The sequence below is a fragment of the Rhineura floridana genome, chromosome 12 (assembly GCF_030035675.1).
Source record: "Rhineura floridana isolate rRhiFlo1 chromosome 12, rRhiFlo1.hap2, whole genome shotgun sequence".
Lineage (NCBI taxonomy): Eukaryota > Metazoa > Chordata > Lepidosauria > Squamata > Rhineuridae > Rhineura > Rhineura floridana.
The window spans coordinates 37,603,492-37,725,387 of NC_084491.1; the positions used below are offsets into that span (position 1 = coordinate 37,603,492).

At 40.9% G+C, this 121,896-nt stretch overlaps 2 protein-coding genes and 3 non-coding genes across 7 annotated transcripts; all 5 read left to right on the forward strand.

Moving 5' to 3' along the window:
* The first annotated feature begins 22,234 nt into the window (after positions 1-22,234).
* CLMP (CXADR like membrane protein) lies at positions 22,235-87,975 on the forward strand. Of its 3 annotated transcripts, XM_061593135.1 has the most exons (8): positions 22,237-22,672; positions 61,208-61,313; positions 75,159-75,316; positions 75,714-75,915; positions 76,030-76,194; positions 77,150-77,272; positions 79,889-80,027; positions 84,385-87,975. In XM_061593135.1, the coding sequence occupies exons 3-8, from the start codon at positions 75,176-75,178 to the stop codon at positions 84,677-84,679; spliced, it is 1,065 nt and encodes a 354-aa protein (XP_061449119.1). In that variant the 5' UTR covers positions 22,237-22,672; positions 61,208-61,313; positions 75,159-75,175; the 3' UTR covers positions 84,680-87,975. The 3 variants fall into 3 exon arrangements, with proteins under 3 accessions (XP_061449118.1, XP_061449119.1, XP_061449117.1); XM_061593134.1 differs by lacking the exon at positions 61,208-61,313 and having other exon boundaries at positions 22,235-22,672; positions 79,910-80,027; XM_061593133.1 differs by lacking the exon at positions 61,208-61,313.
* A 4,903-nt stretch (positions 87,976-92,878) lies between these two features.
* On the forward strand, positions 92,879-100,109 carry HSPA8 (heat shock protein family A (Hsp70) member 8). Its single transcript, XM_061592328.1, has 9 exons — positions 92,879-93,003; positions 95,036-95,245; positions 96,313-96,518; positions 96,627-96,779; positions 96,874-97,429; positions 97,742-97,944; positions 98,424-98,622; positions 98,916-99,148; positions 99,742-100,109. The coding sequence occupies exons 2-9, from the start codon at positions 95,041-95,043 to the stop codon at positions 99,925-99,927; spliced, it is 1,941 nt and encodes a 646-aa protein (XP_061448312.1). The 5' UTR covers positions 92,879-93,003; positions 95,036-95,040; the 3' UTR covers positions 99,928-100,109.
* LOC133368867 (small nucleolar RNA SNORD14) lies at positions 97,580-97,669 on the forward strand. The gene has a single exon (XR_009758781.1). It is a non-coding gene; the product is annotated as a small nucleolar RNA SNORD14 (small nucleolar RNA).
* On the forward strand, positions 98,212-98,309 carry LOC133368865 (small nucleolar RNA SNORD14). Its single transcript, XR_009758779.1, has one exon. It is a non-coding gene; the product is annotated as a small nucleolar RNA SNORD14 (small nucleolar RNA).
* Positions 99,372-99,468, forward strand: LOC133368866 (small nucleolar RNA SNORD14). Its single transcript, XR_009758780.1, has one exon. It is a non-coding gene; the product is annotated as a small nucleolar RNA SNORD14 (small nucleolar RNA).
* Positions 100,110-121,896: the final 21,787 nt, after the last annotated feature.

Below are 121,896 nucleotides of genomic sequence, written 5' to 3' on the forward strand. Positions count from 1 at the left end.
CTTCCATGATTTTGACTTGTCACAACCCAATTCCATGCATGAATGCTTGGAAGACCTTTGCATTTCAGCATAGATTGCTTTCAAGTAAATGCATTTACGGTTTGCTTGCAAGTTTATTGGGATGGGAGCTGCCTTTTTGGAGCAGGTTTGTCTTGCATCAAGATGAAGAACAGGTAGCACCTAGAGACAAATCAAGTCCGTCCACTCCATGTGTAGCCAAAGATTCTCCACCTGGAAGCTCCAGATTGCCTTGTAAATGTGGTGCCAGCAGTTGTCCCCTTTAGCTATGGTGGAAGGAGCGTATAATTAAAAGCCTTGTTATGTTGGACTGTTGCTAGAGTAACAGGCAAGCACTCTCATGGATATCACTTTACAATCTGTTTATGGAGATTCTTGTTAATTCTCACAGTAACACATTGTGACAACCTGTTTAAAGATCACTAAAACATTTATAATGGGGGGGGTAGGTGGGAAGCAACACCATGCTACTACCAGCAACAAGAGGACCTGAATTATCACAAACTGGCAGCTTCTTTAGACTGGAATGGATGAATTCCTTAGGGAAGATGAAGGAGAAAAGCGTCAGGAATGGGGCAAAAGGCTTGGATACTGTACAGAAGAAAACTATAGTAAGAATGAGAAATAAAAGCAGAAAGACTTCCTTTAGATGAATCCCCAAATAATCAAATAATTGTAGATTATAATAAATAGCAGATAACTTAACAACAGCCAAGACTTTGACAATGAACATTTCAAAAATCAGACAATGTAGTTTATTCACAATCAGAACAAAGGATTGGAACCTGTCAATTAGAAGACATACACAGCAATATCCTTACAATGCAGTCGTGACACATTTGCTTCTACTTATCATAACAGAATCCCATGTTTTCAAGTCCAGATGAGGAACAGACAATCTGAATTCCACCTTCTCCCTCCCTGCCTTGCTTGATGACGGGAGGAGGTAGAGATCCTTGCCTGGAGGGCGGAAGGAGGTAGGGGAATCAGACAATCTGGCCGCCTGGCATGGCTGCTGGTGCCAGTTGTGAGCCCCACCAAAGCATAGGTCCCAGGGTGGTCACCCGTATTGGGGGCCCCTCCCAGAATGGACCAGCTTTTAAGCCAGTGTAATATCCAAAGCGAGAGCCAGTATGGTGTAGTGGTTAGAGTGTTGGACTAGGACCTGGGAGACCAGGGTTTGAATCTTCACACAGCCATGATGCTCACTGGGTGACCTTGGGCCAGTCACTGCTTCTAAGCCTCAGAGGCAGGCAATGGTAAACCCCCTCTGAATACCATCTACCATGAAAGCCCTATTCATAGGGTCGCCATAAGTCAGAATCAGCTTGAAGGCAGTCCATTTCCACTTTCAATATCCAAAGCAGGATGTTATGAATCTCCTCCACAGTAAGCTGTTCATGTGTCTGGTTCCTACCCATCTCACTATAGAGAAGACGTACAACTTTCCCCATTGTGTATTTGAAGCACCAAAAAAAATTGATACAAAAGTCGCTCATGCTCTCTTTGGTGTAAAGTCTGAGGAAACCCACAGCTGCAAAATCCCTCGTAGCTGGCTGACTTTTAATCTAAATGCTATAAAGCATGAGAGCCTCCAGAATATGCATTCACAGAGAATGATGTTTATTAAAGCCAATGATGTTTATTAAGGCACATCTAAATACAAAAGATGAACTGATTCAGAGTATCTCTTTCCAGTATTTTTACCACTACCTCCTTAGGCTAGTCCTCCCTAGGTTCGACTGTCAGACTGCTCTAACAGTTAGGAGGTTTTCCCTGATGGTTAACCAAAATCTTGCTTCCTGCACAGCTCCCAGATACAATGAAAGAAGCACTGCCTGACAATGAGCCAGCCCTTGCCCCACTTCTCTGCCCTGCCCTGTCGCCCAAGCCACCATTTATGCCTCCTCCCGAGGAAAAGGAATTGAAGGCTCAACCAGAGGTAGTATCAGAACAGGATATGGATGCTCTGACATGGCTCCATGTCAGTGAGGCAGTGGAATCCAATCTGGGGGTTTCCCAGAGCTGTCCAAGGTGCCGAACCCCATTCCCAAAATAGGTTTTAGCATCTTGGACAGCTCTGGGGAAAACCCGGAATGGATTCCACTGCCCCACTCTCATGGAGCCACCAGTCTCCATTGCCTGGATGAAGTGTCACTGTCACCAAGGATGTACTGGCAGATACACAGTGCTCACAGATAATGCCAGCTTTTCAACCTGTTTGTAGGAGTGCTCATTGGCTCATACAATCCCACTCACAGAAACCTTCCCCATACAAATACAAAGCCCTCCCCAAGCCTACTTAAAGGGTCTCAAGGTGCATGTCTACTTGCTGTGACAATATCTTAGCTTAAGTACTCAAGCTTAATTATGCTTGTGTAGAGACACAGAGTGGTGTATAATCTGTAAGCAGATTTATGAAACACTCTAAACTGAGATTCCATAATGGAGAAAAACACACCAGTGAATCAGAGTCTGAATCCAACGGGGTTGGCCAGGACCCACTCAGCCATGAAGTTCACTGGGCCAGTTACCACCAACCAGCCTACCCTACCTTACAGGAGAGTGGTGAGGAAAATATGGAGAGGCAGAGACCCATGTACATCACTTGAGCTCCTTGGAGGAAAGGAAGGATATAAATGTAGCAACCAACAAATAATTGTTAAGGTCTTCCAGGTCCAGAGTAGTCTTCTTGAAGAGCTGTTGAAGAACTGCCTCTTTGAAAAGAGATGGGGCAACCTCCTCTCTCAAGGAAGCATTTAGCACATTCTGGATCTAGCCTGTCAATCCTTCCCTGCTTGGTGTAATGAGGCAAGAGGGGCAACAGTGAAACGGCCTCCATTTGTCCAAGCACTTTATCCATTTTCTCAGGCCTAGTAAGTGGGGAGGAGAGCCTGACTGGGAGTCCAGAGTCTGTGAGGTCAAATCCCCACTCATGTCTCCTGGGTGTCAAGAGCCAGCTAAAGATCACCCCCACAGGGAGTGGCTCAGGGGTTACATGCCCTGCCACCTGTGCAGCTGTGGGCCAGCAGCATAGTCCCAAGGAGCCCAGTTGTCCCCCAGCTGGCAGTTGTGGACAAGGACGGGGCTGGCTTGTGCAGCTGTGGCATGCTGAGCAGGCCCTAGCCAGCTGGGGAAGACTAGCCTCGGAGGGAGGCAATGGTAAACCCCCTCTGAATACTGCTTACCATGAAATCCCTATTCATAGGGTCGCAATTAGTCGGGATCGACTTGAAGGAAGCTCATAGTAAGATATGTGTGGCTGGGAAAGCCATTCATGGCTTCCCACTAAGAAATCTTTCAAGTACCCATACATGTACCTGACAAACCTTGGTTAAACCTCTCATTTCCCTCAAGGCGGCAAGGCTTGACTGTGGCAAAGCTGTGAAACTTCATAGCTCTGGACATAGACAACATATGTTAGATCTGCTCTGCCTTCACCTCTTGGCCTTTTTGAGTCAGAATTAAAGCTTTAAACCTCTCTTCCTTCCTGGTTTTAGAATTATTTGTAATCTCTCAGTTGTGGCAGTTTAGGCTGGTTCATTCCCAGGTTGGAGCCTGCATGTCCCTGACAACAGAAGTCTGTAGATTACATTTAGAAATTTGCAAAAATCTGACACCTGCCACTTTCCATTGAGCTTTGGGTGGAAAACATCCCTGGCCTCCTCCATTTTTAATGTCAAATTCAGCCCTGTGGAAGAGTTCACCTCCAGGTAAAGTCATTCATAGCAGGAGCTCACAACAGCTAACTTTCTCCTTCTCCTCTGCTAACCTGCTATGCCAGAAGAAAGGGCCACAGATTTCACTCAGCACAGATGCTCAACTGAGACCTAGTACCAAACCATCTGTTAAAGATTGCATCCTTGTGATAGATAATAAGCCACCATATCGGATCACATTTCCCTGACTATGCTAAACGCATAAGCAATTATCTTTGTGCACTGTTTACCAATTTCTCATATGAAATTAATTTGTATCTAATGCAGCATGCCTTCTAGGTGGCTGGAAAAAATATCTTGTATTGTGTGCTTTAATATCGGATCCAGAAGCAATGTCTGTATACATCAAGTTCTGAAAATGTGAGCATTATACTAGTGCATTTGGGAACTAATAGATTATGAAAGCCAGTGAAGTAGTGGGAAAAGATTTAAACTGGGAGCCCCATGTTCAAATCTCCCTTCCGGCAAGAAGTTCTCTGGATGGCCTAGGGCCAATCACTATCTCCGAGCTTAACTACCTCACAGGGTTGTTGTGAAGACAATCTGGAATAACCACATGCATTTGCCCTGAGGTCCTTGGAGGAAGGACATGACATAGATGTGATAAAACAGCTGACAACCACAAAAAACCCTGTTTTCTACCTCTACCATTCTTCCCATGATAATTATTTCTATCCCTGCAGACATATCTAGCTGCCACCGAGACATGTGCCATTAAGGATCAGTAAGACAGCAAAAGATGACGAGATGGTCATTCCTGTTGCACATGTGATAGTAACAGAAAAAGAGTGACACACTTCCTCTCAACATCCAATAGATACAATGGACACTTGCATCTGCACATTACACCTGGCAATCACAAAAGCAATGTAGGTACTATCTGAGGGAAGATTTGTGTACTCTCAGGTAGAAAGATATAACACATCCAGTAGTTAGATGCATGATTACCTTCCACAGAAGTGCACCCTTGACAAAAGGTATATGGAAAACATGCAACAAAGCTGATTTTGTTACACGTGGCCATGTTCTTTGGCTACAATCATCTGTCAGACTCAAAGCGATAGAAAGCATCACCTGTGGAGCCATTGCCCCCCATTCCCAGAGCATCTAGGTCAGAGGAGGTGGCTTTAACAGACTCCTCCTACTCAGAGGAAACCCTTAGGATTAATTCTTCACTACCTCCACGTCATAGGATCCAGCAGTAAGGGCAAAAGAACAGTTGTCCCAGAATGAATCCTAGACAGCATGGAGCTGTCCAGGGTACTGACAAGCTGTCTTTTGCCCTACTTGGCCCTGTTGCCCTGGTTGGGATCAGGCAGTGCTGACCTTAACTGGACTACAGGATTTGATTAGACAACTGAACTTGTCTTGCCTTTGCTGTTCAGGACATGTCCTCTGTCCTGTCAGTGAGTACCACTGGCATCAGTCTGGCCTCCCTTGGTATCGTAAGCTGGAAGAAGACAGGACACACAAAAACTGATCCTATAAAAGAACTCTGAGATGCCCTGCCTAACACAGAAGAAATGCTCATAGAGCTTAGTATGCATCCTGTCCATTCCTAAGCTTAATAGGCCCCTTTAATGCAGTACAGAGGCTTGTTTTGTTTTGTTTTCCCTTTCAAATAAAATCTTCAGAAATTTGCTGGGAATGTCAGAGCTGAATATTATAACCTGGATACTTTAAAATAGAAGGAAATAAAAGCAAAGTGATGTTAGTCTCTTCTTACTAGTGTCATAAGATACTGATGCTCTTTACTTATTGATAGGCGCTCTCATTCCCACCTGGTAGTCTCTACATCTTCATGAACATTTCCATATGTGACATGGGAGAGGATCCATCCTCCATCATCCTCTTCCCACAGGGACCCAGGAAAGCAGTTTCTTTAAAGACACTATGCCATTAGACATCAGCACAAAAGCATGCCTGGTTTTCTAAAAATAGCACTGGCAGAATCCCTAATCCACAGGTTCTATCATTCATAAGAAAGAAGTGTGGCTGTCTCTCAACCTACCAAGAGGGGAGAAGAACAAGGGTTCCTAATGACTTTTGGAAAGGATATAGATTCCTGCCATAGGATGAGCAAGTGTGTGTGTGTGTTTATGTGTGCACATTAGGGATTGAATGATCTGTCAATTTCAGCTCTCTCAGTTTGTCATTTTTTGAATCTTAAATTTGGTTCTCCACATTTCTGCAGCAAGTTGTGATTTTTTTTTAAAAAATCCTCTTGAAAATTCTTCAGCATTTTAGTGCAAAGTTCTCCTAATAAATACATTTTTGTGTGCAGTTTTTACTAATGTACACAGTTTTGCAAGCAATTTATCCTAATATAATGCATTTCTGTATTTTCAGCAGTATATTCATTTTGTGCACACTTTCCCCTAATACATGCATTTTTGTGAACGTTGCTTGGTTGGAGAACTGCATTGCAAAGTTTGAATAAGTGCAAATTTCAGCTGATGTGTGTGTTTCAGTTCTCATATTGTCTTGGAAAGTATGAATTTGATAAATTCAGTTTTTAATGCGAACCGACTCAGATTTTCCCGTCATCCCTAGTGCACATACACAGATGCACACACATGAACACTGCTGCCACCTGGATAACATGAACCCCTATCCTGGAACTCGAGTTCAGCTTCACAAATTGTAACTAACAAAAGAGTACTTTTTTTCTATGCACTGATGGTGGCTGATTAAAATTCCCAAAGCTCCATCCTCAGCCAGAAAACAAGGATTGTCAACAGCAAACTGTGGTAGAAAATGAAGGTTCCTCCACATTTCATTGTGGCCCATTGAACAATGCTGGAGAGATCCTGGGAAGCCCATGCTCAAATTTCACCTCAGACATTAATTCAACAGCTGATCTTGCCAACTTATTTTGTCAGCCTCAGTTTGTCATCTGTAAAGTGAGGAGAGCAGCCTACTTCAAAGCATTGCTTCCCCAATTTTCTGCTGTTCTAGTGCATTATATCTTTTTTATTATTTTAAATTGTATACTGCCCCAGCAATCTTATACTGAAAGACTATTTATAAATTCATTGACAAATTCAATCACTAAGTTAATTGATGTGAGAATAGAAAAGCACAATGTAAGACTAGGAAAGAGTTAACCAAATAATTAATAAAAACAGTAATAATTTCCACTGCTACTGCTCCATCTGTCTGCTCTCAGCTACCCTGAAGAGATTGGTGGGACAAAACCTTGTTTTGACCAATGCAAGACCCACTCAAAACATTAGGAGAGAAGGTTTACAGCACTCCTGGTGTAGAAACCATCTAAAATATCTCAAGAGAGCATTTCCTTGGACCCCTTCCACCTCCTGTCAATGCTTTCCAGATTACAGCATGATACAGTTCAAGCATCCTGTTTAAGGGAGATCGTTTGCCTTCAGCTGCCATCACAAAGGCACTGCTTTAAATTAATCTGCCTTCCTTCCATGCACCAGCACTTATCTCTTTATGTAAAATAGGGGATATTTATGTCATTGCCTGGAGCCAAACTCAGCAGCAGGGATCTTCTTAGCTCTCCAAAAAATATTATCATCTCTCAACTCCTTTTGTCAAGTTTTCCAGCATGTTATTTGAACCAACCCTATTGTGTCTGACTCAGTTATGATGTTACATCTCTGTCCTTCTCTTGTCCTGTTCTGTTTATTCTTGGAGGATAATAATATGTGCCCCCCCCCAATTGTTGTGTTAAGAATCAATGCAACAAAAACCATAGTCCCTCCCATGGGCACCTGAAGACTGAACTATGGACAAATACAACCCACTTCCCTTTTATGCTCTGCTTATGCACAGACTGTGGATTAGAACAACTATTGCCAGGAGGAGTGTTAAGTTATTGGGGGCAGGAGGCGGGAAGGTGATCAACATATTTTTTTAATTTACATTTTTACTGAATGCCGTAAAAATCACAAAAAGTGTTAGATAAACAATATAGTTCCAAAAGGAAATCCATGTCCAAGTTACATGTCAGTTCACAATAATACAAACTGGCACAGGAAAGAAAAAACTAAATTTAACATCTGAAATAACAATAATAATAACCCTCAGCATCCTTTCCCTCCAAAAAATATATTTAAAAAAACAGGCAAAAGGAAAAAAAACCATTTGAAATATTCCTCCCTCTTGAGCTCCTAAAGTTATACCACTGTCCATAAAACAGCATTTTTAAAAAGCAAGTTGCATTTAATTAATATCCTGGGTGCCTTAAAAACAGTTTTAACTTTAACTCAGGGAGGCTCAATAGCTATACATTAGGCATGAAATCCTTAATACCTTTTGCAGCAAACTTGATTGAGAAAATGATTCTGTGGAACAGTTTAACCCTTACCTCCCATGCCACTTCTCCAACCTATATCTTCCCACCAACCCCAGCTTTGGGGGGGGGGTTAGTTATGTCCTTTTTGGAGTTATTTTCTGGGTTCTGGGGTGCTGTACGGATGCAGCATATCCACGGAGCATATCCACTTATCCGGCTTCGGGAAACCATGATGATGATGATGACTAGGCTGAAGGCTGGAGGAGCAGAAAAGATGCTTGCCAAGCATTTTTGGATACAGGCATCATTCTTCATACATACAGAGATAGACACTGATGAATCCTATATGGGTGAAAGGGGGGAATATAAAATATGAACTGGGCACTTCAAGGTTGAGGTGAGTGACATTCTCCTCTCTTGTCTTGTAATTTCCCAGGTGTATGTCTTTATGTAAAACATAAATATGGTGAATTATCAAATTATCTCTAAGAATGCCTTGGTTGGTTGTGAGACAAAGCAGATCACTTCTAATGAACACGTAGTTCAACGTTAAGCTAATATAAGCACAGATTAAATTATGGGGTGTTTTGTTAAAGTAAGTACTCTTGTTTTACTCTTTTATTGCTATGAGGTTGACACCATATGTTTGCTATGTTAGAATATGATTTTTTTTTCTTTTTAACAATACATTTTCCCTGTTTAGTGATGAAAGCCTTAGCTTTGGGCAATTTGTTTGAGAAAGAGGGGTTGATTTATGCTTGGAGTTTATGGGGCTACAGTCTCTCTTAGCCAAGAAACTAATGTCTTCAAAGTTCTTCCTGACTTGGACCATATCTCCAACATAATGTTGGTCTCAGGGATGCAAATCAAGCACGAGAAACAAAAAATCCCTCAGAATCTTGGTGTGCATCATAAATCAATTGAGGACTGATTTCTAATGAGGAATAAATTTCTCAGGGGTGTAACCAGAGAGAACCAATCAGAGTGTTGCCAGACAATTAAAATGATAAGGGTTTTATATTAAGGAAAAACACAACGAAGAGGGCCTTTTTGGGAAGCAACCTTTCTCCTTGTCTTTTCTCAAGTGGGCCTCACAATAGCAAGTCTGCTAAAAATGGACCTATGGCCCAGTTTACAATCTTTTATTTACTCATTATTCCCCAAAACCCCTGAATCTATCTCAAAATTAATTAACTATTTTTATCCAATACATCGGATTATAAGTAGACTTTAAATAACACTGTTGTAATCCAGAATACAGAAATCCACAAACAGAAAAAGAAAAACAGTTGTATATTTCTTTTATTTAATGCTTGTGGTTGTCCCAGTCTCACTACTGTCATCATTTTTACGTAATTTATTGTTTATTTTGTATTATGCTTTCACTATTTTAAAATGAATATATATGATTTTTCATCATTTATCAATTGCTGACTTTTTAAATTGCCTTTCTTTTTGATGTGGTTCTGGCTTTTTGGTCAGTATGCTTTGTTGTTGTTATGTGCCTTCAAGTCGATTATGACTTATGGCGACCCTATGAATCAATGACATCCAATAGCATCTGTCATGAACCACCCTGTTCAGATCTTGTAAGTTCAGTCTGTGGCTTCTTTTATGGAATCAATCCATCTCTTTTGGTCTTCCTCTTTTTCTACTCCCTTCTGTTTTTCCCAGCATTATTGTCTTTTCTAGCAAATTGTGTCTTCTCATGATGTGTCCAAAGTATGATAACCTCAGTTTCATCATTTTACCTTCTAGTGACAGTTCTGGTTTAATTTGTTCTGACATTCAATTATTTGTCTTTTTTGCAGTCCATGGTATGCGCAAAGCTCTCTTCCAACACCACATTTCAAATGAGTTTCTTTTTCTCTTATCTGCTTTTTTCACTGTCCAACTTTCACATCCATACATACGGATTCATATGTACAGATTAATATAGACTGAACTGAGAACCCATTTTTCAAGAGGGTCAGGCACAACATCTGTTTTTGCTAGTTTCATACCTTTGTGAGAGGGGCAATTTAATCAGGGAAACTGCACAAAGAATGAAAATAGAAAACCTACCCATTGCTTCCTTGATCAAATTAGCAGCCTGAAGCAGCTGCTCTGAATCAATAAAAAAGGTGTGGGAGTTCCTAATCATGAATCTCCAATATAGCTTCTACTTGAACCCTGGCTAATTTAAACCTTGTTACAGCAGAAATTGCTCTTAGGTTTTGAGGATTTTCCCTGCAAGCCTCAAGGTTAGAATTTTGCAAAGAGGGAGTGAAAGAAAAGAGAGAAATAGCAGACTTTTCTCTTAGAATATGTGACCTTTCTAATTATAACTTTTGTGCCATAAATGCAGTTACTCCTCATTTACTGTTGTAAGGATCCCAGATGTCTTCCTTCAAGGAAATGTTTGTGTTGTTGGATATATTTTCCCAGAAAAAAATGGTCTGTCATAAATAATATTGCATAAATGCTCCTTGGATCATTCATAGGAAGCTGCTTTATATCAAATTGGACCACTGAAACATTAGTCCCCACTGACTGACAGAGGCTCCCCAGGATTTCTGATAGTTTTTCCCCAGTTCCACCTGAAGATGCCAGGCATTAAGCCTGGGACCTTTTGCAAGCAAAATATGTACTCTACCACCAAGTTGCAGCTCTTTCCATTCTCAAAATTCATTATACTGAACCAACCAGATTGTGCCTGACACATCCCCCAAATCCTCCACTTAAATAATATCCAATTTTGTCCAGTATCTGTTTAACATAATTAAAGACTGCCAAAATCAAAACATTAAGGTTGCCAAACACATTTTTACCTGTCAACCAACAGGCAGTGAGTGAGAGCCTTGTTAAGTGCCTTGTTACCATCAGGTGGGTGGCAGACTGGCCATACCTGCTGCTTCCAGGGCCAGCCCTTTTTAGCCAGACCGGCTGGGGTGGGGGTGGAGAAATATCCACCAGGCTGGAGATAACCCCAAAGGGGGAGGGTCTTTCCTTTGGGTTGCCACAAGAGCACCATCCCTCAAAACATTATATTTTTGTTGACCCCTGCCATGGTTTTTGATGTGGGGTGGAGAGTGTGAAGGATCGTGGCCAGATTGCCTATGAATGCAAAGGTATTGTTTTCTGCACCTTCCTAGGATGGGAGTCTCATGTTGGGGTAGCTTATGTTGTAAACTGGGCAGAGATTTTTCTTTTCTAAACTCTAAGTGGTATATAAATTGTAATAAATTAACTAAATAAATAATCCAAAGAAGTAAAAAGGAAAATGAAAGAGCATAAATTAATTAGCAGCAAAAATAACATTTCTCACATTATTAAGCACAATAAAAATGGTGTCTAATGATTAAAGAAATCAACCAATAGAATAATCCGGTTCTTATGGAAATTCACCAAATATGGCTCTATTAGCTCAGTACTCTCAGCTGTTTCCATTATACACCTTGGCAAAAGGGAGGCATTTTAGGAGTTGCTGATGAAACTTGCCAGTGAAACAAAACTATTTCTCTTTAAATTCGTCCAAGATTATTTGATCCAACCCTGGGCAGAAACTGTCAGGTACAAACACCTTGGCTCAAATTACAAGATTTGTTGCTGCTGGTCTCCAAGTCAGTGAGACAGACTCAAAAAAACCCAAAAAACAACTCAATACATTTACTGGGACAACTCTGATAAGTCACAAAGATCTAATTTGACTTGCACCAGCTAACACTGAATTTATTGGGAGAATGCATGATAAGGATTTCTTTAATAACCAAATTACAAGAGGCCAGAAGATGTTCCTGCAATACAAGCTAGAGAGCTTTGACAAGGAGGCCTGGAAATGTTTGATTTAAAGTCTGTCTTCCTGGGCCCCGGAAGACAAAGTTGAACTGGGGTCTGCAAACGTAGCTGTATTATTGTTTCAGCCATCTGACAATTTGTATCTGTGAAAATATTGCCTACTTATTGTGTAGTGATATGCAAAGAAATGTGGGTCCTTTTCACATTAAGGAATGATGGAATCTTTATCTTCTAAGCCCTGCAGAATGACTAAGAACTGTCTGCATTTCCTTGATGTGGATAAGGCTGTGAAACATCTATATTTTTAGATTCTAAAAGTGTCAGGCTGTCATTTGGTTATTGCAATGGATAGCTCTTCCAAGAAGGAGTGATGGTGCTTGCTTCCTGAAAACAATGCTAAACGCACTCTCCATTCCAAGATTTGTTAATAGCTGGAAAGATGGGCAAACATAAAAGCCAACTCTCCCAAAACAAGAACAAGACAAACCAACTGATCTTTCTGATAGCCATGCTTTGCCTTATCCACAGATTGTTAAGCCTTCCAAGGCTAATCACAGGGGATTGCACACTGATGTTCACCTTAGAAGTGCATAATGAGCCACAGAGGCACAATTAATATGGAATCTCATATACACATCATTCACATGAATATGGTAGGTATTGCGTATGGCATGCGCAAAACATTCATATTGCCTGCTGTGGCAATTCCTTTTTCACTTCTTGGAAAACACTTTAAAGCCTTCTGCCCAGTGTCTTGGCTTGGGTTCTCTTGCTGGCAGTAAGAAATGTATTTGCAGTTATCCCTTTCATGGACAAACCTCACATTCTAGTTTCCCCTTTCAATCTGCTGAAGGAATTCCACCGCAGCCCATCCCCGATAATTCAGATTAACTTCATCATCTAAAAATTGTGCATCTTAGCTTCTCCTGCACTGTGGGTTGGCTTGAGAAAAAGATAAAACATTCTAAGGGGAAGTAAATTACAAACTTGAAGGATCCCAACTTTAGATGGTAAATAAATAAATGGAGTTTCCTTGATAAGCTGCTGCACTCCATCATGATCTGTGTTTATGCTTTTAAATATTTGGCTCTCAAACAATATAGCACATGAGCAGACCCAGGGCTCCAATGCTTTACTAGGCCATGCACAAGAGTTTTCTTGGCTAAAAACATCTTCCACAAAATTGAATAACAGATACAGAATCACAATGAGAATCAGGTACCAGGATTTAGAAATCTATTTTATTTTAGCAATATTAATGTAAAGTACCAAACCGGCATATTTCATTCTGAGTGTCTTGCCCTTTTTAACTTCATAGTGGGCCCAACTCTGCACATAGCCTTGCTAAATACCTAACAGCAACTCAAGTTACACACAACCCTTGGGTTCTTGCGCAGATACTATGTAAACCCCCTCCATTAATCAATGTATGTGTTTGTCTAAAAGATTTTTCCAACTAGGCTTCTTTCTATCCGGTAGCATATATACTGACATATCTGTATCACTGCTCTATCAAGAGCCCAGAATGAGCAACCTTACAATTTGATTAACAGTGCTGTGATATATGAAGGTTTGCGATACTCAGAAATGAACAAAAAGTTGAACCAATAAAACATACCTCTGAATACCGCTTACCATGAAAACCCTATTCGTAGGGTTGCCATAAGTCAGGATCGACTTGAAGGCAGTTTCCATTCCATTCCATTTAACTCACAACAACAATGAAACACAGGATTCCCATCACTGAAATATTTCCTCACAGAGTCATTCCTCTGGCAGTCATCTTGTCTTAACTGACTGAATTAAATTAAGCTCCTTACTGTTCATTTTTTAGCTTTCATGCCTGCCACTCAAACATTTGGAATTTTGTGGAGGTATCCATAAAGGCAACCCGAGGTGACAGGCTTCAGAACCATTTAGCACCATTTTCATTGTAAATGCACTCTTTATAATTTGCCACATCTACTGCTAGGTAAACCTGACATGAAGTTAGTCTTCTGATTGCAACTCTCACCAACATCACACACCCTATGGTGAATTTACACTGACTGTAACAGGAGCATGCCATTAAAAACAAGCCACCATTGGTAGGGAAACCTTTACAAAAGTAAAGTAGGGGGTGGGAAATCAGTTATCCACACACTTCTGAAGTGCCTCATTCCTTGCCCAGAAATTCATCCAAGGTGTTTCCCTTTTTCATTCCTTTGTAACCTTAAAAGGAAACGGAAATTATGGAAAGTGAAAGCAACTAGGTTTTCCCACAGTTTTTCTTACTTCCTCTTCCTTACAGTTTGAAGAAGCAGCTTTTGGTTTGTTGTAAGCAAAATTTGTCAGTTAAGAAAAGTAATTGTGTGAAAGATGTTAAGTCTCCAAGAACCATTATTTCTCTTAAAACCTTGGCTGCTGCAATACAAGGTGTAAAAAAAGAACTTTAAGGTCAACTATTACTGTAAATGCCCAAGATTCCAGAGTAGCATTGGATGATTGCCTGTCAGCCCCAGGGACCTATTCTGTGGACTGTCGCAGGGCACTATTTTGCTGTTTAACATTCATATGAGGCCTTTGGGATCAGTCATTAGGAGATTTGGAGCACAGTGTCATTAATATACTGATGACACACGGTTCTATTTCTCTGTAGCATATGAATCAGGAGGTGCTGTGGAAGTCCTGAACATCCATGAGAGCCAATAAAGTGAGAACGAATCACAACAAAATGGAGGCCCTGTGAGTGCTTCCCAGGCCCAGAAAATTGATGAGTTGTCTATTCTGGAGGGGCTTGTGCTTCTGTTGGAAAAACCGGTGTGTAGCTTGGGGTACTCCTTGATCCACTGTTGCTTCTCGAGGTTCAAATGTCATCAGTGTCTAGCAATGTTTATTACCAGTTTTGGCTGCTACAGTACCTATCCCTCTGTGTGGACAGGAATAGTTGGCATTTTAATAGGATCTGAAAGAATCTATCTTGTAACTTTCTCTTTTTGCAGCTCAAGTTAAATTAGTGGCACACATTTTATGGCATTCATTTGGACAGAATAATTTGAAGTGAACCTCATAAGACATATTCCTCAAGGTAACTTTATATTAAATAACAGGAGTTAATATCTGTAGACTATCCTAACCTACAAGCTAAGGGAGAGAAACACAATCTTCAAAACAGATTTTTAAATGCAAAATATAAAATGTCAGCTGAGAGCATATTCCCAAATTTGCTTAATTTCTGCTACTGAAATGCCAGACCATAATTTTGTTTTGTGCTGCTTCCAAAAGATGCCCAGGTTTGGGCAATCCTCTAGGGAAAACGGAGTATTGTGAAACTACATTAATGCTTACCAGCCAGAATGTACCAGGACCACAAACAACACAGAACTGTATATGCTTAAACTTACTGGAATCAACAGATTTAACTGTGCTCAACCCTATGTTGCTAAGCTCTGTATTTCCTCTGCATATGTATATATGAACACCACACCATGAATGCGCTACTGCTGCTGTCAGCCCTGATTACTCTGTGTGTGTGTATGAGAGAGAGAGAGAGAGAGAATCCAGGCACTGTTCTCTTCCAACAGGGGTTAGAGCTGTTCATGCACAGCAGTGGAACACATTAAGATCAGAATTCCTACCTTTTCTACCCAGAATCTATTCTCATGCTGTTGTAAAGAGTTCCTAAACATGTTGCTCATGAGGGATTTTATGCTCTGTTGACACTGGAAAACAAGGAATTTGTGAAAATGACTTTGTACATGTTTTCATTCTGCAGCACTAATAAAGTGATCTAGTCACCGTAACCACTAGACTATGCAAATTCAACTGCTGGAGAAGGAAGGAGTAAGTGCGACAGTTGAAGGGGAATGAAGATCACATGGAAGTATTACATTTTGTTTTGCCAAGGTTCACCAAGGCTGTACACATCTAGAATTGCCTCATGCAGTGACACTTCAGTGGAGCATTAGCCCTATTGCCAAAGAGATAACCCCTACATAGCCTGTCTCATCCCATATCTCTTCTCGGAGCCATTTGTCAAGAAGATAATTTCTAACCAGTTCAATCCTTGACAGCAAACTAGCCTATCCCTTTGAGCTTCCTGTTTGCCTTCCACAGGATATAAGGAACTACCTTATACTCTCAGGTCATTGACGCACCCAGTCCAGTATTGTAATAGACTTTGGTCCAGTTGCAGGTGGACTGGAAATTGCTCTCCAAGATTCCAGATAACAGAACGTTTGTACTTTACCTGATTGATCTTTAAATCACAAGAACATGAGAAGAGCCCTGCTGGATCAGGCCAAAGGGCCTCTAATCCAGCATTTTGTTCTCATAGAGGCCAAACAGATTATTGTTGTTGTTGTTGTTATCATCTTTATTTATACCCGCCCTTTTTCCAAACTGGAACAGATGCCTGTAGGAAAACCACCAGCAGGACATGAGCTCAACAGTACCATCCCCACTTGTGTTCTCCAGCAACTGTTACTCAGAGACATATTGGGGCCAGTACTGGAGACAAGACACAGCCATCATGTCTAGTCGCCACGATAGCCTTATCCTCATAATCAGAGATGCCAGGGATTGGACTGGCCCCTTTTGTTTGCAGAGTATGTGTTCTACTCTTCCACTTAACTGTAGCCCCTCCCCCATTCCTGCTTTGCAAGTCCAGCACAGTAACTGTTTGCCGTCTGTCCTGCTTCTAGCAGCATCTAACTGACTTTTCCTCGCAAGGCCACCTTTACTCCTAGTTCTTGCTTAACCTGCTCCTCCCCATGTTACATGAATTGAGCTTGAAGAGACTTAGCAAACCTCCAGTCCTACAGGAATGATGCATGACTGGGATATGACAGACTTCAACTGAAACTAATTCAAATGAAGAGGACAAGACAGAACAGCTTTCCAGACAATCGGTTTATTTGCGCAATTGACTCAAACGGCAATCTCTCCAATTTTACAGCGGCTGTAAGATATGGAATAGTGGCTTAAGAGAATCCTGCCCTATAGCCACCAAACGCATTTTGCAAAGACCACGAGGGAACCATCAAATGGCAACAGCTTGTTTTTCCAACCAAAGCGGACTGCTGAAAAGCCAAAAAGACTCTCTTGTTAATACATTCCTGAGCACACTGACTGTTTAATTATTTTTAAAAAGAGAGATCATTGAGCAATATTTGAGTTAAAAGCTGAGCAGACAAAAGTCGTCTGGTTTGTGGCCGCTAGCTTCCCATAACAGCTCAGTGGCAAGTTTATTCTCTTCTTTTTAAGGGTCATCTGACAGCGTTCTCGTGGCAAGTGAATACATCAGACACCCACAACTGCCAACAAACTGGTGGCACCTTTAGAAAGGAGGATATGAGCTGCAGGGATGTGGAAGTAACGCAGCCTGACTGTTTCCACATAGAAATGGCTTTTTTCCCCAGCTGAGCATTAATAAATGAAAAGTATGCGAGTATACAGTAGCTTGGGAGTAAGAGCCATCTATCCCTAGCAGGATATTGCTGAACTACTTCAATGCCACAGCCCAAGCTATTTCCAGTTCACTGCTGGGCGTCCATAAATATAACAAAAGGAACCTCTTAAGGGCATTTTTCCTTATTTTTTGGTGGGGAAAGGGAAAAACAAAACCTCAACTGCTTCATATCAACTCAGTGTTGGGCGAAACAGCCTTGTAAGCTTAAAACAAAAATCCTGCTTGCTAACCAAACCTTTCACAATCATATGTGCTAAGCTATCTGTGTAGGGCTGTGGCTGTATTTTTGTTTGTATTCTACATGTTCTTTGTTAGCTTGATGTGTTTCTGAAAGCTATTAAATGTCTATGGGTACTGAAAAAGGCATTTTGAAGAGCCTATGAACTCTGACTTCTGTGCACCTTGTATCCCAAGAATGCAAATAATCTGACATGTCAGGCTGATATACTTTGGAACCCATATGCTTATGCTTTCTTTAAAAAATAAAAACTTATGGTAGATGGGCCTTAGGCATATTAGGTAGGATTTTCACTTATGCCATCTTGCTTGTCTTGGGTACATGCCACCAAAACCACCGGGTATATATCAGAGAGCGCCAGCAACTCTGCCTGTTAGGTGAAGTCCCTGCCCCTAAATAAATTTGTGTCAGCCCCACTGATATCATCCAAATGAAATTTGCAGTTGCATTTCCCCCCTCAAAATTGCCATTTTTGCTTGTTTCAATTGAGGATGTATTTCTGATTTTCTGAATAGTTCTAAGGAAGGTAGAAGCTCCATGAAACACTGCATTGCATTGTGAGAGAAGCTGCATTTAAAGGCATTGGAGCTCTGTTGATGGGAGATGCCATTTAGACACCCCACCTTTTTAACATCTACATGAAACCACTGAATGGCATCATCCAAAGTTTTAGAGTACGTTGTCAGCAGTATGCCAATGACATGCAACTCTGTTTCTCCTTTACAGTGCAAGCACATGTGGCAGTGGATGTGCTGAACTGGTGCCTGACCTCAGTAAGGGACTGGATGACGGCCAACAAACTGAAGATCAATCCAGACAAGACATTTAGAAGGTGGTTCTCCTATCTGGATAGGTGAAGTGCATCTTGTTCTAAATGGAGTCACACACACTCTGAAGGAACAGCTGTATAGCTTGGGGGTATTCCTGGATCTATTAATGGCATTGAAGGCACATGTGATCTCCATGGCATGAAGTGTCTTCTACCACCTTCAACTGGTTGTCCGGTTGCAACCCTAACTGGGTGGGAATAACTGAGCAATGCTAATGTCTAGATTAGTACTATAATGCATTGTGTGTGTGGCTGCCTTTGAAGACTGTTCAGAAACTGCAGCTAGTGCAGAATGCAGTGGTCAACCTACTGACCAGGACTACATGGTCAGAACATATATAACCTCAGTTCTGGCACTGGCTGCCAATTTGTTTCTGATCCCATTTCAAAGTGCTGGTTTTGACCTATAAAGCTTTGCATATCTCTGGACCCCAATACCTGAAGGACTGCTTTTCTCCATATAAACCTTCTCAGACCCTAAGATCAACATCTGAGGACCTTTTCTGTGTGCCTCTTCAAAAGATGTTTGGAAGATGGCAAGTAGAAAAAGGGTATTTTCTATAGTGCCCCCTCCCAATTGTGGAATAATCTCCCCAAAGAGGCTTGCCTGGCACCAACTTTGCCATCCTTCTAGTGCCAAGCAAATATGTTTTTATTCTCCTGGGCACATGGTCAATGGTAATGGACTGGCTTTTGGTCATTTATATTTGCTGGGGTAACTGTTTTATGTTGTTGGGTGATTTTTGTAGATAAACACTATTCACTATATTTGTTTTAATGGATTTCTATTGTATGTTGTTGTTTCTGTAAATCATTTTGGGACTCTTTTTGTGCAGAGCAATTTAATAAATCTAATCTAATCCAAATACATTCCAGAACACATCTCTTCAGCAATGAGAGAACAAATATGTGTGCTTCCAAATGCCATAATTAATTGCCCAGCATTGGGCTAACATCTGTACAGTTGGGCCACCATAGAGAACAAACACCCAATTATATGAGGGAAAGTGTGCTACTAATTCACCATTCCTCCCAATGCAGGATGTTCCTTCAATAAAATCACACTGGAAAAATAAAATCTGAATACCAGCTCCTGAGAGAAGCGCATCTCATTCTGGTTCTTCTCTGGTTCATCCATCCAGTGATGGTTGAAGAAATTGTAAACTATGTTGTGAACACATGACCTCATCAGCCTCTTACCTCTCAGCATATTTTCCCAGCACTGGAATTTTTATCAAGTTTTTGTTGTGGGCTCCAGTCAGTGCTACGTAAAGGATATTTGCAGGGAAGGTGGAAGTGAAGAAGTTCCACCACTCACACACATGACAGATGCACACTCTCCACTTGGTAGCATGGAATTTGCAACACATTTGTTTTCTTCATTGTCTTACGCAGAGCTTGGAAAAGTTACTTTTTTGAACTACATCTCCCATCAGCCCAATCCAGTGGCCATGCTGGCTCGGGCTGATGGGAGCTGTAGTTCAAAAAAGTAACTTTTCCAAGCTCTGGACGGGGCAACGCTATACATGTTTACTCAAAAATAAGCCTCAAAAAGTTAAATAAGGCTTACTCCAGTAAGCGAGTGTAGGATTGCAGATTTTGCCTCTCACGTTCCTCTGATGATTTCTGTGGACACTGGGTAATAAGTGCAAGGCATGATGCTTCTCTCTCAGTTGGCTCCTGACACATGGATTCTATTAAAATGATGAAGCATTTTGGGCAGCATTCATGGCATCCTGGTATGTTGTCTGTCTGAGCTGTAATGTGGAATGACAAGCTCAGTGCTTCTTGAACCTGGGAAAGTGGGGGAAGGAAGAAAATGGACTTTTCCCCATTTATTTGTGTTCTTCCCTGAACATTCAGCCATGTTCCTCTCCAGTGCTTAGGAACCAGCAGCCTGTTCAGTCAGGCAAGTACAAAAGTTTGGAAGGAACCCAAGCTCTTATTTGCTGGACGGACTGTGCAGATGCTACACCCTTGTCTAAATGAATTCAGTGCAGAGGCTTCTGGTTCATAGCTCAATCTCTTACCCATTATTCTACTAGAAACCAACAGTATGATTGTGTAGATACTATGCTCCACAAGCCCAATAGAACTGGGCAGAGTATTAAGGCCCATTTGCCACTAGAAATTCTTCCTTAGAAATCAGAGCAAGTACAGGTTTTCACCTGTCCGACGGAGGCATTGTTGCCACTTCATTACCCAATGCGTCTCCCTACCCTTTTAATTTCACATATAGTCTTATCTCTGGTTAAGACAACAGATAGCATGAGTTTTAAAAACCATGGCTTGCTATGCTCAAATGAATTGTGCCCGCATTACTCCTCCCCGTGTTCATACTGGGAAGAAACAAACCAAGATCCCTGGCTTAAGTGTTACATCCAAAACAGAGATTGTGGTTTGTTTCACTTACAACTATTTATCAAGAACTTGCAAGTTCCCACCGCGGTCAACTCCAAAGCCCAGGGCAATTGATCCCAGCTAGGCACAACCCATGCCTCCCTTACCAGGGTTGAGTTAAGCCAACACCAACCCTGCAAGATAGGTAGACTGCCACCACCCCTTAAATCTGGTCACCCACTCTGGGCCAAGGGGAAACCCAAAGGGCCAGAAATAGACCTGCCAAGGATTCCAGAAGACAAGAGCCAAGGATGCACTCCTTGTCTTGGAGCCTTAAGGCAAAATACCCAGCTATATGGTAGTCTATGGCTAATTGGCCAAGGTGCTAGATTCAGAGCCAACTTCCCCCTGAAATGAACACACACACATACTGGTAAATAAGAGGTAGCTTTATTAAAATAAAATATACATGCAAAAAGTATAGCAGGAAAATTGTTCCTTAAACCAAACACCCCCAAGGGCTAGGTAAAATACAGAGAGAGTTCACATCACAAATCAAAATAACAAAGCTGTCTCATCTACTCTATACTCACACAAGATTGGTAAACCAGCAGAGTAACATCATGGTTCCATATCTCCCCAAACAAGTATAACCTTGACAGCAGATGGAAGATGGAACCCCAACATCAGGTAGCACCAAAGAACATTTGGGAACAAAGACCTAAAGTCTTGGTTCTGTTTTTATGGGGGAAAGCCCAGCAATAGCCAGAAATTAATTAGCCGATCAGAGGGCTTTCTGATTATGAAATCTTCTGGAGTTTTCATGTGTAATGGTCACACGATTCTCCAACCTTCCCAGGTCTGTGGCCTTCAGGTACCAGTCTCAGACTGATAAGCAGGTGTTCTTGCTTACTGCTTAATTAACTAAGTTCAGCTATGAGAACTGACAATCTCATGGCCTCTCAGACCCTAATTCAGGCAAGATGTTTTCCCCACAATTCCTTGCCACAGAACCATTTTAGTTAACAACCTCACAAACCAGGTGTTCTTGACACTATTGAAAAGCCAAAAACAAACGCTGACTTACCATCATGGTTTGTTTGATGTGAGACAAACCGTGATCCCTAATGACAATAGCCATCAGAGACTCATATGGGAAGAGCATAGACAAGAGGAAATTGGAATTCAGCCCTACCAATCCTCAAGCTAGAAGTCAGCACCTTGGCTTCTCTTTGTATAGGTGTGTGTGTACATGTTCATAACCATTTATGAAGTGTTCATATTCCTTTAAAGTAGGGGTGGGAAACGTGTGGCCATCCAGACGTTGTTTAACTTCCACTCACATCAGCTCCAGCCAGCATGGCTAAGGGCCAGGAATGATGGGAGTGTCACAGGTCCCCCACCCCTGCTCTAAAGGGAAATCTTTATCTGATCTAGGAATCTTATAACTGCTCCTTCACTATTATTTTCCATGTTGAATCTGCTTAACCATTTTGGCACCAGCAAAATTGACTCGCTTTGTCACAAAAAGGCGGGCTGCGGTATCATCAGGAATAAGTAACAGTTCACGACATGATGAGCCTTCACTGTGAATCCTTGTTGATGTTAGGGAGGGGCTGTTCTGGGAGTCAGCCATGTGGTTAAAATTGTGCGCTGTGCATTTTCCCTCCTCTTACTCTTTTCTCCTTTTCTTTCCAGACATGCCAAATTACTCCGCTCAGCCATAGATGTGTCTTGCGGCTGTACTGCCTTTGCCTTCCCTCTTCCAGATGCTGACAGACTCTGACCCAGTGGACAGAGAGAAACAGCTCTTCTCCTATCTTTATGGAAATTGAATGGGGAATGAATAGCAGAAGAGAAGAAAGAGCAAAGTTGCTTATTTTTCTGGCACATGGATGCAATTACACGGAGCACATTCCAGAGGCGTTACTTTGAATTCTGAGCAGGTCTGCATGCCATTTCTGAGTGGAAAGAAGTAAAAAAGGGAAGAAAAGTCTCTCACACAGAGACGGAATGTCTGCACTTTCCTTCCTGTTTTTAGGTAAGTCGGACGTTTATGTTTGTCTTTTTAAAAAAAATAATTTTCTATCAAATCTAAAGTTACAGCCATAACAGTAAGCAGCAAGGGAAGCTCTCTTGGGGAAAAAGAAGCTACTTTTAAAAAGCGGGGTCTGGTTTCAAATTTTGTTATCATCTGTTTTCAATTTCTTGTCATTTTTATTATTTTTATGGTTAATAAAAAGGGGGAGTTAAAGTCCACTTTTCTTCTCATATTGGAATTAAAGCAGTTTAAAGCACGAGGCTCTGTTCTTCGTTGTTGTTTTTACACACAGAAAGGGTTGGAGAGTTTATAATGTTTAATACTTCTTTTGAAGAAATGTTGCCAACAGAGCTCCCCCATGTAAAACATGCAGATATTTTATGGTACAAAATCACAGGCATGTTTGCCTTCCACAAATTTGAACAACGAACCATTGTTCCAGGACTGCTGGCCAATCTGCTAACTTTGTGTGTGTGTGATTTTGTTCAGGAATATATTTCTGATATTTTAAAGAAGCCCATTGTTTCCAATTGATTCCATAGCCCAAATTAGAAACAGATGTGTTAAAATACGTGGGAGGGAGGTGCAGAAGAGAGTGATAGGAAGAAGGGGATGGATGGGGTAAGAAAGATAGAGAAACTGAAGGAGGTGGGGGAGCCAACAAAAGAGAGAAAATGAGAGGACAGTACAAAGAGGACTAAGACAAAAGAGGATCAAAGAGGAAAGGAAAAACCACAGAATAAAAGAGGAGTCGAAAGACTCATTATACAGAAGCAAATCTGGTTTGCTACACAGTCAACAGGGCGCAGCAGCTAATAACGGCTTGCTGATGAATGTACCTGCAATATCCAAACATTTTCAAATGTGTTGCTGTCACATTCACACTTCCCATTTTTAGGTATAGAGCTTCCAGTTAAAGTTAAAAAGGTAAAGGTGTCCCCGCACTTGTAGTGCGAGTCGTTTCCGACTCTTAGGGTGATGTTTACTAGGCAGACCATATATATGGGGTGGGTTTGCCAGTTCCTTCCCCGGCCTTTCTTTACCCTCCAGCATATGCCAGGTACTCATTTTACCGACCATGGATGGATAAAGTTAAACATGTTGAAAAACCATTTACTTCAATTAGATTATCCACTTATCTGGGAGTAAGCCCAACCAAACTTAACCATTGAAATCAATGAGGCTTCTACATGCTTAACTTTAGCTGGATTGTGCCCGTAGTATGAGCGATGACCACAAAGAAGACAGGGAGAGAAATCCAGGGGAACTAATGAAGCTAGGGGAATAAATCAAAAGGATACTAAAAATACTTATTTATAATATGTGTTCATTACAGTCAGCTACTTATATATATATATATATATATATAAATGATAATTATTTAACACAGATGGCAAAAATCAAGGCTGCTGGTTCTTGTGCCATCATCACAGAAAAGACAAAATAAGTTAACACCAATATGTACCATATAAAAGAAATTCACTGTAAAATGGAGGAGATAAAAAAGTGGTGGAAATGGTTAAGAAAGGCAGGCTAGAGGAAAATGAGGCAAAGGCTAGTCTCCCTTGTGACTGAGTCAGACGCAGCCTCCTTCACCACCTCTCCAGAGACATCACAGTGTGGAGAAGCTTTCTCCTCAGTTCCACTTGCCATATTGGATTGACAAGTAAGCAGCTCTGTGGAAAATCCCATGTCAACCAGGGCTGCTATGCCCTGATCCCTCCTCGTCACCCTGGAAGGCCCAGAGTAGATTCAAAGATCCCTAGCTCTCTTAGGAAAGTTGAGGGACCAGAAAGAAGCTTATCATTGAGTACTTATAGAGAGCACATAAGCATGAGGAATGATGGAGTACCAGGTATTTCATGGTTCTAAGAGTATGAAATAGATGGATACTGGGATCATCAACAAGAGCCCGTTGAAGAGGAGCACTTGTGAATGACATCCTCAAATCTTTGTCCCGTACCAGCTGCCACATACATCAGTATGCTTGAAGATTTCCATCCCTCGGGCTGCTCCAAGTTTTTGGTCTCCTCTACAGGAAGAGACTACCAGAAGCAGCCAAGTGATGTTCTAAGAAGTCCATGACGGATGGCCAAGCAGTATCATGCCTCTCTGACATTAGCCTTGGCACCAAGTCCCTAGGGAACTTGGTGAAGAGTCACAGGTCACTGGGAGAGCATCTGCTGGGCATGCAGGTTCCAGTTTCAGTTCCCAGCAGCTCCACGTAAGGCTGGGAGAGACCCCTGCCTGAAACCCAGGACAGCCACTGCTCAATGGTCTGACTCAGTAAAAGGCAGCTTCCAACGTTCTTAACACATGGGGGTGGGGAAGTGGGTAACTGGAAGCATAACTCATTTCCCAACCATCTGGGCACACCCGAATTGGGACAAATCAAGTATACAAGGATGGAAATTCCTTCATAGCCTATCCAAAATGCTAATGGAAGTACTCCATCTGAAGTTATTGCCGTCATGCTCTCCTTGTGGGATTCCTGGAGGCATTTGGCTGGCCGCTTTGAGAAGGAAGGTGCTGGAATGAATGGGTTTGGTATCCTCCAACAGAGCTCTTCATATGAGGTTTATCCTGCAGGCAATGTTCACCCCCTTAGTTTTCATATTTTGTGGCCATTTGAATCAAAGCACAAGACTGTTTTTTGTGTGTTTTTTGCTTTTTGGATAGTATCAGGAATTTGTATTCATTTTGTGCACATTGTGCATGAGCCCCATAACAGATAAGCTAAGCAATGACCAAAGTGTAACTGTCCCCTAAGAAAGGAGGCCAGTTGACTAGTAGCTAAAGCACAGTATGAAGCGTTGTAGCCAGATCTGTTTATATACAGATCTCAAAGGCAAGAGGATGGAAATTACAATGGGATAGCACAATGTATTAATTTTGGGGAGATGTGACCAGAAATACAAAAATGTCATATATTTACTTTATATAAAGCCCATGCACACACACACACACAAATATTCTTCATGCACTTTTTAAAACATTTAACTATGTCCAAGTTTCTGCCAAAGAAATGAAAACTTGTATTCCATTTCCATGTTATACAAGGTTAAATGATATATCCACTATTTTCATTTCTTTGGTAGAAAAAAATGACTTTTAAGATGATGGTTTCCATGTGTAATGTATGGTTGAGCAAATTAACAAAACAAAAGCAGTTCCAAGAGCTGTGCTGGGCTACTATTCTGAGAATCCTGGAGCAGACTTAACTCTGTGCCAGTTTTCCCTATGTCTCATACTCCCATATATTAAAAGTTAGAGCATGAGAAATCGACATATCTAACATAGCCCTATATATCCAAACTTCACAGAAATTAGAGATCACATGATCCAGTGATGCTGGCATCAAACAGAAAGGCCCAATTATTTCAGTCCTTAATAACAACAGCAGCAACAACAATGGGTGGTATCCATGTAAACAGTTCAATTAGTGCAAGTACTTTTAGCTGCGCAATTGAACTTCTGTGCCCTCTCCTCTCCTGTGTGACTCCTAAACCTGTTCCGGGAGTTCCCTCAACCCTCTAGAGCAGATTTATGGAGCACACAGGGAAAGGGCAGGAAAGCTCAATTGTGCAGTTAAAAGTCCTTAACCTGGCAGAACTATTTAGTTAGATACAGCCTAGTATTTTTTAACCCACTTTGAAGCTAAGGCTCTCAAAGCATCTCATTGTTTTCTTTGGATTCTGTTATGCTGAATGAGTGCTCCAACACATACCTAGATCTGAGCAAAGAGAAACCCTGGAGATGTTATGTCTGAAATAAGGTTCACTGCTAATATTTGGTGAGTGAGGTTCTAGACCATTTTGCAAAACTGTGTAACTTATTCCAGTCACAGAAGATGTCTTTTCTGGTTGCAGAACTTGGACTTATAGAGCAGAATTCCATATATACATAGAGGCAGACACACACTGCATTCAGTCAATTTCTAATGCTCTGTCAATCTGGTAATGCAGTGGTTCCCAAACTTTTTTGGTTCCCAAACCATGGGCTACTTGAAGATTACTGATGGTCTTGGAGGCCCACTTAATTATTGTAGCAGTTGCAGTGCGCTGTGCTGGACGCTGCATGATTTTAAATTGAATTTTATTACTTTCTGTATTTGTTATATTGTATTACAATTTGCATTCCACAAAATTCAAACTATAATACAACAAAATACAATATAATAAAAGACGCAATAAAATACTAGTAAAGATCAAAATGAATATTTAATGTGGACATGCCACAGACCACCTGAAGGAAGCTTGTGGACCATTGGTGGTCCACAGACCACAAACCACAGTTTGGGAACTTCTGTGTAATGTATGTAGCAACCTAAAGCAAGTCATCAAGAAAAAAAAATAAAGCTTTTTATTTACTGATTTTCTTCTGAAGCCAGTTGTTTACACAACTGATGAATTAGGGTTTGTTCTATATCCAGCAGTATATGCTTGTGGGCATTTGAGGACAGGGTTGTAGTTTTATTAGATCTTGTAAAACAAAGCAAGGTCAGATAAGATCAGATTTTTTTAGATGGGATACGTGTGGAAAAGGAATCCTAAACCCTACAAGCGGTACTGATAACAAGGTTTCCATGCCCTTGATACTGAAGCTGCTAAGAAATGCTCCTACAGGGTGTATCCTACACATGACATTTCAAATGAAGGTGTTAATTGGATTATCTGTAGTTGAAGTTTCGCTGGCAGTTGCTAGTCTCTATTAGGAATGGAAATATCTGTCAGTTTTGGTTCTCGCGGTTTCTCATATTTCCATTCTTAAATTCAGTTCTCCACATTTCTGCAGCAATTTGTGGATTTTTTTTAAAAAAGAATTATCATGAAAACTCTCCAGCATTTTAGTGCAAATTTCTCATAATAAACACATTTCTGTAGGCGGTTTTGACTAATGTACACATTTTTGCAAGCCATTTCTCATCATGTAATGAATTTTTGCATGTTATTTTCACTCTTATATTCATTTTTATGCACACTGTCTCCTAATATATGCAATTTTGTAAACATTGTTTTGTTGGGGAATTGCATCACAAAATGCAAATACCTGCAAATTTCGAAGAATGGCTGTGTTTTGGTTCTCATAATGTTTCAGATAATATTTCAAATGATTTTGATAGATTTGGGTTGAAATTCGAACTGAATCAAATTCTTGCCCATCCCTAGTCTCATCATCAATGGCAGCTGGATGATTAAATATTTCAGATGGGAGGGTACTACTTCTCTAAAACAAAGCATGGCACTCTGGGCTACAGAGAAATTCCATTTGTCTGTTAGGGCTTATGTGTACTAAATTTGAAAGAGGATTGCCTGTAGACCCCACTTACATAGAGGCTTAGGAATGCAAACTCAAAAAGTCGATGTTAGCAACCATAGCCTCTGCTTGCAAATTTCATTAATTTTAATCTCTTCAGACATAAAAGGGACAATGAACGAGACTGGGCTCCTGACACTCTTAGATACTGCATCAGGTTGTGTCTGAAGCAAGCTGAAACCTGCCAGGAGAGTTGGAGACAAGAGTTATATCAAAGAGAGCCTTGAAAATCAAGCACTCTTTCCTCTCTACCCCATTCTATCCCCAACTATTTTTAAAAAAATTAAAATCAACCTTGAAGGCAAATCACTTTGTGACTTCATTGTTTAAATTTAGATTTTTGTTTTGTGGGGGATTGTTCAAGCAAAAGCCCAGGGACTGTCACTTCAGATTACTTCTAGAGCCACTTCCAATTATTTCCAATCACCATTCTAGAGAGAAAAGGGAAATCGAGCCAGACTCTTCTTCATCAGGCTTTTTTCCTGAACAAAACAAATATTTATTAAAGTGCTGCCAAGAAGGGAGGGGGGCTGAGGATTTGGGAATAGATTCTGTTGAGGGAGTCCACCTGGAATAACCCAGAGCAAATCCAACGAAGGAAGACTAAACCAAATGTGATCAAAGTGTAGTAGCTTTGGAGCATTTTGTATGAAATAAGCACTCAAGTGAAGTCTGATCAATACTCTAAGTTGGCAAATTTGAATTCCTTTACTTTGAAGAGTTTTGCTCACAAAGGAATTACCAACATTCCCCCTGCTACTTAGTGGGTTCATAATTTCAACATTTTAAAATAGTCAAAATCTTGGGTCACCAGGATGTTATCAACAAGCTGAAGTTCAATGTAGTTCATTAGAATGTTACTATTTACAGTTAGGGTCAGGGCCAACTTGTACATTAAAGTTGGCTGCTTATTCATGCCATTTTAACAGCTTACACTGTATGAGCAATGAACTTGTGATACCACAGCAGCAATTTACCTCATTTTCGCATTATTTCCTGTAACATTGACACAGGTTCCATGAGTGACAACACAGGGTTAAGAACTTTTTATGTTCCCAAATCTATATAGTACAATATCATTTGGTTTCTATAAAGAGTTCTTATACCCTTTTACTATAATATGATATGAGAATAACTGTGCAATGTCCCAAGAACAGTAATCCGTCAGCTGATCACTGGAGAAATTCCAAAGGAGCATTGGTCAGTTCTTGGTCCACCACCTAATGCCTGCAGGTTGCCACAATTCTTCAAAGAATGCTGGACTGATATTCTTCTGCTGATATTCTTGAGGAAGACCGCATACTCAGAATCACATAAAGCTTAATGCATAACAAATCTGCATTAAAATATCCCGAGTAGGATCCTTTGTAAATTAAACAACACTGGCAAAACAAAGGAAGAAGGGAAAGGTGATGTGAGGCTGATGTAAGCAAGGGTCTAGTTTATCAAATGGGGACACTGCTAGCTTTGGAATAGTGCTCATACCACCAAAAGTGTAACTACTTCAAAAGCAGCCAGATCAGTTAATAGAAGATCATAGTCTCTGCTTGCAAATTTCATTAATTTTAATCTCTTCAGACATAAAAGGAACAATGACTGAGACTTGGCTCCTGACACTCTTAGGTACTGCATCAGGTTGTGTATGAAGCAAGCTGAAACCTGCCAGGAGAGCTGGAGACAAGAATTAGCTAACGGTGAATTCAGAGATTCAAACTGGGGGAAAAAATAAAGCTAGAATTTCTAGCTATTTGTCAGCTCTCTGCTGATACCCAAACTCTTACTTGTTTCTAAGTAATCAGAATAGGTGGGAGCATGAAGCTGTACTCACCGTAGCCCCTTGTTTCAATTTTAGGTCTGATTCTGCATCTTATACCAGTGCAACAATATTCATATATGGCACTTACCGTATACAAGACACTTTTTTTTAAAGTCTAGTATATGAAAAGAGAGCCAGTGTGGCGTAGTGGTTAGAGTGTTGGACTATGACCTAGGAGACCAGGATTCGAATCCCCACACAGCCATGAAGCTAGGGTTGCCATATTGCCCAGTTAGCCGGGTTTTACCCGGATTCTATGCATGCCACCCGGTGCCCGGCTAGCCCCTTAGGTGGCCCGGATTCTCAGCTTTAATTAAAAAAAAATTAAGTTTCTAGGTGGTCCGGTTCTCGAGATATACATAAAAACGTCAGCCGCCCCCCGACTGTTAAATCTTTCTTTAAACAGTACTGTATACAGTACTGTATAGCACTTCGTAGCTTTAACCCCGCCCGTTCAGGATTGCAGCCAATCAGGGATTGTGTTTCAGTTTCATTGACCTTAGGCAGTGTCTAGAAAACAAAATGGTGGTTTCACCCCCGTTTATCTGAAAATCTCATAAATTGGGTAAGTATATACATTTCAGTTTCTTTTCCTCTTGTGTGTAGGAGTCAGATCTTGGGCAGTGTTTTGAAAACCTTCCCAATACTTGCTTTTTGTAAAAGCAATGCTAATCCCATATGCCCAGAGTAAATCCCATTGAATTCAATAGGACTTACTTTTGAGTAGACATGGTTATGAATGTGCTGAAAATCAATGGGACTTTGGAGTGAATGTAGAAAAGAATTGTGTTTGTGCCCTCCAGTCCTATTTTAAAGCAAGTAGGCACGGCTTACTTAGGTATTACAGTTTTTATTCTGTAGGAAAGTAATACTGATTTTTTAAAAACTAATACTGATTTTTCTGCAATGACCAACTGGTTTGACAATAAACTATTATATGGGCTGTATGTATTTATACATCTGCAGTGTGTGCATATATGGAGTCTTTCCAACACCCCTGTGAGGTAGGGTTGGAAACCAAGGCAGCTCACAACAAGAAATAAAGCCATTTAAAATCCAATAACCATGACTTCCGGGAAGGGTGACTTAGCCTGTGCCTGCTTTTGAGACGGGCTCCTGCCTCAAAAGAAGCTTATTCAGATATATCAGTCAGATTTTTTTTTTTTTTGACTGATTAAACTTCTCCCGGGTAGGGAGAAACGAAGAGATTAACCTCAAAGCCTATTTTTGTTGGGACGACCAGATCTCATTAATTTATGGGACGAGGTCCAGCCGACGAAGGTGGGACGGATTTTCAACAACAAGCTCTATCTGATAAAGCGAACGTTCATCTTATCTTCTAAGAGAGAACGCACTAACAGGCAAGCACCCTTCTTTCTATATTTTTCTTTTACTTGACTTAAATTGTTGCTGTTTAAAAGAGATTTGCCAGATTGATCGGTTTTTGACATCTCACTGGGGAGCCATAACTTCTCTCTGCTACTCACTAATTAATAGCTTATCTCTGTTTTTGTTGCAAAAAGCTGTCCTGGATTTGCATTCTAAAGATATACACAGAAGAGGGATTTCTATTCCAGATTTTTATTTTGAAGAATATTATATTGTCTGAGACTACTCTCTTTTTGGTCTATTTTATTTTGACGAATCTGTTTCCTGACGACCGCCATTAATTGTTTCGATCCTGGGAACTGCATTTTGTTTACTTAAGCATGGAGAGATAAGGCTGTCTGCTCTGTTTATACTGTGATGTCACCAAGTTTGGAGTATTAACCCAATTGTTGCTGAAATAAGAAGTGGTTTTCCTATATTTTTCTTTTAAAATGGCAATTAAGAAAGTGGCTGAGAATCTGGAAATAACTATGTTTCAGAAAATAATGGACGAGATTGAGATAACGAAACAAAACCTGCGACAGGGTTGTAAGGAGCTGAAAATTGAATTGAGTAAAATGAAGCAGGAGATTAAAGATATAGGGGTCCCTGTGAGAGAGGTGACCCTGGAAGGGGTCCCTGTGAGAGAGGAGACCCCGGAGATTGGAACAAACGTGGAACAGGAAAAAGATTTGGAGTCTATGGACTTTAGAAACAAAATCTATTGTTTGGAGACACAGGAGATTAAAGACATAGGGGTCCTTGTGAGAGAGGAGACCCTGGAGACTGGAACAGGGGTCCCTGTGAGAGAGGAGACCCTGGAGACTGGAACAGGGGTCCCTGTGAGAGAGGAGATCCCGGAGATTGGAACAAACGTAGAACAGGAACAAGATTTGGAGTCTATGGACTTTAGAAATAAAATCTATTGTTTGGAACTCAATGTTATCTCTGAAGAAATTAATGAAGATTCTAGAGATAAAGTCATCAATGGCATGGATAATCTTCTGGACTGGAATGATGTGATGGAGCCCAATATAGAGAAAATCTATGGAATTAACTGCAGCCATGTGACAATGGAAAAACTTTCAAGAGATGACCCAGTGTATTTTGAAAAAAAGAACAGAGATATGATTTTACAGCAGTATTTCAGCAACCTATTCAGAATGGATGGCAAGAAAATATTTGGGATAGAGGTAATTCCCATCAGACTCTTACTATATGACTATGGCTTTGACAGCAAGATTATTATGGAATACTGATAATGGAAGATTGGATACTGAAATTACTGGACTTAACAAGACTACTGAAGATGGAAGATGGAAAATGGAACTAATAGGGATAATAGAACAATGGCTACTGAAATTACTGAACCTAACAGATTCTGATGTGATGGATTAATTGAAATGTTTATTTTGACTATGGTTATGACAATAAGATTATCATAATTAGTAATGAGATGGATTAATCGATATGCTTATCTGGAAAAAAAAATTGATAGATATATTTCTTAAAGAATTGAAACCTCTCTTTGACTTTTTGTGGAAAGAATAAAGTAATGTTTATGAGATTTGATGATAAAGTAAGATAACTACTGGAGGAAAGTGATTTTATAATATGACTTAAGAGACAGGATTGTTATATATTATAGACTTATAACTGATTTGATCTTTGACAAATGGGAAGTCAATATTTTACTCTTTATTTTTTATTTTTCTTTTTTTTTTCTTTTTTTTTTTTTGTTTAACTATTTTTGATTTTGTTTTTTGTCTTTGAATGTTTTGTGATTTCGTCTTGTATGTTTTATGAAAATCTGAATAAAAATTATTGAAAAAAAAAAAATAAAATCCAATAACCATAAAAACAAGTATAAACAGTTGCAAAACAACATAAAGTGACATGATTTGGAATTTTGGGTTGTGTGAATGAAGTTGCTTATCACTTGAAGTTGCATTTCTGTCCCTGTTTGAGTAAGCCCCACTGAATAAGCTGGGACTTGCTTCTGAATAAATAAACCTAGGATTGCACTATAAATATCTTTACAGTTTGTGTAAATAATAAATATATTTGATAGTCATGCTTTTATATAAATATTTCTTCATTTATCATATTTTTGGTTTTTGGTTAGGAATCCTGACTGGTTGTGAGATGCTTAGTTTTCTGCCTTACTCATAGGAATCTTGTTGTGGTTGGTATGGTATTACATTTAGGAAAGTGTTACTGCCTTTTGTGTTGTTTTTTTCCTATTTGCATTTCACTTATCTTTAACCTCACTCCGTTACAGCCATAGAAGCAACAGCAGCATATGCAAGATAATTAACTCCCATTAGTGATAAGAACAAGAATTTATAATTATTATTTCAATTAAAACAAGAGGCTTATCAATACTTTGAAGAGGACCAGATATTTATTTTCTTTCTGAGCCCAGGACTGGGTATTTCATGATGCCTGGGGGGGGGGAGCAGGAGAGTAGCTGATAAGACAGACATCCTGGCATTGGTAATCTAATTAGCAAGGTATGTGTGGGGTTGTTGCACACTTCCAGGCCCAGTTTCATTTTGAGTATGGAGGTGGAACCTGTGTAGATGTGGTTGATCAAAGGGAGAAGAAAATTTGAGTTAAGCAAAGCTCTGCTTTTATAAAACCTAAGAAACATACAGATACTTTGAATGTCTGAGTGCCTGCACCAGTGGAATACTTGAGGAACTTGTAAAGCTTGCTGCAACAGTATTTACAACTGAGCATGTTGTGTGAAAGACTCCTTTTCCCAACATTTTGGCTTCTTGTTTTTCTCCACCCACCACATCTTTCAAATATATCGTATATGGTTAACCGTACTACTGCCCTGACTTACTTTATGTTTGTTGCTATTTTGTGTTTTTATTATGTTTTTATATTGATTGTGTATTTTTATTGTTTTTATTATATTTGTAAGCTGTGCTGAGCTCTGTTTTTAACAGCAAAAGGGCAGGATATAAATTCTCTTAATCAATCAATAAATACTCCATAGTGTTGGAAACTAGAGTCTAGGCATTTAAGGCTAAAAATGTTGCTTTTAAAAAAAAGATTTCTCACATCTTTCCCCAGTTTTTGGTGGTAATTCCTAGGCACAAAAACAAAACAACTGGACAATCCAAATATTAATATGCAAATATTTGCATAATATGCAAATTAACCTGCCCGGATTTGTGGAACTGGAATATGGCAACCCTACATGAAGCTCACTGAGTGACCTTGGGCCAGTCGCTGCCTCTCAGCCTCAAAGGAGGGTAATGGTAAATCCCCTCTGAATACCGCTTACCATGAAAACCCTATTCAGAGGGTCACCATAAGATGGAAGTACATGAAAATGCCTTTTGTGGTGTGCCAAATAAGCAAAGAAAGTCTGCTGACTGACTGGATAGTGGTTGATGGGTTATATAAAGTTCAGTCTTGATTTTGTGGAGTAAAATTTCCATGCACTCACTCCCTGCCTTTTTCTCTTGGCTATGATTCACAAATCCACATGCCACATATTCAACAACAGCCTCCCTGCAAAGAGCTGTCCTGACCCAAGATTTTAAAAGGGTCCTTTGGGAATCACGGGGTTGTATCCAACTGGGTCATATGCAATGCAGACCCACCGAAATAAAAAAAAAAGGTTAGTCATAACTAACTTATACACTGAAATACCACTATATCTAGAGTAGTGCATAGATTGCTCTTCATTGCTCTGACAGGCACTAATGGCCAGATCAGTGGTCTCGGATACAGGAAGACAAATGTATTTTTAAAATTATTTGTCAGATTTCCTTGGTATGAATTAAGGCAGCCTTGTAAATAAGTTCAGTTATTAGACTGCAAAAATAAAACAAACAAAAAAATGACTAGCCTAGGCTAGTAGCCTGCATTTCTATGCTGGCAATAGAAGAAGAGAAGTCCAGTCCTTCACATCCAGTATCAAAACAAAGGCTCCTAACCTCCTGGCAGGTTCATTGGTCCTGCTTTCCCCAGCCCCCTCCCTCACACTCTATACACACACTTACATGGAATTCATTGGATGAATTGTCAAATACAAGACTTTGGATAGCAAAGTGAATTAAACTGGGGAAAACCCCCACATTATCTGAGATATTAGATTGCTGAATTAAAACTTTTTAAAAGTAGTAGTATTGAGCTACAGAATTATTTCTGAAAGCTGGGTCATGTGGCTGCTGAGAGCCTGAGGCATGGAATGTTCACATCAGGCCCTAAGAGCACTTTCCAAAGAGAAAGGAGGGACATGTTTTAGTCTATAGGGCTAGGTCTCTGAATACTATGAATGCTACCTGGAAAGGGAATAAGTGCCTTTGGGAAGAAAGGTATGTTTTGTTCAATGGTCCTATGGGTTGTATTCAATGCTAGTACTATCCTACTCAGAGCAGACCCACTGAAGTTAACAGACATGATGAAGTTATGTTCATTAATTTCAGTGGGTCAACTCTTAGTAGGATACAGCCACTCGTTCCTATGAGGCACTTTAATTACATTTAAACATGCTGAAAATTCAAATATTCATTTTGGAATCACTTGTAAAAATGCCCTAAGAATACCATCAAAGATCATCTGAACATAGATCAGCCTGTCATTTCTTACATGTACGGTTATAGGAGACAGTATAAGCTTCAGCCTTGCAAACCCATAGTTTCCCCATCGGTGACCTGAACTTAGTGAAACTTAGGATAGCAGCAGCACATCCAGCGCATTACTAAGAATAAAGAGTCTTGTGATATCTAACGGATTTACTGTGACATAAGCTCACTTCATCAGATGCAGTTGTCTCTTGTGCATGAAAACTTATGCAACAATAAATCCGCTAGTCTTTAAGATGCTACAAGACTCTTTGTTATTAAAGAAGCTTTTTAACCAGATCTGTAACACTCACAGACAATTCAAATAAGGAGTGAGATTCCAGGAGTATAAAGAGAAACCCATTACAAGAGAAAAGCTACTCACTTCAGAGACACAGTGACCTGGTATGAGAAAGTTTGATGATTCCAAGGTCATTTGCTTTGAAGCTAATGATCCTGTAATTCACAGTAATACACTAATTACTTGGACTCGTTCTCCAATTTAGCAATGCACTGGGCATACTGCTGCAATTCTAGGTTAGTGAATGTATATCCATTAGTAAGTGAACCCAATGAAAGAAACAAGGTGCACCAATTTCTTGGTTTTTCATTATTTTCTCCACCGTGTTTACTGTGGCTTTTTTCTAACTAAAAATAGTTTAAAAGACAGAAACAAAATTCAAAGTGATCTTGATAGGCTGGAGCATTGGGCTGAAAACAACATGCTTTCCATGGCTAAGCCACTTCTGATTTATTTGCTCCTTCATCCCCCACAACTCCCCATTCATATCTGTAAGAATCTTCATGCTTTTTTCCAATTGAAATAAGCTAACTGAAGCTGCATTAATAGTTTCCTTTCCCTCTCTGGATAAGCCTCCCATGGAAAAATTCTGGTAAGAGACATACAAGAGAAAGAGAAAGAAAAAAAATTCTGATAAGAGGCACACATACACATTCATGCATGAGGAAGGATTTATTTAACAGGCCCATTAAATAAATTACTTGAGATGCCAATATTGGCTGCCTTCTCTAATAGTGAGGCACTAAGAGATGCAACTCTTCCCAAAGCTATCAATTTGTCTACTAAAGGCATAGGACCCTTCCTCAAGATGAAATATTCTCCGCACTACAGACCCAAGTTAAAACTGGACACAAGCAACAGTTTTGTATCATCCTCCCCACCACCACCATTGACTTGAAGGTGCTATAATAGTGACATCATTGTCCATGATGGGCGCAGCCATTCTACTGTCCAGTTTGTTTGCATTTTTGTGGGGTTTTATAGTGCAACAAAACACTACAATAAGTGTTTGATCAGAGATAAGAGAAGAGCAAAAGGATTAAGAGGGATACCAACCACCCTAAATTCTCTTTAAAACTATTGCATATCTTCAGCTGAACAAATGACCTGTTCAGTAACTTTTAGGAAGTGTAGTGAGTAAATATCCAGTAGTGCTTACAAAACAAAAACAAAAAACCCTCCACTAGTGCTGATTATTATTTGTTATTATATTTTTTTATTCCTAACCTTCTTCCAAGGAGCTCCAGGTGGCATGTAAAGTGCACCCTCGCACCTTTCAACCATACAACAATCCTGTGAGAAAAGCTTAGGCTGACAGATGATGACTGGCCTAAGTTTATTAGCGAGCTTCATGACTAAACAAGGATTTGAACCTGGGTCTTCCTGGTCCTACTTGAATATTCTAACTATAGTGCTCTGAGCTGAGATATAGGAGTAACCCAAGCAACTAAAAGGGTCAGATCAGGCCACAATATGGCTGCAGTTAGAGCATCATATAATTATGTGCCAAGTTCCAAAGTCTGGTTTTATTCATTTACATGGAATGGCGTGAGAGCAGGAGATGAATGGTACTGGGGAGGAGCGCAGGCACCAGCCTCTTTGGGAGGCTTGATCTCTCCCTGAAATTTAGGGGGTGTATTCTTTTTTTCAGAATCTTCTCTTGCAGCAGCAAACATTCCTGATTTTAAGGTCCGAGTGTTCCCTTCAAATATCTGTATTTCCAATACCAGATGTGTCATGTCACTAAGGAAAAAAAAAAGATCTGCCCACATGTGGAAAAGCCTGGCATGTAACAGCTCTAGAGGATTAATGTCCAGCTATAGGAATCTCCAGCATTGCTATACTTCTGTGTACAAGTTTGCATGAACATTTGTTTGCCTTCTGCTTCCCAGTTATTGGCATGTACAGGTTTTGTTCTTGTTGATGACTTCTAGAATATGCAACAGGAAACAGCCAGTGGTCTATTTAAAAACTGCAGCGATTTCATAACAGATAGAAAGCCCTAAACACGTTCTTGAACTGAATGAGAATGCCCTACCTAATTTATTTTGTACAACACACCACCTACAAGAATCTAGTTGACTTTTAAGCTCTCTTTTTTTAATTCTCTGCAGATCAAATAGGGCAAGAGTAATATAGCTGTGCAATGTAACAAGATTACACTTCCTCGTGCTAACCAGGGCTACTAATTTACATCTTCAGCTAAATTATCTCCCCAAATTAACACATTTTATGCATGTAGGCTTTGAAGTAAAAATAAATTTAACATTTAGCAAAGCTCAACCTCCTTATCAAGGGTGCCATTTAGGGAAGGTTTCAGAATGCATACAATTATTTTTCCGAAATGCCCTCAGCTCTGCTTATGAGGTCAAAACAACAAATGCTCTTAATGCAGTTTTTGTCTGAAATTTATTGTGAAATTTTCCCTGTACACACACAATGAAATCTCTTTGCTCCCCCAAAACCTGAAATCATGCTCCTATATGCCCTTATTCGTTTTTGCCATTTGTAAAATAGCCTGTAGCAAATAATCTTCCATTCAAATATACTGAAATACAAAGACGATCCATATCTGCATGAGGATTAATTATCAGAAGTCTTTCAATCAACACTTGGAATTACTTGACTGAGAAAAAAGCCCTCAAAAGTGGCCAGGTTCAGTTGAACCATAAAAGGCAATAAATTTATATTAGCTGTGTATTCTGCATGTTGAAAGGATTGCCCTCCATGTTGCTTTAACTCACTCCTGGTTTTATTTGTCTGTGTCGTCACTGCCAGTGCCTATAAGCCTCGACTAAAAAAAAGGCCTTCCTACCCTACAAAGTTGGGGAGGGAATGGGGTTAAAAGTGAGGACTCTCCTTCAGACAGGATGTGGTGAACAGACTCATTTTTCTGTGAGGGATGAACTGATGAATGGGGAGGGGGGATCCTGGGATAAGATGCACAAAATCAGCTCCAGGTTCTGAAGATGCTTTCAGTTCTACCTAAGAAGACTACCTCAGGATGCTAACTTTTATTCTAAAGTACTGGACACATACCAGGGTCATTGCAAAATAAATTCCACAACATGACAGACATCCTCCACTGAACACACAACATCTCTGAAAAGCCTCTTATTTTTGAAATCTGGTATCTTAAGACATCAAGAATGAATCTTGATTTCAGTTCTGACATGAACTATTATTATAGGAAGAGACAACCAAACAAATCTAGATCTTAATGTAAGATTGTCCGTGCTGCAAAAGATTACCCAGTGAGCAATAATTTCTGACCAGTCATGTGTTATAACTCCTGTAATAGAGCAGGCAATTGTTATGCATGTATTTGAAGCGCTTGCCGTTGGTAAACTTTGTGTTTGGTGTGCACTGAGATGCTACATATCCAACAATGTAACAATCAATGTTAATTCTGAATTCATTATAAAGAATCTGCAGAGGAATATGCAAAGGAGTAACAGGATATTGATTAAGTGTGCATTACAATGTTCCATTCAATCTAGTTTTTCCATTAACAATAAGAAAACTTCTAAAAACAAAATAAGAGCTCAATGAAAAGAATAAGATATTTTAAAATTCTCATTTTAAAGGAGCAAAATATTTCTCTCAAAACAAAATTGCTCTACCACCCTCAGCCAAATATCTTCATTTGCTTTTCTGGAACCTTGACTAAGAGATGTTTGTTCATCCTTCCTTCCTTCCTGAATGTGTTTCCAAATCCTCAAGAAACAGAATCCAGATGTTACAATCTGGGATAAAAATGTTGTTTTCCGTGAAATAGCCTGAATTGCAACAACACTAAAACAAAAACAAAAAAAACCCAAAACAAAAACAAAAAAACCCCAAAACAAAATCTGGCACTTTGCAGATTAAAAGAAATTGAAAGTGTCCTGGCATTGGACCAAGTTAAGGAGCAATGTATAGAGCTCCACCTCAAATGAAACATATCTCAAACAAAGCAAGATTTTAAGCATTAAGATCCCTTCTCCTACAGTTCTTCTGTAACACTTTAGTCCATTAAAATAGTGTGGGAAACAATGAAGCATGTGCAAAACTTATTTGTATTTAATATAAGTTGTTCTTAGAACTTTTTCCTGATCTAGATGTGGCACATGTCATTAAAATTTTACTTTGTAGGTACAAGGGTCAAATGAGATCTGAACAGAATACTGAAGGCTGTCTCACTTCCATCTCCACACCCACATAGCACAAGCAACAAGTATTACACACAGGAAAGAAATGTCAACATGACAAATATAACATGTAGATTGTTAGGCATTGCCAAAGTGTTCCTTATTCCAAAAAATCATTCCTGTACACACAGATCGCAATTTTACTGTGTCTTTTATCCTGAAATACTAATTTAGTCACTCTATGGCATTTCAACTAATCACTTTGGCTGGAATTAAGCTTCCCTAATTGTCCCACTGCTGAAAATGATATAATAAAAAAAGGTCAAAGGCCAGATCCAAAATTCACTGAAGGAATGTTGGATAAGAACCCTCTAAATATAAATAGCTACCAATTGCTTAACTTTTTGCCAATTAAACATCTACCTTTAACCTATTAATCAATTAAATAAATTTGCTGAATATCAATATAGGTACTGACATTTAATAAACACTTTTTAAAGTTTAATAAACAAAAATATTCAAATAACTAAATTCTGTTGATTTGGCAGAAAAGAATGTGTCAGACCTGAAGTCTGCTTTGCCACAGGTTTCCATGGCATCTGGACTGGACACAGTTAGCATGATGATATTTGGGGCAGAGGTGCCAAAGGCAAGCCACTGGAGATCCTGGTTCAAAACACTTTACACAGTGCCAACAAATGTTTGTTTCTTGCTATTTTGACAAACTTTATAATGTCTGTCATGCAGGGCCTTCTTGATACAGGAGGCCACACCTGTATTTAGAGCTGGAGTGAATGAGATGTGGCCTCCTGCATCAGGAAGGCCCTGCCATGATTGTGTCAGACACAATTCAAGGCTTGGGAAATTATTATGAGATCCTTACTTGCTTGTTTGCTCAGAGTACCCAAACAGTTTACACAGCTTCAAATATGGTCTCATTATTGGGCTATAGGGGGAGCCAATGTGTAGATGCCTATTTTATTTTGAGAAATAAAAATCCTTAACTGTGCCAGGCCTTTAAATCTATATAGCTCAAGCACCCTTTCTCTTTTTAGCCATAGATCCCCCTTGCATTTGATCCATGTTCCTCAAGTTCAGGAATCTGTTTGCTTTGTACATTCCAGAGCAGTTAGTTTTTCTTTTATTTTGCCATTCATATTACTGAAGTTTGCTACCTCCTACCTCTCAAACTTCTTCCCAAAACAGAGTAACAGCTAATTCCTGGTTTACTGCAGCGTTGCACAATGCCACTTGAAGATGCGTTACAATTTAGATGGTAAGAATAAGAGAGCACTAAGGAAGTCCACGCTTGACAAAGCACCTTCCTTAGGTTCAAATCACTGAAAAACTGCTATGTTCGCAGCAGGGTATAAAAGAAACAGAAAAACTAGGGCTCATCGGTGTTGCTCTTCAGAAGTAACTTCACCTAATTCAGTAGGTCTTACTCCCAAATAAGTAAGCACAGAATCATAACCCCTAAGCTATCTCTGGAAAAGACTCAGAAATATAGCAGCCACACACAAACAAAAAACCTCCATATCCTCCTGTTAAGCACACCCTAATCTCCAAACAAACAGTGAGATCTCAGGGCTCCCAGCGTATACCTTGAGTCAGGTTTCCTTGGCATGAAGGTTATGGGAGGATGGCCTTTGGGGATGAAAGGTTTATCTACATACATATATAGGCTGGACATAAGTTAGAAGGTTCACAGCATTAACACTCCCATAGATCCTGCTCCCCCATTGGTTTCTTGGGGAGGAGGAATTCCTTGTACCATAGCGCTGGATTCTCAAAGAGAGCAAATCAGCCCCCTATATTGCTCCAAATCAAAGAGTGACTAGTTATTCTTCTTCCTGAAGCACACAGGCATCTTGCTGTCACCATCTCCAGCCAGCGGAGGGAGGAGATATGCCCCCTCAGTTTACCTTCTAGAAGTGTCTCCAGCTATTTAGTTTCTTGGCAACACCATAGTGTATGTTTACATAACAAAGCGGATACTTAGCAGACCTAGCTAGGTGATGTATTTAACTAACAAACTGATTTGACCTCTTTTGTACTCATCTTGCTACAGCTATAAAAGCACAACTTAGAGGGGACCCCAAAACCTATTTAGTCTTTAACCCCAAATGTACTTCACTGCCTTTTTGCCCTGGTTTGGTGTTTAAAGCCATAGACTCCCATAAAGTAATCCAATGTATCCAAGTGTGGATATTGTTCCTCTGCACTACATTACTTTCTTCGGGATGTGTTTTTGATGTGCATCTGCATGTGAAGAAATGTTGCCCCCCTTGCCTCAGCAATAAGGATACATTCCCTCTTCCAAGTGCCCCTGGAACCCACCCCCTTGCAAAAAGTACAACTTTCCACAGAGTATGAAAATTGCTGAAAAGGAGGGGCTCATATTGTGGGATGGTCATGATCTGTTAATTCCTCCTCTCCTATTTCAGCCCAGCCTGAATTAAAAACATGCAAATCCTTTGGATTTGTCATGGGTGTCTAAAGCCATCCTTAGTGTCAAACACATCACTATGTGAGGTAGACAGAATGGGAAGAGCACATGGCCGGTGGCACTTCTTAATCTCCTCACCAATGTAGATGTGAATGAGAGGGACAAACCATTAATTGGACATCTACTTATGGCGCCCCGTCTAACAATAGCAAAACATTGGAAAGACCTAAAAGGTGGAAAGATACAATATTGGTATCACAAGATCTGGTTCATTGCCTTTATGGAAAAACTAACATACAAATTAAGGGCTGCCCGTGGTATTTCTTTTTTTTTTTTTAATAATTTTTATTCAAATTTTTCAAAAGACAAACAAAACAAAGTAAAAAAACATAACAATACAACAACAAAAAATAAAATAGTTGACTTCCGATTTGTCGCAGATCAGCTATAAGTATATAATATATATCAAACCTGTCCCTTAATGTATACATACAGGATCACTTTTCTCCATAGGCTATCTTAGTTAATCGTCAAATCCCAATATCATCATTTTATTTTGATCTTTCAACAAAAAGTCTAAGAGAGGCTTCCATTCCTTAAGAAATGTATCTGTCGATTTTTCTCTAAGTAGACATGTCAATTTATCCATTTCTACTAAGTCCATTAATTTCAATAGCCATTCTTCCGTTGTTGGTGTTGATTCCATTTTCCACTTTTGTGCATATAATAATCTTGCTGCCGTAATCATATATAATATTATTCTTCCATATTTCTTTTCTATTTGTTTATCCATAAAACCCAATAAAAAAAAATTCTGGTTTTGACTGAATATTTATCTTTAGAATTTTTTGCATCTTCCTACCTATCTGTGCCCAAAATGATTTTGCCTTTTTACACAGCCACCACATATGATAAAATGATCCTTCTTGTTGTTTACATTTCCAACAAACATTAGAAACATTACTATACATTTTTGACAACTTTTCTGGAGTCATGTACCAACGATACATCATTTTATAGAAATTTTCTTTAAGATTATAGCATAGTGTAAATCTCAAGCCTTTTTTCCACATATTTTCCCATTGATCCATTTGTATGTTATAACCAAATATTTTTGCCCACTTTACCATACACTCTTTTACTTGTTCTTCCTCCATATCCATTTTCAGTAAGAGTTTATACATTTTCGCAATTATATTTTCATCATTTGTGCACAATCCTATTTCAAAATCAGATTTACTTATTTCAAACCCATACATTTTCTTGTCCATTTTATATCTTTCTAACAATTGTAAATAGGCAAACCATTGAAAACTATATCCTTCCTTTGTTAGTTGTTCTCTCTCTTTCATTATATATTCTCCATGTACATTTTCTAATAGTTCTTGATAAGTTAACCATTTCTCTTTTCCAGCCATTTCTCTTCTGTAAAACGCTTCTTGACTTGAGACACATAATGTCGGAAGGCAGAGCTGGGGTCCCAATCCCGGGGAGCTGGATCCCGGAGAGTTGGGAGAAGAGTATTCGGATGGATGGCAGAGGGAAGGGGGAGGAACTTCCCCCCTTTGGAGCAAAGATGAAACAGAGGAACTGCCAGTGATAAGGTCACTTAGCGACGGGGAGCCTGAGCCCTCCCTGGACATTCTCACGCCTCCCCCTCTTTCAGGCTCAGAGCAAGAGGGGAAAGAGGGAGGGCTGCTCCCAGCCGATAAGCGGGGAGGCAGTTTACCATCAGCCCCTCCCCTATCCCCCATCCTGGAATCGGAAACTTCAGAAGAGGAGGGGGTGATGCTTCCCCCCTCACCGCGCGCACGCAGACAGCTGAAAAGACAGGAGAGAAGGGGGGGAAGGCGGACAGTACCTGAGGGGCAGTTAAGGAGGAGCGAAAGATTGCACGCCCGTTTGGCCCCTTCTTAAAGAACAGGCGGGAAGAAGTCCCTTGCTCTGTCAACTTTCTCCCAATGCCGCAGGACCTGTATCCCTGTATTGCTTCATGAGAAAACGCAGTCTTTGTTTGGACATTACCCTAATAAAACACGAATTAACTACAGCCGTTGGTCTGGTTCCTGAGTCACATCCTGGGCCTGACAGCTTGACAGAGCCACCTAAATCACCCTCAACGCTCTCTTCACTTGACTGGGACAAGATGTCAAAGGGAGCAGCGGGGGGGACGAACCCCACTTCTGAGACGGAAGAAGTGGAACTCTTGAGGACTAAGGTAGCTGATTTGCAGACGGATGTTCAAGCCCTGCTAGCAGCAGTCATGGTGCTGAAGACGGACAATCAAACCTTGAAGGCCACGATAGACCAGATGCGAACAGCCCCTCCAGCTGCCGTAGTAAAGGTTTCCATTGGATTGCCCCCAAAATACGCGGGACAAAGTGATCAGTTGGCAACCTTCGTGGCTCAATGTGAGTTATATCTGGATGTCAGGCACACGGAATTTCCAGACGATGGGGCTAAAGTAGCTTTCGTGATTAGCCTCCTGGAGGGATAAGCTGAAAAATGGGTGACTCCGTATCTCGTGAGAAAGGATACTGTCTTAGGAAGGTACAGAGGATTTATACAGGAGATGACCGAGATGTTTCAAGACCCGCAAAGGGCTGAAACAGTAGCGCGGCAACTAGGCACTCTGAAGCAAGCTAAAGGGACTGTTTCCGAGTACACTAATGCTTTTAAAATTCTGTCCCAGGAAACTGGTTACAATGACGCCGCCTTGATGTTTATGTACCAGAGTGGATTAAATGCTGAAATCCTGGATGAGTTGGCCAGGACCTCCCCCCCTGCTGACCTACCAGGGCTCATCCGGCTATGCCTACAGATAGATCACCGGATGAAAGGAAGGCGCCTGGAAAGGAAGCAGGAGGTCCCGAGATACTCAGCCTCGGCATCCCGCAACAAGACCCTTCCCACTGCAGGGATGGCAGGTAATGCAACTGAGGGACAGGGAGGGGCTAGGCCAAGACTGTCGGAAGAAGAAAAGGAAAGACGACGCCGGGAACGTTTATGCTTTTATTGTTCAAAGCTGGGCCATGTGGCCAGAGACTGTGGACTGAAAGGGGGGAAAGCCGAGCTGTTGGGAAACGAACACCCAGTCCACGTGCAGGCCGGTGGACTGAGGGCAGCGTTGTATAAAGGCCCCACAACGATCCAACCTCCCTCAAAGGGGGTGTTGGTCTTGCCTATTCGGATTACAACTTCCAGAGGAGTGGTGTTTAATTCCACTGCCTTAATTGACAGTGGAGCCTCCACAAATTTTATTGATGCAAAGTTAGTCAAGCGTCATGGAATTTCCCGGTGGAAACTGGACGCTCCCCTAGCTGTGGAGACTATCGATGGGAGACCCCTGAAGTCAGGAGGGGTGACACAAGCCACGGAGGAAGTGAAACTTCAAATCCCTGGGCACGAAGAGTTCATTTCGCTATACGTGTCAGATCTCTCGAACTTTGAGGTGATTCTGGGAATGCCCTGGCTAGCAAAGCATGAACCCAAAATAAGTTGGAAGGAGGCGGTGGTGTGGTTCACCTCACAGTATTGCCAGGAGAACTGTCAACCTGAAGGAATCAAGAACACCTTAGCGGGGGCAGTGCAAGAGATCGATCAAGTGACCCTGCCGCCAAAGTATGAAGAATTCAAAGATGTGTTTGATGAAAAAGAGGCAGAGACTTTACCCCCCCACCGCCCTTACGACTGTGCGATTGACCTAGTGCCAGGAGCCAGCATCCCATCAGGGAGAATCTACTCTCTCACAGAGAATGAGAGGGAGGCCCTGAAGGAATTCCTGGATAAAAACCTGAGGCGAGGATTCATACGCCCCTCACAATCCCCTGCTGGAGCGCCACTATTGTTTGTGAAAAAGAAGGGGGGGGGAACTCAGACCCTGTAACGACTATCGCGCATTGAACCAGATCACCATCCCCAACAGCTACCCGCTGCCCCTGATCTCAGAGTTGCTGGACCGACTGCGCTCTGCAAAAATCTTCACAAAGTTGGATTTGAGAGGAGCGTACAATCTGATCAGAATGAAGGAGGGAGATGAATGGAAAACAGGATTCTTGACCGCTTACGGACAGTATGAATACCTGGTCATGCCGTTCAGGCTTTGTGGAAGTCCAGGAATTTTTCAAAAATTCATGAACGACGTGTTTAGAGACTTGTTGGACACGTTTGTAATCTGTTACTTAGATGATATCCTGGTGTTCTCAAAGAACCAGGAAGACCACGACCAGCATGTGAAGACGGTGTTGAAGAGACTGAGAGAAAATCACCTGTATGCTAAATTAGAGAAATGTGGATTTGACCTCAAGTCTCTAGACTTCCTTGGATATCGAATCTCAGCGGAAGGCGTGGAGATGGACCCAGGGAAAGTAAGCTGCATATTGGACTGGGGCCAACCTGTCACCAAAAAGGATGTACAACGGTTTTGGGGGTTTGCCAATTATTACAGAAAGTTCATTCCAGGGTTTTCCAAATTAACAGCTCCTCTGACTGACTGTTTAAGGGGGAAGAAGAAGTTTCAATGGACAGCGAATGCCACCGAGGCCTTTGAGGAGCTGAAGAGAAGGTTTGCTACTGAGCCCATTCTGCGCTTTGCTGATCCGAACCGCCCTTTCGTAGTGGAAGCAGATGCTTCAGATTTTGCCATCGGGGGGGTCCTGCTACAATTAGACCAAGAAGGGAAGGAGCTGCACCCCTGTGCGTACTTCTCTCGGAAGTTAAAGCCTGCAGAGAAGAACTACACAGTTTGGGAGAAGGAGCTGCTGGCCATCAAGGACTCTTTTGAAAACTGGAGACAATACCTAGAGGGGACCTCTCATCGAATTGAAGTGCGCTCCGACCACAAGAATCTTGAAAGCCTCCAAACAGCCAGAAAGCTGAACCAGAGACAGATAAGATGGTCCCAGTTCTTCACTAGGTTTAACTTCCAGATTACTTACCATGCCCAAGCCAAAAACCAGAGAGCGGATGCCTTATCCAGACAGCCACAATACAAAGAAAGTGAATCCGAGGACCAGCCTCAGTACGTAATCCCACCAGAGAAATTAACGTTGGGAGTATGCCAGCCTTCATGGGAAGAGGAACTCAAAAAGGCACAACAAGAAGATGCAGACATGCTAAAATATCAGCAGGAGACGGGACAAGGTCAAGACTCAGAAGTAACCTTTCACTGGAGAAATGGACTGTTATGGTTCAAAACCGCCAGATATGTGCCAGAAGGGGAATTAAGGCTCAGAATCCTACGCCAGTGTCATGATTCCATCACAGCGGGACACTTTGGGATTTACAAGACCATTCAGAACGTGGCCAAGGACTTCTGGTGGCCTAAAATGCGTCGGGATATTGAGAGTTATGTAAAGTCCTGCTCTGTCTGTCTGCGGACAAAAACACAAACAGGGACACCAGCAGGACTGTTACAACCGTTGCCTGTCCCACACGAACCCTGGAAGGACCTCTCCATGGATTTTATAACTGATCTACCCAAGTCCCAAGGAATGACAGCCATCTTAGTAGTGGTGGATCTACTTACCAAAATGGCACACTTTCTTCCTTGTGCAGGGGCCTTAGAGGCTAAAGAAACGGCCAAGTTATTCATCAAAGAAGTCTACCGGCTGCATGGATTGCCAAACAGCGTAGTCTCAGACCGAGGAACTCAGTTCACAGCCAAATTTTGGAGAGCAATGTGGAAACAGTTGCAGACGGAATTAAAACTCTCCTCCGCCCATCACCCCCAGACAGATGGGCAGACGGAACGCTTGAATGCCGTTTTGGAAAGATATTTACGAAGTTATGTGTCCTATCAACAGACTGACTGGGTATCATATTTGCATTTTGCAGAGTTTGCCTACAACAATTCTCTGCACTCCAGCACTCAACAAACCCCGTTCTTCGCTAATTATGGATTCCATCCTAAAGTCTTTCCAAGCAGCTCAGAAGGAATGCTGGTACCGGCAGCTGAGAACTTCCTTAAGGAATTGCAAGCGGCGCAACAGACACTGAAACAGCAGTTAAACGAAGCCAAAACAGAGTACAAGCGAGTTGCTGACCTGCACAGGAAGGAGGGCCCCCCCCTTCAACCGGGAGACCAGGTATGGCTGTCCACCCGCTTCCTCCAGATGCCGGGCAAATGTAGAAAATTACAAGACAAGAGGGTGGGTCCTTTCGAAATAGAAACTCAAATCAATCCCGTGGCGTACCGACTGAAGCTGCCTGACACGTTTAAAATACATCCTGTGTTCCATCGATCCCTCTTAACGAAAGCCGCCCCTCCCAGTGAGTTACGGCCGGAGGAACCTCCCGGAGCTCCACTCCTGGTAAATGAGCAGCTTGAGTTTGAAGTTGAGGAGATCTGAGATTCCAGGATCAGACGCCACAAGCTGCAGTACTTGATTCACTGGAAAGGCTATGGGGTGGCTGACAGATCATGGGAAGATGCAGCTGATGTGCATGCTCCAGAATTGGTAAAACTTTTCCATCAACGTTTTCCCCACCGTCCCAAGCCAGACAAGGGGAGGGGAGCACAGCCTGGGAGGGGGGATGGTGTTGGAAGGCAGAGCTGGGGTCCCAATCCCGGGGAGCTGGATCCCAGAGAGTTGGGAGAAGAGTATTCGGATGGATGGCAGAGGGAAGGGGGAGGAACTTCCCCCCTTTGGAGCGAAGACGAAACAGAGGAACTGCCAGTGATAAGGTCGCTTAGCGACGGGGAGCCTGAGCCCTCCCTGGACATTCTCACGCCTCCCCCTCTTTCAGGCTCAGAGCAAGAGGGGAAAGAGGGAGGGCTGCTCCCAGCCGAAAAGCGGGGAGGCAGTTTACCATCAGCCCCTCCCCTATCCCCCATCCTGGAATCGGAAACTTCAGAAGAGGAGGGGGTGATGCTTCCCCCCTCACCGCGCACACGCAGACAGCTGAAAAGACAGGAGAGAAGGGGGGGAAGGCGGGCAGTACCTGAGGGGCAGTTAAGGAGGAGCGAAAGATTGCGCGCCCGTTTGGCCCCTTCTTAAAGAACAGGCGGGAAGAAGTCCCTTGCTCTGTCAACTTTCTCCCAATGCCACAGGACCTGTATCCCTGTATTGCTTCATGAGAAAACGCAGTCTTTGTTTGGACATTACCCTAATAAAACACGAATTAACTACAGCCGTTGGTCTGGTTCCTGAGTCACATCCTGGGCCTGACACATAATGGTATTTTCGAATAAAACCTTGGTTTATATCTATTCCATATTTTCAACAGAGGACGTCTTATAAAATGATTATTAAAGTCTACATTTACTTTTACTTTGTCATACCATAGATATCCATGCCATCCCCACTTCAAATTATGGCCCTCCAAATCCAATAGTCTTTTATTCCTCAATAAAATCCATTCCTTTATCCAGACTAGACAGCAGGCAGCAAAATAAAGTCTCAGATTTGGTAATCCCAGTCCTCCTGGCTGCCCGTGGTATTTCTAAAACTGACAAATTTACCTCAATATGGTTTTCTTTTATCCAATATGTTAACAATAAAGAGCACAATCAAAATCCACCATCTTATTATGCTAAAATTTGGAGCGACTAATGTTAAACAAATTTAGAATTTTTTTTTGCTCACCTCCATCATCCACCATTGTTTCTCCCCTTCCCACCCTTTTCTGTTCCCTTTTTTCCTTTTCTTTTTCCTCACCCCCCCATCCCCTTATTCCTTAAGTAATGCCACCTGGCTGAGGGGAGGGGGATTGTTTGAGGGGCTTGTAATTAGTTGTATTGAAGTTGACATTTGTGTAAAAGATGTATGTTCTCAACTACAATGTGTGTATTACCCTCTTAGAAGAAACAATAAAAAAGTCTGTTACATCATATTGTAAATTTTATTTGGAAAATCAATAAAACATATATATATATATATATATATATATATATATATATATATATATATATATATATATAAACGTAATTGTGATTAACCAAACAGAGGTTTTTATTATATTAACAAAACGTTTCAGCTTCTTCCTTCATCAGCTGCTAACATACAAATGCTGTTACCAAGGTGGCAGTTATAGAGCTTTGAGGATGGAATGCTCAGAGGGGCTTCATTTGCAGAAGCCAAGTGATGCTGGTACTGTCCTCCAGGTTGAGGCCATGTGGGGCCAATGTGTCCAGAGTAAATCCAAAAATTCTCCCTTTTAGTCAGTGCTGCTGGATCTGCTGGCATCTCTATCGCTGTAATGGAAAAGTCCAACAGGCTAAAAGGGAGAATTTTTGGATTTACTCTCTGGACACATTGGCCCCACATGGCCTCAACCTGGAGGACAGTACCAGCATCACTTGGCTTCTGCAAATGAAGCCCCTCTGATATATATATATATGTAATGGCCTATGTTTTGACTTCATGTTATTTGTGATCTCTAGGTTACACTCTGATTGGCTGAATTCACCACTATCCCTAGAGTGCAGTAGATTTAATGTTCTCCTCTTCCTGGCTGTCTCATAATGCAAAAATGTGTAAACAAGTGAAGGCTGGCGTGTGGCGTTTTGCTAGGGAACCTTCCGCCTGGCGAGTGCTGAGGCTATGGAAAGAGGTCCCTGCATTAATCTGGCATGGATTTCTTTTCAACTTGTTTAAACAACAGGGCTGTATGGAGTTTAGTTTAGGGGGAAAGAATGTGAACTGTTTGGGAATGGACGTTTCTCTGGACTATGGTTGCTGTCAGATGTATATACACAAGCTGTATCAGAACAAGATGCCTTATTTCTTTTGGCAGTTGTGTGTATTTCACCTGATTACCATTTATAGTAAATGGTTTTTAATGAGTGCTGATGCATCTGGGCCTGTGATGACAAAAAGGCTAGATGGCAACTACCCAACATTGCAAGACACTGGACAGAATTCTGATTGCTTGTAGAATTACACACAGCTTATACAGTGGTGAGGGCTCCTCCTTTTACTGCTTAACAGTTCTGAATGAACCACAGATCCTAATAGCCAGCGACAGCCATGGCTTAGTCCATTATGTAACTTGCCCCCATCCAAGAGGAGCCAAGATCAGGACATTCCCTGCCACCGGCAAAGGAAGCCACAGAAGGTCAGCCCAGTAAAATGTGTAAAGAAGGCAGATTGTTGTTGTGGATTTGTATGCTTACATGACAAGCAGCTCAAATGCTTCTGGGAAATGGAATAATCAGATGTTTAGATAAATAGGAATGCTATTTACATGTGACAGGATACAGCCAAAGTTAAACATTTTTGTGCCCACTTGATTTAAACATGAGTTGAACATATGCACTAAAATCAGTGTGGACTAACCTGCTTGAATTTGCGTGGATTTTATCTATAGCATTACATTAGCACAGGACTACTTTGAGGTTATGGAATGAATTTGGATACATAGAGGTCCCCAATAACTAATTTTTAAAAGGCAGATAGTTCTGAATTGGACACTGAAGGTACACTGTGTTCAAAATACAAAAAAATGAAAACAAGCTACAGACAACTCAGATTTGAAATATGCCCAATATCATTGTGTGCATTGCTTATTGAAGAACATAAAATGCACTACTAGCTCTCATGGTTGTGAAAAAAATGTTGCAGAAAGTCAAGACTTTATTTTGATGACCCTGATCTGTTTTTAGGAGCCTTGTGGGTTTGACATTGTGCAAACTCCTTATATTTTTTCTTCTTGAACTGGCTGGAATTCAAAAGTGTGTGGGTCACACGACCTGTAAAAAGCCAAATTTAGTCCCAAAAATCTTCGCTGAACTAGGTGGGTTAGAAATAAACTAACTTCCAAGTCATGTAGGATTCCTCATTTCTCTCGCTGCTGGTTATAGAGATGACTGAATAAGTCTTCACTAGTACTGGTCATGGATCCTTCCTTCTTTCCATTCTCCTGGAACCCCATCTACTCACAAGGTCTTTTGCCACATGATTGATCCATGTCAACATTGGAGCCACAGTACTTTGCATCCCTTTAATTAAGAAAGTATACTCCATGTTTGGAAAGTGGAGCAGAGACAGAACCTAGAATTTCATGCTTTGTGTGAAAGTAACGTGCAGCTCTAGGGGTTTTCTATACAATGTGTATATGTAATAAATGGGCTTCTACTGGGAGGAAGAGCGGGATATAAATCAAATAATAAATACTACAATAAATGCAGAATGTAATAAATGCAGACTGGTTCCTTAACTGTTGTATACATGCACAATGACCCCAAAGACAGGGCTTCTGTTAACAGGGATGTTACATTTCCATAGCATTTTAACCACAGTATCTTATACCTGCGAAAATGTGACCTGACCTGATTAGTCATAAGTAACACAATTCTTACCCATCCCACAAGTGTACAATGTTGTGAACATTATTATTTTAAAATTATTTTAACTATATTCTTTTTTTAATTCTTTAAAAGCTGTATGCTTCCTGCTCTAGAACACTAGCATAGGAGTTCCCGCTTAAACTATTTCTATTTAAATGTGATGGGCAAAGGTTCCCTCTCTCTCCCCCACCTCCATTGTGCTCTCTATATTTTCCTTATACAGGATAAATCCCAATGAAATTCAACAGAAGTCTGTGTGACTACCACAAGACATTCTCTATAGGCTTTCACACTTCCCAGTATTGAACCATGTTTCAGAAAACAGAAATCCTGAAGACAGACTGCTTTAAAGTTGACTTCAGTCATGAATGCCATCTGAAACATAGCCAAACTCATAGATCAGGAAGGTTATACTACAACTGTAGAGAACCATTAGACAACTGTAGCAGTGACATTAAAAAGTAATTGACATTCAGATGGCTATGACATTAACATTAACCATGTTTGATAGATAAGTGAGATGGAATCTAAAAAGGCTCCAGGGTTCAAGCTTCAGCATGTTCTGACATTTATTCCTTCCCTTACATTCTGCCTCTGTTATACAATGTTTTGCACTCTTGATTCTCGCCCTGCAATGTGACACTGTCGACTGAGTGAATATGTGCATATTCTATACAAGGCAGTGAGCCTATTTCAAAATGTAGGAGCATCGGACAGTTTAGGTTAGAATTATTATATTAATGAATTACCCTTTTAAAATACACTTCAATGAGAACATTAGGGGAATGCCTTCCTGTTTAATTGATTAATGCCATAATCCCCTTTGTGGGTACACTCCAGTCTTCAAGAAGAAAAAAGCATAACAAGGAAAGGTTTAGAAAAAAAAGTGTTTTTTTTCTGTTATCCACATGGATACCATTGAGACTTCAGAAGGAAAAGAGTACAAGGGAAGGTGGGGGGGGATTCTCTTTTGTTATCCATTGATTACCACACCTAAACACTTTTTATCATCAAACTATAAATTTGTGCTAAATAGGAGCTGTAGTACATGGTGTCTGGAGGACCACAGATTTCTCACCTCTAAATTCAATACCTGTGTTACAGTTACTAGATTTGGCAGTCACTGCAAACAAACATATGACCTTCCTCATTTTTGCATTTTCTGATTTTTGCACCTGCCTTCTCTCCCATTTCTCTCCAGCCTTCCTGTTTGGTTTACTCCTTTGGACTATATTATCTCCCAACCCTCCTTTAGTAGAGCCTCTTATTTCTCCCTTGATCTCCTGCCAACCCACCATCCTTCTTTCCTATAGGATGTGCTTCCCTCATTCTGCTTGTGGAAGGGTAGAAACATACTTTTCTGTCAGTTCCAGTGTGTCTCCACCACTTTTCTGAAAATGGGGGCACATGATACTAGTCAAACTCTGCCCCTTTTTAATCTAAAACCTGTCTGGATCAGCTTGAGTGCTTTTTTAAAAAAAATCAGTTTCAGCCAGATTTCACAACTGATTGGTAGATCAACCCGTTTGTTTTCCAAGTGTGGGCAATGGAAACGCTTTGCTGTAGGCTCAGGCAGATACAGTGACTGGCCCAACACTTTGCTGTGGGCGGTCCTGAAAGGTCTGAAGTCAACAGTGGGGGAGGTGTGTCCAGCCAAGGGCAGAGTTGCTTCAAATGGACTGCCTTCAAGTCTATCCCGACTTATGGCAACCCTATGAATAGGGTTTTCATGGTAAGCGGTATTCAGAGGGGGTTTACCATTGCCTCCCTCTGAGGCTAGTCCTCCCCAGCTGGCTAGGGCCTGCTCAGCTTGCCACAGCTGCACAAGCCAGCTCCTTCCTTGTCCGCAACTGCCAGCTGGGGGGCAACTGGGCTCCTTGGGACTATGCAGCTTGCCCACGGCTGTACAGGTGGCAGGGCACGTAACCCCTGATCCACTCGCTGTGGGGTGATCTTTAGCTGGCCCTTGCCACCCAGGAGACACGAGCGGGGATTTGAATTCACAGACTCTGGCCTCCCAGCCAGGCTCTGCTCCCCATTGTGCTATGTTGTGTTGCTTCAAAATGCAGCCACAAAAACAATTTTCACTGCTTTTGAAGCAACTAGTGTGCCCACAGCCCAAGTCCTTCTGTATGTCCTGCCTATCTCTATAACAGAACTCGGCAAATCATTGCTAGAAGCTTTACTACCACATCACATCATTCCTTAGTACATTACAATATCTTATGTGGTATACATAGAAAAAAAGCTGCCACCCTTAACATGATGGAAGCTTTCAGGATGTAGCCTCCCCATAGTACTCTCTAAAAGAGTGAGGTGTGTACTTCACTGAGGTATTTGTTTGTTTGTATTTCCATTATGTTTCTGAGAGAGTGTTTGTGCCTGAATGTCAATTCTTGACCCCGAGGTTTCTGCAACTTTTAACTGCTGCCTAGTAGGAAATCCAACAGGTACAACTGTAGTGATCTCTCTGAGCATACCTTTTGGAGGGCCACCTTGCCATGCCAGTCACTGTAAATCCTTATTTTCAAGACAGAAAACTAGAACAGGTATACCTTCCTTTTTAAGAAGAAAGTTTTGTGAGAATATAAGTATTATTTTAGGTGAAGGGCTTATGTGAGGGAAATCAATCCTAAATTAATCAGACAGGTCCAGTTCTATATGACATTTAGGAACTATTGTGCAAGGCTGTGTTTAACTGGTGAGTGAGTTTGCTTGACTTAGTCAACATTTTCCTTATTTTCAGCATGAGAGGGAGAGCGAAATAGAGTGTAGGGGGGTGTTATTGCTCTCTGAGGAACATGTGGATTTGGCTAAGGGAAATGATGCAGCTGACAAAAATCCACAACCACCAGCTTACATCTGAGCTGGTTCAACTTCCTAGGCAATTGCAATACCACAAGAAAATAGTAGCAGCTCAAAAAAACTTTTCGCCCCCTCTTCTTCCATCATAAGACATGTACAATTTAAACTAGCAAGCCCTACACAAATCGACTTTTGCAATCTTTTCCTCATCCCATTGGCTTCATTGGAAAGCAGCCTGACTCAACTCTATAATTTGTTTTTGTAACTAAACAAAAATACAGCCTAAGTTGCAGTGGACTGTCAGGACAGTAGGCTCATAGGAACATGCTACTCAAACCAGACATTCTTTGGAAAACAGTTTACAAAGTGAGTTTGCCCAGGTCAAGATGGGTTGAAGGAGGCTGATTTAACTGGAAGCTGACCAAGAGCACCTACACACACACACCAAAAAAATCTAGGAATGGCTGTAGATAGCACTGTGTCTGCCAAGTCAAGCTGAACTACTTTGAAGGGGGGAAATGGTTTAAATAAACCTTAGGAAGATATTTAACAAAGCAGACAAACATCTACCACAACCCTGTTCTCAGCCATAGGTTTGATTTAATTATGTATTCAAAATGGCCCTTCATTATCCTAAAACAGTTTATAACATTAAATAAACACTCAATAAAACACAATTAAAATTATAAATAAAACTGAAACTTACAACAAAACAAACAAAACAAAATTTCTTGTGCCTTTTCCATGTATCTTCTATTAGCAATGGTGATGGGTACCAAACAAACATTTTGTTGGCAAGGGCTGGCTGTGCCATTTGCTTGCTGTAAAATGGACATGACCTAAGACACCCCCCTTCTGTGATGATGTCAGCTAGCTGAAGGAAAATATTATCCAAGTAGCCAGTTGCAACACTGGCATGAAACTTCTCATTTTTCCTCTGCAGAAACATGCAGCTCTCTGAAGTCATCTGCAAATTCTTGGTAATCTGCAAAGTGAAAAGAGTCATGCATGCTCCAGGATTATTCAATTTTAGCAAAGCCTTTGTTGAGGGAGAGCTGATTTGCCTTTGCATCTGCTGGATGAAACTGCAGGTTGGCATTCTTAACCCAGCAGGTTAATTAAAAGAACAAAGAGAAAACACATTAATTCTGTGTTTACATTTCACAAATGAGGATAAACAAGATTTAAATGTCCTATTCCTGTGAACTCTGGTGCCCAGAAGCTTCAGATGTGGGGGAGAGAAACCTATGGAATTCCAGATTTATAATGCAGTGTCATTGGCATTATTTGGGAAGGGAGGGAATTATCAATGAATGAGCATTATAGACCATCAGTCAAAACTGCAGCCATACTTGACCTACCTCACCTTCCTATATACAAGATTACATAATACCTCACCAAAGAAACTGGGAATTTTCTTTGTTAACAAAACAGATATCCAGAATTCAGTCTGTCAATAAAAGGACCCCCACTTTCTGTACTCAGGTCATTTTATGAAGCATTAGTCCTGCTTGCCTAGTATTTTCTGCATCCTGATGCATCTCAAATCTCCTTCCTTCTTGGACTTAGTCACTTAATTCTTGCCCATCTGCCCACTCCACCTTGTCCTGCTGCCTCTAATTAATGTGTATCAGCTTATATATAAATACTCTGTTAGGCTCACTTACATCTGCTACAAGCATTAGGGTACCTGAGAATTTTCATAAGGCTTAAACTGATGCATAAGCCTGCACTGATAAGAGTTCTCTTTCCCATTCTATCGCACATTAACAAGGGTCACAGATGGCACAACCAAGAGATCAAATACAGTACAGGCAGGCCCCACTTATACGGCAGGTTCCGTTCCGGACCCCCGCCGTAAAGCGGAAATCGTCGTAAAGCAGAACCCCATTGAGTATAATGGGGCGCGTCGTGTGAAAATGCTGCAAAGTGCTGCAAAAGCGCAAAATCGGCTTTAAAACGGGGAATGAAAGCCGCTGCATTAGCAGAACACCGGGAAGCGAAGCGCTGGAAAGCAGGGCCCTACTGTATGCTGTTTTGCCACATGCAAAAAAATATTTCTAGTATTTATTTTATTTAACAAATTTTATGTAATGATTGTGAGAAATCTCTGAGCAGTTTGCAAAAAAAACCCACTATATAATACTGCTTTCAAGTTCACGTATGTATTTGCTTTACAATTAATCCAAACAGTAAACATCACTGTATGATTTATCTAACCAATCATCACTAACCAAGAGAGCTTAGGGTGGGGTGAATGTATCACAGAATCATGGAGTTGGAAGGGGTATATAAGGCCATCAAGTCCAACCCCCTGGCTCAATGCAGAAATCCAAATTAAAGCATACCCAACAGGTGGCTGTCCAGCTGCCTCTAGAATGCCTCCAGGGTTGGAGAGCCCACCACCTCCCTAGGTAATTAGTTCCACTGTTGTACCACTCTAACAGTTAGGAAGTTTTTCCTGATGTTCAGTCGAAATCTGTAACTTGAGCCCATTATTCTGTATCCTGCACTCTGGTAAAACCAAGACTTAGCACTCCTCTGTGTGGCAACCTTTCAAGTACTTGAAGAGTGCTATCATATCTCCACTCAGTCTTCTGTTCTCAAGGCTAAACATGCCAGTTCTTTCTGTCTCTCCTCATAAGGCTTTGTTTCCAGTCCCCTGATCATCCTTGTTGCCCTCCTCTGAACCTGTTGCAGTTTTCTGCATCCTTCTTAAAGTGCGGTGTCCAGAACTGGACACAATACTCAAGATGAAGCCTAACCAGTGTCGAATAGAGGGGAACTAATACTCCATGTGATTTGGAAACTATACTTCTGTTAATGCAGCCTAAAATAGCATTTGCCTTTTCTGCAGCCACGTCACTCTGTTGGCTCATATTCAGTTTCCGATCACCAACAATTCCAAGATCCTCGCATGTAGTATTGCTGAGGCAAGTATCCCCCATCTTATAACTGTGCAATTGGTTTCTTTTTCCTAGGTGTAGAACCTTTCACTTATCCCTGTTAAATTTCATTCTATTTTCAGACCAATGCTCCAGACTATCAAGATAACTTTGAATTTTGTTTCTGTCTTCCCAAGTATTAGCTATCCTTCCCAATTTGTATCATCTGTAAATTTGATAAGTATTCCCTGCACCTCCTCATCCAAGTCATTAATAAGTACATTGAAGAGCATTGGGTCCAGGACTGAGCCCTGTGGTACCCTGCTTGTTACCTCCCCACAGTTTGAGAAGGAGATAAGCACTCTTAGAGTAAGATTCTGTAGCTAACTGTGGGTCCACTTGATAGTTGTTCCATCCAGCCCACATTTAGCTAGTTTGCTAATCAGAATATCATGGGGCACTTGGTCAAACGTTTTGCTGAAGTCAAGATATATTATGTCCACAACATTCCCACAGTCTACCAGGGAGGTTACCTGATCCAAAATGAAATAAGATTAGTCTGGCTGGATTTGTTCTTGATAAATCCATGTTGGCTTCTAGTAATCACTGCATTGTTTTCAAGGTGCTTGCAGACTGACCGTTTTATAATCTGCTCCAGAATTTTCCCAGGGACTGATATCAGGTTGACTGATCTGTTCCCAGGTTCCTCCCTTTTGTTCTTTTTGAAGATAGGGACATTAGCCCTTCTCCAGTCATCCGGCACTTCACCCATCCTCCATTATTTTGCAAAGATAATAGACAGTGGTTCTGAGAGTTCTTCAGTCAGTTCCTTCAATACTGTAGGAGTTCATCAAGCCCTGCAAATTTTAACTTGTTCAAAGTGATTAGGTATTCCTTAATCATTTGTCTATCAATTTCAAGCTGCAATTCTGCCCCTTCATGTTTCCCAGGAGGGTCTTAGACCTTCTTTTGGGAGAAGACTGGGCCAAAGGAGGAATTGCACACTTCTGCTTTTTCTTCGTCATCTGTTGTCATTTTGCCATTCTCATTTCTCTTCTCTGTCTTTTACTATGGATGTACCTGAAAAAAGCTTTTTGTTGCTTTTGGCATCTCTCGCTAACCTCCGCTCATTCTCAGCGTTAGCCTTCCTGATGCCATCCGTGCAATTTCATGCTATCTGTCTGTACTCTTCCTTTGTGGCCTTGCCTTCCTTTCACTTTCTGTATGTGTCCTTTTTTGTTTTCCGGCCATCTCTTAAGCTTCCTGTGAAGCCACATTGGCTTCTTCTGCTGTCTTCCCCCTTTCTTCCTTGGTGGAATTGTTTGCCATTGTTCCTTTAGAATTTCCTTTTTTAGAAATTCCCACCCATCTTGGACTAATTTTCTCATTATGGTTGCTCGTCATGAAACCTTACTTACCATTGTTATGAGCTTATTTAAAATCAGCTTTCCTGAATTTCAGGGTACATGTATGGCTACTCTCAACTCTTGCTTCCTTTAAAATCAAGAACTCAAGTATAGTGTGGTAACTTTCCCACACAGTTCCCATTACTGCCGCTTCATCCATCAAGTCATCTCTATTAGTTAGAATCAAATGAAGGATAACTGATTCTCTAGTTGCTTCCTCCACTTTCTGCAAGAGAAAGTTATTCCCAACATATGTCAGGAATTTCTTGGAGGGGCCATGTTTGGCAGAATTTGTCTCCCAATAGATATCGGGGTAATTGAAGTCCCCCATTACTACTATATCATGCCTCCTCGAAACATTGTCAATCTGCTTTGCAAAAGTTTCATCCTCATCTTCTCCTTGACTGGGTGGTCAGTAATAGCCTCCAATCACCATGTTCTTTTATTCCTTGTTCCATTTATTAAATCCATATACTCTTGGTGGAGCTACCAAGCTCATCCTCCTGTATTTCTGTGCAGGGATATTTTTAACATACAGCGCAACTCCACCTCCATTTCTCTTCCTTCTGTTCTTTTTGAACAAGATATATCCTTCAATTGCTATATTCCAGTCATGGGAGTCATCTCACCAAGTTTCAGTTATACCTATCAAGTTGTATTTACTCTCCTGTATTAAGAGTTCACGTTCGTCCTGTTTGTTTCCCATACTCTGGGCATTAGTATACAGGCATCAAAGACCATGTGATTTACAGCCTGGCTTCCTTCCTACATTTTTATGAAGACTAATGCTGGCTCTCATTAGAGCCATTCCCTCAGTTCTTCTTACTGTGCACAAGCCTTTATTAGTTGTTGCCGCCAAGTTTACATCACCCTCCCCTTTCGGATTCAGTTTAAACCACTCCTGATGTAGTTCATGCTGTGAACAAACACATTCTTCCCAGTTCTTGTGAGGTGCAATCCATCATTCGCCAGCACTCCATTTTCCAGGAGCCATATCCCATGATCCCAGAATTCAAATCTCTCATGTTGGCACCACTTTCGTAGCCAGTCCTTCACCTGGAGTATTTTTCTTTTCATTTCTACTCCTCTTCTAAGTACTGGAAGGATGGATGAGAAAACTATATGCCCCCAAAGTTCTTGAGTTTCCTTCCCAGAGCTTCAAAGTCTGACGTGATTTCTTCATAGGTCTGCTTGGCAGCATCATTCCCACATGGATGAGAAGAGATATCTGTCAGTGAAGCAACCCTTCCATCACATCTCTAATCCATCCTCCAGGGAGACAGCATACCTGGTGAGTCCATGGATCTTCTCAGCATACTTGGGTTTCAATCCCACGCAGCAGGGAGTCTCTCACTACTACTACTCCTCTTCTCTTCTTGTTGTGGGATGTGGTTTCATTGCCTCTGCTCGACTGAACTTCAGTCTCTTACTAGCTGTCGCAGGGGTCTCCCTACAGGCTGTCCTCCAGTCTCATTCTCAAGTGCCTGAAAGTGATTCCATGGTTCCACCGGTGAAGGGTGTCTTCTAGCTCTTCTGCTCCTGTCACCCTTTTCCACTGAGTTTTCTCCATAACAGTGTCCTCTTCTGCTGCAATATGCTATTGTTCTTCCATCCCCTGTACTTCTCTTTGCTTTTGTTGTTCCAGCGTTCTATCTAAAAACTCTCTGACCTTCATAGAATGTGCTCCTTTATAACATGGCTGACCTTTTTCCATCTAATTAGTAGATATGCTCTGTAATAGCCCACATGAAGCAATGTTTGTTCTGGTTTAGCATGTTAGAAACATAATATTCACTCACCAAAACTCAATGACATCACATCGCTCCTGGCTGAAGCATCTTTCTGTTCAGGTCACTGATATCAATATGGTTGCTTATGCAAAGGTCTCTGCAGCTTCAGCCAGACCTAGGGCATCCTTCACTCTAAAACTGGGACAAGTGCCCAATGAAAGTAACAAAGATCACAGGGATGCTTGTTGGGACACAGTGCAAGCTCACTTCTATACAGGGGTTTCCTCAACAACATCCTTAGGCTCTTTAGCCTTAGCTAGAGGACAAAATGTCAGAGTGTATATGAGCACACATATACACACATGTGATAGAGTGAGAATAGAGGCTTGGGACAAAGACTACAGTAATAGTAAGAGACAAGGAAATGTAAGATTCACTTCAGAAGGAGCAGCAGGTTTTAAGGAACGTGGATCTAACCAGAGCTTGGAAAAGTTACTTTTTTAAGCTACAACTCCCATCAGCTCCAGCCACCATGGCCACTGGATTGGGCTGATGGGAGTTGTAGTTCAAAAAAGTAACTTTTTAAAGCTCTGGATCTAACAGGCATCAGCATCACTCAAAGAGATGTGAGAATCCAATTAACTCATTGTATATGCCAGAAAAGAACCACAAAATTGGATGTGTTCTATTACTTATTTTTCACCTATATATGTAGGAGAGGAATACTCTCTGATCTCAAGACAAGTGAGCAAATTGCCTTCTGGTGAGATGTGTTGATTCGACTGTAAAGCAGACTCACAATGGCCTAGCTTCAGAACACCTGATTTACCATTGTTACTAAGATACCAATTTAGTGGACCTGCTGCTATGGACAACTGACAGAATATCTGCACTTTTTAGAAAAGGACTAGAGGTATTTCCCTGCCGCCACCCTTCAGTTACAAGCATATACAACTTGGAGAAGCTGAGAGACACTTCTCCTTCAAGATTGGCTGGGTTAGGAGGGACTTCGGAATGACCTTTCTGGAGTTACTGAGAGCCCCACAATGCTTTTTATGCTAGATGACTTTTTGCATTTGAAACCATTCATAGAAGTAGGATGCTCATGAATATGTACCACAAAATCTGCACTTGCTGAAATTGTACCATATAGAAGCATCTTAATGACAGAGACTCACATTCTCTAAACTATAAGGAACATGGGAGAGGGGTTTTTGTCATTCATATTTTTGCCTGGAGGAAAGCTGTGGTCATGCATATATGTTTCAGAACAGGTGGGAATATGAAAAGTGACACAGAACTAATGTATCAGACATTCATTTTTGTCTCATATTAGTAATGCTTGTAGCAGGTAAGTGCAATGTCGTATCTTGTTAGGCACAATTATTGGAACATAATTGAGCACTTCACTTCAGTAACATGAAAGTGGCTAAGAGGAAATGAAGCTTGTACCTGAGAAATGACTTAGATTTCATTTATTATGATTGGAGTTATAATACACCAAGGTTACTACTTCAGATCCAATGTGCATGTGTGCTTCAAAACAAGGTATTTCCTATATGCAAAATCACAATAATTCAACAAGAAGGTTTTTGTCTAGTATTACTACTTGTCAGATGTCTTGATATAAATGTGACATGTCTAGAAATTAATTTAGATTACTATAAAAATGTCCAGATCTTTCCCTTTCAAAGTGGATTAAAGCAAATGCAATGAAAACTACCAGCTGGGTATAGATATGGATCTTAAACTAGGCTAAATAAAATCCAGTGCCAATGTTAAGGACTCAAACCACATGGACACCACACTTTTAGGATGAAGCAGCATCCATGAAGAGTCAGGAAAAACTTATATCACATCAAAAATTTGCAGATCCAGCCACTTTGTTAAATTCAACCGGCCCTCATGAACAACTTCACAGATGCATCTGATCACACTGTGCAGCTCCCATGTTGATTGATTTAATTTATTTATATGTCACCTTTCCACAGTGAGCTATGCTCAAAGCAGCTTACAAACCACATCCATTTATTACCAAAATACAAAACATTGGGGTGGGTGGAGAGAAAACAGTTTACAAAACATATTAATAAATTCAAACAAGTCAAAAACAATTGAGTAAACACAGAATAAATTCAGTTATTACAAAAGAAATAATCCAGAGTCAAATATGTAAGTAGGGAACAAAAAGAAAGTTAACAGACAATAAAGTTCCAGCTGCTGGTGCTGGTCTCACAGCATTCCAAGGAACTTCAGCAGCCTGGCTTAAAAGTTCACAGGAGGGGTCTTCTCACAAAGCAAGAAGATTTACAGCTGGCGTCCTCAACTCTCCTTCAGAGGAGGTTGTCTGAGTCTCTGGTGGCAACAGACTGCTCAACGACTTATTCATTGGCTATTACAGTCCTATGTAAGAGCTATATTTTATCTTGAATCAGCCATTTAAAGTAGCCAGTTCAACATAAAGGTGCTTTCTAGGTTCTATGATTTTGTCAAGATGTGGGTAGCTGTCTTGGGACAAATATGATGCTTTCGATCTAATACACACAATCTCTGAACACAAGTTTCTACAAGTTATTATACTGTACCTCAAAAGGTAGCTGAATGGAAGGGAGAAAAGTCAACATTCTGCAACAAAATAGCGTATGTATAAGCACTTGCCCCTCAGAGACAAAATATCTAGTATGTGAAGTTTGCACACAGAGGCAACAACATATGCTGCCTACTACAGTAGATCAATTGTGCATCGCACTTTTTGTCACTGTTATCCTTCACAGCCATTGGCCTTGGAAATATCCACATTTTATGTAATGCTTCCTTTTGCTGTATGGTAAACTCTTAGTGACATGTGCTTCTGAACACATCTTTACCCCTCGTCACATATCTGCTGCTAAACAGGAAATGTCTAGTGTTCAGTCATCATACTAGTACTATTATATCTAGAGGACACCTGAGCAGTTAACACAAACAAGCAGATAAATGTCACCTGGGACCAGACAGGTTGCTGTACAAGTGCCTTGCCATGAGGTAAACATGTCTGAAAATATTAAACAGCAAACAGCAAAAAGCAAAAAGCTTTCTGCACACCGGCAGAAGGCTTTTTGTCACTCCTACGAGATCTTTACCATCTGTGGTGTAGAATGGTGAGGACCTTATGATGGACTACAGAGGGACAAATTAAAATCAGACGTAAACATGTTTACACAGGACATCAATTATAAAAGAGGTGGTTCAGCGCAACCTTGTGGGAGATATCTGTCAAAGGAGGGACAAAAGTTTAATTTTAAAAGTTAACTATCACCCTAGACCTTTGAGGACAAGCACCCATCTGTCCTGTCCCACCAGAGTACCTGCAACAGAAACAAACAGCCTTAGGTATTCCTATCTATAGTCGTAGCTATAATAACTATAGATACTTTTCTTGTACTTTCAAGCTATCTGTGAAGTTTTGATCAGAGGCTGTAATTACCAACTGAATTTCTCAGCAGTTTAACATGTCACAATAATCAGGAAAAATTCTAACTAGTCTGTTGAGACAGCACCTTGTCTATCAGGCAACAGGAAACAAAACTTTGTCATGTCTGTAGGATAAATATTCTGTGACCCATTAAAATTGGAAGACATTGCTCAAGCAGACATTATCAGCTCACTTTTGATCTAAGCTATTACAATTTGTCATCTTTTACCAGCAATTCATGTTGACCTAAAATATAAAAAGAAAATAATTGCCATGCCACTCCTTATTTTCAGCAGGATTTCTCTATATGTGCTTGAATAGGCTGATCTCACACATAATGCTTTCTTCAGCTTCAACTCCAGAAGGCTTGGATAATGATGGCTGTTCAGCAATTTTATAGATAAGATCTTATTTATGGTATTTTGCCAAAAACAGAGTTACACATACACACCAGTCCCTAACCCCCATTTCCAACAGCAGTTCTACTTTTAAAATGCATTCATACTCTCTCAAAATTCCCTTGTATGTTCTGTCCTCAGTACAGCAACTTTTGTGAAAGAGCCAGGAAAGTAGTGGTCACTTCCCCATCTACAGAGCTGCTAATCATCGCCCATATTTCAACTGGTATACATTTCTGAACAGCACCCATCATATTTTGGCGTTCTTATTGCTGTTTCTAATTGATGGGGGGATTAATCTTTAAATCTATCCTTTGTTCTTTTTGAGTTTACTCAATTCTTATTCATTCCTGTACCTTCAGACCCCAAATACCTCACATCATTGCTTTTAAGAGCGAAGAAATTCATATCCAATTTATCTACATGCCATTTGAAATTTCAAGCCTAAACACATGATTCAAATTAGGCAGGGCCTCTGAGGCACTACATTTTATACTGATGGGTTTCGGTGTCCTCTTTGTTTTGAGCAAAGCTAGCTGCTCCCTGTGGGCGCTGACAGCAGTAAAATACTTTTTTTATTATTCCAGACACTTCTGCCTCTCAACCAAATTCCTGAAATCACAGAGCAGCCCAGGAGTGCAGGCAGCAAGCATCATGCATGTGGGGTTGGATCTCACTTATTCTGAGTGCTCACACTCTCGGGAGAACGTGACCTATAGCCTCTCTTCCACTGCTAGCCAAAGAACACAAAGAGCAGATGTCCCAGCGTGTACATAGTCTGGGCATAACTCAGTGATCATCCCACCGAATGTTCCAAACAATTTCCAGCTTTTTCCTCTTCTGTAAAAAAAATCTGCAAAAAGACACCATTTTCACATTAGCTCAACTTACAAAGCTATTAGGGTTAGCAAAATTAAAGTTTATTTTTTAAAAAAACAAAAGGAATCTTGTAAAACAATAGGACTATCCAATGCTTAGCATGCTCATTGTAGACACACTGAAATTAACCAACATGACTAACTTAGGACCATTCATTTCAATGGGTCTATTCTGAGTAGAACTTAGCTAGATAAAACACACAGCTTTTAATATGTCATTTTCTGGTGGTGTAGAACGCTAACCTATTATGATTCAAAAACTCTTCAACAAGAAAATTCTTCTGGGTTAATCTAGACCCTCAATTCTAGAGGTTACTTTATCCCTGCCACAGCCATTTCCTCATGCTGAGTTTCCCCATTCCATAACATCTGCAAATGGTATCATTACATTTTTGTTTCTTTGCTCCCACCAGTGACACCACTAATGTGGTCAAAGCAAGGAATTCACAATATCATGGGCACTGCACCACATGGCATTTGTTGGCATTGCAATATTGCAGTGAAAATCCATCACAAGGGACCAGCAGGGGATTGGAAAAGGCAATGTCAACACCACGATCTAATGAAAATACAGTTGATAACATCTGGACCAATGCAGAAACTATAGCAAAAAGGAGAAGCATTTCAAGGAAAAGCACTTCCTGAAAGGAGGAAGAATGTTTTGCTAACAATTTCTTCTATGGCTGTACGCCAGCATGTCAGTGGCCCATTTTATCCATCTTTAACAGATTAATAAATATTACTGTAAAAGAAAGAGCAAGAGGATTTTTTTTTAAAGTTTCTAAACTCCCTCTCTCTCCACCCCCTTCACTAGTAGAAAGTCAATTTTCTACATTTCCAGTTAGATATATAGTACTTTTGAAGGGTCTTGTGGCAAGAGCTGAAAGGTACACAATTATTCATTATGTGTGATGAACATTCCATTACAAAATTGTATACATTGACAAATTCAGTTTTGAGCAAGGACAGCCATGAACACCATAGAGCACCAATTAATGCTTACATGAAAGCCCCGCAAACAGCAAAGTGGATTTTCTGTCTCTTTAAAAGGCATCTTCAGTTATTTCACATGGGATTTTGTGGGATCAAACTCCCTGTATATGAAAAGAATTTTCAGGATGCCTAGGATTCAAAGGTAAATCCCAAGTGCCTAGTGATTTGTTTATTTATTTATTTATTGCATTTATATACCGCCCCATAGCCAAAGCTCTCTGGGTGGTTTACAATTAAAAACATTAAAAACAAGTATACAAATTTAAACCATTAAAACGCATAAAAACAGATAAGCAAGTTAAAAACACATATTATTCAAATGCTGTTAAAATGCATGGGAGAAGAGGAAAGTCTTGACCTGGAGCCGAAAAGATAACAGGGTTGGCACCAGGCGCACCTCGTCATACAGATCATTCCATAATAGTGATGAAATAATAGCAGTCTTTCATGATCCATTTTAACCCCCCTTACAAGTTAACTCTTCCAAAACCAAACTGTAGGCTCAGTTAACAGAGGTCCTTAAGTACAGCCTTGGCAATAGAGGATGGGAATAGTGTAATGGTTAGGTTCCTAAAATTATTTTGAGAAATTTGAAATTCCCTGCGATCAATTTTCAGATCTTATGTTGGACAGTATTTTGTTTAGAATCACTGACACCAAATATGAAAATATAAGTCATTTTTCCACCAGATTTTAAGTTTACCAAATTATAAATGTAGCTTACAAATAGATTTTTCCATGCATACATATAATTGGGTGTATGCATATTCACGAAATTAACAGCTTATCTCTGTTTCTGTCGCAAAAAGCTGTCCTGGAAGTGCATTCTAAAGATAATAAACAGAAGAGGGATTTCTATTCCTGATTTCTACTCCGAGGAATATTATATTGTCTGGGACTATTCTCTTTTTGGTCTATTTTATTTTGACGAATCTGCTTCTTCACGACGCCACTAACTGTTTTGATGCTGGGAACTAAATTTGTTTTGCATTCTTGAACATAGAGAGATAAGGCAGGTTGCTCTGTTTATACTGTGATGTCATCAAGCCTGGAATATTAACCCAATTGTTGCTGAAATAAGAAGTGGTTCTTCTTTATTTTTGTTTTGCTTTGTTTTCGTGGTTTTAAAAATGGCAATCAAGAAAGTGGCTGAGAATCTGGAAGTAACTATGTTTCAGAAAATAATGGATGAGATCGAGATAACGAAACAAACCCTGCGACAGGGTAGTAAGGAGCTGAAAATTGAACTGAGCAAAATGACACAGGAGCTTAAAGAAATAGGGGATCCTGTGAGAGAGGAGAATGAGATCAGAGATGAGAAAAGAAAAAATAAAGGGAAGATACAAGCCCTGGAGATTGGAACAAATGTGGAATTGGAAAAAGATCTGGAGTTTATGGATTTTAGAAATAAAATCTACTGTTTGGAATTTAACGTTATCTCTGAAGAAATTAATGAAGATATTAGAGATAAAGTTATCAATGGCTTGGATAATCTTCTGGACTGGAATGATGTGATGGAGCTTGATATAGAGAAAATCTATGGAATTAACTGCAGCCATGTGACAATGGAAAAACTCTTAAGAGATGAGCCAGTGCATTTTGTAAAAAAGAAGAACACAGATATGACTTTACAACAGTATTTCAGCAACTTATTCAGAATGGATGGCAAGAAAATATTTGGGATAGAGGAAATTCCCATCAGACTCTTATTATATGACTATGGTTACAACAGCAAGATTATTATGGAATACTGATAATGGAAGATTGGACACTGAAATTACTGGACTTAACAGGATTATTGAAGATGGAAGATGGAACTAATAGGGATAATGGAATAATGGCTATTGAAATTATTGGACCTAACAGATTCTGATGAGATGGATTAATCGAAATGTTTATTTGGACTATGGTTATGACAATAAGATTATTATAATTATTAACGAGATGGATTAATTGACATGTTTATTTGGAGAAAAATTGATAGATATATTTCTTAAAGAATTGAAACCTCTCTTTGACTTTTTGTGGAAAGAATAAAGTAATGTTTATGAGATTTGATGATTAATTAAGATAACTACTGGAGGAAAGTGATTTTATAATATGATTTAAGAGACAGGATTGTTATATATTGTAGACCTATAACTGATTTGATATGTGACAAATGGGAAGTCAACATTTTATTTTTTTTGTTTAATCATTTTTGTTTTGTTTTGTTTTTTGTCTTTGAATGTTTTATGATTTTGTTTTCTATGTTTTATGAAAATTTGAATAAAAATTATTGTAAAAAAAAAAAGGAATTAACTGCAGCCATGTGACAATGGAAAAACTCTTAAGAGATGAGCCAGTGCATTTTGTAAAAAAGAAGAACACAGATATGACTTTACAACAGTATTTCAGCAACTTATTCAGAATGGATGGCAAGAAAATATTTGGGATAGAGGAAATTCCCATCAGACTCTTATTATATGACTATGGTTACAACAGCAAGATTATTATGGAATACTGATAATGGAAGATTGGACACTGAAATTACTGGACTTAACAGGACTATTGAAGATGGAAGATGGAACTAATAGGGATAATGGAATAATGGCTATTGAAATTATTGGACCTAACAGATTCTGATGAGATGGATTAATCGAAATGTTTATTTGGACTATGGTTATGACAATAAGATTATTATAATTATTAACGAGATGGATTAATTGACATGTTTATTTGGAGAAAAATTGATAGATATATTTCTTAAAGAATTGAAACCTCTCTTTGACTTTTTGTGGAAAGAATAAAGTAATGTTTATGAGATTTGATGATTAATTAAGATAACTACTGGAGGAAAGTGATTTTATAATATGATTTAAGAGACAGGATTGTTATATATTGTAGACCTATAACTGATTTGATATGTGACAAATGGGAAGTCAACATTTTATTTTTTTTGTTTAATCATTTTTGTTTTGTTTTGTTTTTTGTCTTTGAATGTTTTATGATTTTGTTTTCTATGTCTTATGAAAATTTGAATAAAAATTATTGTAAAAAAAAAAAATTGGGTGTATGCATGATGATTTGGTTGAATTCTAAGAACACATACACACACTAGTTCCTAGATTCTGTGTAGTACATGTGATCAAGAAATGAAATCTTGGGTGGGTCAATGCTGATGAAGTGTTGGAGCTATCCAGACAGAAGAGGACTTGGTTTATGTTTTCTGCGCCACAGAAAAAAAGGACTGCAATGTGAGGCACAGTTGGGGAGAAAACCAATCCCCTGCCCCACATATTGAAAACAATGGTGGCTTGAAATACCATGCTTCCTCCATCTCTGCTCATCACAATGATATTAATTTCAATAGGTGAAAAAAAAAACCTGAAGTTTTTACCTCCTGGTTTCTGAGTTTAAACTACCTTAATATATTTGAATCTGCACCATCACAATGGTGTGGACAAAGCAGAAACTATAATTTTGCATACATCTTAAGGTTGCAACTTCCCAATTGCCACCAATTGAAGAACAAGAGCTATACTTGAGTGAACCAACCTACCTTCAACCAGTACTTATTTAGGGTGGGATGGTGGGTTACCAAGTTCAAAAGCCCATGACACTTGGCCTTTGGGTGAACTCTGCACTCTTGAGGTACAACTCTTAGAAATAGCAAATACTTTAAAAATGAATCTGCGTACCACTGATTTTAATCTTCTCTATCTCAGTGCCATCCATGAAGCCAAATCTTGGCAGTTTCACTACTATATGCAAACAGTGATTTCTCCAAATGGTGAGTCAAGGCCCAACTCAGTGGGGAATATGGTCCCTGGTAGCTGGGTTGCTTAGCTACCAGAAATGGGTTAGGGCAATACAACTCAGAGCTAAGTTCTTCCTCATATATGATTGAGCTCATAACCATAGGGAAAAACATGCACATCAATATGCAATGTCATGTGTAAAAGTAGTATGCTATTTGATAGAATTTCACTGACTTGGAGGAACTATTTGTGTTTCTTTGGAGAAACCAAAGGATGACTGTCAGCAAACAAATCAGCACAGACATTATTATCTTCAAGGGGTTGCATTTTATTTTATGATATATTTTATATAGTTTACAAATTGAACAAGCATGTTTGGGGGGTAGTAAAAAAAGCTGCTAAGATCGTGAGAATGTATTTACAAAAGTAATTCAAAACAACAGTCTTGTTTCTCCTTCTCCCAGAATATCAGATTCAAATATGAAGGGCTCTCATGGTGACTCATTTTCAAACAAGTAAACCTTATGTCACCTGGTGATCTGTTTTAATTTTGGTGTGGTTTTTATCGTATTATAATTGTTGTAAACCACTTTGATATGTTTTATGAAATTGTGGTATACAAATATTTTTATAATAAATAAATGTGCATTCTGGGGTACTACAGTCATGAGAGAAGACTGTAACATGCAAGGCCTGAATATTTGAATATTATATTGTCAACTTATAATTGGATTAACGTACCCAAGGATCATTTTATTTACCCATTTTGTTGATAAATATAATGCAGTAAAGTAAAGGACTAGGGCGTTCCCAAACGGAAAGGGTGTGAGACAGGGGTGTATTTTATCACCCTATTTGTTTAATCTATATGCAGAACATATCATACGGAAAGCGGGACTGGACCAAGATGAAGGAGGTGTGAAAATTGGAGGGAGAAATATCAATAATTTAAGATATGCAGACGATACCATACTAGTAGCAGAAACCAGTAATGATTTGAAATGAAAGCTGATGAAAGTTAAAGAGGAAAGCACAAAAGCAGGACTACAGCTGAACGTCAAGAAGACAAAAGTAATGACAAGAGAAGAGTTATGTAACTTTAAAGGTGACAACAAAGACATTCAACTTGTCAAGGATTATCAATACCTTGGCACAAACCAAAATGGAGACAATAGTCAAGAAATCAGAAGAAGGCTAGGACTGGGGAGGGTAGCTATGAGAGAACTAGAAAAGGTCCTCAAATGCAAAGATGTATCACTGAACACTAAAGTCAAGATCATTCTGACCATGGTATTCCCAATCTCTATGTATGGATATGAAAATTGGACAGTGAAAAAGAGGATAAGAGAAAAATCTACTCATTTGAAATGTGGTGTTGGAGGAGAGCTTTGCACATACCATGGACTGTGAAAAAGACAAATAATTGGGTGTCAGAACAAATTAAACCGGAACTATCACTAGAAGCTAAAATGATAAAACAGGTTATATTTTGGACCCATAATGAGAAGACACGATTCACTAGAAAAAACAATAATGCTGGGGAAAACAGAAGGGAGTAGAAGAGGAAGACCAAACAAGAGATGGATTGATTCCATAAAGGAAGCCAGAGACCTGAATTTACAAGATCTGAACAGGGTGGATCATGACAGATGCTATTGGGGGTCATCAATTCATAGGGTCGCCATTAAGTCATAATCGACTTGAACGCACATAACAACAGGGGTGTTTTCTACTGCTATTTTGCCAGCAGTCAGCTCTTCAGGCAATACAGGCTTTCTGCATGCTAGAGAGGCTAGGATTTGTCCTGAAAAGGTGAATGCAAGAATGTGTGCACATTTGTTAGTGTGTGTCAGTCACTCTCATTATTCCTGTTTACCCAAAGGAGAGTCAAAAGCTAGATAAAGCCATCAAGCTTGAATTAACTCATTATGAACACACCAACATCTCAAAAGTAAGATCATTGTAATGGAATGGGCTGACATTATTTTTAGTTTTCACTTGCCTCTCCTCTTTTATGCCTTCTCTAAAAATGGCCAGTTAAAAACAATTAAAACAATCAATCACTGGTGTCTTCTCACTCTCTTTTTTTAAAGTGATCTTTTAAAAACAGCACACACAAAGCAGGGTGCATCATATATATATATTGGCTTTGTCTAGTTTACTTTTTCTCAGCTTAAATTTCACCTAAGTATCTGAGTCCCTCTAGTGGCCAACTCTGGAAGCATCAGGTATACAGAGCTAGGCCTGCTAATATGACCATTAATTTCAATTATTATTTTAATGGAAATATACGGAGTATTATCAGTTGCATAACATTTAATTATTTAGCTTCCTTTTTTTAGAATGAAAATTTTAATTAAAAAACCCTTTATTGGATTAAAAACTGTAAGCAAAAGCCTTATCAATCACTAGTCCTAAAACGTTGGTTCCTGTCCCACCCACAGAGTGGCATAAGCCACTAAAGGGAGCTTACAGGGGGGATTGGCTTCAGTGCTAGCTCCATGGCATTCCACTGCTTCTTGATGCAATATACGACATGGGTGTAATTGTTGCCAACAGAAACAGGACAAAAGCTGCCAGGACAACTCTGCCCATGTGCAGCTACAAATTCCTCTCACGTAACCTACCCTTGGACCTTTTGATAAAGAGCGGGTAAGAAATCCAGTAAATATATAAATACAATAGAATCCCTTGCCCTGGGGCAGGGTTTCTGTCAAGAGATTGCGAAGCTAAACACAAGCAGATCTCGGTCTGCAATTTCTATAGTATGAGGCAAGCTACAGCTACGACTGTTGCAATGAGCATTTAAAATACTTAATCAGCCCAAAAGCAACTCACTATTCAGGGGAAGCAAATGAAGTGTTTTGACTGCTGCATTAAATCACGCACAATTCATAAACATGGTCATTATAAATACCTTTGCGTTCAATCAAAGTCATCACTACTTGAGCAGCACGTCATGCACTGGGGAAAGGGCCGTGGCTCAGCCGTAGAACACCGTCGCATGCAGAAACTCACAGGTTCAGCCCTGGCTTCTCCGAGTGGGCCTGCAATGTCATTTACCAGTACAAACCAAAAAGTATATCCCAACAAACTGGAATTTGGAAAAACAAGGAACTGGGAACCAAAACATCAGACTCAAAACTGCCTATGATATGGATGTGGATGCTTTATAAAAAATTTAAAACATGTGAATAACATGTACACATCTGTCATAGCTGAACGAGCAAGAGTCAATATAACCAGTGTATACAAAAACAACTCCTGAAATACAGTATCAAAACATATGAGTAAATGTGTTTCGACAAAGTCTTCTTCAGTGGTCAGTCAATGTACAAACAGCAGCTATACAATTCAGCATAAGTGTATATAACAATACAATTCACAGCACAACTCCATTTAAAACTACAGAAATAAGATCTGGAGATTTCCTGAATGCCACCCCAAAATATATAGAGAAGATACTCTCCAGCTCTGTGAGCATTGCAAGACTGTCCCTCCAAGTCAAACCTAATGTAATAAAAAGCAAATACATATACATTAGAAATCTAATATATTCTATACTCAATTTAATTAAAATAAAAGCAAAAAAGCTATGCATACCATACTCACCAACTCAATAAAATTATTCATTTCTTAATTCTACACAAGTATCCACACATGCTGTAACTCTGTTTTATCAAATATACAAGAGCCTCAGCATTCCAGGAAAAAAAGATATACATAAAAGCCAGTATGGACAAAGTGATGTATGCATTCAGATTCCACTTCAGTGTGACCTCGTGATCTCTCAAATTTCAGTTGCCATTTGTAGTATGGGAATAATATTGTTTTAAATATTTACATCTGCTCTTCCGGATCAATTCAAAGCAGCTTATATACCATAGAACAATTTATTGGGCCATGTTCATTGGCAACATCTTGATTGATCTTTCTCTTTCAGCATCCTGTTCTACATGGATGTCACAGGCTCAGACAGAATTTAAGAGGGTGGCTGAAGCAAACGTTACTCTGCCCTGTCATCATCGACTGTACCTCCCAGAGCCAACAAGCCTAGACATAGAATGGTTGCTAAAGGATTCCGAAGCTGACCCCAAAGTGGTATGTCCAAAACCTGAAATTGAAAGTTCCCTAGTTCACCACTATCCTTCTATTGTAAATATGTAGCAGGTGATGGGAAAGGCTACTGTGAGAGCCTGGAGACCCACTACTAATCAGACCAGACAACACTGGAGTTAGACAAAGAACATGATCTGGGACAAGAAAGCATCTTATGCCCTATAGCATTTATGCTCCAACTGCCCCAGATGCTCCCTTTTTCAACAAGCCTTTCTGTAAAACACAAAGCCAAACACTACACTGTTTTTGCTAATACAAAATAGTTCTGACTTATTTATGAAGGTGAATCCAAGGACAGAACCTCTCTGTTTTGGCCCTAGGTGAGCAGTGGCAAAATGAGGGACAAGGTAACTAATAAATGACTTTCTCCACCTCTCAGGTGATAACTTACTCGGGAGGCAACATCTACACTGGCACAAATGAAGAACAAAAGGGTCGTGTTTCATTTGCCTCCAATTACCTGAGTGGAGATGCCTCTTTGGAGATTTCTTTCCTGCAGCCAAGCGATGCTGGGCAATACACATGCAAAGTTAAAAATGCCGGGCAGTATGAGTGGACCCATATCACCCTGAAGGTTCTGGGTAAGGCTGCTATGAAGTTGTTGAAAATAAACACTAAGAGTTTTTTGGCTGAATACTATCTTACTCTGGATTACAATTACAGAGGCAATCTCATATATTTTTCCCTATTCCCAGAGAAACCTTCCAAACCCAAATGCTGGCAAGAAGGAGAGATGTCTGAAGGAAGGGAAATCAGTTTACACTGCAATACAGTCTCTGGCACTAAACCCATAATGTACATATGGCAGCGTATAGATGAGGACGGAAAAGTTGGGTCCTTGCCACCCATAGCACATATCAGTAAGTCATTGCTACTTCAAATTCACCCACTAACTTAGAGAATCATCCTCAGTAAAGTTTGTCTTGTGGCTGCTCATCAGGGCAGCCATCAGAAGCAGGGAAAGTTGCTGGTTCTTCTGTTCAGCACACATACAAAAAGCTAAAAGTCTTGACATGTAGAGTACTTTTACTCCCTTGTCAGAGCTTTAAAAGGTGTGAGTGTATATTTATATTAGAGATGGGGGAGAATATCAGCTAAATTGGATTTAGTACCGGATTTTGGCTGAATCTGAGTCTGCTGTCTTTTGGGATCAGCACTGTGGGCTACAGTTGTCAGCACACTTCCCCCCCCCCCATTTTCAAGTAATTATCTTCATAATTACAATTGCTATTATCCATTAATTTCCATGGATTTACATAAGAATTTATCTTAAAATTTATGTGCTTTTTTTTCACCGCCCAAAAACACACACCAGTGGATCAAATCAGCAAGTGCAAAAGCAAGTGGGGAACAAAAAAAAGCAGATCAGGATTGAACGACGGACTATCAGAATACAAGCAGATTGGAACTAGGCAGCAAAGCCCATCCCTTATCTCTCTCTCTCTCTCTCTTAATATCCAAAAATCCCTAAGCGGTTTCCACAAAAAATACAAAAAAAAATTACAAAAAAAGAAAAATCTATATACATTATAACCAAAAATGCAAAGAAACAGGTAAACAATCCAATTCACAGGATTGCCAGGATTCAAATTCAGTTTATTAGCCCTCATCCAGCCCAAATCTTTAGTGGGATTTGGAAAGCGTTATCAATTACAGCAGAATATCTTGAAATCAGCCTGTAATTTACTGCTTAGTATCATACAAGATGACCAAGGAAGTTGGTGGCCATCACAGCATTTGTAATAGCAAATTTCAGTTTAAACAATGTATCCTTATCGTATCTAATTCATGTAATCTTGATTTCCCCCCCTCCAGATTTTTCCAATCCTGCACAAATTCTGATGAAGAATCTCACAACAATGGCAACAGGGTTGTACCAGTGTACTGCCTCTAATGAAGCAGGACAAAACAGTTGTGATGTAAAAGTGACTGTGCAGTGTAAGTATGCTGGGACTCAAATGCATTTTTAAGGTTGGCAGATGGGGGGCTCAAAGCCATCCAATATTCAATTTTTAAAAATTAAATTCAAAAGAAACCCCAGCTGTACTAAAAAGACATAGTCCATGATTATTATAGGATAGTAGAAGCACCAGAAGCTTGCTGTTCAGGGTTTGGCCTCTTCACTCTTAACCTCAACTCTGTAACCCATCCGCTCTTGTTTCCAATTAGTAACTCTCACCTTACACAGCTAAACTTTGGTCCCAAGGCATAGTTAGCAAGACCCTACAGGCAGTTATTGGTTCTAGGAGAAATACTCTCCTTCTCCTTTATCAGTTAGCCTCGAGTACTACTTGTTTTTTGTCTGATCATCCCTGAGGGGGTTTGGCTCCCGCAATCAGTTTTAGGGGCCCTCTGGCCCCCATTTTGGGGTCCCTATAAGTATGTGATAATTTATACTAGGTATTTTCACTTCCGTCTCTAAACAGTTTCTTGTTTTCATGAATGAACAGTGGATTTTGAAACAAAGGCCCCATTTTTGAATTATGCACCTGCATAATTTTATTCTGAGCCTCAGTTTTGATTTAAGGAAGGCAGAAAGAAATTTATATTTTTCTAGGGAGCAAAAATATACTTATTACCAAAAGCTGAGTACAAACTATGGGGGGAGGTGTAACAATAACAAATGAGGTTTGCTTTCATCCTTAGGCACTTAATGATCAACATACTTTGGGTCACAAAGCTTCCCCTAGCCAGTTTAACCAATGACCAACATATTCCGGGTGGTATTCAACATATTCCGGGTGGTATTCAGAGTGGCTACTCAGAGTATGCCCACTGAAATTAATAGACATGACTCATTTAGATTAATTGAAATGGGTCTATGCTGGGTTGGACTTAGCTGAATATAACCCTCTTTTTTAAAATTTCATTTTCCCCATAACATAAGTATAAGACAAGCATGCTTTATACAAGTCTTTACCATCATACACACACTACTTGTGCAACCGTGAGGAGTAGACTTTGAGTTGTATCCAACTAAATTCTACTCAGAGTACCCATTGAAATTAACCACCTAAGTTAGCCATATCCATTCATTGAGTCTATTCTGAGTAGGACTAATACTGGATACAACCCTTTTAAAAAAAAGTTGACAGCTGTGTGGTGGACAGGCAGCAAGATCAGGGCTTCCTGGGCTACCAGCAGAAGTACTGGGTTGGCTCCACCAGTGCACCCACACAGCCCTGACCACATCACTACCCTACTACACTCCAGTCCTGTCCAGAAAACTGCAACACTGCCAATGTCAGGACAGCTCCATGGCTGTGTCCCACTACGTGGGCTACTACTGGTAGTAAACATACTAGACTCACACATGGCTCACCAGACATACGATGTCTGTTCCTTGAACTAATGATTCAGGTTTATTTGATTATAAATACATATGGATGCCTAAAAATATGGATAAAGATAACAATATGAGCGCCAAATGTTCTCCTTTGGGTGCTGAACACTTGAATATTTGGTCTCAAAGCTGACTCTTATTTACAAGTATCAAGTTGCACTTGAAGGTTTAAGAAATACACAGCAATCTCTCATGAGCAGGATGATCTCTCTCATCAGACTATTACTGTCCCAGGGCATGGTCTGAGGACACGTGATACAGCCACCTTGCTCAAGATAAGCAGGTCTGAATCTGATCAATGACTGAATGGAGGACTGCTTGGGAACCACTCCAAGTTCCTTGATGGAAGAAAAGCAGGATACAAATGTAATAAATACATAAATATCCAATCAAGTAATAAATGGGTTGGAAATATCTACTGTAGTAGAATGGACTAGTTAATAAATATTAATGGAACTCTTTTAGCCTGTGCCTGGCAACCATTATGCACGATGCCAAAAGAATGGCAGATTAAGGTTAACTGCATCCAGGGCAATTAATGGTCTGTGAGGAACAACAGGAAGGGGTACAACAACATAATTGTACAGCCATAATACATTTGGATACTTTATCACAGACTTTATAGCATGTACTGAAATAAATATAAAAATGTACATCTTGAATACATTGTCACACCTTTACGGACAGTATGAACATTTATCTGAAAGCATGTTTAAGATGGAAACTTGCTGCTGTCATGAAACCAGCCAGTATTTCAAGCTAGTTTTGTTTATTAAATTTATGAATTACTTCTCACAAGAAAAAGTCCTGAAGTGATTTAAAAATTAAAAATACAGTAATAAAATACATATTTATTAAAAAAACATTTACAGTACTGTGTGAAAGTACTCTGACTTAAATTTCACCTCTTTAAGCCAGACGTGGGCCAAGATGGCATTATCTAGACTGTACTTCCCCAAAATAACTGAAAATGTAAATAAGGGATCATTCAACATGGAACAGGTAATAAGGTTTAACTTGGATTACAGAGTTTATGCAGTGCGCTATAGCAATTAGAATATGTTATTATCATCTTTTGGCACAAGAATAGAACCTCATTTGGGCCTCCTATAAAACGGATTTTGTTGCATGGAGGCTCTGTGAAAGGGACACAAGGCAAAATATTTTGTTCTTTGGCAAATATAGCATAGTATGCATTTATGAATTAACAGATGCACGAAATTTTGGCATAGTTGCTGGAGCAGCTTGTGGAGTCATGGGAGGGCCCTCCCTAGTTTTCTTGGCTGTGTGGCTGACAATCAAGAGGAAAGAGAAGAAGAAATACGAAGAAGAGACCCCAAATGAAATCAGGTAATTATCTCAATAGCACCTCTACTTGAGCCTCTCCAAAGACCAAACAAACGCCAATGTCTTTTCTCTGTCACAGAATAATCTCAGAACTGACAGAAGAGGGACAGGATATCACTCAATGACAGAGCACATCATTTGCATGTGATCCCAGATTGAATCACTGGCACAATTTAAAAGGGCTTTAGGAAGCAGTGCTGGGAAAGATCTCTACCTCAGACCTCGGAGAGCTGCTGTCAGTAACAAGAGCTGGGCTGATGGTCGTACCGAGAGACAGAGAGGGTCTTGTGGTCTTTGTTGTTGTTATATGCCTTCAAGTCAATTATGACTTATGGCGCCCCTATGAATCAGCAACCTCCAATAGCACCTCTGTTCATAGGCTTTTCATAGTAAGAGGTATTCAGAGGTGGTTGACCAATGCCTTCCTTTGAGTCTGGATGCTGGTGTCTCAGCTTTCACCATTCAGCCTTAGGTGCCCCTGCTAGCAAGCAGTCTAGCCTGGTCTAGACTCCTGATGGCACTGCTCTCAGCTTCTTCAACACGCTCAAACCCTCTCACCACATTAAGGTGAGGGGGGCTTGTTGTCTTTAAAGCCTTACAAAAGTACTGTGGCATAAATTTAATATTCATTTGTACATTATTTAAATACAGCTGTAGACCAAGCGTTCTCAAACTTTCTATCCCTAGGGCCCACTTGAGAGGGATGAAAATTACTGAGGCCCACCAATCACAAAATGATGGTGCAGGAGCAGTCAGTCACAAAATGGTGGCACAGGGAGGTGGAGTTTGTCATAATCAGCTGCAACTACTGACTTCATTTGCTGTTGCTATCTAATCCCTCTTCAGAAATTACTAAATTCTTAGCCAAATCATTTTTCTTGTGGCAAGGTGTTCAATTTCCCCCAATTATAATGCAGACTTTAGCTGTGGAAGTATTTTGATTCTGTTCCCAATTTTAGGAAGAATTTGCTGGTCTAGGTGCTCTGAGTACAGAGGGCTTTTACATTTACTGCATATATTTTCCCATCTCCACCATGCCTATCAAACTGTTCTTACTCATCTCCTGTAATTTCTTCTCTTCTTCACATTTAACATCTAAGTTATTTCCCCCCAACTGACTTTAATTCCTCCTTTTACATTCACTTCCTCCTATTACAACTTCCCTCTCTTATCCCATTCCTTACTATTCCCAGTTTCCTGTTTAAAAGATACTAACTTTTTCTCCCTTTCGATTTTCATTCAGCACCTCATCTGAACTCTTCCCTTTAAAGGTGGAAGTGCTCCCTCCCCTTTCCCCTTTACTCACAAAGTAGAAAGTTGTTAGTATTTATTTATTTATTTGTTTGTTTGTTTGTTTGTTTCATTTATAAACCGCCCATAGTGAGTGGCTCTCTGGGCGGTGTACAAAAAGGTTAAAATACAGAATATCACAGTAAAATCAACCTACCAACAGTAAACATAAGCAGCAAACAAAAAAATAAAAGATTTAAAGTTATAACATTAAACGCTTAAAATGCCTGTGAGCATAGCCAGGTCTTAACCTGGCGCTGAAAAGATAGAAGCGTTGGCGCCAGGCGTACTTCTTCGGGGAGGCTGTTCCACAGTTCGGGGGCCACTACAGAAAAGGCCCTAGATCGAGTAACTGTCCTCCGGGCTTCCCGATGGGTTGGTACCCGGAGGAGGCCCTTAGATGCTGAGCGAAGTGACCGGGTCGGTTCATAGCGGGAGAGGCGTTCCACAAGATATTGCGGTCCCACGCAGTACTGGCATTGCGCAGTCAAAAAGCTATAGCATGGTCAGGAACTGGGCATGTTATGGCACTGAGGCCCACCTGAAAGTGGGCAGAAACCCACTAGTGGACCCTGGCCCACCATTTGAGAAATACTAAAAAAAAAAATCTTTGAAGACAGTTACAGAATCACTGAAAAGCACCTAGCAAACCCACATGTAGAAAACAGTATCTTTGCTCTCCCCTGTCCCCCTACAGCTTTTCTTTATACAAAGAGCTTACACCTGCATTTCCCAGAGCTGAATTATCCAGTTCACACTAAGCTTATCCAGCTATACAATTGTGCTTGTGATCTGAATCTGTAATTGTATTTTATTATATTTTGTATATTTATTGTTTTATGTGAACCTTTTAGATAATTTTTTTGAAGTGGCATATTAAATATTATTTTTATATTATTTCTGTCACTATTATGAAGTACTTATCCATTTGGATTCTTGGAAAACGGCATACACTTTCAAGAACTGACAGATGACAATAACCTTTGTGTATGTTGCTCTCTCTAGTATATTAGCCTTACTAGATCTTTCCTGAACTTTCTTTGTGGAGTGTTTAAAGGAAGTATGTGAACAGCATGATTCAGCAGGCTATGCCCTGGTGGGGAGGGGGAGTGTGAATCCTGCAGCCTTTAAGATTGCCCTGCCCTCATGACTCACAATAGCCATTTACTCTCTTTATAATCCAAATGTGAAGCTGATCTCTGTGCTCTTTGACAGGTCATTGGGTTATTAAAAAAAACCCTTAAGTATATCTCTTACTTTGTTAAACCTGTTTCTCTTACTAAGTTCCAGCACTAAGATACTGAGTATTTTCCTGTATGTCACTTTTTCCTGTCCCTTGCTTTCTACTTCCCCTTGCTCATCTTCTGTTCAGCCTCAGTATCTGTAGAAACGTTTCTTTTACTTTACTGCCAATCCCTATACCTGAAAGCCACCACACAGGGCATCAAGATTAATTATATAGGAACAGATTGGAGGGTGTAGGACACAACAGAAGCACACAGAACTACTTTGAGAATTTTATATAGGACAAAAAAAATAAAGACAAGAAAAAACATGAATGATTGAGGGAGGGAGGAATGAGTCTATAGATTGAAGAACTAGTACAGTGCTAGTGCAATAGGTTTCACTGCAGGGGGAAACCCAGGCTAAATTTCCCATTCGTCTATGAAGCTTACTTAGATGACCTCTGGCAACTCACACCTTCACAGCTTGGAAGAATGGGATACAAATGTACACAAATAAATTCTAGACAACAATCACATTATTTATCAGCAACACAATGCACACCAGATTTGTCCAACATGTCCAGAGATGTCATAAGGACTGAAAACACTCTGTGACCCAGTTTCAAGCTGCAACAAGTAGGTCCGGTTCCACATCTGACTCCACTAAATTAATAAGGGTTAGATCACAAACCAACAAATGATTTATTGACATAGTCTGCCTCAGCACTTTGCAGTAGTATTGCAACTTTGGTCAAGTGTGAAGAAGTCCTTCAAGTCTTATCACCCTGAAGGTTTAAACCATGTTTTAAAGCACTTCAGAGGTACTTTCAAAAGACAAGGGTCTCTTAGTGGATTATGTTAGAGTGATGATTTTCCAATTGTAGCCTAGAAGTACAATTATGTATTTGTCAATCAATTGCCATTAATGTAGTTAGGGAATACAACTGCATGCTTAAGGAACCCCAAATCTCTAGCTACTGGAAGCAAATATCAGGAAACTAGATTGCTCAACTGTGTTTTTTTCAACTTCATTTCAAACTTTCCCTGTTGGTCTTACTAGGTAACAAACCATGGACTGGATGAACCACTGATCTGACTCAGTATGGTAGTTCTTTAGGCATTTTTTTGGTCCTGGTGGTTGTTGCACAATATAGGATTGACCCAATGTAGTACTGACACAGCACAGCAGTGCCAAACACGAATGTTTTGAATTAAAATGATAACTATAAAGGCCACGGGGCTAGAAGTGGCATGATGTTCTAGTACAACTGGCTGCTTGAAATTAGAATGTGACGCATACCAAGACAGAACTAAAGCGCATCACACCAGAGCAACCAATACAAGTAAAACAACATCAAGTCGATTTTGCTGGTGATAACCCTTATACATTATATTGGGCCAAGTTCAAGGTTCTGGTTTTGGTGTACAAAACCCTATACAGCTTAGGACTAAGACACCTGAAAGAACATCTTACCCCTTATATGATTTTCCCCACTCCCCATGCAATACATAATCCTGCTAATAATTGCTGTAGTGTGATCATGCAAACTTTCCTGGTTTTATATTTTGCATCCAAACTGTGAATTCCTTAGAATGGTAATAGAATCATTTGAATAAAGAGTAAACCAATAACCACTGTATTGTAATATAAGTAAGCTATTTTAAAAAGCATTTTGCTTCTTTTCACATTGTGAATGGCACAAAGCCATGTAATAAATACTGCTGAATATTTAACAATTTAAAACCTTGTTGAACTTCTCAGACATCTAGAAATTAATGGTGTATGAATGTGTCTGGTGCTTACTATTTAGTACTTTTAATCATATTGCTTCTTTTGATTACAGAGAAGATGCAGAGGCACCAAAAGCCCGATTAGTCAAGCCTGGCTCTTCCTCTTCTGGCTCCAGAAGTTCACATTCTGGTTCTTCCTCAACTAGATCAACAGCAAACAGTGCCTCCCGCAGCCAACAGACATTATCAACGGAGGCAACCCCTCATATAACTCCGACACAACACAGCCAGGTGGAAATAGGTGGCAGGGAAATTGAGCCAAAGAAAATTAATCACTCCAATTTGATGAAGATAGAAGCCACACCAACCATGGTGCCTGCTCAGAGTCGGGCTTTCCAGACAGTTTGATTGCTCCCCACCTATTCAGGCTCCAGCTACGTCCATCACACACACACACAACCAGCATTACATGATTAGGTTGTTTACTTTCCAAGGCAACTCCATACACACACACTCACACACTACATAATAAAACCCATCACTCAAGTGTTTTCTGCTACAGATAGACTTGAAAAGAGAATTTATGTTAACTAACTTTTATTTTGCTTTTGTGATTAATTCTTAAAGGAAGAAAAGGGAATGTTGAAGTTGCAGAAGTCAAATGGTGGAATCTTGAACCATTTTTTAAAAAATAAATAATTTTAAAAAGAGACATAAAAATCCCAATAGAACTCTGAAGAGGAAATTTCTATTGTACAGTTTATGAAATGTATACATAAACCAATATCTTCTCAGTTGCGGCACCAGTTTTCGCTGCAGTTATTCCTATCAACTTCAAAAGGGAACTGACAGCTGCTCTGCATGTAGCCTTTTGCTGAATTACCTACGGTAGGAAGCTACACCATCAACAAAACAGAAATGACTTGAAAAAGAACTCAGAAACAGCGTTGAAGTGTTCACTGGAAAGACCTTCTCTGAACATGGAAGTGCATTAATTTAGGAAGGTATGTGTTACTAAAAGAATATAGACAATAGCCTACTGTGACCAAACTCAAATGTCAACTGTACCTTCATAAATCTGAAGCAATTCCATAGAAGTCAAGAGAATTAGATTCCAGTGGATGATTATAAGATCAGAAAAATCCTGAATTCCCCTTGCAAGTTTAAAAAGATTCTCTTATTTCTGATGGAAATATTGTTGCTTTTAAAAAAATCCAGAATACAATGGGTAGTGTGATTAGGAAAGATTTCTAGGTAATGTTTTGGGAAATCTTGTGGCAAATATTTGTGAAAGAAGCACTCCAACATCCAAATTTTTAAGGTAAAAGCCAATGAAAGGAAGTTTGTTTATACAATGCAACCAATACCATAGAAATCCACAGCTGCTTTTAAGAATGTATTAAGACTTTCCAAAGTAAGAAAACACTTGTATTAATACCACTACTATCTCATGATATTAAAGATATGTGTGGCCAGTCTGATTTAAAATGTCAATACTGTAACTGATTGTTTTAAAGTCTAAATTATGTCATGGGAACTATCTCACCACATTCATTGAGAAGATAGTGGTAGAACCACTAGCCTTGTACAGTAAGGCCCCACTTTACAGCGCTTCGCTAATGTGGCCGTCTCAATTAGACTAAAGCCCCACTCATACGGCGCTTGTTCTGCTTTTACGGCGGCTTTCGGGCATCACACACCATTCTATTCAATGAGTTCCGCTTTTCAGCAGTTTTGCTTTTTGGCGGGGGTCCGGACGTAACCCGCCATATGAGTGGGGCCCTACTGTACAGTACAAGAATGATTCCCAAATAGTTGCTTAGAATGCACCAGTGGATGATAGATTGGAAATATATTAGCAATGAATGTTAGAGACAAGAGAAGGGGGTTAAGGAAAAGTTTCTTAAAGGAAATCAGAGCGGAGCTTTCTTCCAGTCAGAGGAAAACATTTATTTTGGGGTCTCTGTAACAAACAGGAATTATTTGCAGCAAGCTCCAATGTGATTAAAATCAGCTCTATGGATACTAAGGGTTGTATCTGATGTTAGTCCTATTCACCCATTGAAAATAATGGACATGAATAACAGATTCGTTAATTTGAGTGAGTCAGGATGCAACCCTAACTGTACAGCCCTTATTCAGAAGGAAGTCCCACCATGTTGAACAGGTTTACTCCTAGTAAGTGTTTCAGATTGCAGCTTAAGGGTGCAATTCCAAACAAACTTACTAGTGAGTGAAGCCCACTGAACATACCAGGACTTACTTCCAAGTACGGTAAACATGCATAGGGTTGCACTGTTAATTTTCTCCCTCAACTAAGGAAGCTACTTTCCCCCTTCTTCAAAATTAGCCTCCTGTATGCAGTTCATAATAAATTTGTATGATGCACATTCTTAACATGAAGAAAATCAAATATAAGCTTTAAAGACCATTGAAATGTTTAATCAATGCACTGGACTGAATTATCACAGAGATTATGGCAGGATGGTCAAAATATTATGAATTTATCACAACCTGTTTTTATGAAACCAAGAAGCTATTTAGATCGTATTAGTCATTATTTATTGACCCAAGTACAGAAATAGATTAATTGCAAGAGTTCACCACAAAATAGGGGGCACTGAAACAGTGATATGAGACACAAAATTTTCCAGTGGAAATTTTTCCATTTCATTAGCTTAGTAGTAACAATGAACTGATGCCAATTGCAAATACAGTATTAGATACATTTGGTAGTTTTAAGGTTTTTAGCTTTATTTATTGGAGAACCAGTGTGGTGTAGTGGTTAAGGTGTTGGACTACGACCTGGGAGACCAGGGTTCGAATCTCCACACAGCCATGAAGCCCACTGGGTGACCTAGGGCTAGTCACTGCCTCTCATCCTCAGAGGAAGGCAATGGTAAACCCCCTCTAAATACCGCTTACCATGAAAACCCTATTCATAGGGTCGCCCATAAGTTGGAATCAACTTGAAGGCAGTCCATTTCCATTTCAGCTTTATTTATTAAATACAAGTAAAATAAACATGCTAAATTATACAACTCTCTGGGCATCAGAAGTTTCCAATGGAAACTTAATTTTTTTTCAGAAGCAAAGTACCCTATTCAAATTACTCTAATTTGCAAAGGAAAACCCATATCACTGTTTTCAATAGGCTGAGATGTATCTATATGGTATGTGTGCACTTTGAGCCTTAACTTGATATTAGGTTCACAAGCCAAAACCTGCAATTTCTTTGATGGTTAAGTACAAGCTATGGATTCTATTATCTTAGAGAGTCATCAATGACATCATAGGTTAAAATTAACCTAAGTGAAGATATTAAGAAGGGAGAAAAGATATAAATAAAGGTGGAGGAAATTATTGCAGAAAACCAAGCATTTCATGTTAAAAGGAAATGTTAAGTGCACTGTCTTTTGAAGTAGACATGGTACTAAACACTATTTCAGAAGGGAAACTACACTCATGTTATGAGAAACCAAACTTTATTTTGTAAAATATTCTATTTAAAGCATTTACTCTTATCATGTATACTAATTATTATTTAGCGTGGGTGCATAATTCTTCTCTAGTTTTCTTTTAATTCTAGGTAAACCAAGGTAACTTCTCTTCTACCTGCTATTATTGGTGTATTTGTGCTCAGAGCGAGCAACACAAAGGGAAACAAATATTTATTATAGATTCCTTTGAATCAACAATTTAGTAAAACAGTTTTGTTGTTGTTTTTAAATAAAAAGACTGCAGCACAAATACTGCAGTTCAACCAAACCTGGAACAGTGTCATAATTTTGCTATGCAACTAAAGTTTTCAAGCTAAAACACTACTTTACACATTTCTGTCCTCCAACTACACTTTCTTTTTCTTTACAAGATAGTGCAACTCCTGTTAGCATGACAATCTAGCTCCTCATTGTTCAAGTAAAAGCTCCATTAAATAAATGCAATGGTTTGTCTCCAAGGTGGCTTTTTGCTAGTGGAAAACACTTGCTATCATTCAAATCAGGTAATCCAATTTTCACTTATCCCCATCTTCCTGCAGCCCCCATCTAAAAGCTTCTTCTGAGGGTTAGAGACCATCCAGAACACTATGGAAAGTCTACAGTAGGTTGGGAGGCAATCAGTAAAAATTGTGCAAGTGTAAGTGCTGTCCTTAAGTGCAATCCAGTGCTCAAACATTAACATTATGATCTGATGAGACTTCTCAAACTGCCAGCAGGGAGAAGGGAACTGAGAGGAACTCCTTCTTTTTGACCATAGGTGTTTACAAGAAAGAGATGAGACAGTGAAATTGAATTGATCCTGTCAGTTGAGCAGAGCACATTAAGAGAAAGTGATAGGCTTTTATTCCATACCCTAGCTAGCAGGAGGTCTTGGACTTGGGAGTCTATGCTATACTAAAACAATCAAGAGTGGTGGCATCTTTGAAAAAGTTTTCTTGTGGTATGTTTTTGCATTGAGCCCACTTCATCAGATGCAGGATGCATTATCCTCACTTGGCAGATAAAGCATATACAAGTATGCAGAAAAAAAAGGTTGGCAAACCATGAGTCCCAATGGCCATGAGATGCAGAGACTAGGAAGAAGCATGTCCCATTTCTACACAAACAGAGTGACCCATTCACAGCAGCTGTTACTGTACTAATTAGGCTAAACTGTAACAATATCAGTATGATTCATTTCAGAATAGGCAAATTATTTAGATAGACGAAGTTACCAAAAACTTCTACAACAAAATGGTAGCTTTCAAGCTTCTGAATGCACATATCAGTAGAGTGCCCTATGGATTTTATAACCAACAAATACACAATTTCCATTAGGGAAAAAATAATTCCAGAAACAGATTCCAGAAGGCCTTATTTTGTTGTTGTTGTTATGTGCCTTTAACTACAAATAGATTCTATTTATAGTAGTTTAGCTGCACTTCAACACCAACAACCCTAGCAAACATATTTTCACATAGGGATAAAGCTTCCTTCTGACAGTTACGAACAGATCCTTCAGTACCAGGATGAGAAATGGCAAGGAAAAACTAGAAAAACTTCTATGCCATGGGTTCTCAACAAGGGGGGAATTCCCCCCCGGAGGGGAATTTTAGGGTTCCGGGGGGGAATTGGGACCACTGTTCAGCAAAGTGTGATGTCCTGTAGATTATGTACAATCTGTAAAATTGTAGTATGTTTTTAAATTAATCTGCGACATTCAATAAAGTTTATTGAATGTCACAGATTAAAATCGATTCTTGAACATGCAGCATTATTTTCATTTGCAAAATTAAATTATTATTTAACGACCAGAAAGTGCTCCAAGAAATTCTGTTATAATATAAACTAAGAAATTTTTCTCTCACGAGAAACACCACCGTCACTCGCGAAACGTCAACACGCTATGTGAGACTATCTTGGGAAGGGGGGAATTATATTCTGAACAACGGTGAAAGGGGGGAATGGAGCAAAAAAGGTTGAGAACCACTGTTCTATGCTTTCTAAAAAAGCCACTCATCTGCAGTGAAGGCATAAAAAACAGAGATCCAAATAAGTAGCTTTTACATACTCTCAATGACGGACAAGGAAAGCACAGCCTTTGGGCTATGCATTACAAGAAAATACGTAAGTTGGAGAATATCCCTCATGCCAACAATGCATTTATCTTGATTTCAGTACACCCTAATTGCCCCTTTGCCCTCCTGAAAAACGTCTATCTGGCCTTCTTACCAGACTGTTGTATTAAATTAAAAGCATTTTAAAAACTGGGAATCCTACCTCATAGAATTTGCAAAAAGAAACAGAGCTGAATGTGATGAGATGTCAAGTATAATTAACAAAAGGGGGGGCATATTTTTGTGGTTCAAATCCCCAATCGGTTATGAACCTTGCTAGCTGGCCCTCTCTTTCTGCCTAAGCTACCTCACAGGCTTATTGTGATCATCAATGGGGGTGGGGAACCATGTTTTGCAGGGTTGAGGAATCCATGGCCTTACTGATGTTATTGGACAACTCCCATCAGACCCAGCCAACATGGTAAATGGACAGGAATGAGGAGAGATGTAGTTCAACAACTTCTGACGGGCCACAAGTTCTCCACCCCATAAGCTGCATAGATAAAGGACCCGATATAACATAAAATGTTAGAGTAAAAATGTAAATTATCTTAATTACTGGAAACATACCTAAAAAAAAAAGGTTGTTAAAATTAAACAATCTATAAGTACTCAACTGTCAATACTGAAACTGTTTATTGCCTTTGGGTTTATATGTCAAACAGATCTGTACTACCAACACATGTACAAAGAAATCCAAAAAATACTGAAATCTTCAGAGAAATCTTCAGTGTGTTGGACTACGACCTGGGAGACCAGGGTTCGAATCCCCACACAGCCATGAAGCCCACTGGGTGACCTTGGGCCAGTCACTGCCTTTCAGCCTCAGAGGTAGGCAATGGTAAACCACCTCTGAATACCACTTATCATGAAAACCCTATTCATAGGGTCGCCATAAGTCAGGATCGACTCGAAGGCAGTCTATTTCCATATTTCCATCCAAAAATAATTATTTTCATCCCCTTATTAGAGGGGAAAGGATAATTTTCACATCAACAGAAAAGGAAGGGAAAAAAGAACACAAGGATCTCTTTTCTAAGTGAGGAATTAACTGAAGCCAGAATTAACCAGTTTACAATGGCCTGTTTTGCACATCACTCTAAACTGTAGTTAAAATAAGCTCCGGTTTAAATGTGAACAAACTTTGTTGATTGTGGTTTGCTGAAAGAAACAGACTATGAGCCTGGGTTTTGATGTAACACTAAGCCACACCCTGGTTTGTTTCCTGGCAGCACAGCAGGAGCGGAGTGAGGGGCCCACTATTTCAGCAGCATGTACCAACATACGGCATGTTCACAGTTACAACATATGTTATTTTAACTACAGTTTAAAGGGACATGCAAACCAGCTCAATGCAATCCAAAACCTTTTTACTCAGGCATCCCAATGAACACAAAAAGGATTTACTCCCTTCTAAGTATACATCAGGCCACCAGCAATCTTATGCATATTTATCAGAAATAAGTTCCACTGTGTTCAATGAGGCTTTCTACAACGTATACGGGAGCACACGGATAAGCCTTACAGAACCAAGCATTCCTTGTCAGGGCTAAACCCTGGAAAACATGAATCATACATGTGCATTTGCTTTTCCCTCATGCAACTGCCTGCTGGTCATCAGCTATCTAGATTAGAAGAAAGAACCTCTAAGGCCAGAAATACATCACTCAGGAATATTAAACCTCACATCTTTCATCTTAGAACTATGCATTGTTGAGGGGAGGAGAGGTCATGTTCACAGGGGCTCAAACTAACACATTACCTGATTTTAGTATCTAGATGCGGTTGTGAACCACATGAACTACCTTTATGTGAGAAAAAGCAAAGGTAGGGTGCTACCCTAAAGAAAATATCCAGAATTCTCTTTGTGACCAATTCCCTTATAGGGCCAACAAAAATGTCACAAAACAGTGAGCAAACCTTCAGGTTTTCTCCTTAACTCTACATCAGGCTGCGTGTTAAGCAAAAGGGGAGGGAGGAGGGGAAACTGGCTTGGTGTTAAGTTTGCATTAATGTCAGATAGCTGGTGACAAGAGGCAGCAGGCTTAATCAATCAGCCTTAAAAAACTTTAAGCCCCTTTGGTGCTATGCAGCTTTCAAGTGATGCCTTTGAGCATGTGCAGAATGCCCTCTCCCCAGATAGTATGCTACAGGATGACTGCCTTACATTAAGGGTAAAGCGGAACAACACTTTTAGGGTATCAACTTCGGAAGGCGAAACTTCCAAGTAAAACTTCCTTCTCAGAGGTGCCTTTCAGATGGGCAAAGTTCACTTCCTGGCGCCCTCGCATGAACTCTACGCTCTCATCTAACCCCCCCCTTGGCCCTCAGCCAGCGTCCTGCGACAAGCCAGCCAGCCAGCCCGCCATTTTCTTCCCAGCTCCCTTCTCCCTTTTCTCTCTAGCCTCCTAGCGGCGGCAAGTATGCGGCTGCCCACGCCCCGCCCACTCCCTTCCCGCTCTCTTGAGGTAACCCGCGACCCGATTGGCTAACTTCCGCTCCGTCCTCCCGCGCGGAAACAGGATTGGTCACTTCCCACACCATTCCAAATCTGCGCTCAAGCCCGTTTGACTCCCCCCTTCTTGCGCTCAATTCCCGGCTGCTCCCTCCCGTCGGGTATTATGTAAATACTGGACCCCCAGTCTGTGAGGCGATTGGCTCCGCCGCGGACCACACAGAAAGAAAAACAGTAGCAATCCGATTATGCAAATAAAGGCGGCCAGGGAAGAAATATCATTGGCTCTGGGCCACGTCGCCGATCTCGAGCACCTCCTCTCCGCTCGCCCTCGCGCTGCGTGAGATGAAAGTTCTAGAAAAAAAGAAGAGGAGGAAAAGAAAGAAGAAAGCCGGCCGGCTTGCGGTTGAGTCACTCACTCCCCCCGCCCTCCTCGCTTTCCTTTGTTGCGTCACACAGGCCTCACTCAATGCCTCCAAGATCATTGGTTGAAGGGGGCCGGGAAAGGCGGACTCCCGGCGCAGCAGGATTGGTCCGCCGGCCGGAAAGGGGCGTGGCCGTTCTGGAAGGTTCTCTAGTAGTATATAAGCTGTGTGGGTAAGGTAATATAGCCGTTTTTCTTCTCCAGAAGTACTTGTGGCAGCTTCACGTTTGGGGCGCTTTATTTTGAGGACAAAGCAGGTAATTTATTTAAAAGGAGGAAAACGTATTTTTCTGCAGCAGGGCTATGATATGGATTCACTATTGCTTTTTCTCTCTTTGTGGTATTTTTGGGGGGAGGGGGACAACAAATGTATTAAATATATGTGTATATATTTTTATTTTGCATTTGTACTTGCAACGCGGGGAAGGTGAATATCGGTCTTTCATCACTGTTCCTTGCAGGTTCTTAATTTCTTTTTCCCTCTTTTCCCTTTTTATATTGGTTTGTTAGGTTAAATTACTCTCCTTTTCTTCATTAACGTTCTTTGTAGCTTGGGCTCCATCGGGATAAGGGCTTCTTGAACTTTTCCCAAAGAAGGAGGAATGCAATGGCGTCTGGAAAGGGGTGTTTTGGGGACAGGGAGGCTTAAGGGAATGCGTCGTTTCCAGAAACAGAGCTAGAGACGGGGGTGGTGGTGGTGGTGGTATGGTTTGCTTTTATTAAAACGGGCAAACCCGGCTAAATCTAATCAGGCCATTACGTTTCCAAGAGGGCGGCCCGTCCTCGTTGAATCAAGAGGCTGTCGTCAGCCTTCTATCTGGAACGCAGAGAGAGGAAGCGGCTCCCACACCGGCAATCCTACCCCCACTTAAGGTTTTAGCTAAATTAATCATGTATTCTAAAACGGTTGTAATCTGCCCTGGGGCCTCTGGATGAAGGGCGGGTAACAAATTCTATAACGATCAACACCGTAGGGAGACCGAATCGCAAATGGGAGGAGGGGAGGGAACATTTGGTTGTCCTAATTTGCCCGCGTGCAGCAGGCTTGAGGGTTTGTCTTTAGCGTTATTAGGACCTGAGTGCGAATGAATGAAATTGGGGCTGGGGGCTGGTTTTTTGAGGAAATGCTGTGGGGGGGGGAAGCAACGAGGACAACCCCGGTAAGCATTGGGAGGGGAAAAAAGGTTTTTTAATGTTACGATCTTCATTAATTCTGGTGGGAGGAAACATTTAGCTTGCCAGGTAGAGCGCAGTATTGTTGCCCTCTGCGACCTTTACTTTTTCCAAAAGCCGAATTGTCGTGACTGCCGGTAAATGCTACAGTTCCTCTTCTTTTTTCGCAATAGGGCGGGGTGGAGGAGAATCTGCTGCCTTCTAACCGGCGGTGCCGCAGGAAGCTTACCTAATCGCTTTTCCCTTTTTAGTCACCCACGTGCTCAGCAGCGCCCCTGCCGGTTCCGGCCGGCAACGTGGCATGTGATCCAAGAGGGCTCCTCCCCCTTACGGCCTATTTAATCATAAAGGCAGGCAGCAGGGGCTCCCAGAATACACCGCGCAGGTTCTCCCTCCCCCCCCGCACACATGGCACGCCGAAGGGCATGCCGGGAAGAGTACTTCAATCTCCCTCGTGGTGTTCCACGTGGCTGGGCTGTCTGTGCTTCCGGCCAAGCTGCGTAGGGACTTTAAAGGTCGCTTTGATCTTGTGAATTCCACCCTTTGCATCCCGATCTCTTGGATTAGAAGATGGGGCAGTAGGGTTTTCAAAGCATCAGTGAGTCATGTGTGGGAGGTGAAGTAGATTAGATTAAGCATGCGTTTTGAGCAGGATGGCCAGGTGGGAAAATTTTGCTCTGTGCTAATAATACTTGCATGGAAGGGGGGGACTTTTATTTGTAGATTGTAGCCAGAAAGGCAACTTTTCCAGAGGCTTTTTTGAGAGGTCATCCAGTGACCTTCATGGTTAAGGCTGCAATCCAAAGCACACTTAACCTGGGAGGAAGTTCCACTGAACCCAGTGGAGCTTACTTCTCAGTAGATACGTACTGGATTGTGCTGTAAGTGGGAATTTGAACTTGTGCCTCTCTGGTATTAGTCTGACACTACACCTCGCTGGCTGTTGGATAAAAATGTTTTCCTAAACAATATAGATGAGGATTAATCTATTCTATTAATGTACATGGAAGTACTGCTATCTAGCTCTTATTTATAAAACACGGATTGCTGATGTTTGAGAAGGCTGTTGGTATGAATTGGTTATGTCTTAAGCCAAATACTTTCATGTGTTCACAGGTACAATGTCTAAGGGACCATCTGTTGGGATTGATCTTGGCACCACCTATTCTTGTGTGGGCGTCTTCCAACATGGCAAGGTGGAAATCATTGCCAATGACCAGGGTAACAGGACCACGCCCAGCTATGTTGCATTCACTGACACAGAGAGGCTTATTGGTGACGCTGCAAAGAATCAAGTGGCTATGAACCCCACCAACACTGTTTTTGGTAAGAGTGCTTAAGATTCCCTTGCAGTTTTTTGTTTTGTGCAATTTTGAATGGACTTGAATGTGTGAACATTTAGAATCAAGATTGCTTAAGTTCCACTGCCTGAATCTTCAACTATATGCAACATTGATGCCTTAATGAAATTGGGTAATGGTGAAATGCCATAGTGCTGAGGCGTAGTTAATTATTGCTGTGTTCTCCATTTCAAAAGCCAGTAGGCTTGAAATGCCACTCTTAAGTAACAGGTTAAAATCTGTACTTCCTGAAGGGTGACACATCTCCAAGCTTAATGCAAAGCCCATAAGGATAGCAGAACTGGTGGCAAGAATACCAGAGAGCTGGGGAGAAGCTTTTATTGTGCTTACCTTGCATCTTTTACCTGTTCCACCCCCGAGATGAGTTGAAGAACCAGCTCTTTGTTGAGTTGTATAACCTGTTCTGTTGAGTTGTATAACTTGTTGTGAGCCACTTTAGATCTTTGGAATGGGAAACAGTTGTTGAGGTGCCTTAAAGGCCAAGGTGTTTCTTGTGGCATAAGCTCTTCTCTGTTGGACTAAATTTTATCAGATGCATGATATTGATTCTCAATAGACAAAGCATGTGCATATATACACACTTTTATGTGCACATGTTGGTGTATGAAAGAAAAAATGCAGTTAAACAGCAGAACAATTCAGAAAGTGTCATCTGACAACTTAGATACAGTTTCAGTGCATGTAAAAATGTGATCTCACGAGTGTTTTTGCGTACATTTAAGTGCTAATTGAATGGTTGCAGATTATATTTCTAGCTTTTTTGCCAATTAATTGCAGTCTTTTACCACTTTAATTCACACTTTGTAATATCTGCTTACTGAGGATTATACTTCATGAACTTGAAGCAGACTTTAGTCCTTTAAAGTTTATGGTGCTTAGTCTTAAGATACAAGGCTTTTTTGCTTGCTGCAATAGACAAACATAGCTATCTGTCTGAAAATTATTTTTAATCAGAAGGTGCAATGTAGCAGCCTTAAAATAGAAAAGTCACCAGTAAGGCATTACTAAACAGTAACTGAAATCTCTTTATAGATGCAAAGCGTCTGATTGGCCGCAGATTTGATGATGCTGTTGTCCAGTCCGATATGAAGCACTGGCCTTTCACTGTGGTGAATGATGCTGGTAGACCAAAAGTACAAGTAGAGTACAAAGCAGAAACAAAAAGCTTTTATCCAGAGGAAATATCCTCCATGGTGCTAACCAAGATGAAAGAGATTGCAGAGGCATACTTGGGAAAGGTGAGACCTTCAAATGATGACATTCTGACTGCAGGCCAAAGATGAGTACCCTGTAAAATGCTTTAATTTGTTTTTGCGTTTTGTTAACTTAATTTCTCTTTTTTTCAGACTGTTACAAATGCTGTAGTTACAGTCCCAGCTTATTTTAATGATTCCCAGCGCCAGGCTACAAAAGATGCCGGAACCATTGCAGGTCTCAATGTGCTCCGAATCATTAATGAGCCAACTGCGGCAGCTATTGCTTATGGCTTGGACAAAAAAGTGAGTGGTGAAGGGCAACACAGTCAAAGGGGGAAATTGTGGGTAGTGCTGATCTGCCTTAATTTCCCCTTAAATGTTTCTTCATGTATTGTAGGTTGGTGCTGAGAGAAACGTGTTGATATTTGACCTTGGTGGTGGCACTTTCGATGTCTCCATCCTCACCATTGAGGATGGCATCTTTGAAGTAAAGTCAACTGCAGGTGATACTCACTTGGGCGGGGAAGACTTTGACAACAGAATGGTCAACCATTTCATTGCTGAATTCAAGCGCAAACACAAGAAGGACATCAGTGAGAACAAAAGAGCTGTTCGGCGACTCCGCACTGCCTGTGAGCGTGCAAAGCGTACTCTCTCCTCCAGCACTCAGGCCAGTATTGAAATAGATTCTCTGTACGAGGGCATTGACTTCTACACCTCAATTACCAGAGCTCGCTTTGAAGAGCTGAATGCTGACTTGTTCCGTGGCACTCTCGATCCTGTGGAAAAAGCCTTGCGAGATGCCAAGCTAGATAAATCTCAGGTGCATGATATTGTACTGGTTGGCGGGTCCACCCGAATCCCCAAGATCCAGAAACTCCTTCAGGACTTCTTCAATGGCAAAGAACTCAACAAGAGCATCAACCCTGATGAAGCTGTAGCTTACGGTGCAGGTAAATAGGAAGAATGAGACTTCTTAACAGTTCTGAAAACTATTAGTAAACCAGTTTTGTTTAGTAATGGGGGGGCAGAATTGTAGTTTAAGCATATGTGGTCTAGAAGCCAAGAATCCAGGGTCGTATTTGTGAACTTGTTTTGATTACTTGCACTGATGACTCTGGTTCCAAAACCATTCGTAGTTTCCACCAGAAGCTGATAATGATGGTCCAAACCTTCCTTGGATGTCTGAGCAAGTAGAAGTATATTAGGATTGCAAAGGGTGGTCCCATGCACTCTGCTTATGCATAACTTATATTTCCTTCCAGCTGTTCAAGCTGCAATTTTGTCTGGGGACAAGTCTGAAAATGTGCAAGACCTGCTGCTACTGGATGTCACTCCTCTATCCCTGGGCATTGAAACAGCTGGTGGTGTCATGACAGTCCTGATCAAACGAAACACCACAATCCCCACCAAACAGACCCAGACATTCACCACATACTCTGATAACCAGCCAGGTGTTCTCATTCAGGTATGGAGAAAATGGTCCACAAAAAAGTGACTTAAAACATTGTAGTTATTTAACCTAGCAGTAGCCAACACTGTGCTGTCCAGATGACATACTGCAATTTGCACCCTCATCCTTGCATAAGGTTGTGTTGGTTGGAGCTGATTGGAGTTGGGAGTCCAACATCTGGAGGGCACTGTGTTGACAATCCCAATAATTTTCAGACCTTGTGTATACCAAGGGATTATTCATACCATTTTATGTGTACAAAGATAGCAGGCAGATGTCTGGTCGCAATGATGAAAGTGATTCCAAAACCATTCGTAGTTTCCACCAGAGGTTGAAAGACCTGTGTTGGCTCAAAGTACCTTCCTTGGATGTCTGAGCGACCAGCTGGCTCATAACTGTCCAGTTTTCTTGAAATGCGTTCCAGCCAGATGGAAAGTGCATTCCCACTTAAACCAGAAGGTAACTAAATACTTCTCTTCCTCCTGCCCTTTTAGGTTTATGAGGGGGAGAGAGCAATGACAAAGGACAATAACTTGCTGGGCAAGTTTGAATTAACTGGCATTCCTCCAGCTCCGAGGGGTGTACCTCAAATTGAAGTTACATTTGATATTGATGCCAATGGTATCCTCAATGTGTCTGCTGTGGATAAGAGCACTGGAAAAGAGAACAAGATCACAATAACAAACGACAAAGGTAAGTTAACGGGGCCTGGAAGAAGTTCTGTAATAATGAAGTTAGGCTACAGGGGATATCCTATTTACTTGCATTTTCATAATCTCAACAGTTGAGTGACAAAATCAGCCTAAACTCCCAACAGGTTGAGAGCATGTTGGCATATCTAGTTCTATTCTCCCAACTTCCTGGCATCCCCTATAGGATTTTTTGCTGTTGGTGGAAGCATTGTGCTTCCTTACCAGTTTAGATTATATGGGCGATAGCTTCAACTGTCAAAATGCAATGTTAACTAAAAATACATTTCTTTAAAGGCCGTCTCAGCAAGGAAGACATAGAGCGCATGGTCCAGGAAGCAGAAAAATACAAGGCAGAAGATGAAAAGCAGCGTGACAAGGTGTCGTCCAAGAACTCCCTAGAATCTTATGCTTTCAATATGAAGGCTACTGTGGAAGACGAGAAACTTCAAGGCAAGATCAGCGATGAAGACAAGCAGAAGATCTTGGACAAGTGTAATGAGATCATCAACTGGCTAGATAAAAATCAGGTTTGTAGCTCTGCTCCTAATCAAATATCTGAAGAAAGGAGTCTTCGAAATGCTTAAAGCCTCAAATATTATTAGCCAAAATGTTTTCATTTGCATGTTTATAAGGCTTCTCTATTTGGAGTGGAAGAAGGCAGCCTAAATTGTCATAACTGGCATAGCCGCGGCTAAAAATCTTCCAACAGAAGCTTTGTCTCTTGACCAAAGGTAGAGTAATAACTTGTGGTCGCAATGATGAAGGTGATTCCAAAACCATTCGTAGTTTCCACCAGAGGTTGAAAGACCTGTGTTGGCTAAAATACCTTCCTTGGATGTCTGAGCGACCATTTAATACAGTAAATGCCTGTTTTATTTGGGCGTCACAACCGTCAATTTGCATCATAAAACTGAAACAAACTTCCTTTAAAACTTTAAAAAAGGAGATCAGACTTGTTCTAAATGCGCTTGTAACCAGCATGTTTAAATAGGAGTATCATGATGTTTCTAGGAAGTGCAGTAGTGAAAGCATGCATAATGGTTGCCTTTGTTAGATCCACTTTAAGCAAACACATGTCATACAACTTGTAACATTGCCTTTCCTTTTCCTGTATCTTTAGACTGCTGAGAAGGAAGAATTTGAACACCAACAGAAGGAGCTGGAAAAAGTCTGCAATCCTATCGTCACCAAGCTGTACCAGAGTGCAGGTGGCATGCCTGGAGGCATGCCTGGTGGCTTCCCTGGTGGTGGAGCACCCCCCTCTGGAGGAGCATCTTCTGGACCAACCATTGAGGAGGTGGATTAAAGCGCTAGATGTGGACCACCTTCAGAACTGAAGGACTCAAACTCACCAAGGGCATTCTTGATACTTTGAACATGTGCACAGGGAGGGGAAGGCAAACGCTGCACTTTACCAGCACCAGTACTGTAAAAAAAGTAGAAATGCAACTTGAGTCCCAATAAACTTATTTAATTGGCAACATGAAATATCTTGTGGTGGTTCCTTACTAGGCAGAACTGAATACTCTCACTGCACTTTCGTTGCTCAAGCTGATCTGTATGTGGAGAAACAAGTTGGAAAACTAATATTTCTAAGCACCAGGAGGGTGGGCAGGAAGGCTCTAACTGGTGGAAACGTAACACACATGGATTGCACAACATCCTGCTTGGTTTTTTAAATGTTACATGGCAAAAATTTGCGCTAACAAGGCGTTCTCCGCTAATTTTTCAAGTCAAACTGAAAACTAATGTTAGCAAAAACCTGGCAAAAATTAAGCCTAGAGGAGATAAAACATGAAAGGATATGCGTATTGCAACTCTAATCAGATGTACAACTGTAGTAATGGGTGAAGGTCCCAAAGATGTGAAGAAATCTTGCTGGGAATGATTAGTAGCATTCTCTGATGCGTTATAAAGTGATCCAGCTGTATTGCATTTTCAGTGGTGAGGCACACTTGAAGTTTGCACTTCAATCTGAATTCCTGCCTGCTTGATACAAATAGAACCATAATTATGGGTAATACCTAGGGTGAGATTGAACTGACTTCTAACAAGAGTCCAAATGTCTACAAGAAAGCCCCATTAAAAATACCACTAATACTAATCTTCTACATAATTGACAGCCCATCACGCAGCTTTTTTTGGCTGCTTTCACTGAGATACTTAAAGGGTGGCACTACTATGATCAAGCTACTTTCTACCAGAAAAATACCAGGAAACAGGTGTATTGATGCCTTGCATAGAAGCAAAAGAGTTAAAAGCGTTCAACATGTTTGTTTTTCCATGGCATCTTGTGCAAGTTTCCAAATAAATACTTCCCAGCTAGCTCACTTGTTCAAGACAATATTTCTAGGCCTAGAACAAAGCCCAGTTGTCAGTTCTGTAGTAGGCTACACTTGGGTGGCTTCCTCAGATTCGTGACAGCTTTTGCAGTTCTTAACCATGTCTGTATACCTGTGTAGAGGCAGCAACACAAATCACGAGGTAGGGGCACAATGTATTGCCTTCATTTGCCAAGGGAGTCTAGCTTAGGCACTGCAAACTCCCACAAGCACACGGGCTGTTAAAACACTCCTGGACAGGCAATATCATTCCACTGCACTAAGGTAAGTGCATGATACATATGCTTGCCCTGGTACAAAAATTACATCTAGAACACATTTTCCTGCATTTCTTTCTTTGTAACACAATTTTTCATAATGAATTGTGGCACAGGGGAAATGGAACTGTCATCACACTGCACAACGGATTCGAGGTAAAACACAAAAAATAAGCCACATCTGCAGCTTCAGGTTAAAGACGTTGCTGCAAGAAAGTTCAATTATCTGATTTATTGTGGCAAAAGCTTGCATGGATATAACAAAGGTATTCCAATTTAAACAAAATGCCTAGAGTACAATGCAAGTATATTTGGCAGATAGCAACATAATTATAGCACCTTGTACTTCAGAGGTATGTAAAACATACTATCAGAGGGCTGAGGATTTATTAGCCAGAATCTAAAGGCCTTACTCTTAAATGATTCTTCCAAATGTGCTTTCTAAAATTTGTCTCAGATCTCAGCCCCAGGGAGGGGAGGGGTGAGTAAGTATGACCCACACCAGGGTTTCCCAAACAGGTCAGTGGACCGCTGGTCATCCGCAATCTTTTGTGGCATGTCTGTAAAAATACAGTTAAATCATGCAGCATCTAACAGTCAATTACAATGGTTCTAATAGGCAGAAAAATCATTTAAGTGCTCCACCAAGATCCTTGGCAATTTCCAAGTGTTCTGTGGTGAAAAAGGTTTGGGAATCACTGACCCACATTGTTAGAGGTCTAAACATAAAACAAGCACAGAAGGGCAGCCTGTTCAAAATTGACTTAAGATTTATTTCAGAGAAATGACATGGAAGCACCATGAAAAGGTCTGTTCTTGGATAAATTCAAAATGAAATTACACCCCCCTCCCCAAAAAGCTACACTATGTTTTAAAGAGTGTTTTTTGCATTTTTTATACCTCATAATTAGTAACATTATCAAAACTGCCATGTTTTGCTCCTTCTGTTTCCCCCTTAACAAGGGTGTGTGGGGCCTTGAGGCATGTCAGGGTAATTGTTGGCTGTTACTTTAAAAAAAAAAAAGGGGGTCAAGCACTATCAGCTTTTTTTTACCCTGCATTCCCAGTTGCATCCTGAATAGCAGCCAGTATCATGTATGATCCAGCTAAGTGCAATATCCTGCACTCCATTTTAAGGTGATGACTAAATGCAAACTTGCAGCACAGTCCTAACCATGTATGTTCAGAAGCAATTCTTACTGAACTCACAGGATTTATGCCCTGGTCGGTGGAGTTAAGTTTGCCACTTTAGTGGCTTTAACATCATGCCATCCTTATTTCCTCTTCCCTCATCCCACCCTCCTCTTTCGCTTAAGATCCATGCTGACAAAGATGCCTCTTTGACCTGCAAAAAGCGTGGGAACCTAGAAAGCAACCTTACATGGAGTCAAGCTTATTTAGCTCAGTGTTGTCAACCCTGACCGGTAGTGTCTCTCCAGGGTTTCAGACCAAAAGGGGAGATCGTTGCCTCTGGCATGCATAGCTGCTGATTTAATTGCTCAATTGCACAGGATTCTGGAGCTCCTCAGGAGTGTGGCTTGAAACGGCGCCTCTGGTTTTAGGCCTATATTGATGTGGCCGTTGAAAAGCAAAATGCTTGCTTTGTCCACAAGATGTCAGTAGTCGTTAATTTATAAAACATGATTTACCTTATTTTTGCTAGTTCTGGTTTAGCCTCAGTTTATCCCCCACTGCTGCCCCCCCTTCTCTGCATGCACACACCCAATCTGGCACGGAAATCTACATAGGAAAAAAACATCCTGAGCCAGGCTCACTGGTCCATCTACTTCAGTATTGTCTACACTGATTGACAGCAGCTCTCCAGGATTCCAGACAGGGAGTCTCTCCCAGCTTGACCTGGGATGTTCTACATGCAAGGGAGATACTTTACCGCTGACCTACGGCCCTTCTCCATATGGCTTCCGCCTGTGCATTGGCAGCTGCATCTCTACTTGGCTAACACCTGGCATCTCATATGTTGTCAGGTGCTGGGCCGGTGAGCATATTTTGATGATAAAAGTGTTGCAGGCCAAATTGGGACCTATACCATTCCTAATGAGGCCTCTGAGCCCCAGGTTCTCCAGCTCTCATCAAGAAGATCCTGGGGCCAGCTGAAGCCAGGCTGAGGGAAAGGGCTCCCCACCCTGTTAACTCCTAGCATAGGTGGCAAATTACAGCCTTTACTTCACAAATCATTGGGTGTTAGAACAAATTAAACCAGAACTGTCACTAGAAGCTAAAATGATGAAACTGAGGTTATCATACTTTGGACACATCATGAGAAGACAGGATTCACTAGGAAAGACAATAGTGCTCGGAAAAACAGTAGAAAAAGAGGAAGACCAAACGAGATGAACTGATTCCGTAAAGGAAGCCACAGACCTGAACTTACAAGATCTGAACAGGGTGGTTCATGACAGATGCTACTGGAAGCCACTGATTCATAGGGTCGCCATAAGTTGTAATCATCTTGAAGGCACATAACAACAACAACAACATAGATCCTTTCTAAAGGACAATTTAAAAAAGCAGATACGAGAAAAATCAACACATTTGAAATGTGGTGTTGGAGGAGAGCATTGCACATACCATGGACTGCAAAAAAGACAAATGGGTGTTAGAAGAAATTAAACCAGAACTTTCACTAGAAGCTAAAACGATGAAGCTGAGGTTATCATATTTTGGACACATCATGAGAAGACATGATTCACTAGAAAAGACAGTAATGCTGGGAAAAACAGAAGGGAGCAGAAAAAGAGGAAGGCCAAACAAGAGATGGATTGATTCCATAAAGGAAGCCACAGACCTGAACTTACAAGATCTGAACAGGGTGGTTCATGACAGATGCTACTGGAAGCCACTGACTCATAGGGTCGCCATAAGTCATAATTGACTTGAAGGCACATAACAAACTTCACAGCATTGGGGATTGAGTATGGTTGCAGTCCTAACCCTGCTTACCTTGGAGTAAACCACACTGAATTCAATAGGACTTCTGAGCAGAAATGATGCAGATTGTGCTGCAAATCCTGAACTTTTTTTTAAAAAACCAGCAAACACATACCATGCCCCCCCTATTTTTGCTGCTGTGTTAAGAATGAGATCCTTGTTAATACCTTCTTCCACAACAACAGACATCATTAGGAGCCAATAAGCATGAAAGGGAAGAGTATTAGCTACTGAAAAGAGTCTTCTCAGTGGCTGACTCACCTCCTTTCACTCTGATTGGCTCCAGTCAGCAGAAAAGGACAAGGAAACAAGTTAGAAGACTCTTCTCGGTGGCTAACACATTTTCCTTTCATGCTGATTGGCTCGTAGGATTCTGGAGATGTTGGGACCCTGCTCCCCCCAAAATAAGGAGCCTAAGATTCTGGACAACTACACCCCTGGCCATGGCGTCTTCTTCTCCCTGCATCTGGGCCATTCTCCTGCTAGGCAGAGGTGTTCACGAGCATTTGTCCATCAGTGGTAATGGTTGGAAGTGGGGAACTCGGCCTTCAACTGCCATGAGCCCCAGCCAGCATGCCAATGATCAGGGATGATGGGAGTTGGTGATTACATGTCTGTCCCACCTTTCCTCCAAGGAGCTCAAGGTAGCATACACGAGTCTCTCCTTCCCAACTTTATCGTCACAACAACCCTGTGAGGTAGCATAGGCTGAGAGACTGTGACTGTCCCAGGGCCACCCAGTGAGCTTCCTAGTACAACACTCTAAAAAAGGGGGGGCAGGAGGAGGGACTGTAGCACAGAGGAAGAGGATCTATCTCAACCCCTGGTATCTCCACCCGGGGCTGGGAGAGACTCTTCTGCGGAGAACTAACTTTAAGATTGGAAAAATGAGAAATGAAACTGACCCATTTGTTCATCCCTACTGGTGAAATACAGACACCCTCCTCAAGAACCAGGCAATTATCTCTCTCCATCTTTCACTACCAGGCCAAGAGAGCCTGTCCTTTATATCATAGGCTTCAGTTACTGCCTGATTAAAGAGGGCAAGACGCTAATTCCTTGCTTATTGGAGGGTTGAGAAGCTATTGGATCACATCCGACTGGAAAGTGTTGCGGACTTTAACTCCATTCTTAGCCATTGCCGCATCCGTTCCCTTTCATGAGGATAATGCCAGCCAGGCGCCTTGAGGATGGAGCAGCTTGTTTGATCTGAAACTATTTAGGCCCCTTCATGGAACTCTGAACAATGCGCAAATTGAGGCCAGCTCTTTCTCTTTTGTGTTTTGCAACCACTTTGGAGCTGCTGCGAGATTTGCCCCTCCTACCCCCCATATTAGGATTATGGCCATTAATTTTAGATTACAGGCACAAGAGCATCCAACTGGACAGCTCGTGGGAGGACAAAAGGTGAGCAGGGAAGTGACATCTTTAATTGGACTTGACTGTCCACTACATAACTTCCACGTGCAATCATCGCGTATGCTAACAGTGGCCACGTTTCTCTGAGTGCTGACCTTTCTGTAGCCAAAGCAGCACTGTCCATACACAAGAGGGCGATGTCAGCAGAAGTACCCCCCCAAAAAAAAACTAAATGAAAAGAACACACCAAAGCAACTCAATAAACAGAGAACTTTGCATTTGTTGGGGAGGGGGTGCAATACGGGAAGTGAACAGAAGAAGCTGCTTTAAACCGAGTCAGATCATTGGTCCATCTAGCTCAATATTGTCTACACTGACTGGCAGCAGCTCTCCAGCATTTTAGAAGGAGTCTCTCCCAACCCTACCTGGAGATGCCAGGGGCTGAACCTGGAACAGAGATGCTCTGCGACTGAGGAACGGCCCTTCTCTAAGTGGTGGCATGGAGTGGTGGTGGTGGAATAGAGTATTATAGGAAAGGGCATGGATGGATGGAACACTGAACGCAAAACTCTGCTCTGCAGGTTGCAGGTCCCCACGCATATATGAATAATAAACTTGGGTCCTGAGTTACCTAAGAACCTCCCCCAGGTAGATCAGGCCAAAGTCCCATCTAGTCTAGCGTGCTGTTCTCAAAGTCCGTGTCCAATGCCCACAGCAAGCCCATAAGCAGGCTCTGAGCTCAGCAGCACTATCCCCAGTTATAACTCCCTGCAACTGGCAGTGGAAGTAAAACATAGCCATCGTGACTAGTAGCCCCTGATAACCCTATCCTGCATTAATTGGTCTAACCCAGTTTCAAAGCCATCCAAGTTAATAGCCATCACTACATGTAGCGGTAGTGAATTTCACAGCTTAAAAGAAGTATTTCATAAGAACTAAGAAGAGCCTGCTGCATCAGGCCAAAGTAGGGTTGCCTGTGTCTTTAGGAGAAGAGAAAGTCAGCCAAGTGCAGGTGTTCTTGCAACACTGTAATGGGAAAGACCTTAAGGTGGAATTCTCCCTTCCTCCTGCACAACTTTTAAAGATACAGAAGACCTCTTGGAGGCTGGGCCTGGCAACCAACAGGTCTTCTGTATCTTTAAAAGTTGTGCAGGGGGACGGGAGAATTCCACCTTGTGGTTTTTCCCATTACACTGTTAAAGAACACCTGCACTTGGCTGATTTTCTCTTCTCCTTAAGATACAAGATCAGTCTCAGGCCCTGAACCTGGCAACCCTAGGCCAAAGGCCCATCTAGTCCAGCATCGCATTCACACAGTGACCAATTAGGTGCTTGTGGGAAACCCGCAAGCAGGACCTGAACACAAGAGCAGTATTTGGAAGTATAGTGCCTTTGATCATGGAGCACATCCATCATGGCTAGTAGACAATAATAGTCGTAACCTCCATAACCCTATCCTCCTTATCCTTTCCTTTTAAAGGAAGTGTAAAGAAGTATTTCCTTTTGTCTGCTTTGAATCTTCCCACATTCAGCTTCACTGAATGGCTCTGAGTTCTAGTACTATGGGAAGGGGAGCAAAACCTCCCTCTGTCCACTTTCTCCACACTGTGCGTAGTTTTCTACACCTATATCATGTCTCCTCTTCCTCTCCTTTTCGCTACACTAAAAAGCTCCGAACGCTTTCCTCATAGAGCAAGTTTCTCCATCCCCTTGATCATTCTGCTTGCTCCTTTCTGTACCTTTTCTACCTCTACGATATCACATGGCAGGTATGTAGCCGAAACAAGCGGTGAAGGAACAAGATACTTAGGGGAATCCCAAGCTTTTCAGATGTAGGAAAATAGGAAGGGGGGAAACTATGGGGCACTCACCCCTAAAAGCATCCCAGTTAAGAACTGAACATGCTCAGTGGCCATAGAATTATAGCCCTTTTAAATATCACAGAATATTCTGCTTCGCTACAATTTTGAGAGCTACTGAGAAGAATAAGTAAATAATAAGTAAATAAATAATAAACTACAATTTCTGCAATTCTCTAGGAAGACGACACAAATATTAAAGATTTTGTCATTTAGATACAGCCAGATGCTTTCCAAGAAAGCCAGGCAGGTTGTTTGCATTACAAGCGGTGCCCCTTCATAAAATAGTAATAATAAATAAAATTTTATTTGTGAGTCACCTATCTGGCCGAATAAACGGCCACTCTAGGCGACGTACAATATCATGATAAAATACAATATAACCAGAAATATAATAATTAAAATTAAACCGCACTAAACAGCATTAAAAACTGACCTATCCCCAGAGACCCCATAGGCCTGCCTGAATAGAAAGGTCTTTAAGGCCCGGCGGAAACCTGTCAGGGAGGGGGTGTGACGGAGATCGTAAGGAAGGGAGTTCCAGAGTGTGGGGGCCACAATCGAAAACGCCCTCTCTCTGGTCTGCACCAGCCTAGCTGTTTTAACTGATGGGACCGAGAGAAGGTCTTGCGTGGCTGATCTTGTCAGGCGGCCTAATTGGTGATGCTGGAGGCGCTCCTTCAGATAAACTGAGCCGGAACCGTATAGGGTTTTAAAGGTCAGTACCAACACCTTGAATTGGGCCCGGTAAACAACTGGTAACCAGTGTAGATCCACTAACACCGGGGTGATATGATCACGGTGACGGCTGTTCTTAATCAAGAGCACCGCCGCATTCTGTACCAGCTGTAATTTCCGGACCATTTTCAAGGGTAACCCCACATAGAGCACATTACAGTAGTCTAAGCGAGAGGAGACCAGGGCATGTATCACCCGTGGGAGCAGATGGATAGGAAGGCAGGGTTGCAGCCTCCGTATCAGATGTAATTGATACCAAGCTGCCCGGCTCACTGCTGAGACCTGAGCCTCCATAGACAGCTGGGAGTCAAGAATGACCCCAAGGCTGTGGACCTGGTCTTTCAGGGGTAATCTTACCCCATTAAACAGCAGGTCTATATCCCCCAACCTTCTCTTGTCCCCCACGAGCAACATCTCGGTCTTGTCGGGGTTCAGTTTCAGCCTATTCCTTCCCATCCATTCACTTACGGAGTCCAGGCACTTGGACATGGTATCCACAGCCAACTCTGGTGAGGACTTAAACGAGAGATAGAGCTGAGTGTCATCTGCATATTGGTGACACTGCAGCCCAAATCTCCTGATGATGGCTCCCAGTGGCTTTACATAGATGTTGAATAGCATGGGGGAGAGGATAGATCCCTGTGGCACTCCACAATTGAGAGGCCAAAGGTCTGAAACCTCATTCCCCAATGCCACCCGTTGATATCTGTCTGACAGATAGGAAAAAAGAAAAGCAAAACACAGACCCCCCCAAACAAACCATGTACCAAGGATCAGTGTGGCAACCACATTTTTTTACCTCTATTTTTATGGAGGGGATACCTTTACTTGGGGGGAGGGCACCTTTTTTTACTTATTATGTCCCACCATGCCTCTAAGGAGTTCAGGCTGGTGTACTTAGAGAAGTCTTACCTTCCCCCTCTCCCACAACAACCCTGTGAGATAGGTTAAGCTGAGAAATAATGCCTGCCCCAAGATTACCAAAATTAAGGTTCATGGTTGAGCAGTGGATTGGAACTCAGGTTTCCCTGATTTAAGGAAAGCATCCAAACCACTAAATTACATGGGTTTTGTTTAAATAAAGGTGTGTGTGGGGGGGTGTACACACATAGACACTCGCACATATTTATAAAGCAGAAAAGTCACTATAAAAATAGCAAATTTAAAGAAATACACAAGCACTTCTTAAGGAGAGCTGGTCAGGACAATGTTATGACAGGCCACTTGCTGTGTATGAGAGGAAGGCCATGCAACATATGCCTACATACCCAGTAAGGCTGACTCTGCGTTGCTGATTCCCTAGTTGCAGTTTTGGTTCTGTAAAATAGCATGAGCACCTTTAAGCCAGCCAGGATCATCACAGCACTACTTTCCATGAGCAGTGAAACATTTATTCATTTCTTTATTTATTAATTATTAGATTTATATCCTGCCCTTCCTCCCAGTAGGAGCCCAGGGTGGCATCCCCTTTCTCTTCATGCTATACAGGAGTCTGTCCCAAAGCACTTTGTGGGATGTGAAATGCCTAAGTGCGTGGGTGGGGGTAAAGCTATGCTTGGAAGAATGCAGCGTCGCCTGGTGGCTCCATATCAGTGGGGCCATGGAATCCGCTCCAGGTTTTAGCTCTGGTTTAGCTGTCCTTTTGGACAGCTCCTTAAAAGTTTGGATTAAAACCAGAGCTTGGAAAAGTTACTTTTTTGAACTACAGTTCCCATCAGCCCAATCCAGTGGCCATGCTGGCTGGGGCTGATGGGAGTTGTAGTTCAAAAAAGTAACTTTTCCAAGCTCTGAAAACCCACAGCAAATTTCACTGCCCCATGGTATGGAGCCACCGGCCATCACTGGAAGAACAGATGGTTCTGAACTCCCTCTCTGTCCATGGCCAGCATGTAAACTTCTCTTTGAAAGCAAAACAGCCTCAGCAGTTCTTCTGCTTCTTTGTATTCTTAATATTTGTATTCTTTGTATTCTTATTATTACTATTTGAAAAGAAAGGAGCATTTTGTCCTTTATTAGATCCACCAGGAAAGCATATGAAGAAAATGTAAACTAAATGAATCTAAAAAGGATGTCAAATCCAATTGCACAACAGCCTGCCGCTTCATGTAAAACATTGAAGGCATGCCATTAGCTTTAAGATGTTTGTACTGATTGTATTTTTTTTCCCTTTCCTTTTTTAAAAAAGTCAGGTCAGCTTTCCCCCTACCCTTGAGAGAGGCAAGAGGTTAGTTTCTAATTTCTGCTGCTTAAGTATGATTTATTAACAATAAGGCCTTTAATTAGCAGACAAATGGGTACTCAGGAGATGAAGGGGGAAAATATATGTTCCTTGCTTTCCTGGTCCTCGCTTGTTCTTGATTGATTTCCCAACAATACCTAATTCTATTATTTAAAGTGATTTCCCCACGGGCGGCAGTTTATTTCTGTCATCAAATATCTGATGAAATCTTTAGACATGAAATATTACGCCCAGTAGCAACAAATCGCATATCGTGCTAACAAACCACAAGCTTCCTGGAGTTGGCGTTAGAGTGTAATTTGAAAGCGAGTGAAGTGATAATGCCACGTGCACGGCTTTTGTGAGCGTGCATTAATGTATCTTTGACTTGGCTGCCCATTGACAGCAAATTGACTTCTACTAATAGCAGGCAGGAGGGGGAGGTGACACTTGGAGGGGGGTGTTGAGCGGGGATGGATTGATGCAGCAAATAAAGAATATTGACTGGCAAACTGCAGCGCCTTGGTAGCCTTTAATCTACGATTGCCCTCGATGGGAATGTTTTAATGCAACTTTAGCATCAATTGCATTTACAGGCCGATGGCCTTCCTGCTGTGGAGCACTGTGCAAACGGCAGAGCTCGGAGCGTGTAGCTGCTTCAGAGCTCATGGCTATCGATCGCTCAGGGCTCTGGAGTCTGAGTTATAATTATTTCATTAAGCTGCTTAATGGTTATCAAATATGAACCCTTCCATCGCTCTGTGTCAGGCCCAGGATGCATGGGAGGACTCTGTTGAGGAAACATAATAAGTTGAAGTTTTGTTATTAATTCAGGTGGATCTGATTCTAGGAAACTGTCTGATGCTTTGTAAAGTGATTGTTGCTTATTTTCTCCTGAAAAAGGTTTTTTTAAAAAAACGTTTCGCAGAATGTTTGACCGAGAAGGGTGACTGGCAAGTGGGAGGAGCTAACTACACTATCTTGTCAAGGTAAGCAACAAGATTCTGGCGTGAGACAGTGGTCAGCCCAAAGCAAAACCATAAAGTTTTCCCTGCGTTACTTCTGTGGCTTCATGTATCACATTATCACTTCCCGGCCTATAAAATGTATAATTTTGGATAGACTTCACCAGAAAATGTGATCATATTCATTTAGGACTTAGTTGAGACAATGGCTATCTCTCCAACTATAGGTTGCTGTTGCAATTACTGTTGCAAAGCTCAGAAGAAAAGTGTTATTACCTGTTACTGTTGTTGGGAACGGTCATAGTGCTTCTCTTGTACACCTTAGTTAGAGTTTTCCATTGAAATGCCACATACCTTTTGCATTTCATGACTTTTTGGTTCCACTATTTACTACTTTTCCTGCTTGTCTATCTGACTGTCTGTGTGTTCACATGCATTTGTGATGAAGTGGGCTCTAGGCCATGGAAACTGATGCCACAATAAATCTGTTAGTAATCCCCAAGGTGCGAGACACCTTTGCTGTTGTTGCAATTTCCTGGCTCCTAGCTCTCTGGTCTGACCATTAATTTTCTACCAATACACACAGGTCTTCCTGCTCCCAGGCCCTGTGTGAGGTCTTTCCCTAGTTCTTCAGTCCATGTCTCTCCTGTCCTCTTTTTCTCAGGCCTCAGTCTGTCTCACTGGTTGCGTACACACCATACATTTAAAGAACATTTAAACATGTGACTTTCCCCAAAAATCCTGGGAACTGTAGTTTGTTAAGGGTGATGGGAATTGTAGCTCTGAGAGGGGTAAACAGCAGTTCCCAGGATACTTTGAGGGAAGCCATGTTCTTATGTATAATGATCCTGGCAACCCAGAGATCATTGGAGGAAAGAATGTTTTAACAGTAACTCTTATTTAGAACATTCTTAACTGTAACTACTTTTAGGATGTTTTTTTAGCTGTAACTGTTTTTTGAATGTTTTTAGAATGCTTTTATAGATTTGTTGATGTTTGTGCCACCCTGGTCTTCTTTGGGAGGAAGAGCGGGATATAAATTCAATAAACACATCAGTGTAAATGTCTGCTAAATGTATCGTGTGTGCGCAGCCCTGCCTCACTCATCTTTCCCTCAGGTCCCTGCTTTTCTCAGCTCTCTGTCTGCTTTGTTCCTCTTTCTTCATCAAGACGCTGTCCTTACACTCACATTCCCTGCCTGCAGTCTGAGAGCCCCTTAAGAGGTGTGCATGGGTGCATCCACTTCATCTGCATGTATGACAGGGATATCAACTGTTTTCTTTTCTTTCTCACAGCTCCCAGGACTGTAGGACAAGCTACCCTCCTGAGTCCTAGAAGTAGTTTGTCACTTAGCCAGTCAGGGCCCACCCAAGACATTTTGCTGCCTGAGAAAAAGCAAGATGGTGTCTTCCCATGCCATGTTCAGAAGCAAACCAGACCGAGTCTGTGATGGGAAAGATTCCTTCACTCCACATGGGAGCAGCAGGCTAGCTTAGGGGGTACAGGGCAGGCCTTGGGGCATATACAGTGTTGCCCTTCAACATTTTGCTGCCACTCCCTCCCCTCCCCTCCCCTCTCCATGTACTGCCTAACAGTAGGGTCGGCCCTCCAGCCTGTAAATTTAGCCATCCTTATTTAAAACAATTTCCAATCAAAGCGTGATTTCATGGTCTCATTCTCACAAGCAACAACATCAGAGGAAGTAGTAAACCTTTGTATGGGCTGTACCACTTTTGACTACAAGGAGGGTCTCATATTTTATTTAATTTATATTTTATTTACTTATTTCTTACATTTATATCCCACCTTTTCCCCAAGGAGCTCGGGGAGGCGTACAAACATGGTTCTCCCCCTCCTGATTTTATCCTCACAACTACCCTGTGAGGTAGGTTAGGCTGAGAGGCAGTGACTGGCTTAAGGTCACCCAGTAAGTTTCACAGCCGAGTGGGGATTTGAACCCTGGCCTCCCAAGGTCCCAGTTTGACACTCTAGGTATGTATATCCCACTTCCCTATCCAAACTGGAAGTGTCCAAAGCAATGAACATTATCATCATCATCATCATCATTGTCATCTGCAGCTTCCTCCAGAGGAGCCTGGGGTGGCAATATGCACCATCGGTTGCTTTTCAATACAAAGAAATACAAATGTCAAAATTTAATTTAAATTCCTTTCACACAGAAAACCAGTATACCAGAGTGCGAGTTAGGATAGAGCCATTTCCTCTGACATTCTAGTACTTTGTTATCTGCAGGGATTAAAACATATCCCTCCAGAATTTCTTGGATTTTGTTTTTGTACAGTGAAGTATTTGGTATGGAGATTTGTTCTTTGAAGAGGTATGATCCACTTCATCCATTGTTCCTTAGTCTCACAAAATGGCTGTGATCATTATGTTATCAAAATTGTACCTGTATTGAAATGCTGAAAAGTTTGCATTGGCCCATTAATCAATCAGTTCTAGCAAAAGAGCTGACCAAACACATACTCTCTCTCTGTCTCTCTCTCTCTCTCTCTCTCTCTTTCTTTCTTCAAAGGCAGCCCTGATGAGGCAAAAAAAGCAACCCAAATGAGACATAAAAGTGTAAAATAATGATGTTAATGATGAGAATGTTCACATTCTGAACCAAGACTTTGTTTTTCCCTGGGTGAATCCAGAGAACTTTCATTGTCCACAATATCCAGGTGTATCAAATCAACACTGCATAGCACACCATGTTCAGGTGGCAAGGTACGCATTTGTATTCAAGCTTTGTTTGAAAGCCAATGCATTCATTTTCACCTTTATGTTTTTAAAACCCTGGACACTTCGGAAAGGCTCTGTCCTAATTTTAACAACCTGATTCCTGGCTTTTTCCTGGGTAGGTAATGAAGTTCAGTAGACTCCTTTATCAGTATTCTCTGCCGCCTTCCAACAGATGCTCATTTTCTGTTGCCTCAACCCACACTGACCTCATTTTCTATTGCAGAGCAGCCAAGGAGTTGGTCAAAATTAGTTATATTAGTGGCTCCTGATACACTCCGTTTATTTGTGAGGCGACAAATATTTCAGCCATTAGGATCTTTCCGTCTCTTATCAGCTTAAATGCACTCACTTATATTCCAAATCACTTCCTAATTTAAAAGCCTATTTGTCTAGATTGTCAAAGGCATGGAAAGGACAGGAGGGAAATAAATAAATAAATAAATAAACAAAAAACCACCAGGCACTTACACTCTGATAGGGCTGTACTCTTACACGCAAAGTCCTAATCACTTAGTATGCAACAGAAGCATGTCACAATCCCAGAGATAGATATTCCAATCCCTTGCTGAATATGCAGCCTGGAGGTCCTGCTTTGGGGAGAGAAGGGGGAGACCGTCTACTTTGCCTCCTGCCTGAACAATGAGGGCAAAGGGCAAGTCTGCACATGTTCCTATTTTGATGCTTTAGTATTAATCCAGAAGTGTGGGAAGTCTGCCTTTCTGGAGAGGGACTGTAGGTCAGTGGTAAAACACATGCTTTGCATGCAGAAAGTTCCAGTTTCAGTTCTTGGAATTGTGAGTTTAAAAAGGATCAGGCAGCAATAAAACTGATAACTCCTCTGCTGTGGAGCTGCTGCCAGTCAGAGTAAGACAAAACTGGGCTAGATGGAGCAATGGTCTGACTCAGGGTAAGGCAGCTTCATATAGGGGAAGGGCCATCATTCAATGGCAAAGCATGTGTTGTGCGTGCAGAAGGGCCCCGATCCAATCCCCGGCATCTCTACTTATGTAAGGAGCAGGGAGCAAGAGATGGGTAACTGCTTTGCTTGAGACCCTAGAGAACTGCTTCCAGTCAGAGTAACACAATACTGGGCTAAATGGACAAAGAGTCTTGCCTGGTTAGGGTGGCTGCTTAACGTATCAACAAACGAAAAAAGAAGAAGAAAGAGGAAGTGCATTGCTTGAAAAGAAGACCGAAGAGGACACAGAGTTGCGTAGAATGTGTGTGTGTGTGTGTGCAGATTTATATGTATAGATGCAAATTTTTAAAAAATAATTACTGTAATTGAAATAAAAATATAATGGGTAGTATTCAATGCTACTCCTACACAGACTAAACTCATTGAAGGTTCACTAATTTCACTGGGTCTACTCTGAATAGGAATTAGTTGAATACAACCCAAATATATCTCCCCATTGCGGAGGGGGGGAGACTGTGAGAGGATGACCTGTGTGCCTTCTGAGGCTGCTGTCCAGGTGCTCACTTTATGTGGTCAACTTCGAGGCCCCTGCAGATCTCTCTTTCTGTGGTTCTCTGTCTTTAAAATGGGCAGGATGGAAGGATCTGTCAATTTCAGTCCTCTCACTTTTCTCATTTTTCCAATTCTAAATTCAGTTCTTCACATTTCTGCACCCATTTGCAAATTTTTTCTTTTAGAATTCCTCAGGAAAATTCTTCATTGTTTTAGTCATCTCCTAATGAATACATTTGTGTATGCAGTTTTGACTAATGTACACATTTTTGCAAGCAATGTCCCCTAACATAATGTATTTTTGTATGCTTTTTTAAACTAATATATTTACATTTTATGCACACTTTCCCCTAATGTATGCATTTTTGTACATATTGCTTGGTTGGGGAAGTGTATTGCAAATTCGGATCAGTCTGAATTTTGAAGGATGGCTGTGTTCAGTTCTTATGCTGTTTTGGAGAGTGCGGATTTGATGGATTCAGCTTTAAGATGGACAGGGCAGCTGTTGAGATAGAGGACTCCTTCAGCAGGACATAATAAAGTAGGACACATTCCCCCTCCCCCCCAAAAAAAAATCTGGTGCAAGGCAGCTTCCTATATACCTTGAAAAAGCATGTGCTTCCCCTGCGCATGTGCGCGCGCACACACACTCCAAGGACATGAAGTATGCTGCAGAGGTGTGTGGAAGCACAGTTGAGGTCCCTAATAATCTAGATCAGGGGTAGCCAGTGTGATGCACTCTAGATATCTTTGGACTCCCATCATCCCTGACCAGGGGCACATCATGTATGCATACAGAGAACCAAAGTTGCAGTAATTTTTTTAAAGATATCTACACTATTCAGGAGGTGAAAAAAGAGAAGATCCTTCTGTCCTGGGGCACCATTTGCTCTAGGGCTAGCTGGAAACATACAAAGCTGCTTTATACTAATCATTGCCCCATCTAGCTCAGTATTGTCTACACTGGCTGGCAGTGCCTCTCTGGGGTTTCAGGCAGGATTCTCTCCCAGCAACACCAGGGATTGAACCTGGGATCTTCTGCATGCCACAGAGCCACAGCCCATTTCTCTCCAGTTCTCCCTTCTCTCGGACAGTGGCCATGAAGCCTTGGTTCTGTGAACTCTGAAGGAACTTGGGCACGAAAACCAGCCAGGGAGAGCAGAATTGGAACGGGAACCATGTTTTTGACATTCTTATCCTCCTGTTGCAGACAGATGAGGGGGCTTGTGCATGTCAGGGGTAACAGGCAGGCAATACTTTCTCCAAAGCTAGTTGAAAAGCTGCCATTCTCCAACAAAGGACCTTCAAAGAGAAACTGCAGCATGAAGCTCATCAAGAAGTGCAATTCTGTCCATTTGGGCATGAATGGGAGCAATGGTTTTCTGTTCTGTGGCGGGCATGAATTGAAAATGGAAATGGACTTTCTTCAAGTCAATCCTGACTTACGGCAACCCTATGAATAGGGTTTTCATGGTAAGCGGTATTCATAGAGGGACTCCCATTGCCTCCCTCTGAGGCTACTCCTCCCCAGCTGGCTACGGCTGGCTCAGCTTGCCACAGCTGCACAAGCCAGCCCCTTCCTTGTCCACAACTGCCAGCTGGGGGACAACTGGGCTCCTTGGGACTATGCAGCTTGCCCACAGCTGCACAGGTGGCAGGGCATGTAACCCTTGAGCCAATCCCTGTGGGGATGATCTTTAGTTGGCCCTTGACACCCAGGAGACATGAGCGGGGATTTGAACTCACAGACTCTGGACTCCCAGCCAGGCTCTGCTCCCCACGAATTAACTGGCATGAATTAACTTAGAAATTAACTTAGTATGCTAATACTGCTGCTGTGAATGGTTGCTGTGTGTATCTTGCCTAAGGTAAGCTTTAACTGGACTTCCAGAGACTCCCTTTTGCATTGCATTGTCTTCTAAGTTTGCCTTTTTTATATTTACATGGGTGGAGTTGGGTGGGATGGGGAACCCATGATCCTTTAAATGTTGCTGGACTCCAACTCCCATCAGCCCCAGGCAACATTGCCAACTCCCAGATAGGATGGGAGCTGGAGCCCATGAGGAAAGGTTGCAGCATTCGGGGCTTTTTAGTTTAGAGAAAAGGCGAGTAAGAGCTGACATGATGGAAGTGTACACAATTAGGTATGGCATGGAGAAAGGGGATAGAGAAAAGGTTTTCTTCCTCTCTCATAACATTAGAACTCGTGGACAACCAATGAATAATGAATGTTGGACAATTCAGGACAAGACAAAAGAAAGGACTTCTTCACACAACCCATAGTTAGCCTGTGGAATTCGCTCCCACAAGAGGCAGTGATGGCCACCAACCTGGATTGCTTTAAAAGAGGATTAGACAGATGGGTTGCCAGGCTCAGGGCCTGAGAATGATTTTGTATCTTTAAGAGAAGAGAAAATTCAGCCAAGTGCAGGTTTTCTTGCAACACTGTAATGGGGAAAACCACAAGGTGGAATTCTCCCTTCCCCCTGCACAACTTTTAAAGATACAGAAGACCTCTTGGTAGCCAAACACATGCTAACGTCATGGCTTATGTCATCGTTAAACCTTTTGTAGCACTCATGAGGCTGGGAATTTTCTCATTTTTTTAAAAATAAACCCTGATCTCAAGATGATGCAGAACTCATGGGATTCAGTGATCATAACACTACTGTATAGATTCCCAGACCCATTGTATATGTTGCTTAAATGAAGTGATAAAGAAGAAGTGCTCGGGACTGATCAATTCTGTTAAACAACTGTGTGAGTTGCTGTATGCACAAAATCAATAAGAGGGCAATCACCCTAGTGTTATCACTATTGATCAAATGAAAAGCTCACCTGGACACTTAGCCAGTTACTGGAGACCAACATAGAGGTCAGTTCATAATATGGCAGTCATAGAATTAAAGAAGGCTTATTTTATAAGGTGCCTTATATGGGGTGCAGTGATGGCTCCTGTGATGTTGCCGAAGTCCTCTTTAGATGTGCAAAATTACTTTTTCTCAAGGCTTTTACACAACTTGCTAACTGAAGATGGTTGCCTAATAGAATTCAGTGACTGGTGGTTCCCAGTTACTTCATGCACCTCATCACCTGTTTGATTCTTAGGGGCTAGAAGTGTTAGTTTGATGTGAAGCAGACAGAAGTCTGCATTTTACAGTTGGCACGGGAAAAGGATCTTTGGGCTTCAAGGACATATGGTTTGCCTTTGGGGGAACTGATGACTAACAAAGACCCCAGTCAATAGCCAGCAGCCTTCAAGGCATGTCATTTAGAAATTTGCTCAGTCTTCAGACTGGTTTAGAGACTTTTCTGTGTTCTACAGTTGTCACATGAATTATATTTAGTTTATAATTATAATTTATAATAATATTTAATTACTTATTATGTCACCAAAAGTAAAAATAAAATGGAGCATGCTTCATAGCATTTGTTAAGTTTCAGCATTTGGCTTGCGAAAACGCTGGGAGTTCAGCTGCTGATGGAAATGTATCGATTTTTGTCCCCATATTGAATGTTTCAGAAAGAAAGAACGGGGGGGGGGGGAAGAAGCAACTCCCCTGGTTCCAATTAAAATCACCTGTTAACTTTAAAAAGTCCCTTTTAAAAAGGGTTTAAAAGATTTTCATTTAATTGATTCCCATGTAAAATGCCCTTTACAATTACCACTATAAACTAGTTGGTACCTGCTGAGTAAAATCCTATTTGAGATGTTGATCAAGACTTCCACACTTACCCCTTTTCATACTGAGTTTTTAAATTCCTTATTGATAGCTTGCATCTGTCAGCAATGGATATTTTTAGTGAGTTGCAAAAAAAAAAGAAAATGAAAGGGAAAGCTTTTAAAAGATTGGAATGGCTTTATTTTGATTGTGGTTGCAAGTGTCAACTAAGCTGTGAATGGCCTTGGATATATAGACCACTGGGCACACCTTAAATTACAGAACTGAAGTTGTTTGGTTCCCTCCCACCCTCATCTAGCCCCCAATGTTCTTTTCTTATGACATTTTCCATCTCAGTGAAGGCTACAGTATGATTATGTATGATGCAGCCAAACAACCATATATTACATCCATGATTTCACAACATTTTTGTCATTTTGAACTGTGCATACATCAATCCCATGCCAGATAATGAAAATTTGAATCTGTGGCTGAAAGTCATGGATCCTGCACATTTGAAACAGCTGGTCTGTAATTAGGAATGGACAACTCTGTCAATTTCGATTTCTCTCACTTCCTCATTTTTCCAGTTTTAAATGCATCTCCACATAAGTTTGCGTTAAAAATAAAGTTCTAATGAAAATTCAGCAGTATTTTAGTATGAATTTCTCCTAATACATTTTTGACATAATTTTGCTTCATATACACATTTTTGTAAAGCAATTTGTAAATCATTTTTATGTTATCTTCACTAATATGTGCATTTATATTTGTTGTTATGTGCCTTCAAGTCAATTTCAACTTATGGTGACCCTATGAATCAGCGACCTCCAATAGCATCTGTTATAAACCACCCTGTTCAGATCTTGTAAGTTCAGGTCTGTGGCTTCCGTTATGGAATCAATCCATCTCTTGTTTGGTCTTCCTCTTTTTCTACACCCTTCTGTTTTTCCCAGCGTTATTGTCTTATCTAGTAAATTGTGTCTTCTCATTATGTGCAAAGTATGATAACCTCAGTTTCATCGTTTAGTTTGTAGTAATAGTTCTGGTTTAATTAGTTCTAACGCCCAATTATTTGTCTTTTTCACAGTCCATGGTGTGAGCAAAGTTCTCCTCCAACACCACATTTCAAATGAGTAGATTTTTCTCTTATCCACTTTTTTCACTGTCCAACTTTCATATCCATACAAAGAGATTGGGAATTCCATGGTCTGAATGATCCTGACTTTTGTGTTCAGTGATACATCTTTGTATTTGAGGTCCTTTTCTAGTTCTCTCATAGCTGCCCTCCCCAGTCCTAGCCTTCTTCTGATTTCTTGACTATTGTCTTCATTTTGGTTAATGACTGTGCCAAGTTACTGATAATCCTTGACAAGTTCAATGTCCTCATTGTCAACTTTAAAGTTACATAAATCTTCTGTTGTCATTACTTTAGTCTTCTTGACATTCAGCTGTAGGCCTGCTTTTGTGCTTTCCTCTTGAACTTTCATAAGCATTCATTTCAAATCATTACTGGTTTCTGCTAGTAGTATGGTATCATCTGCATATTTTGAAATGCCTTCAAGTCGATCCTGACTTATGGCTAAGCTATGAATAGGGTTTTCATGGTAAGCGGTATTCAGAGGGGTTTTTACCATTGCCTCCCTCTGAGGCTAGTCCTCCCCAGCTGGCTAGGGCCTGCTCAGCTTGCTACAGCTGCACAAGCCAGCCTCTTCCTTGTCCTCAACTGCCAGCTGGGGGGCAACTGGGCTCCTTGGGACTATGCAGCTTGCCCACGGCTGCACAGGTGGCAGGGCACGTAACCCCTTAGCCACTCACTGTGGGGGTGATCTTTAGTTGGCCCTTTACACCCAGGAGACATGAGCGGGGATTTGAACTCACAGACTCTGAACTTCCAGCCAGGCTCTGCTCCCCATTGTGCTATACCAGCTCTTCTACATATCTTAAATTACTGATATTTCTCCCTCCAATTTTCACACCTCCTTCATCTTGGTCCAATCCCGTTTTCTGTATGATATGTTCTGCATATAGATTAAACAAATAGGGTGATAAAATACACACATGTCTCACACCCTTTCTGATTGGGAACCAATCAGTTTCTCTATATTCTGTCCTTACAGTAGCCTCTTGTCCAGAGTATAGGTTGCGCATCAGGACAATCAGATCATAGTTTTTCATGATCTACGCAATCAAAGGCTTTGCTGTAATCTATAAAGCACAGGGTGATTTTCTTCTGAAATTCCTTGGTCCATTCCATTCTCCAACATATGCTTGTGATATGATCTTACATACCTATTCCCTTTCTAAATCCTGCTTGGACATCTGGCATTTTCCTCTCCGTATATGATAAGAGCCTTTGTTGTAGAATCTTGAGCATTACTTTACTTGCATGGGATATTAAGGCAATAGTTTGATAATTACTGCATTCCCTGGGATCCCCTTTCTTTGGAATTGGGATGCATATTGAATGCTTCCAGTCTGTGGGCCATTGTTTTATTTTCCATATTTGTTGACAAATATTTGTCAAAATTTGGACAGATTCAGTCTCAGTAACTCATAGCAACTCTATTGGTATGCCATCGGTTCCTGGTGATTTGTTTCTTCCAAGTATTTTAAGAGCAACTTTCATCTCACATTCTAAAATTTCTGGTTCTTCATCATACAGTTCCTCTGTGAATGAATCTGTCATCCTTGCATCTCTTGTATACAA

Excerpts from the sequence above, each read along its gene's own strand:
- HSPA8 (XM_061592328.1), top strand. The coding sequence starts at position 95,041 with ATGTCTAAGGGACCATCTGTTGGGATTGATCTTGGCACCACCTATTCT. Across the intron at positions 96,519-96,626 it reads CAGAGGCATACTTGGGAAAG|ACTGTTACAAATGCTGTAGT; the intron begins GTGAGACCTTCA and ends TCTTTTTTTCAG. Across the intron at positions 98,623-98,915 it reads CACAATAACAAACGACAAAG|GCCGTCTCAGCAAGGAAGAC; the intron begins GTAAGTTAACGG and ends ATTTCTTTAAAG.
- CLMP (XM_061593133.1), top strand. The coding sequence starts at position 22,645 with ATGTCTGCACTTTCCTTCCTGTTTTTAG. Across the intron at positions 76,195-77,149 it reads GCCACCCATAGCACATATCA|ATTTTTCCAATCCTGCACAA; the intron begins GTAAGTCATTGC and ends CCCCCCCTCCAG. Across the intron at positions 77,273-79,888 it reads TGTAAAAGTGACTGTGCAGT|ATGCACGAAATTTTGGCATA; the intron begins GTAAGTATGCTG and ends ATGAATTAACAG.